This window comes from Pituophis catenifer, unplaced genomic scaffold (genome assembly GCF_029215685.1).
Source record: "Pituophis catenifer annectens isolate HBS135680 unplaced genomic scaffold, rPitCat1.0.hap2 SCAF_2, whole genome shotgun sequence".
Lineage (NCBI taxonomy): Eukaryota > Metazoa > Chordata > Lepidosauria > Squamata > Colubridae > Pituophis > Pituophis catenifer.
In genome coordinates, this window is record NW_027256882.1 from 18,448,803 (window position 1) to 18,592,981 (window position 144,179).

Sequence of the window (144,179 nt, forward strand, 5' to 3'; positions counted from 1 at the left end):
CGGATCAGGCGAACCTGATAAAAGGCATCCCTGGCCACAGCCATCAAATGATCTTCTAAAGATAGCCGTGAATCCAGGAGGACACCCAAGTTGCGGGCCCTCTCTGTGGGGAGCAAGATCTCATCCCCTATTGTCAGTGATGGTACCAGCTGACTATACCGGGATGCCGGAAGCCACAGCCACTCGGTCTTGGAGGGGTTGAGTCTGAGCTTGTTTCTCCCCATCCAGATCCGCACGGCCTCCAGGCAATGGGACATCACAGCAAGGGCATCATTGGGGTGGTCTGGGGTGGAGATGTATAGCTGTGTGTCATCAGCATACTGATGACTCACCCCGAAACCACGGATGATCTCGCCTAGTGGTTTTACATAAATGTTGAACAGAAGGGGTGAGAGGACTGACCCTTGCGGCACTCCACAAATAAGGTGCCTCGAGGTCGACTTCTGCCCCCCTGCCAACACAAACTGCGAACAGTCAGAGAGGAAGGAGGAGAACCACCGAAGCACGGTGCCCCCTATTCCTAACCCCTCCAGCCGTTGCAGTAAGATACCATGGTCGATGGTATCAAAAGCCGCTGTGAGATCTAATAGGACCAGGATAGAGGAGCAACCTCTGTCCCTAGCCCTCCAGAGATCATCCACCAACGCGACCAATGCCGTTTCCGTGCTGTATCGTGACCTGAAGCCCGACTGGAACGGATCCAGATAGACAACTTCATCCAGGAATCAGGGTAGTTGTTGCGCCACCACACTCTCAACAACCTTCGCAACAAAGCGAAGATTGGAGACTGGACGATAATTTGATAATATAGCCAGGTCCAGGGAAGGCTTCTTGAGGAGGGGCTTCACAACTGCCTCTTTCAAGGCAGCGGGAAAGACACCCTCACTCAGAGAAGCATTTATAATCCCCTGGAGCCAGCCTCGTGTAACCTCCCAGGAGGCCAGTACCAACCAGGAGAGACACGGGTCCAATAAACATGTGGCAGCATTAAGTTTGCCCAGAATCCTGTCCATGTCCTCAGGAGTCACAGAGTCAAACTCTTCCCAGATAACGCTCTCAAGACCTGTCCCTGTCTCCTCTCCTGGATCTACCCAATCGGAGTCCAGGCCTTCCCGAATCTGAGCGACTTTATCATGCAGGAATTGTACAAAATCCTCAGCTCGACCCTTTAAGGGATCTTCCCGTACCCCCACCTGAAGTAGGGAGCGGGTCACCCTAAACAGCGCAGCTGGGCAGTTCTCTGCAGATGCAATAAGAGCGGAGAAGTAGCTAGACTTCGCCGCTCTTATCGCCACTAGGTAGGTCTTAATATAAGATCTCACCTGTGTTCGGTCAGATTCAAATCGGCTTGTCCTCCAATCGCTCTCCAGGCATCTTTTCCGATGCTTCATCTCTCTCAGCTCCTTGGAAAACCAAGGAGCTAGACGAGATCGGCATTGGGTCAGAGGCCGCAAAGGCACAACGCAATCCAAGGCCGCAGTAGCCACCCTGTCCCAGGCGACCACCAGGTCCTCAGTCGAGTCGTGAGCCAGAGTCTCAGGAAATGGCCCAAGCTTCATCAGGAACCTTTCAGGGTCCATCAGGCACCTGGGACGGAACCATTTGGTTGGTTCCGTCTCCCTGCGGTGGGTGGAAGTGACTTGAAAGTCCATGTGAAGGAGAGAATGATCAGACCATGACAAGGGCTTGATGTCTATATTCCCTATTCTTAGATCATTCAGCCACTGATCAGAGACAAAAATCAAGTCCAGAGTGTGATTCCCAAGTGGGTGGGGCCTTGAACTACCTGGGTCAGGTCCATGGCCGTCATGGAAGCCATGAACTCCCGAGCCGTCTCCGACATCTCACCAGCGGATGGCAGGTTAAAATCCCCCATAACAATAAGTCTGGGGGTTTCCACCGCCACTCTGGCTATAATGTTGAGCAGCTCAGGCAGGACCGCTGTTACGTGGCAGGGAGCAAGGTACGCAATCAGTAGGCCCATCTGATTGTCTGCGGGAGCGGGTTGCTAGTTTAGGACTGATTGTACTTTGGCTGGGTCCATTTCTATCCCCTCGTTTGACACTCGGTAGCTTAAGTAGTCTAGCCGTGACTGGTGGAACTCACATTTTGATAGCTTGACATATAGGTTCGCCCCCAGCAGTTTTTCCAGCACTTGGTGGAAGAGGGGTATGTGTTTGTCTATGGTTTCTGTGTAAATGAGGATATCATCTAGGTAGACGAGGACCCCCTTATAGAGGTGCTCATGTAGAACCTCATTTATCAATTGCATAAACACCGCCGGGGCTCCCTGCATCACCTTAAATTGGAAACTCCCTAGGGGGCAGTTGAATGCTGTTTTCCACTCATCTCCTTCCCTGATGCATATCCGGTAGTAGGCTTCGCAGAGGTCTAGTTTGGTGAAAACTTTCCCTTCGGCCAGGTGGGCTAGCGTGTCTTTCATGAGGGGAAGGGGATATAAGTTGTGTATGCAGACAGTGTTGATATTTCTAAAATCAACCACCAGGTGCATACAGCCATCTTTCTTCTCTTTGAAGAGGACCGGTGCCGCGACCCATGGTTTGGCTGGCTCAATGAAACCCCTTTGCAGGTTCTTGTCTATGTAGTTCCGCATTTCTTGCATTTTGTGGGGCGTCATGGCATACAATTTAGGTTTAGGTAGTTTCACCCCAGGGATGATCTTGATGGCACAATCAGCCTTGCGGTGAGGGGGCAGAACATCACACTCAGCCTCGCTAAACACCTCTGCAAGGTCTTGGTAGTCCTCTGGGATTTGTTCTGTCTCATGGGATCTGTTGGATGCGGCCGCCAGTTGCTCTGGTGTACCCTTAGGGAGGGACTCTTGTGTCGGTGGCATCTTCCCTTGCTGTGGCAGGAGGGATTGGGTCCCCTACGTGGGGGGCATCTCACCTGGTTGGAGTGGCAGGAGTTGGGGGCCCTTTGCTATCCTCAGCCTGGGGTTCCCTCTTGCCATCAGATGATGGGGCCCCATTTGTCTAGCCAAGAGAGTCCCAGTATGACTGGATCTGTCATTTTAGGAGCTATTATGAACCGAATCATTTCCCAGTGATCTGCTAGCTCCAGCTTCACTGGTTCGGTCAGGTGTGTGGCGTAAATTCCCCCCACTAGGGATCCATCAACTTGTTCAAATCAGATTGGGTGGTTGAGCTTTTTGATTCAGATCCCCAATTTTAGGACTGTGGGTAGGTTAATCAGGCACCTCGTGCAGCCAGAATCTATTAGGGCTTGGAAAGTCCCTTGGGTCCCTGTTTTTGGGGCCGTTAGGCGTATAGGGAAGAGAAAAGGGTGGATGGGTCCACTCACCATTGGGTCATCTTCACCCTCGTCCTTGCTGTCATTCAATTCGGGGGATTGATTTCCATCATCTGGGATCCCCCTTGTTTTGGTTAGGTGGGCGAAGACCTCTGGACCCTGGGGGATTTTCCATTGCGTGTTGGTGGCATGCTTGGGCCCTCGTTCCGGTTGTGCCTTGGGCGGTGGGTCTGACCTCGGCCTCGGCGTTCCACACGCTGCTGCCAGGTGACCTATCCCCCCACACCTGTAGCACCTCAGCAGGCTCCGTGGGACGACTGGCCTCTGGGTAGGGTGTGGAGCTGTGGTTTCTCGTCTACTGGGTGATCCCTGATCCGGTTGGCCTCTCTGCTTTCCATCTGGTTGCTTTGACATGTCGTTGGCCTGCAACCCTCTGTCGACTTTTATCGCTACTCGGAACCATTTGGAGAGTCGGTTTGGAATGTCCCGATAAGTGGCCACTTGGGCGATTCACTTGTCTAGGCTTGTTCTAAAGAAATACACCAGTAGTCGCTCAGGTAAGGGAGGTAAGGTCCCAATGACTCTCCTGAATTTACGGATATGCTCTCTGATGGGCCTCCCCTTCTGCATTAGATTCCTGAGCTTGTCCTTCACATAGGGGTCCTCCTCTGCCTCCTCGAACTGGGCTTGTAGTAGTTGAAAGAACCCATCTGCGTCTTGCATTTGGGAGGCCCTGTTCTTGTAGAGGGCTGCTGACTACCTCCTTGCTTCTCCGTCCAGCCCTTCTGAAATGGCACTCACTAGGGCTCTGGGAAATGGGTAGAGGTGTCCATAGCACTCGATGTAGATCTCAGCTGTGTCGAGGAATTGCGCTAGCTGGTCTGGATTGCCATCAAACTTCCCTCTGAAATGGGGTGGGTCCTCCCTCGCTGCCCTCTCCTCCCACTGCGGGACTCTGTAAGCCTGCCCTCAGTGCCGCTGGTCCTCTTCCTCATCTCTCCTTCTAGGGTAAAGAGGTGATGTCCTATCTAGGCTGCTCTGCTTGCTGTGTAAGGGGGGAGCCCATGGATGCATCTTTGGGCTTCCTCTCCTTCTGCTATGGGAGGGGGGAGGGCTGTGCTTCAGTCTACAGCCTCTCGGTTCAGTAGACCAAACTGGTTCCCTCTTCTCCTTTGGCCTGCACGATGGCCCTTCCTCCCAAATAATGGCATGGTCAAATTTCTCCTTCAATTCGTCTATGGGGCTCTTGAGTGGCTTCCCTGAAGCTTTTAGCCAGTCTGCCCTCCCCAATTCACTCAGGGGTTTCCCCTTCCCCTGAACGCTCGGGAAGGGAAACTCAGCCTCTGAGGATTTTGGCAAAGACCACAGATACTCATCTTTTCTCTTCTTGGTTTGTGGCACGATCGTCTGACTTTGGCTGTCTTGCAGCTTCGCTGGAGGAGGGAGGGGTTGAGGCTCTGTAACATCCAAACTGGCTGGGATCAAGACTGGCTCTTTTCCAGTTGCCTGAATTAAACTCTCTTTGGACAGTTTGCTTTCCGCCATGACATCTGGACTGCTTCTCCATTCACTCCATACATCTGGAAGGGAGCTGGAGGTTTGGAGGTCAGCCAGCTTGGCTTGGAAAGGAGTGTTGGCTGTCTGTCAGGTTTCAAGGTCATCTCAAATAAATTGCATTTCAAACAAAGTCTTTGAAGAAAAACTCCCAACATTCTAACTCTGACTCCATCGCAGCCAACACTGACTTCCAGACCCAAAACCTTCCCTTTCCATTCCCCACTTCTCTGCACTCATTGGCCATCTTCCAAGTCACTCTACCCCTAATCTATTGCTCCAGCTCAAAGGAATTTCCCCACTCCCATCCCATCTCCTAGGGGATATTATCTCCAGGGAAAATAAGTAGGTGAAAAGTCAAACGTCCCTTTCCAGATGCCTCCGCTTCTCCATCTTATGTCAGCACTAGAGTAAATGCAGCTTGAAGTGCTGACATAAGTTACATTTGGTTTGCAATCTACTATTTTGAGATCATCTTCACAAAAGTTCTCATCAAGTGTAGTTTCCATCATCCTTTTTCCAGTGCATCATTAATGACATTATCATCCAACTGCACACATTTATTATCCAATCATTAACACAATACTACTAACTTATTTTAATCAGTGACCAGTATGCACAAACACACAAACACACAGAGAGAGAAAAAAAATGAAATCTTAATGAAATACCTATGTTAAAGCCACCATCCATTTTCTCTTATATGTCATACTTCATTAAAGTCCTAGTTGCTACAAATCAGATATTTTTCTACTGGCTTTCATCTGGAACGTGCTCCCCCCAGAGATACGGAGGATCCCGGACCTGCGCACATTTCGTCGTGCTCTCAAAATTTTTTTATTTCAGCAGGCTGGCCTGGCCTAACTCTCCTCTTTTAAATTTTTAATTCGTGATTTTATAAATTGGGTGTTTTAATCTGTGTTTCGGCCAAAATATTTAATAATTTTAAGGGATTTTTAATATTTGTATTATCTGTATTTTATCTTGGCTGTTCACCACCCTGAGTCCTTCGGGAGTAGGGCGGTATAGAAATTTGATTAATAAACAAATAAACAATAAATAAATTTATGCATTTATCTATATCAGGAAATCATACATATTTTTCTTGAAGTTTGGCATTTTTAAATAAATTCAACATAGTTTTGTCTATGAATTGATATAAATATTTTATCCAAAAATCATGAGTTGTCAACTCTACTTTTCTGTATTACAGAAAATATAGAATAGATGACCAAGGACCAATTGCTATTTATAACTAGAGAGTTTTATAAACAATGTTTAAAATTATTGAGTGCAATAGTACAACAATTTTTATCCACATCATCCAGCCGTCACTTAACTAGATTCCTAATCACATCAAAAAAAATGTTTTACTGAAATCAAACTATATCACCAGCATTTCCATAATCTATTTAGGAAATATAATGATATGTGAGAATGATGTTTGGGACAGGTAGAAGAAATGCTGCCTATGGAAGGATCTGATAAGAGGATGGGAATATGCAGGTTCATAATGGGTAGAGAAAGAAAATCAGAAATGATTCTCTCTATTTTTCAGACTGTAAAAAGAGTTGGTATGAGAATTGGACTTTCAGACTTGCAAATTTCTGTTAATGGAGCCTTAGAGTACAGTGGAATTAGCTGATGTAGTTGTGTTTTATGTCTGCTCTACCTGGTAGAACATTAGCTTGGTAACTTTCTTCTTGACAAATCTGTGCTTTCTGGTAATCACCCTGTTGTTTTCAAGGGCCCACAGCTGTATAATATGACAGAAAGAAAGTGAGAAAGGATTCTCCTAAATTTTCAGGCTGAAAAAAAGTTGATAGGAGAATAGAACAGAACAGAACAGAACAGAACAGAACAGAACAGAACAGAACAGAACAGAACAGAACAGAACAGAACAGAATAGAATAGAAAATAACAGAGTTGGAAGGGACCTTGGAGGTCTTCTACTCTAACCCCCTGCTTAGGCAGGAAACTCTATACTATTTCAGACAAATGGTTGTCCAATCTTTTTGTCAAAATTTTAAGTGTTGGAGCATTCACAAGTTCTGGAGGCAAGTTGTTTCATTGATTAATTGATCTCACTGTCAGGAAATTTCTCCCTAGTTCTAGATTGCTTCTCTCCTTGGTTAGTTTCCATCCATTGATTCTTGTCCTGCCCTCAGGTGCGTTGGAGAAAAGCTTGACCCCCTCTTCTTTGTGGCAACCCCTGAAATATCAGAACACTTTGTACTTTCAGAATTGCAAAATTCTGTTACGGTAGCATTACAATAAAGTAGAATTAGCTCATCTGGCCATATTTCGTTTCTAGACGACCTGGGACAACATTAGCCTCACAACTTTCTTCTGACAAATCCATGCTTTCTGGTAATTACCCTGTTGTTTTCAAGGGCTTTATGAATAATCTCTGAATTTGTTTGGTTGTTCAATTTATTTGTGACCCTTCTGATACTTTATCAATTTTATCAATTATTTATTTTATCAATATATTGTTTGTCAATATATCATTGACAAAATTTGCTAAGCCTTTCTTTTTCTCTTTTGTGGACAGTGATAACATTTGTTCTCTGAACTCAGGATATTTGCAAGTTACACAGCTTCAGTAGAAAGATTCAGTTGTGAAAAGAACATGTGGAATAAGAAACCAAAGTTTCTCCTTTTAAGATTCTTGGATGTTTCATTACAGCTTCATCCCTTTCTAAAGAAGAATGAATTTTGCAATCTTTCCCTGCATAAACTGTACTTGGACCAAAATGGTGATATAACAGCAGATCTGAACATCATAAGCATGTTAGTTCTTTCTGGGGAAGATCCCATCAGTAAACAACTAGGCAGTTTTGAAAGACAAAGAACTATTATCAATCCAGATGCTCTTTTACAGCTAAAGTTGCTCAACAAGGTGGGTGAAATATTGGTATCATTTCTCTGTTTTCCAAAGCCTTGAGACACATTTCAAGTGGCTAAGCCTATTCACCAAATACAATGACCTTCAGTGAGAATTGAATGTGGGGAGTAGAACCCTTATAGTTTTCTTAAATGGCTTGGGAGGCTTCAGTGCAATTGGTAAGGTGTCCTTCAGATTAGTGGTGGAATTCAATTTTTTTTTACTACCGATGGGCATGACAGGGGAAGGATACTGAAAAATCTACATTCCCACCCCACTCCAGGGGAAGGATATTGCAAAATCTCTATTCCCACCCCACTCTGGGGCCAGCCATAGGTGGTACTTGCAGGTTCTCTGAACTACTCAAAATTTCTGCTACCAGTTCTCAAGAATCTGACAGAACCTGCTGCATTGCACCCCTGCTTCAGATGATGTATAATAAGTCTAATCAAGACTGGACATACTTCTCTTTTTTTTATTATTAAAGAGTTTTACAAAAAGAAATTTTTTTTACAAATATTTCCCCATGCCCCCCTCCCTTCCTTACCCCCCCTCCCAACTTCCCAGAACAAAATACAGGGTATAACAGTTAAGAATCATATGCTAAACTAAGCTAATTAACTAAGGATTCCTATCCCCCCTTCACACTTTAAGTCCCCTTTTACTTAACTAAATATAAATATTCTTAATTTTTCTATTCATTCATAAGCTATTCGACAGACTGGACATAATTCTTCTGGACACCATTGGGAACTTTTATTTGAATTCAGGTTTACCTTGCAATGATTGGGCAGGTTTATAGTCTGTGACATTCTTAAATAGAACATACATAGTCAGAGTTGTCCATAATTGTCTGTCATGCCAAGTGGATAGAAGAATAGGTCTTCTGCTCCTGGGGAGAAAGTCCAAGGCTTTCCATTCATCTAAAATGATAATGACTGTTCTGATGTGCCCTGAGTGAGAAAACTAAAGCAATGAAACAAGGTTTGATGCAAAGAAAAGAAAAGCCCTTCTTCATATTGGAAGAAATGAGGGACAATTTTTTTAAAAAATGGTTTTTAGCTTATCACTTCATATAGAACATCCTTGAAAGCAATTGTTTATTTTCAATGTTAGACACTTTAAATCTCTCTGGAAAAAAAGAAGGATACAAATTTAATCAATAATAAATGTAGCTCTGTCTTTTCATGCCAATTGGTGTCACCTAATTGTAGTTTTTCAACAGAAAAGACCTTTTTTTGGATTGACTTTAGAAACATCTCTCTCTGTCATAGGGCTCATATTCACGTCCCATGTGATACAGCAAAAAATGCCTGACTTACCATTTTAGAGGAACGTATTCTGAGGACTCACCTCCATCTCATCTCATTCCAGTTCTGGAAACTAGGCAGTCAGTTTTAGTCTTAGTTCACCAGCATGGTGACCATATAAAATTATCAAATAAGCATATCAATAAACAAAGAACAGATGCATTAAGGTTGACAGCCCTAATCTGTAATGAAGTTTTCCTTTATATCTTAATTGGGAGGTTTTCCTTTATACCTTAACTTTCAAATTGGGCTGGCTTTGCAATGATACATGTAGTCCAGAAGAAACCTTTCCAGATCCATCTGGTTAGAAGTTTCTTTCTTCATCACAGTTTTATTCTATTTTGATAAATTTAATAAAATAAAAATTTCAGAAACTTTTCAAAATAAATTTCATTCTAAACGTTCATATGACTAGAGCATCTTAATTTAAATTCATGGGTACATGAAGAGAGGAGGAATGTATGCTAATATAACCATGTGGAGGAACCACTAGTTATTAATCCTTAAATCTTTCCTCCATTGCTTCTCTCCAGAATTTATTAAGTAGAAATGCCCTTTCTTGCAATGTGATAGAACAAAAGCAAAAGGGAGGAACTAAATGAAGAATCTGCAATAATAGTATCTCTTGCAACATTGGGAGATTTCTAAAGATTTCTTATTTACCTAAGTGAAGTCCAGCAACTACTTGACTAAGGATCATGTTTACCTCCATTTTTAATTGATGGTTAATTCTAACATACTTCATTTGTCGTTCCTTGTTTTTCTTCTTAGTCTCTGCCTCAGTCCAAATGTGTGGAAAATTGCCGGCCTGGATTTTTCAAGAGGGCTCGGAAAGGAGAGCCAGTTTGCTGCTATGACTGTGTTCCTTGTCCAGAAGGGACCATCTCCACTCAGGAAGGTGGGTGACACCACAAAAAAGGGTACTGGATTAAGCCAAATCATTTAGATCAATATGTGTGTGTGTGTGTGTGTGTATATATATATATATATATATATATATATATATATATATATATATATATATATATATATATATATATATATATATATAATAAAAGTGTAAACATAATTATAAATACATGAAAAGGATATGAATAAAAGAAAACATTAGGACAGGGAAGGTAGACACACTGGTGCGCTTATGCATGCCCCTTACAGACCTCTTAGGAATGGGGTGAAGTCTACAGTAGACAATCTAAGGTTAAAGTTTTGGGGATTTGGGGAAGAAACCACAGAGTCAGGTAGTGCATTCCAGGCGTTGATAACTCTGTTAATGAAGTCGTATTTTTTGCAGTCTAGTTTGGATCAGTTTACCATGAGTTTGTATCTATTGTGTGCTCTTGTATTGTTTTGGTTGAAGCTGAAGTATTCATTGGCTGGTAGGACATTGTAGCAGATGGTTTTATGTGCTATGCTTAGGTCAGGCCGAAGATGGTGAAGTTCTAAGTGGTTCTTCATTTTCAAGGTGCCCAATTTCCTCCATTATAGGAGGAATAAGAAAAAGATCTTGAAGGATGAGGTAGGAAGGGATAGAAGAACATGGTGGATTATGCATGGTTACTTGTGCCAGAGGAAATCTCTCTTTTCTTGCCAGTTTGGAGCTGTCCTCCCATTTTTACTTTTCTTAGGAACATCTGAATCCTTTGAAATTGAGGAATGCATTCAGGTCAATGGCTTTTGCTCACCCAACCCAGTTTATATTACAGCCCAAAATATATTGTACATAAATCAATCAATTAATTAATCAATCAATCTTTATGTGGATCTTGGAACCACATAAGCAAAAAGATGTAATTCAGGGGACCATGAAGGGAGAAGGTTTGGGTTCAAGGGACAAGAGAAATACACACAAAAGACTCACCATAAAAGACATGGAGCAGTTTTGTGTGAAAGAAGGAATGTAAATTAAATTTATTGTTATTAGGGGTAAAGTTTGCTTTTTTTATATTTAGTGCTTTAATTTTCCATATTATGGATTAAGTGGTAAAACACAAATATTGTTTATAGCCCATTTCAACATTCCCAGATTCAGCATTGCCACTATCACGGTTTCCTTGGTTGGATTGTGACTGACTCTTCCCTCTTCTTCTTATCTTTCCAATTTTGGATATTAAATAATGAAATACAAACAGTTATAACAGTTGCAAAAAGGAATACAGTTGTGGTTCTAAAAGAAAAAAAAAATACTTCCATTATTGGAATTAAAAGGAACCAGATCTAATAGAAAGTAGGAAGAAAAGAGAACTAATTAATTAATCAGTCTACCTAATATCTATTCATACAAATGTGGAACTCATTCAGTCTTTAAAATTATTACTAAATTTAGAAATTATGGTAATAGACTATTGCTTCTGATTTTTAGGCATTAAAATCATTGCAAAGATAGATAACAGATTTTTTCTTTTCTTGGATTACTTCAGCAATTAATTTTCTCTAAGATCTCTGTTTACAATTTTATTTATTTCTGAAATTTATTGGCCACCAATCTTACCACAGGATACCAAATTTATATTGCTGGCATCCTACACAAAGGGTCTCTGGGTGTCATCCAATTAAAACAACAATTAAACTGGATGACACATTAAATACCATGATTCCAAGAGGGAAATACATCAAGATTTTACACAGGACACAACCAACGCACAGGGCTCTGGTACCACACCATGCCCAGGCCTATTGAAAGCATACAATTGAAAGGAATTTGAGGAATGCTTTTTTTCCCAAGGAATCGGTGGTCCCACCATTTGCTTTGAAGGATGCGATTATGCACCTCATTCTAAAGAGGCTCTCCACGGACTCAACCATCTTAGACAAGTTTTGTCCTGAGTACAATATTTGTTGAGAGTTTGTTGAGAGCATGATTGTCATTCAGGTACAGTACTGGTGGCTGAGGTACAGTTCCAAGATGGCATTGGTTGCTTTCACAGATGATCTCTGATAAGAGTCCTGCAAACATTCTGACCCTTCTGGATTTCTCAGTAGCTTTTGATAATATAAATCATTATATCCTTCTGAACTGGTTTCAGGGTTTGAGAGTGGAGGCGGGGTTTTCCAAAGGTTTTCCTTTATTCATGGTTGCTTTCAGTTGATGGGTTCTTAGGGAATAGAGGAGAAAACCTAGGCCCTGCAATGGGGCATCTCTCAGGACTGGAGTCTCTCTCCTTTCTTCTTTATCTTTTACGTGAAATTGCTAGGTGAGGTCATTTGCTGCCATGGGCTTGGTATCAAAGTACACCACCCATGGCTTGTTAGATGGTAGTATTGTGATGCTGAATATGACATCCATAGAAGATCTTCCTTGAAAGGTGAAAAGAGATATAAAAGAACTTTCTGTTTTCTCAGATACTGAAAAATGCACCAAGTGCCCAGATGATCAATATTCAACCGGGAGCAGAGTCCAATGTATCCCAAAAAGAATAACCTTCCTCTCCTATGAAGAACATCTGGGCATTATCCTGGTGTCCATTGCCCTACTCTTGTTCCTATCCACAGGATTCATTTTAATCATATTCATTAAATACCTTGAAACTCCCATTGTCAAAGCCAACAACCGGGACCTCTCTTACATCCTCCTGGTCTCCCTCTTGCTTTGCTTCTTGTCCTCCTTTTTCTTCATTGGACGACCAAGGAAAGCCACATGCCTTCTCCGACAAACTGTGTTCAGTATTGTCTTCTCAATAGCTGTGTCATCTGTGTTGGCCAAAACTATCACAGTGGTGCTGGCATTCTTAGCCTCAAAACCAGGGAACAAAATGAGAAGATGGTTGGGGAAGAGCTTGGCCAACTCTATCATCCTTTCTGGTTCTGCTGGACAAATTTTCATCTGTGCCTCATGGCTTGGAATTTCTCCCCCATTTCCTGACTCTGACCTGCACTCCCAGCCTGGAGAAATCATCCTTCAATGCAATGAAGGCTCTGCCACCATGTTTTATGTTGTCCTTGGCTATATGTGTTTCCTAGCTGCCATTTGCTTCACTGTAGCTTTCCTGGCCAGGAATCTGCCTGGGGCCTTCAATGAAGCCAAGCTGATCACCTTCAGCATGCTGGTCTTCTGCAGTGTCTGGGTCTCCTTTCTGCCCACTTACCTGAGCACCAAAGGAAAATCCATGGCGATTGTTCAGGTCTTCTCCATCTTGGCCTCCAGTGCTGGACTGTTGGGTTGCATCTTTTTCCCCAAATGCTACATTATAATCCAGAGGCCAGATCTAAACACTAAGGAACATCTCATGATAAAAGTAGGGAAATGACTGTGATATTGTTACTTAGGCTCATAGCATTTAATTTTTTCATTGCAATTGTTGGGCTTTTGTATTCTTCCTTTGCATCCATGTGACAATTAAGGTTATTTAAAACAGAAGGAAATAAACATATAAAGAATGTAAGTCTAATGAAATTAAATTCCACATTATCATCAAACAGTAAAATAAATAATTAATAATTAAAATTGTCATGCAGCCAGAGATGAACAAGCTAAGAAATAATAGTTATATTAAGTAAAAACAGCTGAATAGAAGAGAGAAGTCTTCCCAAAGAGAGAGGGAAGGAGTCTTTTGCCTGAGGTGAATATGAAACTCTAAATCTGTGTGAACATGGACACTTTCTCTCTACTGTATGTGACTTTCTCTTGAAAGTAGATGTGAGCAGTGGAAACTGGGTATCAAGATCATGCAGATGACTCCTCATCCAACACTCTGGTTGCCTACATCAGTTATTTCTGGAGGTGTTAGGTGAATTACAGATCTTATGGGACCTCAGAATTCCATGACTCTCTGTGGAGTCACAATTATCCTAATGTTCTGTCCCCCGTCCTTACACAGACAAATGCAATATCAAACACGCCTGCCAATAATTTATTGTATAAACAGACCAGAATTCCTGGCAGATGAGGGTTCTGGCAGCTAACTGTAAAATGCCTGCCCAGTCCAATTAGTACTCCCAAAAAGCCGGAGAGGCCTTATCTGCAGTCCGTTTCCAGAGCGACACATTATCCACAAGACTTTAGTCCGAAATATATCTGAGCCGAAGTGCAGGATTCACGATGTGACTCTTTAGAGTTTAAACTTTTGTCCGTCACAAAGCCTGCCGAGCAATCATGCCCCCTTTTATCCCTTGTGGGGTGTGGCTCAGTGACTCAGCTCAATCCCTGGCCCTCCCCGTTGCTGCGCTTGCTTCTCCCTCCGACGCTGGCTGGGATCACGCCAGGATTCATCATTATCACTCTCTATCAATGGGTGCTCCGAAATGCCTTCCTCCTGGCCCATCCCAGGCTGTTCCTCCTGGCCTTCGGATGGAACCTGAAGCATTGCCAGAGAGGAGGGTCCTGGAGAGGGAGGCCTTGTCAGTTCCTCCCCCTCACCTTCTGAGTCCTCTTCCTCCACGAGGACAGGCTCGGGAGTTGGAGTCACAACATCTAACATCCTTTCTGGACATGTCCAAAAGGCAGTGCCCCTGCTTCAAAACAGCACCTGGAAAGATCCAGAGAAGGAAATGGGAAACAGCTATGAATCCAATTGGTCTCTTATCCAATAAGGCATAGAATCCTCTTGTCCCCAAATCAGAAGCTTTCAGCATTCTGCTATGTGAATGGGAAAATAATCCCATTTTCTATAGATAGAAAATGGCAGGAGGGCATTTTCCCTGAGACTTCAATGTCTAGAAGAACTAGGGACCTTCAGGAAGAGTCCACCTTCTCTGGAAGCTACCCAGAGACCAACTGTGTTTACCACACCCAATCCTAGGAAATTTTAAAAAATGCAGATTTCAGGCATATGGGAGGCTATGTGGCTAGATGATAGATAGATAAATAGACAGACAGACAGATGATAGATAGATAGATAGATAGATAGATAGATAGATAGATAGATAGATAGATAGAGCGGTGAAATCCTCCCGGTTCCATCCGGCTCACCGAACTGGTAGTGCAGGCAGCGGGAAGGTTCTGTGCATGCACAGAAGAGGGGCGCATATGTGTAGCATGTGCACTCCCGCATGCTCACGTTCCTGAACTGGTAGCGAAGATAAGTGGATTTCATCGCTGGATAGGTAGGTAGGTAGATAGATAAATATATAGATAGATATTCTTTTTTTTTTGAACCACTGATAAGTAGATGTTACAGACTCAATACTTCAAAAGGATTGGAAACTTGAACAGGTGATTTGGGTTTTCTGTCTACAGTGGTTGAAGAGAGATTTTCCTTTCACAAAAGGAAAGCTTACACATTTTTTCAAAAAAGGAATTATAAATTATAAATGCTTTCAACTAATACCAAAATTAATCTTAATACTAAAACTGTTTTCTATTCCAGCTCCCTATTTTCTATAAGATCTTCATCCAGACTACAGTCCTGTGAAAAAGAAAGTGCACCGTCTTTTGAGTTCTCTTCACACCTGGCTTCTCCATGTTGGCTTTCTTTTTGTAAAATGAATGATGGCATGGTGTAATACGTCATGTATATGCCTTGAAAGAGGCGGTGGTGAGGCCCCTCCTCAAGAAGCCTTCCCTGGACCGGCTGAATTAACTACTGTCCGGTCTCCAACCTTTGTTTTGTGGTGAAGGTTGTTAAGAGTGTGGTGGCACGACAGCTTCCCCAGCACCTGGGTGAAGCTATCTATCTGGACCCGTACCAGTCGGGCTTCAGGCAGGGGTACAGCACAGAAACGGCATTGGTCGCGTTGGCGGATGATCTCTGGAGGGCTTGGGACAGGGGTTGCTCCTCTGTCCTGGTCCAATTAGATCTCTTAGCGGCTTTTGATACCATCGACCATGGTATCATTTTGCAGCGGTTGAGGGGGTTAGGAATAGGGGGCACCGTATTACAGTGGTTCTCCTCCTTCCTCTCTGACCGCTCACAGATTGTGTTGGCAGGGAGGCAGAGGTCGACCTCGAGGCACTTCACCTGGGGGCCTCTCTTACCATTTTCATGCAGCTTCCCCATTTCAGCACTAAGTCATGGCACATGGGTTTATCCTAATTGAAATAGGTTGGAATCAGTGGTGAAATCCATTTTTTTACTACCGGTTCTGTGGGCGTGGCTTGGTGGGCATGGCAGGGGAAGGATACTGCAAAATCTCCATTCCCACCCCACTCCAGGGGAAGGATACTGCAAAATCCCCATTCCCTCCCCACTCCTGGGGGAAGGATACTGCAAAATATCCATTCCCAGACCACTCTGGGGCAAGCCAGAGATTGTATTTGCTGGTTCTCCAAACTAGTCAAAAATTCCGCTACTGGTTCTCCAGAACCTGTCAGAGCCTGCTGAATAGCACCCCTGCTTTTACTTACTTAATACTTCTTCTTTCTCCTATTTTCCCTAAAACAACAATTCTTTGAGGTGGATTGGGCTGAGAGAGTGTAAAAGGGTCAGCTGGTTTTTCATGCCTAAGGCAGGACTAGAACTCACAGTCTCCTGGTTCCTAGGCCAGCGCCTCCAGCACTAGCCTAAACTAGCTCTCTGTGAGATTTTAACCTCCAATTAATTACTTGAGGTGCTTATGACAACCAAAAGATGTACATACTGTATTTCTAAATGGAAAATGGTTGAATGAATGGAATTCTTATACCTCCTTTCCATTTCATCTAATAATAATAATAAAAAAAAATGTTAAAGAGAATTCCATCAAAATAATTCAATCCAAGAGGCACTGCATGCCTGCAGGGAGATGTGATTCCACTGAACTGAAAGGAGCCCCAAAACAATCTGTCCATTGCAACAAACTGATATTCATATCCTGCCATACCTTATCACATTTCAACCACCCCGAAACAAAAAAGAGATCTGGGGGCAGCCTCCTAAGTGCATGTAACAGTCAGTCCTCCTGTTTCCTCCCAGGATACAGATACAGATTAACAGAGTTGGGAGGGACCTTATAGGTCAGTGATGGCTAACCTTTTTGCCACTGCGTGCCAAAAGTGGGGGGAGTGCGGGAGTGGGTGGGTGTTGCTCGCGCACATGCCCACACCCATAATTCTATGTGCCCCACCCCCTGTGCATGTGTGTGCAACCACCACGCCTGCTCTCCCCCCACTTTTGACATGTGATGGCAAGGTAGGCCTGTTTTTCATTCTCCCCAGGCTCCAGAGCCTTTCTAGGAGGCTGGAGAGGGCAAAAATGGCCTTCCCCACTCCCCCAGAGGCCCTCCGGAGGCTGGAAACAGTCTTTATCCTGATTTCCAGTGGGCCCAAAAGGCCCGAAAATCAGTTGGCTGGCATACGTATGCATGCCGGAGCTGAGCTCGCGTGCCCAGTGATATGGCTCTGCATACCACCTGTGGCACGTATGCCATAGGTTCGCCATCACGGTTATAGGTCATCTAGACCAACCCCCTGCTCAAGCAGGAAATCCTACACCATTTCTGACAAATGGCATTCCAATTTTTTCTTCAATGTCTCAAGTAATGAAGCTCCCACAAATTCCAAAGGCAACTTCTGTTCCATTGGTTGATTGTTCTCACTGTCAGAAAGTTCCTCCTCATTTCCAGGTTGAATCTCTCCTTGGTCCGTTTCCATCCATTATTCCTTGTCTGGCCTTCGGGTGCTTTGGAAAACAGCTTGACCTCCTCCTCTCTGTGGCAGCCCCTCAAATATTGAAAGACTGCTATCATGTCTCCCCTTGTCCTTCTCTTCACTAGACTAGCCATGCCCAATTCATGTAACTGTTCTTCATATGTTTTAGTCTCCAGTCCCCTAATCATCCTGGTTGCTCTTCTCGGCACTTTTTCTAGAATCTCAACATCTTTTTTATAGTGTGGTGACCAAAACTGGATGCAGTATTCTAGGTGTGGTCTTACTAGGGCTTTATAGAGTGGTACCTCACTTGATCTTGATTGAATCCCTCTGTTAATGCAATTTAGGATTGCATTGGCTTTTTTATCTGCCACTGCACACTGCTAGCTCATATTTAGCTGGTTGCCCACTAAGACTCCAAGATCCCTCTCCCAGTCACTGCAATTAAGGGAACTCTTATGGGGCAAAACTACAAGCCAGGTTGGCATATTTTCAATCAAGAAGAGGTTTGCTCTTCTCTGGGCACAAGCAGGCTTCCCTGAGACATGGCAGAAAATATCATGGATGAGCTTGGCCTTGTTATGCATCTTCCTGGCATTGAAAAGCAACAGCCAGAATTCAGAGCCACAAAAGCTCTTGCAGTCAGGTACTGAGAGTAGAAACAGAGCTCCATAAAATAGGAATAGATTTAAAAGCTTCCATCATCATCGGGGTGATCCTGCTATCCCCTCTAACTCAACCCCCCAGTTCTCCCTTTCATGCTAAGGTATAGCATAGCAGTGTTCCAATATTCGAGGGGTGCCAGAAAGAAAATGGTGTTAACCTATTTTCCAAAGCACCAGAAGGCAAGATGAGAAGCAATGGATGGAAAGTAATCAAGGAGAGAAGCAACCTAGAAATAAGGAGAAATTTCCTGACAGTGAGAACAATCAATTGGTGGAACAATTTGCCTTCAGAAGCTGTAGGTGCTCCATCACCTGATTGGACAGCCCTTTGTCCAGAATGATATGGGGTCTCCTGCTTGAGCAGAGGTTGAATTAAAAGACCTACAAGGTCTCTTTGAACTCTGTTATACTTTTATTCCTTTATTCTGTTTGCATATTAAAGTACCTTCTCTCCAAACAAGAAACATATTCTTTCTGACAACTACCCAAATACATCGGGAACACAGTGATACCCAACCACCTCTTTCAAGATCTTGGCAGTCTTGGGAAGTGAATCGCACACAATGTCAGAGATGTGAAGGCCAAAGAGCCCCACAACCATGGAGGGCATCCACACAACCAGAAGAAGGGAAACCATGTCCCCTCAAACTAGTTTTTTGGTTGGGTTTGTCAAGGAATTGGTGTCAAAGAAAAAAATCTATTGGCCCTATATCTTTTCCATATTTATGCAATGATACAACCCAAAAACATTCAGTGTCCTCAGTCTAGAGGGGCACCAAACTCCTTAACTCTGGGTGATTTTACTCAGCAGTCTCTGGAGAAAAGATACCATGTTGAAGGACAGCAGAAGTCAACAACAATACTGTGTCTTCCTCCAGCATCATTTTCTGGACATGTCCTTACAGGAAAGATCATAATCACTGCAAAACACTGCCCTCGAGGGTGTATCTGTAAAGTTTCATTAACATGCTGTACTCCAGCTTCCTTTCTGCAAATGGAGCCAAGGAAGAAGTTCAGGATCCCCAGAGGAAAAGCTGCTTCTCACTGTAATTATCACCATCCTACTCTTTGACATGTATTTACCCTGCCTTTGATGTAAAAAAATCAGGCTGAAGCATCAGAAAAGGATAAATGTTTCAGGTCACTCTCTGTGATGTATGAATTTTAGGACAGGCAGGGGCTGTCCTGTTAAGTGTACCCTTCTTTCCTTCCCAGGTGAAGCTTGGTTGGTCTCTGTTTCAACCAGGAAAAGCACTGGCTCTTGTGAGAAGGCTTTTAATTCTTCAACTCTTGTTTTGAAACAGGAAGAGAATTGATTCAGTCCCATGAATTATGAACCTCCTGCTTCTGTTTCTGATGTTGTTCCAGCCAACCTCTGGGAAGTTTAGAGTGAAATGTCCACTGACTCTGGAACACCAGGATGGAAAAAAACCATGGAGCTATTACAGACCAGGAGACCATCTCATTAGTATAGTCATCACTGCAACAAAAATATCTCCTATAATGTTCCCTTTCAATGCAGCTCCTTCCAGTCAGTCTCACTCGTAAGTCATTCAGGATAATGGAGTTGCATTCCCTCCATTTATATTTCCTCCGTTTTGTTCTCCTTATTAAACTTGCTCTTTATACTGCAACACATGGTCTGTCTAATTTCTTGATTCATTTTTGATTTCCATGCTTTGTCTTATTTAGGGGAAGAGATTCAAATCCAAAGATGGGACAGAAATAAAATCTGAAAGAAGTCCACATTATTTTCCTTTCCCTGATCAATTTTGAATTCATGACTTGAATACTGACTTTTGCTTAAATTAGTTATTATTATAGATTTCCTCTGCCCAGTTCATTTCAAATGTAACTATTTTTTGACATTTACTTCTGATCCTTATAGAAATACAGGATGATTTATTTTTAGAATTGGCTTCTGAGTCACTTTTGAAACATCCTCTTCCTTTTATGGTGGTTCTACTTTAACTATTCAATTATTTCAAAATCTGGTTACTGGACAGGAGTTTATCTATTGTACGTTCAAAAGTGCTGTGCTTTATTTCCATTTGTCAAGAAAAATGATAAAAAAAATATAAAATATATTTTGCTATTGATAAGGATGGTGATGATAAAATGAACATTTTTTTACAGTAAAGTATCTTCTGATCAGTCTAAACTCCTACGCTTGATTTTCGCTATTCAAGTGGTCAATAAGAATTCCCAGCTCCTGCGCAATCTCACACTTGGCTACAACATCCATGACAACTATCTGAACACACTTGGGACTTCAGATGCCTTGCTGGACATGCTGTCTACTGGAGAAGCCAATGTTCCCAACTACAGCTGTGGAAGGAAGGATAATCCTTTGGCTTTTTATGATGGAGCTGACAGGGACATCTCCATCCAGATGTCAAGATTAGCAAGCCCCTACAAAGTCCCACAGGTCTGTATGTGTGCCTCTCTATCTAGGGAAGTGAGTGGATTGGTAGGACATATAAGCGATAAATCCAACCATATCTATTCTATGGAGTTCAAGAGGTGCTTTTCTCCATGATCACTCTAGTTATGTTGTTTATTAATGGGGTTGACATTGGGGAAGGGGAACACCTAAAAGCAGTCACATCATCTCATGACACCATCCCCATTGCTTTGGGGGCTTCTGCTGCACACTTGTGAAGGTAAGGAGAGGCTCTGTGTCCAATCAAAGGGTCTTCTTTACGAAAGAATCACTGATGGAAAGCTCTTGTTTTGTACATCATCTTAGCCAAACTAATGATATTTTCAATGATATACAAATAACAGATTCATGAAAAGAATCCCAATGCCTTATCTTAGTTTGTGAGACATATAAAACATATAAGACAAACTTTGCCTAAAATCTGGAGTTTGATCCTGACAGGACTCAAGGTTGATTCAACCTTCCATCCTTTCAAGGTTGGTGAAATGAGGGCACAGATTTTTTTTTTTTGGGGGGGCAATAGGTTGACCGTGTAAACCATCCAGAGATCCTGCAAAGCATTACGAGGTGGTGCAGGTGGAACAATCTGGAGCTGAACACATTTAAAACTGTAGAGATGAAAGTGTATTTTAGGAGGATCCCTCTATTCTACCACCTCTTACAATATTAGCCAACACAATATCAACATTAGATATCTTCTAGTGTCGGGGTTCTATAATCTTCATCAACTCAGAAAGTTCAGACTGTTTTTTTAAAGAGTTTTTTATTTTTTAAACAAACAAACATTTAATACATAAGTCATTCCTTCCGTGTGACATCTCGGTGTTATCGCCAATCATTCTTTTTTTTCTTTGTTTGTTATTTCATCTGTCTTCGTTCTCATCAAATCAATTACAACAATTCATCACTAACAAAATATTCTGATTATGGCATTTTTATACATAACTATTAATTTACTTATTTGTATCTCTTTTCTAACCAATAGTAGAATTGATTCCATATCTTAAAGTATTCTGAATCTTCTCTTTCTTTAATCATCAAAGTCAATCTATTCATTTCTGCACAATCTATTTTTTTTAATTACTTCTCCTTCCAAAGGTATTTTCTCTGCTTTCCAGTGTTGTGCATAAACAATCCTTGCAGCTGTTATTACACGTATAATCAAATAAATATTTTCTTTGCTATTTTTTTCTAGCAGGATACCCAATAGGAATAATTCTGGTTTTAAATCAATACGTTGTTGTATCATTTCTTCCAGCCGTATCTTAATTGTATTCCAATAATTTTTTGCTTCTGGAGATGTCCACCACATATGGTAATAAGAACCTGGTAACTGGTGATATTTCCAACATTTAGCTGATTTATCTTTAAACATTTTTGCCAGTTTCTCAGGGAGGGCATATGCCATCTATAAAACATTTTATATTGATTTTCCTTATATGCAGTGGATATTGTTAATTTATAATTCCTTTCCCATAACTGTTGCCATTTATCTAGGTCTATTGAATATCCAAAATTCTTTGCCCAGGCTATCATTGTTTCCTTTACTTGCTCCTCCTCCAGTTCAATGCCAAGTAAAAAATATAGTTTTTTTAATTAATTTATCCACTGTTCCTGTGAGTATCCCATCCAACTCTGTTTTTTCTAAGTGAAAACCATGTAATTAAGCATCTTTTTCATATCTTGTTTGTATCTGTATGTACGTATACCAATCCATCTCAATCCCCTGTTCTTCCAACTCTCGTTTCCCTTTCAAATTCCCCTTATCTGTAAGTAAGTCCTTATACCTAACAATATTTCCAACATTAAAAACATTTGGGTGTATCAAAGCTTCCATTGTTGATAACCATATTGGTATTTTCAGATAATATTTATCTCTGACCTTCTCCCATACAATCAAAACATAAGGAATATATAAAAACATATGAAATCTGTAAAGAAAAACAAGAACTAGACAAAATTATATTAGACTCTGAAGAGAAATTAATTAGTAAAATTTACAAATTTCTGCTGAGATATAAGATGGAGGAGGAAATAGTTAAAAACACGATGATTAAATGGATGCAGAATTTTAAATACTCAATAGAATTGGAGAGATGGGAAGAATTCTGGCAATTGAATACAAAAACAACATTGGTGGTGGCATACAAGGAGAACCAGCTAAAGATGTTTTAAAGATAGCACATGTCACCTACAAGATTGGCCAAAATAAACCCGAAAAACAGTTCAGTGTTTTGGAAATGTAAAAACCCACAAGGCACCTTTTATCATTTATGGTGGACATGCCCAGCAGCAAAGAAATTTTGGTCCAATATTAAGAAATGGTTAGAACAAATCACCAAACTACAAATAGACAAGAGACCCAAAACTTTTTTGTTAGGAATTTTCACAAAAACTTATCCCAAAGAAATAAAATACTTGTTAATACATATTTTAATGGCAGTGAGGATAATATATGCTAAAAATTGTATACTGGAAAAAACCCCAATGGAAGAAGAAATAATGGATAAAATTACACAGTGTGCTGAAATGGACAGGCTGACAAAAGAACTAAAGGAAAAAGAAAGAGTTTGGAATAAATGGTACCAATGGCATAAGGCTACTACTGAAGAAACATAACTAGAAGTCAGATAGAATAGAAATACAAATGTGTACACAAATATTTTCTTATGGGCAGACAAACCTACAGAGAGAAACTCAGAAAGCAAAGGTATAATCCAAATATATAATATACAGATTAATGAAGCAGAAGTCTTAGAGTAGAGAAGAGAGGAGAGGGAGAAAAGGTAAACAGAAACTACTAAGTTAAGATTTAGGGGAATAAGTATAACTGTATTACCCGAAAGACCATTACGAAACAATCGCTTCAAATGATTGACTATCTACAATTGTTTATTGTATAATGTATTTATATGTTGTTATGTGTGTTATATGTGTTTTATACGTGTTTTAATAAAGTTTATAAAAAAATTTTTAAAAAAGAAAACCATACAATTTAGCATCTTTTTCGTATCTTGTTTGTATCTGCATGTACATATACCAATCCATCTCAATCCCCTGTTCTTCCAACTCTTGTTTCCCTTTCAGATCCCCCTTATCTGTTAGTAAGTCCTTATATCTGACAAAATTTCCAACATTAAAAACATTTGGGTGTATCAAAGCTTCCATTGTTGATAACCATATTGGTATTTTCAGATAATATTTATCTCTGACCTTCTCCCATACCAATAATAATGCATTCCTTATATAATGTCTATGAAAGTGCGTTTATATCTTATTTCTACCATACGATAAGAATCCATACCATCCCAATTGTAAATCATGACCTTCCAGTATTAATAGTCTTGTATTAATTCAACCCATTCCTTCATTCAAGTCAATGAGGTTGCCTGGTAATACAATTCCCAATTCGGTAACCCAAATCCTCCACATAATCTCGTGTCCTGAAGCATTTTTATGCTTATTCTTGCCTTTTTCCCTTGCCATATAAATTTCCTTATTATCTTATTAAGCTGTTGAAAATAAGTCTTTTCAAGTTTTATCGGTACTGTCTGAAATATGAATAATAATCTTGGTAATATATTCATCTTTATTATTGCAATCCTTCCCATTAGTGACAATTGAAGGTTCTTCCATTTCTCCAAGTCTTTCTCAATTTGTTGTTTTAATCTATAACAATTATCCTCTTTTATCTTTACACATCTTGAAGTTAGATAGACTCCTAAGGATTTAACTTTTTTCACCACTTGTATATCTAAATTTTCTTCTATCTCTCTTTTGTGTTTTTCTGTAATATTTTTCACCAGAATTTTTATTTTATCTTTATTTATTTTTAGACCAGACACCTTTCCATAATTCTCTATTTGTTCTAGTAATTTGGGACCTGTTGTTTGTGGTTTCTCTAAGATGAATACTAAATCGTCCGCAAAAGCTTGCAGTTTATAGTCTTCTTTTTTGATTTTCATCCCTTTTATCTCTTCATTTCACCTCATATTTCTATTTTCTGTCATTTGTCTATTCATTCATTTCATTTCATTTCATTTCATTTTATTAGATTTCTATACCGCCCTACTCCCGAAGGACTCAGGGCGGTGCACAGCCAAACAATAAAAACACATACAATACAAAATTTAAAAAATAGAATAAAATCAAATTAAATAATTTTGGCCCCGACAAATTTAAAACCCCAAACTTTTAAAACCAATTTAAAATTGAATATATAAATACTAAAAGATATTTAAAATTTTAAAAATCTTTTATAAAAGAGGGGGAAAATTAGGCCAGGCCAGCCTGGTGAAATAGTAAGGTCTTTAAGGCGCGGCGGAAGGTGCGCAGATCCGGGATCCTCCGTATCTCTGGGGGGAGCTCGTTCCAGATAGTAGGTGCCCCCACAGAGAAGGCTCTCCCCCTGGGGGCCGCCAGTTGGCATTGTTTGGCTGATGGCACCCGGAGGAGCCCCTCTCTATGGGAGCGTACCGGCCGGTGGGAGGCTATTGGTTGTAGTAGGCGGTCCCGCAAGTACCTGGGTCCTAAGCCATGGAGCGCTTTAAAGGTGGTAACCAGAACCTTGAAGCGCACCCGGAAGACCACCGGGAGCCAGTGCAGCTCGCGCAGGAGGGGTGATACATAGGAACGCCATGTCGCTCCCATTACCACCCGCGCGGCCGCACTTTGTGCCAGTTGGAGTCTCCGGGTGCTCCTCAAGGGGAGCCCCATGTAGAGAGTGTTGCAATAGTCCAGGCGGGAGGTGACAAGGGCAAATTCATCATTATCTTAGCAGATTGTCTGTCATAAATCGTTTTTATAGTGTTTATAAATCTATCCCCAAAGTCCATTCTCTGCAGTTTTTCTATTATAAATTGCCAGTTCACATTGTCAAAAGATTTTTGGGCATCTAGAAACATCATCACCATTTGTTTTTCTGAATGCGTCTCATAATATCCCAAAACATTCAAAATTATCCTCGTACTGTCTCTGATTTGCCTTTTAGGTAAAAATCCATTTTATCTATCTATCTATCTATCTATCTATCTATCTATCTATCTATCTATCTATCTATCTATCTATTTAGACTTATATGCCGCCCTTTCTCTGAGAGGACTCAGAGGGGCTCACAACAATAAAATGGAAAAATAAAACAAAAAGTCTGTGTTAAAAGTTACACATAAAATCCCTAAAATCAATTAAAATCCATTTTAAAACCCCTATCAGTCCAGGCCGGCCAGGCGAAATAGCCACGCTTTTAGTTCGCGGCGGAAAGAGCAAAGGTCGGGGGCCATCCGGAGCTCCAGGGGGCTCCATGAATAAATGAATATATTCATTTAACAGGTTTTTTTAAAAAATCTATTTGCCATTATTGAGGCAAAAATCTTGTAATCCACATTCAGCAATGAAATCAGTCTATAGTTTTTTATCAATTGTAGATCTGTATCCTCTTTAGGTATAAGTGTTACATCAGCCTCCCTCCATGAGTCTGGCATTCTTGCCCTCATTACTAATTCATTAAATAGTTCCAACATTACATTACTCATCCCTTCTTGTAGTATTTTATATAGTTCAGCTGGTAACCCATCCGGTCCTGGTGCTTTCCCATTTTTTTCTCCTTTTATCACTTCTGTTAATTCCATCATTGTTATTCTGTCTTCTAACATTCCTTTATAATGTTCTAGTATTTTAGGTAAATCTGATCTAATGCTATCAAGAGTATTTGTTTAAAGTTCATATTTATTTCCACCATCAGAATCTGCCTTCTTCATCCTCAAAAAGTAATTTAGGTTCTAATTTTTCTTTGATATACAACACCACTCCTCTTTTGTTTTGTTATATCAATGATGTAAATAGAACTCCTAACTTTGGATATTATAATAATTTTAAATGTTGTTTTCTAATATGTACTTCTTGTAGGCATATAATGTCCATCTTCAAGCTATTTAATTTAGATAAAGATCTGTTTCTTTTTTTTTGCCACATTCAGTCCATTTACATTTAAAGATATTGCTTTAATTTCTTCTTCCATGTTTTACTTGTTACAAGTTTTTGACTTCATCACCCTTGTCTTTCTTTGTTCCATTGGATCTTTAGATCTCGCTCCTTCTCTTAGGGCTTTTTCTTCCTTTGCTTTTTCATCTTTGTCTTTCTCTTCATCTTTTTGCTCTGTCTCTCCTATTGCTCCCGAATCTTCTAGAGGTCCACAAAATTGTTGATAAAATAGTTTTGTTTTTTCAATGGAGTCAAGTCTATGTCTTTGTTCTTGCCAGGTCACCAAAATTCCTTCCAGTAGTAACCACTAAAATTCACTCCTTTGAGTATTAGGAACTTCTTTAGAAATTGATATTCTCTCCTCAATTCTCTAACTCTAGGTAACTTCTAGGTATTTGTCTTAATACCACAATTTCTTTATCTTTGTGTTTCAGTGCTGTATTTCTTGCTGCTTGTAATATCTCTGTTTTCACTGCTTTCTGGGTAAATCTTACATGTACTTCTCTCGGTAGTTTGTTCCTCATTGCTTATCTTGTGTATACTCTGAACGCCTCATCAATCTCATTTTAAATCTTTTCCTTGGATTGTTCCAAAACTTCTGATAATATCTCAACAACCAACTCAGGTAAATTTTCTCCTTTTTCTTCCTCTATATTTTGAAATATTAAGTAAAACTCAGAACTCTCCATCTCCAACAGAACAGTTGACTTTTCAGTTGGCGCCAATTTTTCTTCTAATTTCTCAACATTCTTTTCTGTCATTTCCACTTTTTCTGGATTCTCTCTTCATTTTTCCTAATCATGGCTTCCATTTTTTTTATTTCCTGTTTTAAGTCATCATGAAGCGATTGTATAAAATTTCTTAATTCCATCATCTCTGAAGTTTTCTGTGTTTCTGTCAATGAGGGACTTGCTGTTGAATGTAGATGTGATGTAAATTTCTTCATATTTATAATTCAAATGCCTAATCCTTCCCAATGGTTGGAATAGCACACACACACATACAAAGAGAATAATAAAAATGAAAATGAAAAATAAAATACAAAAATTAAAAAACAAAAATTCCAATCAACCACCTTCCTCAAAAATCAAATTTCCAATACCCCATCAGAGAGAGAGAGAAAAAGAAAAAAATCAACTGCCAAAACTAAAAGATAAAAATACAAATCCAAACAACCCAAAAGGAAAAATTTTCTTCGGACTCTTCCAGTCTTAATCCAATTTCTTGTCAATCTAGTTCTTTTTTAAAAATATTGGAACCCCGTAGTTCCAATATTCCCAATTGGAAGCCTGTTTTAGGCACTATTGACCATGGAGAGGTCAATAGACAAAAGAGGAAATCTTGAGGACCTCAGAGAGACAGCAATCACCCTGAAGATTCAGAGTAATCCTCCTAAATCCATCCGGGAAAAACCCAGCCATCTTGGCGGGCCTGAGCATTGACAACTGATTGGTGTGGAAGTGAAGATCAAATAAAGAAGACATCGGTAAGAATTAAAATAAATAACAAGAATAAGAAAGGTATAATTACAAAGAAACGAAAAGAAGCAGGTGATAGTGAGACTCCAAACACCAGCAGTTCTACTGCCAGATAAGCGGTGAGGGAAAAGAGACTGGAGTGGAAACTTAAAGATGACAGTGACAGAGCAAATTTGACAGGCAGCGGAGGCGAGTGAAAGTGAAGAAATATTGCGAAAAGGTGGTGGATTACAAAATTAGAAAAATAAATTGGCTTTGAAGAGGAAAGTGTGTACAATTAGAATCGTGATAGTGCTGAGAGACAACGGGGAAAGCGAGACTCAGGAAAAAACTGCGGACTGAGAGATAAGTGCACAGTGGAAACCCTAATGAATGGCGGATAAAGGACTTGAAGAAGAGAAACTTTCTCCTTACAATTAGAGACAGTGGTGAGGCGAACCACAGACACAAGACATTGTAACTAGATACCAGAAGGATACATTGAATTTCTCTGAAAAAGGATACAAATGAGAGACTTTTTGCTACTGAAGAATCAGAAGATATTGACTTATTTAAAATAAGTTTCTTTAAAAAAAAACAAACAAACTGGAGTGATAGAAGATGGACTGAAGAAGGAAGATCACGGATGTAAAATCCAAGTGTTTAAACTTGATATAGTGGATAAACTTAACCTATTATATATTCAATAATATATGTAATTAGTTATTTTCCTTTACTCTATATATTTAAATTTAGATTTTACTCAACTTTGATTAAGTAGTTAACATAAAGAATCAAGAATTACTATATATTATATATTATATATATATATTCATAAGCAATCTTAGATATTGAACGATTGATACAATATTGGTAATAAGTGCCATATCTTTTTAGACAGTTAATTATAGACTTTAGGTATTGATATTGTCTAAAAATTAGAACTATTATATTGCATATTAATTATATTGATTATTATTATCTTTTCCTGCTTTTCCCCCTTTTCTGTGAGTAACTAGATAGACTTCTGTAGAGATATATTGATTAATTGAAACTGTTTTGATTATAACTATATACATTTATTATATAGACATTGCCTAGATATAGTAATCTTAAAATAAGCTGGTTGACGACCTTAGGCTGTACACAAAAACTACTGATAATTGATTATTTAGAACAAAAAGTGTGATTTATTAATCTTACTACTTGATATATAAATATTATAGTAAATAGAAATAAGAATAGAGTAATGAATTGCTGAACTATTGTACTTTCTCCCTGCTCCTCAACTTACTTACCTAACCCTTATATAATGATATTTTAAAGTGAAATTATTAGAAATACTCAAACTAGTGACTATACAATAGAAAAGTAAGAAAATAGATATTTCACATACTGATTCTTTTCCTCAATTATACCTATAGAACAAATCTAATATTAATATTAATACAGAAATAAAAATACATAGACTCTATAAGAAAAACAGTGTATGAGAATCTCGGAAATCGTAAAACAAAAAATAAAGATGACCACAACAGGATCATCAATAACAACCAAGACAGGTAAAAAATTAATATCAAACCAGACAGCTACAATATCCTCATCAGCACGACAAAAAAACAATCAATGCAATGCTATTCACAGACAAAGAAAAAGCCTCCACTACATTTAATATGCAAAATATCCAATCGGTCTTAGCCATGATCCAAGAGGGGATGAATAAGATGCAAGAATCGATAGCGAACAATCACGAGGAAACGAGAAGGAACCATGAAGAATTGTTTGTTTGTTTGTTTTATTTGTTTTATTTGATTTGTATACCGCCCTACTCCCGAAGGACTCAGGGCGGTGAACAGCCAAGCAATAAGATACATAAATACAAAAATTTAAAAAACCAGATAAAATCGAATTAAATCATTTTTTGGCCCAGACAAATTAAAACACCCCAATAATTTAAGAACAGATTTAAAATTTATGTATTAAAAGAGGGAGGAGATTAGGCCAAGCCTGCTTGATGGAAATTGAAATTAGATGTAGGAGAAATAAATGACAACATTAAAAAAATGGATGATAAGATTGAGAAAATACAACAAAATATTGTAAAAAAAAAACAACGGATTCAAAATATGGAAGTAAAAATGGACCAAGCAGAGAAAAAAATTGACAATATGGAACAAAACCAAACAGCACTAAATAAAGAATTGGAAGACTATTACCTATTTAGAAATGGAGAAAGCATCCTTTTACTTATGGTTTCAAAATATTGTGGAAAATAGAGAAGAAGATCTAAGAGATTTGATGACGGGAATATTAGCTGAAGCCACCCAGAAGGAGAAAGAAGAAATCCATAGGGAAATAGATGAAATTTACAGAGTCCATACGAACTACTCCTCTTTGGGAATAAATTACCCAAAGAGATCCAAATTAGATTTGTGCGCAAAACAGTGAAGGAAGAGATTTATAAATTAATGAAAGAAGAAACAATTAGTTATAAGGGGAAGGAAATAATAACCTTAAAACAGATTCTGAGACAAATAAGAGAGCAAAGGAGGAATTATAGCTTTCTAACAACACAATTGAATAAACATAAAATAATGTTTTGCTGGTTGGTGCCAGAAGGAATTCTGGTATCCTGGGAAGATAAGAAACATAAAATTGACACATCAGAGAAAGCACACAAATTTTTTGATCACCATTTCATATTTGAAGAAGAGCAGGAAACCAGATAGGAATCAGAAAACAAAAACCAAGAACACTCTATAGAGGAAATGGAAAGAGAACAAGAAGAAAAAAGACGAACTGAAAGGGAGAAGATGGAATGATAAGGAGCAAAGGAGAAAACACAAATGATAACAAGGAACACAAGAAGACTTAGAATAGGAGCCCTGGTAGTGCAGCAGACTAAAGCACTGTTATTAACATCAACTGCCTCCAATTACTGCAAGTTCAAATCTCACTAGGCTCAAGGTTGACTCAGCCTTCCATCATTTCTAAAGTAGGTAAAATGAGGACCCAGATTGTGGGAGCAATAAGCTGACTTTGTATAAATATACAAAAGTATGAAGGCTATTGCTTAACGCATTGTAAGCCACCCTGAGTCTTCGGAGAAGGGCAGCATATAAATCAAATAAATAATAATAATAATAATAATAATAATAATAATAATAATAATAATAATAATAACAACAACAACAACAAACAGATAAGTAGGAAGAATGGGACAAGAAATAAGGTTAATCTCAATCAACATAAACGGATTAAATTTACCAACTAAAAGATCATATACATTTAAAAAATTACAAAAATTAAACATGGACATCATAAATCTATAAGAAGTTCATATCAAAAGGCAACACCAAAAGTTATCAGAAAATAGAAGATTAGGAACACTATTCACTTCATTAACAGAACAAAAAAAAAAGAGGAATTGCAGTATACATCAAAAATCATATACAAGCAAAACAAATTTATACAGATGGAGAAGGCAGGATCCTGATGATTGATATTAAGATGGAAACCAAAAATATATTACTAATATCAATTTACGCACCGAACGGAAATCAAAAAGAATATTTTTAAAAAATAAACAACATAATTAAAGATTTAGATTATGAACATATATGTATTATAGGGGACTACAATGCGATTGTAGATATAGAAAACGATTACCAAAATAGTAAAAAGAATAAATTTAGGAAAAAGACACTTCCAGATACCTTCAAAGATATGGTCCAAGAACTATAACTACAGGACACATGGAGAGAACTGAACAAAACCAAGAAACAATACACATTTTATTCGAATCCATATCAATCATGGTCCAGGATAGATATGGCCTGGATGACCACAGAGCTAAGGAAGGACATAAAAGAAATTGAAATTGCACCAAATATATGGGCGGACCATAACCCAATAATAGTAATTTGGAAAGGCCAACAAAAACAAAAAAGATGGATGATGGACAAAGAGATTATAAATGATAAAGAATACATAGAAATGATCAAGAAAGAAATGAACATATTTTTCCAAATAAATACGAGAGAACAAACATCACTGCAAAATTTATGGGATACCACTAAAGCATATACAGGTGAAATTCGAAAAATTAGAATATTTTGCAAAAGTTCATTTATTTCAGTAATGCAACTTAAAAGGTTAAACTAATAAATGAGATAGACTCATTACATGCAAAGCGAGATAATTCAAGCCTTGATTTGTCATAATTTTGATGATTATGGTTTACAGCTCATGAAAACCCCAAATTCACAATCTCAGAAAATTAGAATATTATATGAAATCAATAAAACAAGGATTGTACATAGAACAATATCGGACCTCTGAAAAGTATAAACATGCATATGTACTCAGTATTTGGTTTGGACCCCTTTTGCATCAATTACTGCCTCAATGCGGCGTGGCATGGTTGCTATCAGCCTGTGGCACTGCTGAGGTGTTATGGAAGACCAGGATGCTTCAATACCGGCCTTCAGCTCTTCTGCATTGTTTGGTCTCATGTCTCTCATCTTTCTCTTGGCAATGCCCCATAGATTCTCTATGGGGTTCAGGTCAGGCAAGTTTGCTGGCCAATCAAGCACAGTAATCCCATGGTCATTGAACCATGTTTTGGTACTTTTGGCAGTGTGGGAAGGTGCCAAGTCCTGCTGGAAAATGAAGTCAGGATCCCCATAAAGCTTGTCTGCGGAAGGAAGCATGAAGTGCTCCAAAATCTTCTGGTAGACAGTTGCATTGACCCTGGACTTAATGAAGCACAGTGGACCAACACCAGCAGATGACATGGCTCCCCAAATCAACACAGACTGTGGAAACTTCACACTGGACTTCAAGCATCTTGTAGTGTGGCCTCTCCATTCTTCCTCCAGACTCTGGGTCCTTGGTTTCCAAATGAGATGCAAAAGTTGCTCTCATCAGAAAAGAGGACTTTGGACCACTGAGCAACAGACCAGTTCTTTTTTTCTTTAGCCCAGGTAAGACGCTTCTGATGTTGTTTGTTGTTCAGGAGCGGCTTGACGAAGAATACGACATTTGAAGCCCATGTCCAGGATCCGTCTGTGTGTGGTGGCTCTTGATGCACTGACTCCACCCTCTGTCTACTCCTTGTGAAAGTCCCCAACACTTTTGAATGGCCTTTTCCTGACAATCCTCTCCAGGCTGCGGTCATCCCTGCTGCTTGTGCACCTTTTTCTTCCACACTTTTCCCTTCCACATAACTTTCTATTAATGTGCTTTGATACAGCACTTTGGGAACAGCCAACTTCTTTTGCAATTACCTTTCCCTCCTTATGGATGGTGTCAGTGATGGTTTTCTGCACAACTGTCAGGTCAGCAGTCTTTCCCTTGATTGTGATTCCTACTGAACCAGACTGAGAGACCATTTAAAAGCTCAGGAACCCTTTGCAGGTGTTATGGCTTAATTAGCTGATTAGAGTGGGACGCTTTGAGCCTAGAATATGGAACTTTTTCACAATATTCTAATTTTCTGAGATTGTGAATTTGGGGTTTTCATGAGCTGTAAGCCATAATCATCAAGAGTATGACAAATCAAGGCTTTAACTATCTCACTTTGCATGTAATGAGTCTATCTCATATATTAGTTTCACCTTTTAAGTTGCATTACTGAAATAAATGAATTTTTGCACGATATTCTAATTTTTCGAGTTTCACCTGTATAAGAGGTTTAACAATTTCCTATAAAGCAAAGAAAAATAGAGACAAACAGCAAAGGAAAGATAATTTACTGACAGAACTTGGAAAATACGAAGCAGAACTACAGAAAGAACCACACAGTAAAACAATTAAAGAAAAAATAAATCTTACCAAACAGAAAATAAATCTAGCCACAACAACAGAAATAGCGAGGAAAATTAAAATGGCAAAACAAAACCAATTTGAATATGCAAATAAAACAGGACATTGGCTGGCCTACAAATTAAAAAAAGAAAAGGAAAAAAGAACAATATATCAACTAGAGGATGAACAAAGACAAATGTATCACAGGAATGAGGATGAAAAAAGAGAATTGCAAACAACTTCTTTCAGAACTTATACACACAAGAAGAAATTCGAGAAGAAGATGTTAAAGATTACTTAAGTAAAATCAATATTCAAGAAATAAACGAAATCCAAAGAGAATTATTGAATAGACCAATTTCAATGTGTGAATAATGGAGACAAGAAAAAAACAGAAAAACAATAAAACCCCAGGCCCCGATGGCATACCATCGGAATTCTATAAAATTGGCCAACAGTTAATAGATAATACTTTATTACAGGTCTTTAATGAAGCACTTTCAGAAGTGCCAAAATTCCTCAATCACGGACAGAGACAACTATTACACTTATACCAAAAGAAGATTCGGACCTTATTCAAATTAAAAACTATAGACCTATATCACTCCTGAACGTGGACTACAAATTATTTACTTTAATTATTTCGCAGAGACTGAAAAATATTATCACTGATTACATTCATCCAGATCAAAATGGATTCATTCCAAAAAGACAAATTAAAAACAACACAAGAATGATAATTAACATTCTCGAATATTATAAACAAAAACCGAACGAACAAATGGTATTAATCTTTTTAGATGCACAAAAGGCATTTGATAATCTCAATTGGACATTTTTAATATCACAACTGGAAAAAATGAGAGTAGGTGATAAATTCCTAAACATGATTAAGAGGATATACTCCAACCAAACGGCGAGAATATGGATAAATGGAGAGACAATGGACCAATTTGAAATAACTAAAGGGGTGAGACAGGGTTGTCTCTTATCCCCCCTACTATTCATACTAACATTAGAGATACTATTGAATGAAATTAGGAAAGACAAAGAAATAAAAGGATTAAAAATAAAGAATCAGGAATATAAATTACAAGCATTTGCCGACAACGTGGTATTTATCTGAGAACGACCAAACAATCGGGAATGAAATTATTAGAGAAAATAGAACAATACGGAAAAGTATCAGGATTGAAAATTAATAAACAAAAAACAAAACTATTAACAAAAAAATTGACGAAAACACAGAAGAAAGAATTGGAAGACATATTAGAAATACAGACAACAACAAAAATAAAATATTTAGGAATTTGGCTCACCAACAAAGTATCAACACTCAAACAAGACAACTATAATAAATTGGCCAAACAAATACAAAAAGACCTAGATATATGGAGTAAACTACGATTATCACTTTTAGGTAAAATCGCCTCCATTAAAATGAATATCTTGCCAAAAATATTGTATCTATTTCAAGTAATACCAATAAACTCAGGAAGAACCTACTTCAAAGATCTCAACAAAATGATATCAAAATACATCTGGCAAGGAAAAAGGGCAAGAATCAAATTGAAACATCTTCAAGACACTAGAGAGAGGGGTGGCCAAACACATGTTGACACTAGAGGGATTCGATCTGCTGAAAGGATGGCATGCATTTTTATGGGAGGAGAAATTCTGACAACACGAACATTTTAGAAGACATTTCATTAGAGAGGCACTTGCAAAGACTTGGACAGAAATTAGGAAAAATCACTATGACAAAATTCATGGTGGCTCTCAACCATGGAGGCCCAAATATATCCAAATGCAGTAGACATAGATAGGATGAGAACATACAATGAACTGCTGAACAGTGAAGGAGAAGTGAAGACAAGAGAAGAACTGAAAGAACAGGGTACAGACATTGATTGGTGGCCGTATTTACAAATAAAATCAAAACATAAGATGGACATGAAAAAATTTGGAATCCAAAAAGAACAGAATGATTTGGACAAAATTCTATTGGGATCAGATGATAAATTAATAACTAAAATTTATAACTATCTACTAAAATACAAATTGGAAGAAGAAGTGGTGAAAGAGAATATGATAGCATGGGCAAAAAATTTTGGATATAATATTGAACTCGATAAATGGGAAAAAATATGTAAAGTAAATACCAAACTGACAATGTATGTACCCTATAAGGAAAATATTTATAAAATGTTCAACAGGTGGCATCTCCCTCCCGCACATTTGGCAAAGATGTTCCCTAACACTACATAGGATTGTTGGAAATGCAGAATGCATAAAGGAACATACTACCACATGTGGTGGTCATGCCAAAAGGCAAAAAATTTTTGGAAAAAGATCCAAAAACAATTAGAAGAAATTATTACCCAGAGAGTGCCATTGAACCCAGAAACATACCTATTAGGAATATTAACAAATCACTATGAAAAAGAAATACAATATTTGATAATCCATCTCTTGATAGCAGCAAGAATCACATTCACGCAAATGTGGAAATTAGAAGATATGCCATCGGAGGATAAAATAATACAAAAAGTAATGGAATGTGCAGAGATGGACAGACCTATGAAAGAAATACAAGAAAAGGAAAACACAGAATACTACCTAGTTTGGCAACGATGGTATGACTGGTTAGAGAAAAGGAAAACGAAATAAAAAATAATTAGTAAGATAGAAAGGGAATACCAACTAAGGAAACAAAAATCAAGAAATAAACCTAATATATTGTTATATAATGAAAGATGTAGATATAGACATAGAGAAATATAGAATACCGAAGTAACCTTCTTTTTTCTTAAGGCAGAACTTTTCTTAAGTTGCAAGGCTTGATTTAAATGTATAGTTATGTTGTGTATTGTATGTATGTTTTTGTTAGTCTATTTTTAATTATTATTTTTTTTAAAAAAATATCTCTTGGATGTTGTGATTTACAGATTATATTAAGAGATGCGATCTTTCTCTTACTCTTGTAAAACTGGAATACAAGTTAAAAATATTTTTGCAAAAGAATCTGGGACATCAAAGCAGAGAAAGATAAAGCCATTCTCAATAAATCTGACACATTGAAGCAGATAAGTGTCTAGTCATACCCCTTTGAAATTTTATTTTTTATTTATTTATTTCGTCAAGCATGTATTTTATGAGAGATACAAGTGTAAACATAATTATAAATACATGAGATGGATACGAATAAAAGGGAACATTAGAACAGGGATGGTAGGCACGCTGGTGCACTTATGCACGCCCCTTACAGACCTCTTAAGAATGGGGTGAGGTTGACAGTAGACAGTCTAAGGTTAAAGTTTTGGGGGTTTGGGGAAGAAACCACAGAGTCAGGTAGTGCATTCCAGGCATTGACAACTCTGTTACTGAAGTTGTATTTTCTGCAGTCTAAAGTAGTTTGGATCAGTTTACCATGAGTTTGCATCTATGGTGTGCTCTTGTATTGTTTTGGTTGAAGCTGGAGTATTCATTGGCTGGTAGGACATTGTAGCAGATGATTTTATGTACTATGCTTAGGTCGTTCTAAGTTGTCTAAGCCCAAAATTTCAAGTCTGGTGGCATAGCGTATTTTGTTGCGAGCAGAGAAGTGGAGGACTCTTCTTCTGAAATATCTCTGGACTTCTATTCTATTCTATTCTATTCTATTCTATTCTATTCTATTCTATTCTATTCTATTCTATTCTATTCTATTCTATTCTATTCTATTCTAATAATGTCCGATATGCAGTGCAGGTTCCAGACAAATGAGCTGTATTCAAGGATTGGTCTGGCAAAAGTTTTGTATGCCCTAGTTTGCAGTTCAATATTACCAGAGAATAAATTACGCAAGATTAGGTTAACAACTCTTAATGCTTTTTTAGCAATGCTGTTACAGTATTGTGAAGTTTTTAAACACGGAAATGGATGCGCATCTTAGGCTGATATTTACACAATCAAGATTTGAGAAGCCTGACACAATGGTTAAATATGTACAATTAACTAAGTATATTGAACAGACCTGTATTAGCGTCAGAGATAAAATGAAAGAGAGAGATCAGTATCTTGGAATGCACATTAAATGAAAGACTTATTGCAATCCTTATATTAAGACAACAACATATTTCCTCTGTGGACAGAATTTAAAACTTGCATATAATGCAACTCTTTACTTGAACAAAACAGTTCAGCTGAAATCTGTAAATATGGGTCTATTTGCCGAAAAATGTAGAGGTTATACAGAAATATGATTTGCATTCTTTACTCTGGTTCTTATTTAATTTGTTTCTTTTATTGTATTTTTCCTGGTCTTGCTAATGTTCTGTGTTTAATATTCTGTATCTTGATATGGTCTACCAGGTAATCAACAATGCAATATTTTAATATGTTCATGACAAAACAAGTTAGATGTATTGAAATCTAATAACTGATCCTAAATACAGCATTCTTCACTGCTTTTTCAGATCCGTTTGACTGCTTCAGAAGTTCTGAGTGATAAAAGTCAATTCCCTTTTTTCTATCACATGCTCCCCAAATTAGGGATTCTCTACCCAGGAATTGTCCAACTGCTCCTCCATTTCAGATGGACCTTGATTGGTCTCTTTGCTTCAAACACAGAGCATGGAGAGAATTTCATGAGAACCTTGACTCCTACACTTGTCAAGAATGGAATTTGTATTCTTATATCACAACAATTGTCAACCACTACACCTACAGCAATGTTTAGGGATGCTATCTCTAAGTGGAGGCAAGTCAATGTCTTTGTTCACTTCATAGAATATTATTTCCTTTGGGACAGAATTCATCTATTCCATTCAACACTTAACAGTTTGCCAGAACCCATTGAAGGGAAAGTCTGGATAAATGCAGGCTTTGGGGAATTGCAAATAAGAAGACACCCATTTCTCAAATATGTCCATAGTGTTTGGACCTATAACTTTCAATGGAGAAAAAGGCCAAATGATGATTACTTTGATCAAGATCTTCTTGTGCAACCACAGTTTGGAGATCAATCACTTCACTGTTCTTTTTCAAAAGACATCATTTCGGTCAAATGCCGGAGAAGATGCATTCAGAAATCACCACTGAAGACCGATGTGGAAAGAAACAAGTTGTGGAAGCTATATTACCACCATGTTTACACTTTGATTAATATTCTGGCCCATGCCTTGAATGCTGCATATTCCTCCATATCCAGGAGGAGAAGGAAGGAGGGAGAAGAGAGGCTGGAGACTCAACGCCTGCAACCATGGCAGGTATGGGGTCCTGACAATGATCCACCAAAGTTACTTTCTCTGGAGAAGGAATACAATGGAGAAAGGAAACCATATCAAAAGTGATGGGTTACCCCTGGTTTGCACTGGTTCTATCGAACCGGCAGTAAATCTGGCGGGAGGCCCCGCCCACCAACCACAATGTCATCAGAATGCTTATGCACATGTGCAAAAGAGTGTGCACACGCGTGAGTGAAGGAAGCCCCGGTGCGATCCGATAGTAAAGGTAAGTAGAACCCACTCCTGCATCTCAAACTTTTTGTGCTTCAAAGGACCAACAAGTTTGACCAATCCAATCACCTGTGGATAATTTTCCAAAGTGCAGGTACCAGGACATATATATTTTGATATTAAACAGTATTCATTTTATAATACATGCATTTTTAATTAAATTCCTATCTTTATTTAATTTGTGATTAGCATTTTAGAATTTTATGCTCATAAATTTGAAGGAGACCCTGAGACCATGTAGCACCACACCTCTTCTTTACAAAAATCCCAGTTAAAGCTTCTTTAAGTAATGGCTGCTGGGTCTTTGCATTAGAACAACCAGTGAAGGGGAGATTAAATTTATCTGGTTCACTGGATAAGCTCTAAAACTGCTCCTCTTTTTAGGATGTTTTTCATCTCCTTCAGGCAGCATCTCCTCTCTTGTGACAGACCTCAGTTTCTCATTTTTCCATGTCCAACACTCTGGAATAACAGGAAGCTTCCATGTAATATCTTTCAGTTATTGGAAGAGTGCTTTCTCCTCCCTTTTCCACTCAAGAGATTCTTTCAGTTGGAAAATCTAGATCCGTTCCAGTCGGGTTTCAGGCCTGGGTACAGCACGGAAACGGCATTGGTCGCGTTGGTTGATGATCTCTGGAGGGCTCGGGACAGGGGTTGCTCCTCTGTCCTTGTCCTGTTAGATCTCTCAGCGGCTTTTGATACCATCGACCATGGTATCATGCTGCACCGGTTGGAAGAGTTGGGGGTGGGAGGCACCGTATTACGGTGGTTCTCCTCCTTTCTCTCCGACCGGTCGCAGTCTGTGTTGACAGGGGGGCAGAGGTCGACCCCGAGGCCCCTCATATGTGGGGTGCTGCAGGGATCGGTCCTCTCGCCCCTTTTGTTCAACATTTATGTAAAGCCACTGGGCGAGATCATCCGTGGTTTTGGGGTGAAGTACCATCAGTATGCTGACGACACCCAGCTGTACATCTCCACCCCGGACCACCCCAACGATACCCTTGAAGTGATATCCCGGTGCCTGGAGGCCGTACGGATCTGGATGGGGAGGAACAGGCTCAGGCTCAACCCATCCAAGACTGAGTGGCTGTGGTTTCCGACCTCCCGATATATAAATATTTTATCCAAAAATCATGATTTGTCAACTATACTTTTCTGTATTACAGAAAATATAAAATAGATGACCAAAGACTAATTGCTATTTATAACTAGAGAGTTTTATAAGGAATATTGAAAATTATTGAGTGCAATAGTACAACAATTTTTATCCACATCATCCAGCCGTCACTTAACTAGATTCCTAATCACATCAAAAAAAATGTTTATTGAAATAAAATTATATCACCAGCATTTCCATAATCTATTTAGGAAATATAATGATATGTGAGAATGATTTTTGGGACAGGTAGAAGAAATGCTGCCAATGGAAGGATCTGATAAGAGGATCGGAATATGTAGGTTCATAGTGGGTAGAGAAAGAAAATTAGAAATAATCCTCTCTATTTTTCAGGCTGTAAAAAGAGTTGGTGTGAGAATTGGACTTTCAGACTTTCAAATTTCTGTTAATGGAGCCTTACAGTACAGTGGAATTAGCTGATGTGGTGGTGTTTTATGTCTGCTCTACCTGGTAGATCATTAGCTTGGTAACTTTCTTCTTGATAAATCTGTGCTTTCTGGTAATCACCCTGTTGTTTTCAAGGGCCCACAGCTGTATAATATGAGAGAAAGAAAGTGAGAAAGGATTCTCCTAATTTTCAGGTTGAAAAAAAGTTGATAGGAGAATAGAATAGAATAGAATAGAATAGAATAGAATAGAATAGAATAGAATAGAATAGAATAGAATAGAATAGAATAGAGTTGGAAGGAACCTTGGAGGTCTTCTACTCCAACCCCTGCTTAGGCAGGAAACCCTATACCATTTTCAGATAAATGGTTGTCCAATTTGTTCGTCAAAATTTTAAGTGTTGGAGCATTCACAAGTTCTGGAGGCAAGTTGTTCCATTAATTAATTGATCTCACTGTCAGGAAATTTCTCTTTAGTTCTAGATTGCTTCTCTCCTTGGTTAGTTTCCATCCATTGCTTCTTGTCCTGCCCTCAGGTGCTTTGGTGAAAATCTTAACTCCCTCCTCTTTGTGGCAATCCCTGAAATATCAGAACACTTTGTACTTTCAGAATTGCAAAATTCTGTTATGATAGCATTACAAAAAAGTAGAATTAGCTCATCTGGCCAAATTTCGTTTCTAGACTACCTGGGACAACATTAGCCTCACAACTTTCTTCCTGACAAATTCATGCTTTCCGGTAATTACCCTATTGTTTTCAAGGGCTTTATGAATAATCTCTGCATTTGTTTGTTTGTTCAATTTATTTGTAAACCTTCTGATATTTTATCAATTTTATCAATTATTTATTTTATCAATATATTGTTTGTCAATATATCATTGACAAAATTTGCTAAGCCTTTCTTTTTCTCTTTTGAGGACAGTGATAGCACTTGTTCTCTGAATTCAGGATATTAGCAAGTTACACAGCTTCAGTAGAAAGATTCAGTTGTGAAAAGAATATGTGGAATAATGTTCCAAAGTTTCTCCTTTTAAGATTCTTGGATGTTTCATTCTAGCTTCATCCCTTTCTGAAGAAGAATGAATTTTGCAATCTTTCCCTGTTTCAACTGTACTTGGACCAAAATGGTGATATAGCAGCAGATCTGAACATTAGAAGCATGTTAGTTTTTTCCGGGGAAGATCCCATCAGTAAACAACTAGGCAGTTTTGAAAGACAAAGAACTATTATCAATCCAGATGCTCTTTCACAGCTAAAGTTGCTCAACAAGGTGGGTGAAAATATCGATGTCATTTCTCTGTTTTCCAAAGCCTTGAGACACATTTCAAGTGGCTAAGACTATTCACCAAATACAATGACCTTCAGTGAGAATTGAATGTGGGGAGAAGAACCCTTATAGTTTTTTTAAGTGGCTTGGGAGGCTTCAGTGCAATTGGTAAGGTATCCTTCAGATTAGTGGTGGAATTCATTTTTTTTTACTACCGGTGGGTGTGGCAGGGGAAGGATACTGCAAAATCTCCATTCCAACCCCACTCCAGGGGAAAGATATTGCAAAATCCCCATTCCCACCCCACTCCAGGGGAAAGATATTGCAAAATCCCCATTCCCACCCCACTCCTGGGGGATGGATATTGGAAAATCTCCATTCCCACCCCTCTCTGGGGCCAGCCAGAAGTGGTATTTGTAGGTTCTCCGAACTACTCTGGTACCGGTTCTCCAGAACCTGTCAGAACCTACTGAATTGCACCCCTGCTTCAGAAGCTGTAATATGGAACACTGTTTTAAATTGACTCAGTTGTGTCCAACATGGATGATGATTCTCTAGCACACAAATCATGGCTATTTTGTGTCCCCTGTGCAATCTGGTATCAAAACTGGTGAAAGGGGACATCAGGTGTTGTGGGTTTTAGTGCTGATAGCATCGACTTGTCTTTTTTCCTTGCCTAAGATAAGCAAAATACAATAAAAGCCTTTTGTCCAATGCCAAAGTTCCCAGGCAGTCAATTTTAGTCTTAGTTCACCAGCATGGTGACCATATAAAATTATCAAGTAAGCATAGTTTCTTTCTTCATCATAGTTTTATTCTATTATGATAAATTTAATAAAATAAAAATTTCATACACTTTTCACAATAAATTTCATTCTAAACTAAAGTATCTTAATTTAAATTCATGGGTACATGAAGAGAGGAGGAATGTATGCTAATATAACCATGTGGAGGAACCACTAGTTATTAATGCTTAAATCTTTTCTCCATTGATTCTCTATAGAATTTCTTAAATAGAAATGTCCTTTCTTGCAATGTGATAGAACAAAAGCAAAAGGGAGGAACTAAATGAAGAATCTGCTGATAGTTGTATCTCTTGCAACATTGGGAGCTAAAGATTTCTTATTTACCTAAGTGAAGCCCAGCAACTACTTGACTAATGATCATGTTACCTACATTTCTAATTGATGGTTAGTTCTAACATACATTATTTGTCATTCTTTGTTTTTCTTCTTAGTCTCTGCCTCAGTCCAAATGTGTGGAAAATTGCCGGCCTGGATTTTTCAAGAGGGCTCGGAAAGGAGAGCCAGTTTGCTGCTATGACTGTGTTCCTTGTCCGGAAGGGACCATCTCCACTCAGGAAGGTGGGTGACACCACAAAAAAGGGTACTGGATTAAGCCAAAGCATTTTGAAGATGCGAGTTCCAAGTATACTTATAGAAGAGGCGATAGACATCACGATCTCCGGAACATTTAAAAGTTTAATTTTTTTTAATTTTAAAACTTGTGCTAAGCTTTCGTCGGCCCCTACCGACTTCGTCAGAGTATAAAATCCCCATTGAAGAGCTCCTTGCTTTTATGTAATGCTGATCAATTTGGTCATTGCGCGTGTAACAGGCCCACACCCTTGCCTTCCCCCTGTAATTATCTTTTTTTCTGCCTTAGTCATGCTGACGGATGACGATGCACTTTCCCCTGCCTCCTTCCCCATTGTGTGTTGCCTCTTTCTCTCCCTGGGGGGTAACGCAGGGTTATCAGGCATTGCTTTGAAGGTATTTCTCCGGACTCCCTCTCCCTCATTGTTATGCCTTTCCCTTTTAGGCACACACATTGCCTCCTCTAAACCCATTTGTTTTACCCATGATCTTGTGATGGGTCTGCGTTGTTCTTCCTTGCCCCCCCCATCTTCCTCATTCTGCTGTTTCTCTAACCTACTCTCTTGCCCTCTACCAGGGTTTATCACACCTTCATTGGGCCACTCTCCATGCCTAAAGGAGGAGATTTGTCCCCAATCTCCATTCAGTCTTAGTGTTCGGTCCTCCTTAAGTCTCACCTGGTTCCGTAAAGCCTGGTATGCCGGTGGTATGTCAATATGTCTATTGAGGGAGTTGTTGTTAGAGAACCAGGCTTCTTTCAAGAGGTGCCCTCCTTTTGTTTTGTCGTGGGCAACAACTTCGGTCTCTTGGAAGTTGAACTCGTGACCATGCTCCTCCATATGCATCCAAATCTGGGAGCGCTGTTCCTTACATCTGACCACTAATTTGTGCTCATGCACCCTCGTTTTCAGTCGTTTGGATCTCCTCCTTTAGGCATGGAGAGTGGCCCAAAACAACAATTAAACTGGATGACACATTAAATACCATGATTACAAGAGGGAAATGCATCAAGATTTTACACAGGACACAACCAGCGCACAGGGTTCTGGTACCACACAATGCCCAGGCCTGTTGAAAGAATATAATTGAAAGGAATTTGAGGAGGCCTCAAGGATAGTGGCAATCTGACCTTGGGGGTAGTTAATGCTGTTTTTCCCAAGGAATCGGTGGTCCCACCATTTGCTTTGAAGGATGCGATTATGCACCTCATTCTAAAGAGGCTCTCCATGTACCTAACCATCTTAGATAAGTTTTGTCCTGCATACAATATTTGTTGAGAGCATGATTGTCATTCAGGTACAGTACTGGTGGCTGAGGTACAGTTCCAAGATGGCATTGGTTGCTTTCACAGATGATCTCTGATAGGAGTCCTGCAAAGATTCTGACCCTTCTGGATTTCTCAGTGGCTTTTGATAATATAAATAATTATATCCTTCTGAACTGGCTTCAGGGTTTGGGAGTGGAGGCGGGGTTTTCCAAAGGTTTTCCTTTATTCATGGTTGCTTTCAGTTGATGGGTTCTTAGGGAATAGAGGAGAAAACCTAGGCCCTGCAATGGGGCATCTCTCAGGACTGGAGTCTCTCTCCTTTCTTCTTTATCTTTTACGTGAAATTGATAGGTGAGGTCATTTGCTGCCACGGGCTTGGTATCAAAGTACACCACCCATGGCTTGTTAGATGGTAGTATTGTGATGCTGAATATGACATCCATAGAAGATCTACCTTGAAAGGTGAAAAGAGATATAAAAGAACTTTCTGTTTTCTCAGATACTGAAAAATGCACCAAGTGCCCAGATGATCAATATTCAACTGAGAGCAGAGTCCAATGTATCCCAAAAAGAATAACCTTCCTCTCCTATGAAGAACATCTGGGCATTATCCTGGTGTCCATTGCCCTACTCTTGTTCCTATTCACAGGATTCATTTTAATCATATTCATTAAATACCTTGAAACTCCCATTGTCAAAGCCAACAACCGGGACCTCTCTTATATCCTCCTGGTCTCCCTCTTGCTTTGCTTCTTGTCCTCCTTTTTCTTCATTGGACGACCAAGGAAAGCCACCTGCCTTCTCCGACAAACTGTGTTCAGTATTGTCTTCTCAATAGCTGTGTCATCTGTGTTGGCCAAAACTATCACAGTGGTGCTGGCATTCTTAGCCTCAAAACCAGGGAACAAAGTGAGAAGATGGTTGGGGAAGACCTTGGCCAACTCTATCATCCTTTCTGGTTCTGCTGGACAAATTTTCATCTGTGCCTCATGGCTTGGAATTTCTCCCCCATTTCCTGACTCTGACCTCCACTCCCAGCCTGGAGAGATCATCCTTCAATGCAATGAAGGCTCTGTCACCATGTTTTATGTTGTCCTTGGCTATATGTGTTTCCTAGCTGCCATTTGCTTCACTGTAGCTTTCCTGGCCAGGAATCTCCCTGGGGCCTTCAATGAAGCCAAGCTGATCACCTTCAGCATGCTGGTCTTCTGTAGTGTTTGGATCTCCTTCCTGCCCACCTATCTGAGCACCAAAGGAAAGTCCATGGTGATTGTTCAGGTCTTCTCCATCTTGGCCTCCAGTGCTGGACTGCTGGGCTTCATCTTCTTCCCCAAATGCTACATTATAATCCTGAGGCCAGATCTAAACACTAAGGAACGTCTAATGATAAAAGTAGGGGAATGACTGTGATATTGTTTCTTAGGCATGTAACATTTAATTTTTTCATTGCAATTGTTGGGCTTTTGTATTCTTCCTTTGCATTTGTGTGACAATTAAGATTATTTAAAACTGAAGGAAATAAACATATAAAGACTGTAAGACTAATGAAATTAAATTCCAACATAATCATCAAACAATAAAATAAACAATTAATAATTAAAATTGTCATGCAGCCAGAGATGAACAAGCTAAGAAATAATAGTTATATTAAGTAAAAACAGCTGAATAGAAGAGAGAAGTCTCCCCAAAGAGAGAGGGAAGGAGTCTTTTGCCTGAGGTGTCTTGAATATGAAACTCTAAATCTGTGTGAACGTGGACACTTTCTCTCTACTGTATGTGATTTTCTCTTGAAAGTAGATGTGAGCAGTGGAAAATGGGTATCAAGATCATGCAGATGACTCCTCATCCAACACTCTGGTTGTTTACATCAGTTATTTCTGGAGGTGTTAGGTGAATTACAGATCTTATGGTACCACAGAATTCCATGACTCTCTGTGGAGTCACAACTATCCTAGCATCCTTTCTGGACATGTCCAAAAAGCAGTGACCTTGCTTCAAAACAGCACCTGGAAAGACCCAGAGAAGGAAATGAAAACAGCTATGAATCCAACTGATCTCTTATCCAAATAAGGCATAGAATCCTCTTGTCCCCAAATCAGAAGCTTTCAGCATTCTGCTATGTGAATGGGAAAATAATCCCATTTTCTATAGATAGAAAATGGCAGGAGGGCATTTTCCCTGAGACATCAATGCCTAGACTTAACTAGGGAGCTTCAGGAAGAGTCCACCTTCTCTGGAAGCTATCCAGAGACCAACTGTGTTTGCCACACCCAATCCTAGGGAATTTTTAGAAATGCAGATTTCAGGCATATGGGAGGCTAAGAACGATAGATGATAGATAGATAGATAGATAGATAGATAGATAGATAGATAGATAGATAGATGATGGATGGATAGATAGATAGATAGATAGATAGATAGATAGATAGATAGAGCGGTGAAATCCTCCCAGTTCTATATGGCTCGCCAAACTGGTAGTATAGGCAACGGGAGGCTCCGCCCACCCACCAGGACATCATTACATCCCTTTTTTTAACCATCTGGTGCATGCCCAGAAGAGGAGCACATGTGCATAGTGCGTGTGTGCTCCCATAAGCTCCCATTCCTGAACTGGTAGTGAAGATAAGTGGATTTCACCTCTGGGTAGGTAGGTAGGTAGGTAGGTAGGTAGGTAGGTAGGTAGATAGATAGATAGATAGATAGATAGATAGATAGATAGATAGTATTAAATTAGCGAGGGTGGTAATTACTGAGGCAACATGGGCGGCAGAGAACATCATTTATTGAGTAACGAACATAACCTAGTAACAACAACAACAGAAGAAAATGCCTGACAGCTCTTATATAGCTGCTGTCAGAATCACTCTAACCAATCAGGAACTGCAGAAACTCCCTCTTAAACAAAAGGAATAATGTGACCAATTAGGACGAGGTGGCTCCATTGTCTGGGCAACGTGCCGATGCAACACCCCTTCCCCCCTGGATGGCACATGGGCAATCCTGCAAGTAAGCAGGGCGCCTGCACACTCGCTCAGATTGCCGTGGTGCAGGAACCACTTGAAGCACAGATTCCTGATCCGTAGGCGGGTCGGGTGAGGTTTCCACTGGGGATTCAGCAGGAGTAACTTCTCCAGGTAAGTCCAATGGCCGGTTGTTTGTTATGGTGGGTGGAGGATCGGGAACAGACCCCAGAAATGGTGGGGATCTCTCCGGGGGCAGGTGTGGTATGTCTCTCGCAATCGGCTGCAGACTAGTTGTAGCTCACTCTCTTAATTGGTCCACATGGTGCCACCAGTTTCTTCCATCATCGAGTTGAACCCTGTAAGAGCAGGGACCCGTTACTTCGGTCACTCATCCCGGCAACCAACGTGGATCCCCCTGTAGTTCCGAGCGAAAACCAGATCTCCCTCATTGAATGTCCTGGAAACCCCACCGGTATGTCTTGGGCCCTTGAGCACGTATGAAGGGTGCAGCCAGTCTAGCCTAGTCTGTAGATGACAGCCCATCAGCAGTTCCACAGGGCTAAGGTTAGTGGATGGCCAAGGGGTTGTATGTTGTGTGAGTAGATAGGTGGACATCTGCTCCTGCCACCTAGGAATAGTGGCTAGGAATAACTGGAACGTAGCGGATGTAAGCTGCGGTCCAATATCCGACACTAGGATGTCAGGAAGGCTGTGTGTGGAGAACAACCTGTGCAATACCCTGATATTGGCCTCCGATATGGTGAAAAGCATTCTTTCCAGTTCCACCCACCTAGAGTAGGCATCCACTACTATAAGGAAAGTGTGGCCCAAATAAGGGCCCGCAAAACCTATATGAATCCTTCACCACCCAAAAACCCTAAACCACCCAAACATCCACACAACAGACCAAGTAATGCTGTCCAACAGCTCACTGATGGTGGGCCTTTAGTTCATTGTTGAGTGCAATTATAGCTCTGGGATAAAAACTAGATAGATTAGATATGCTTGGCTTTAAAAAAAAAATCTTTTTGCACCAAAGTTGCCACCTGAGAAGGATGAGCTCTCTTCCAATGCTTTATAGACATAGAGTGATTCATCTCAGGGGGGAAAACATTTAATCTAGGTAATCAGCTGTGTTCCATTCTGGGCTGATTATTATTATCTCATTCTACTCAGAATCAGAACTGTACTCAATGTACAATAACAATAATCTAATAAAAATAATAGTGTGATGTGTTAAATGTTGGAGTAGGGTTAGGCAACTACAGATTACGGGGCACTTTCAGGTTTCCATCAGTGACTTTGGTTCAATCACTCTCTTCGTTCAATTTTGTATGGCAAAATTATAAGAAGATTGCTTTACTTCATGGTGGGCAGGTGCAATAGAAGTTTAGTATTTCCTTGTAAATCAAGTAACAATAAAAGCATTGGATTTGGGCAATGAGGCCTAAGGATTAAGGTATTAAAAAGTGGCAAGGCAACTGAATAAAGTCACTTAGAAGAGCAGCCAGGACCAGAAGAGCTGAAGAGCAACAAATGCATAGAATAGGATAGAATAGAATAGAATAGAATAGAATAGAATAGAATAGAATAGAATGGAATGGAATGGAATGGAATGGAATGGAATGGAATGGAATGGAATGGAGTGGAGTGGAGTGGAGTGGAGTGGAGTGGAGTGGAGTGGAGTGGAGTGGAGTGGAGTGGAACGGAACGGAACGGAACGGAACAGAACAGAATAGAATTCTTTATTGGCCAAGTTTGATTGGACAAACAAGGAATTAGTCTTGGTGCATACGTTCTCAGTGTACATAAAAGAAAAGATACATTCGTCAAGAATCATAAGATACAACACTTAATGATAGTCATAGGGAACAAATAAGCAATCAAATCATATTAGGAAATAGTCAATATAAATCGTATGGATACCAGCAACAAGGTTACAGTCATACAGTCATAAATGGGGGGAGATGGGTGATAGGAGCATTGAGAAGATTAATAGTAATGCAGATTTAGTAAATATTTTGACAGTGTTGAGGGAATTATTTGTTTAGCAGAGTGATGGCGAAGAACAGCTTGGACAATTTTCTAGGACTGGCCTGTTAGAAACTCCCCAGCTCACATTTCTACATTTGTTTTAGTTGTAAGCTGCTCCTTTGTATTCAGGCCTGGCCTCAGTATGATAATGTAGCATTTGGGGAGGAAGATGCAGACCAGCATTGGAGAAGAAGATGGAGAAGACCTGAACAGCCACCATGTATTTCCCTTTGGTGCTCAGATAGGAGGGCAGAAAACTCACCCAGATACTGCAGAAGACCAGCATGCTGAAGGTGATCAGCTTGGCTTCGTTAAAGGCCCCAGGGAGATTCCTGGCCAGGAACGCCACTGTGAAGCAGATGGCAGCCAGGAAGCCCATATAGCTAAGGGAGAGTAGAACATGACAGAAGATCCTTCGTTACATTGCAGGATGATCTCTCCAGGCTGGGAGTGGAAGCCAGTGTCAGGGAATGGTGGAGAAACTCCAAGATGGAGCAGATGATAATTTGGACAGCAGAAGAAGAAAGGATGATGGAGTTGGCCAAGCTCTTCCCCAACAATCTTTTCATTCGGTTTCCTGGCTTTGTGGCCAGGAAAGCTAGCACAACTGTGATTGTTTTGGCTAAGAGAGAAGAAATGGCAACTGAGAATGTGATGCTGAAAACTGTTTGTCGGAGAAGGCAAGTGGCTTTCATTGGTTGACCAATGAGGAGAAAAGGAAACAAGAAGCAAAGCAGGAGGGAGACCAGGAGGATGTAAGACAGATCTCGGTTGTTGGCCTTGACAATGGGGGTTTCTCTGTATTTAGTGAATATGATTAAAATAAGGTTTGTCATTGGGAAGAAGAGTAACAACAAAGAGACCAGGATGATGCCCAGATGTTCTTCATAAGACAGGAAAGTCAGAATTTTGGGGATACATTTGACTCGATCTTCATTTGGATATTGATCATCTAGATACTTGGTACATTTTCCTGTATCTGAGAAAACCAAAAAACAATATCTCTTTAACATTCTGTCTTTTCACATTTCAAGAAATACCTCTTTGGGACAACAGCTGACATCATGGGTATTTTCAAAGAAGCATTTGTTAACAACTGAACCAAAATAAACTAAGAAGAATATAATGTATCTCTCTTTATCTCTAGCTCTATTGCTAAGGTCTATCAAATTGGGGAAAGTCCTAGGACATAAATGATTTCTTCTGTAACGTGTTGAACCTTCCTAGGAAGCTACATTATTAGATTAAAAATTGAATCATTTAATCATTCTAAGCAAACATCTTGAATCATGTCAGGTGGCACTTATTAATACACTGGATCCAGAGAATATTTTTCTTGTAAAATGTTTCTGGCAGAGAAAGCTAGTCCTGAAAATTATCTGGAATAGCTACTAGCAGCAGTGGTAATTGGTGTGCAATGGCTTGCACCCATAACTGTGCACGCCACCTCATTGTGGACTTGTAACACCTTCTCAGTGATCCTCAAGGGGAGGCCCATGTAGACACTTCCTAATAATCCTTCCGGTGGGACCTAAGATGATTCCTCAAGTTTCAAAGAACGCAGGTGTTCCCAGAAAAGTAAATAGCAAAGATCACATTCAAACTAACAAAATAGAAGAAATATTTTCTCTGACAGTAGTAAAGCTTAGCTAATCTTCCATACCTTCTCATTTCTAGCCAGCGCCTAATTCAAGGCCATTTGGGTATTACTCCCTTTAACTAAGAAATTGTGCACTTTGAAAATAATAGCTGAGCTTCAAGCTTTAAACTGTCTTTAAACTTGCAGTTTCGTGAAAATGCTCTGGATGAATCCACTTCCACTTCCTTCCTGCCCCTTTCTTTGGTGTCACCCACCTTCCTGAGTGGAGATAGTCCCATCTGGACAAGGAACACAGTCATAGCAGCAAACTGGCTCTCCTTCTCGCTTCCGCTTGACAAATCCAGGATGACATTTTCCCCCACATTTGGACTGAGGAAGAGACTAAGGAGAAAGCAAAGAATGCCAAAGAAAATATGTTTGTACAGCCATCCTGGCATGTATGCTTATTTCATGCTCTTGAAATAAGGCTAAAAGTGACTGCTCAGTTTCTCAGAACTGTAGTGATATGAGACAGGGGTCATGAAAATACAGTATATCCCTCAAAAAGGGTAATTAAGGCATTTTTTTCCCTGCAGCACTTAGGATGTGGGTATGAGTCCTGTGTCAGAAAGGGATATTTTTAAGACTCACCTCGGTATCCAAGAAAAGATCCTTTCTGTTCAAGATCTATATTAATTGTATCCATATTAATATCTATATTAATTATATCCTCTCCTCTACTCGCAACAGAATACTTTATGCCACCAGACGTGAAATTTTGGGCTTAGACAACTTAGAACTTTGCCGTCTTTGGTCCGACCTAAGCGTAGGACATACTGACTCTGTGGTTTCTTCCCCAAACCCCAAAACCTTTAACCTTAGACTGTCTACTGTTGACCTCACCCCATTCCTAAGAGGTCTGTAAGGGACCTGCATAAGAGCACCAGCGTGCCCACCATCCCTGTCCTAATGTTTCCTCTCTCTATATATATATCTATTTTATGTATTTAATTCATGCTTATACTTATATATATTACATAATATGTTCTTGAGAAATAAATAAAAAATAAAATAAAATAATGTGAATCCTAATTCCAGAGGTAATTTGGGCAGCAGGAGCTCCATCCAGTGCTGATTCAATTTCATCAATTTTAGTCCAAACCTGAACTCAGGCACTGGTCAACAAAATTGCCTTTTTCTTTGAAATTTGTGAACAAGGAACAGATGAACCTGAGGCTATCGGCACTAGCACCTGAGGGCCTCTCTTACCATTTTCATGCAGCTTCCCCATTTCAGCACTAAGCCATGGAACATGGGTTTATCCTAATTGAAATAGGTTGGAACCAGTGGTGAAATCCTTTTTTTTTTACTACCGGTTCTGTGGGCGTGGCTTGGTGGGCATGGCAGGAAAGGATACTGCAAAATCTCCATTCCCTCCCCACTCCTGGGGGAAGGATACTGCAAAATCTCCATTCCCACTCTGGAGCAAGCCAGAGATTGTATTTGCTGGTTCTCCAAACTAGTCAAAAATTCCGCTACTGGTTCTCCAGAACCTGTCAGAGCCTGCTGAATAGCACCCCTGCTTTTACTTACTTAATACTTCTTCTTTCTCCTATTTTCCCTAAAACAACAATTCTGTGAGGTAGATTGGGCTGAGAGAGTGTGACTGGCTCAGCTGGTTTTTCATGCCTAAGGCAGGACTAGAACTCACAGTCTCCTGGTTCCTAGGCCAGCGCCTCCAGCACTAGCCTAAACTAGCTCTCTGTGAGATTTTAACCTCCAATTAATTACTTGAGGTGCTTATGACAACCAAAAGATGTACATATTTCTAAATGGAAAATGGTTGAATGAATGGAATTCTTATACCTCCTTTCCATTTCATCTAATAATAATAATAAAAAAAAATTGTTAAAGAGAATTCCATCAAAATAATTCAATCCAAGAGGCACTGCATGCCTGCAGGGAGATGTGATTCCACTGAACTGAAAGGAGCCCCAAAACAATCTATCCATTGCAACAAACTGATATTCATATCCTGCCATACCTTATCACATTTCAACCACCCTGAAACAAAAAAGAGATCTGGGGGCAGCCTCCTAAGTGCATGAAACAGTCAGTTTCCCCCCAGGATACAGATACAGATTAAGAGAGTTGGGAGGGACCTTATAGGTCAGTGATGGCTAACCTTTTTGCCACTGTGTGCCAAAAGTGGAGGGAGGGTGTCACTCACGCGCATGCCCACACCCATAATTCTATGCACCCCACCCCCCGTGCATGTGTGTGCAACCACCACCCCTGTGCTCCCCCCACTTTTGGCATTCAATGGTAAGGGAGGCCTGTTTTTCGCTCTCCCCCAGGCTCCAGAGCCGTTCTGGGAGGCTGGGGAGGGAAAAAATGGCCTTCCCCACTCCCCCAGAAGCCCTCCGGAGGCTGGAAACAGCCTTTTTCCTGATTTCCAGTGGGCCCAAAAGGCCCAAAAATCAGTTGGCTGGCACACGTATGCACGCTGGAGCTGAGCTCACGTGCCCACTGATATGGCTCTGCATGCCACCTGTGGCACGCGTGCCATAGGTTCGCCATCACGATTATAGGTCATCTAGTCCAACCCTCTGTTCAAGCAGGAAATCCTACACCATTTCTGACAAATGGCATTCCATTTTTTTTTCAATGTCTCAAGTGATGAAGCTCCCACAACTTCCAAAGGCAACTTCTGTTCCATTGGTTGATTGTTCTCACTGTCAGAAAGTTCCTCCTCATTTCCAGGTTGAATCTCTCCTTGGCAAGTTTCCATCCATTATTCCTTGGCTGGCCTTCAGGTGGTTTGGAAAACAGATAGACCCCCTCCTCTCTGTGGCAGCCCCTCAAATATTGGAAGACTGCTATCCCCTGGTCCTTTTCTTCACTAGACTAGCCATGTCCAGTTCATGTAACTGTTCTTCATATGTTTTAGTCTCCAGTCCCCTAATCATCCTGGTTGCTCTTTTTTTTATTGATAAATATATTATATTCATCTTGAGCTATAAGGCAAGAGAGCTATGCTGGGGCATGCAGAAGATCTGGTTGTTACCCAATATGATGATGGGAATTAATAATCCTGATGAAGGCCACAATTACAACTATATGGAATATAATTATAATGTCACTCGGGTGGTTGTTTTGTTTTTTTTTTTTTATACATATGAGGATATTCATTACTGATGGGGGCAGATGATGACGGTGGATTTTGAACAAACTGTTGCACCAGGATGCTATGTTACCCTAATATGGATGATGGACTCAACAATCCAGTGGAAAGATATCAAAGAAGATATTATATGGATTATAAATTTAAAGTCATTGATTTTTTCTATATAACGGAATATATATATTTTTTTAGCAGGGCGGGCAGTGGTTTAAAGATATTAAGAATTGTTGTGCATGGCAATTTTGTAGGAAAGTGGGTGGAAATAGGTTAGTTTACTGATTGTTTACTTTAAGAGAAGGGATGTTTAAGTGATATATTTAGGGGAGTGGAGAAAATGGATAGAGTTGAATAAATGTTAAATTAGGATTTATGGGGAAGGCTGCTTTGAAATGTTATATTAATATATATAAAAGATTAAATGTTAAAGTAGGATTTATTATATAGTTTTAAAGTGGAAGGTTGTTTTGAAATGTTGTAATAATATACAGATAAAAGCATGGGGGAGGAGAAAAAGGGCAGATTATTGCTAAATTGGGAGTTATAATAATATTATGTTAAATTAGAAGTTTTCATGCAATGTTATAGTTGAATGTTTTTTTGAAATGTATGGTAAAAGGGGGAAGTAATAATATTAATAATATTATTAGTAAGTAAGGGTCAGTATTTAGAGGAGGAAGTAAGGGGATGGTAAAATATTATATAATCTGTTATGAATTAGGTTTTTGCTGTGAAGAAGTCTCGGGGGGGGGGATGGGTGGTGAGGGCGGGGTTAGGGAGGAGGGGGGAGAAAAATTTGTATTTGAAAACTTTTTCAATAAAAACAAAAGAAAGTAACCAAGGAGAGAAGTAACCTAGAAATAAGGAGAAATTTCCTGATGGTGAGAATAATCAATTGGTGGAACAACTTGCTTTCATAAGCTGTAGGTGTCCATCACCTGATTGGACAGCCCTTTGTCCAGGAAGATATGGGGTCTCCTGCTTGAGCAGAGGTTGAACTAAAAGACCTACAAGGTCTCTTTGAACTTTGTTATACTTTTATTCCTTTATTTTGTATGCATATTAATGTACCTTCTCTCCAAACAAGAAACATACTCTTTCTGACAACTACCCAAATATACTGGGAACACAGCGATACCCAAACATCTCTTTCAAGATCTTGGCAGTCTTGGGAAGGGAATCGCACACAACCTCAGAGATGTGAAGGCCAAAGAGCCCCACAACCATGGAGGGCATCCACACAACCAGAAGAAGGGAAACCATGTCCCTTCAAACTAGTTTTTTTTATTGGGTTTGTCAAGGAATTGGTGTCAAGGAAAAAAATCTATTGGCCCTATATCTTTTTCCATATTTCTGCAATGATATAACCCAAAAACATTCAGTGTCCTCAGTCTAGAGTGGCACCAAACTCCATAACTCTGGGTGATCTTACTCAGCAGTCTCTGGAGAAAAGATACCATGTTGAAGGACAGCAGAAGTCAACAATAATACACAATACACAATAATGTGTCTTCCTCCAGAATAATTTTCTGGATATGTCCTAACAGGACAGATCATAATCACTACAGAACACTGCCCTCGAGGGTGTATCTGTAAAATTTCACTAACATGCTGTACTCCAGCTTCCTTTCTGCAAATGGAGTCAAATGGAAGAAGTTCAGGATCCCCAGAGGAAAAGCAGCTTCTCACTGTAATTATCACCATCCTGCTCTTTGACATGTATTTATCCTGCTTTTGATGTAAAAAAAATCAGGCTGAAGCATCAGAAAAGGATAAATGTTTCAGGTCACTCTCTGTGATGTATGAATTTTAGGACAGGCAGGGGCTGTGCTGTGAAATGTACCCTTCTTTCCTTCCCAGGTGAAGCTTGGTTGGTCTCTGTTTCAACCAGGAAAAGCACTGGCTCTTGTGAGAAGGCTTTTAATTCTTCAACTCTTGTTTTGAAACAGGAAGGGAATTGATTCGGTCCCATGAATTATGAACCTCCTGCTTCTGTTTCTGATGCTACTGTTGTTCCAGCCAACCTCTGGGAAGCTTAGAATGAAATGTCCACTGACTCTGGAACACCAGGATGGAAAAAGACCATGGAGCTATTACAGACCAGGAGACCATCTCATTAGTATAGTCATCACTGCAACAAAAATATCTCCTATAATGTTCCCTTTCAATGCAGCTCCTTCCAGTCAGTCTCACTTGTAAGTCATTCAGGATAATGGAGTTGCATTCCCTCCATTTATAATTCCTTCATTTTGTTCTCCTTATTAAACTTGCTCTTTATACTGCAACACATGTTCTGTCTATTTTCTTGATTCATTTTTGATTCCCATGCTTTCTTTGTCTTATTTTGGGGAAGAGATTCAAATCCAAAGATGGTACAGAAAAAAAAATCTGAAAGAAGTCCACATTATTTTCCTTTCCCTGATCAATTCTGAATTCTTGACTTGAATACTGACTTTTGCTTAAATTAGTTATTATTATAGATTTCCTCTGCTCAGTTCATTTCAAATGTAACTATTTTTTGACATTTACTTCTGATCCTTATAGAAATACAGGAGAACTTATTTTTAGAATTGGCTTCTGAGTCACTTTTGAAACATCCTCTTCCTTTTATGGTGTTTCTACTTTAACTATTCAATTATTTCAAAATCTGGTTACTGGACAGGAGTTTATCTATTGTACATTCAAAAGTGCTGTGCTTTATTTCCATTAGTCAAGAAAAATGATAAAAAAATATAAAATATATTTTGCTATTGATAAGGATAGTGATGATAAAATGAACATTTTTTTACAGTAAAGTATCTTCTGATCAGTCTAAACTCCTACGCTTGATCTTCGCTATTCAATTGGTCAATAAGAATTCCCAGCTCCTGAGCAATCTCACACTTGGCTACAACATCCATGACAACTATTTGAACTCCATTGGCACTTCAGATGCCTTGATGGACATGCTCTCTACTGGAGAAGCCAATGTTCCCAACTACAGCTGTGGAAGGAAGGATAATCCTTTGGCTTTTTATGATGGAGCTGACAGGGACATCTCCATCCAGATGTCAACATTAGCAGACACCTACAAAGTCCCACAGGTCTGTATATGTGCCTCTCTATCTAGGGAAGTGAGTGGATTGGTAGGACATATAAGCGATAAATCCAACCATAGCTATTCCATGGAGTTCAAGAGGTGCTTTTTTCCAAGATCACTCTAGTTATGTTGTCTATTGATGAGGTAGACATTGGGGAAGGGGAACACGCAAAAGCAGTCACATCATCTCATGACACCATCCCCATTGCTTTGGGGGCTTCTGCTGCACACTTGTGAAGGTAAGGAGAGGCTCTGTGTCCAATCAAAGGGTCTTCTGTACAAAAGAATCATTGATGGAAAGCTCTTGTTTTGTACATCATCTTAGCCGAACTAATGATATTTTCAATGATATACAAATACCAGATTCATGAAAAGAATCCCAATGCCTTATCTTAGTTTGTGAGACATATAATACATATAAGACAAACTCTGCGTAAAATCTGGAGTTTGATCCTGACAGGACTCAGGGTTGATTCAACCTTCCATCCTTTCAAGGTTGGTGAAATGAGGGCACAGATTTTGGGGGGGCAATAGGTTGACCGTGTAAACCATCCAGACAGTCCTGCAAAGCATTACTAGGTGATATATACTTTGTGGTGCAGGTGAAAGAATCTGGAGCTGAACACACTTAAAACAGTAGAGATGAAAGTGTATTTTAGGAGGATCCCTCCTATTCTACCACCTCTTACAATATTAGCCAACACAATATCAACATTAGATATCTTCCAGTGTCGGGGTTCTATAATCTTCATCAACTCAGAAAGTTCAGACTGTTTTTTTAAAGAGTTTTTTATTTTTTAAACAAACAAACATTTAATATATAAGTCATTCCTTCCGTGTGACATCTCGGTGTTATCTCCAATCATTCTTTTTTGTTTGTTTGTTTGTTTGTTTATTAGTTCTTCTGTCTTCATTCCCATCAAATCAATTACAATAATTCATCACTAACAAAATATTCTGATTATGGCATTTTTATACATAACTATTAATTTACTTATTTGCAATTCTTTTCTAACCAATAGTAGAATTGATTCCATATCTTAAAGTATTCTGAATCTTCTCTTTCTTTAATAATCAAATTCAATCTATTCATTTCTGCACAATCTAATTTTTTTTTTAATTACTTCTCCTTCCAAAGGTATTTTCTCTGCTTTCCAGTGTTGTGCATAAAGAATCCTTGCAGCTGTTATTACATGTATAATCAAATAAATATTTTCTTTGCTAATTTTTTCTGGCAGGATATGCAATAGGAATAATTCTGGTTTTAAATCAATACATTATTGTATCATTTCTTCCAGCCATATCTTAATTGTATTCCAATAATTTTTTGCTTCTGGACATGTCCACCACATATGGTAATAAGAACCTGGTAACTGGTGACATTTCCAACATTTAGCTGATTTATCTTTAAACATTTTTGCCAGTATCTCGGGGGCAGGGGGGAGGGCATATGCCATCTATAAAACATTTTACATTGATTTTCCTTATATGCAGTGGACATTGTTAATTTATAATTCCTTTCCCATAACTGTTGCCATTTATCTAGGTCTATTGAATATCCAAAATTCTTTGCCCAGGCTATCATTGTTTCCTTTACTTGCTCCTCCTCCAGTTCAATGCCAAGTAAAAAATATAGATTTTTTAATTAATTTATCCACTGTTCCTGTGAGTATCCTATCCAACTCTGTTTTTTCTAAATGAAAACCATATAATTTAGCATCTTTTTCATATCTTGTTTGGATCTGCATGTACGTATACCAATCCATCTCAATCCCCTGTTCTTCCAACTCTCATTTCCCTTTCAAATCCCCCTTATCTATTAGTAAGTCCTTATATCTAACAATATTTCCAACTTTAAAAACATTTGGGTGTATCAAAGTTTCCATTCCTGATAACCATATTGGTATTTTCAGATAATATTTATCTCTGACCTTCTTCCATACCAATAACAATGCATTCCTTATATAATGTCTATGAAAGTGCGTATGTATCTTATTTCTACCATACGATAAGAATGCATGCCATCCCAATTGTAAATCATGACCTTCCAGTGTTAATAGTCTTGTATTTCTTAATTCAACCCATTCCTTCATCCAAGTCAATGCTGCTGCCTCGTAATACAATTCCCAATTCGGTAACCAAAATCCTCCACGTATTCTCATGTACTGAAGCATTTTTATACTTATTCTTGCTTTTTTTCCCTTGCCATATAAATTTCCTTATTATCTTATTAAGCTGTTGAAAATAAGTCTTTTCAATTTTTTCGGTACTGTCTGAAATATGAATAATAATCTTGGTAATATATTCATCTTTATTATTGCAATCCTTCCCATTAGTGACAATTGAAGGTTCTTCCACTTCTCCAAGTCTTTCCCAATTTGTTGATTTAATCCATAACAATTATCCTCTTTTATTGTTACACATCTTGAAGTTAGATAGACTCCTAAGTATTTAACCTTTTTCACCACTTGTATACCTAAATTTTCTTCTATCTCTCTTTTGTGTTTTTCTGTAATATTTTTCACCAGAATTTTCATTTTATCTTTATTTATTTTTAGATCAGACACCTTTCCATAATTCTCTATTTGTTCTTGTAATTTGGGACCTGTTGTTTTTGGTTCCTCTAAGATGAATACTAAGTCATCCGCAAAAGCTTGCAGTTTATACTCTTCTTTTTTTGATTTTCATCCCTTTTATCCCTTCATTTCATCTCATATTTCTATTTAAAACTTCTAAGACCATAATAAACAGCAATAGTGATAGAGGACATCCTTGTCTAGTCCCCTTCATAATACTAATATTTTCTGTCATTTGTCCATTCATCATTATTTTAGCAGATTGTCTGTTATAAATCGTTTTTATAGTGTTTATAAATCTATCCCCAAAGTCCATTCTCTGCAGTTGTTCTGTCATGAATTGCCAGTTCACATTGTCAAAAGCTTTTTGGGCATCTAAAAACATCATCACCATTTGTTTTTCCCAAAGTATTCAAAATTATCCTCATATTTTCTCTGATTTGCCTTTTAGGTAAAAATACATTTTGGTCCATGAATAAATGAATAAATTCATTTAACAGTTTTTTTTAATCTATTTGCCATTATTGAGGCAAAAATCTTATAATCCACATTTAGCAATTAAATCGGTCTTTAGATTTTTATCAATTGTAGGTCTGCATCCTCTTTAGGTATAAGTGTTACATAAGCCTCCCTACATGAGTCTGGCATTCTTGCCTTCATTGTTAATTCATTAAATAGTTCCAACATTACATTAGTTATCTCTTCTTGTAGTGTTTTATATAGTTTTATATAGTTCAGCTGGTAACCCATCCGGTCCTGATGCTTTCCCAATTTTTTGTCCTTCTGTTAATTCCATCATTGTTATTCTGTCTTCTAACATTCCCTTATATTGTTCTGGTATTTTAGGTACATCTGATTTTTCCAAATATTTTATTATCTCTTTCTCTGAGATCTTTTCTTGGGAATAGAGCTTTGCATAATATTTTTGAATTACTATCTTCTTTTCTTCATTTCTATAGTGTAATTTCCCCTCTTCATCTTGTAAGTATTTTATTATTTTCTTCTCCTTCTCTCTTTTTTTAATTTATATGCTAACCACCTTCCCGGTTTGTTTGCATTTTCAAAAAAAAATCTGTTTAGATGCTCTTAATTTATTTGCTAATGATTCCTGTTCATTTAAATTTATTTCATGTTTCTTTCAGTTCCATCAGCTTCTTAATTTTTTTTTATTTTGGATATCTTTTTGTAATTCTTTCTCTAGGTTCTTATACTCCACTTCCAATCTTATCTGTTTTTGCCTTTTCTTTTTATTCGTTCTCCCCAAATACTTTATTGCCAAACCTCTAATATAATGCTTTCATCATATCCCATATGTTCTGAAGTGATGTATCTTCTTTCTTATTTATTTTAAAGAAAAATTCTAATTCTTTTTCCATAAACTGCTGAAAGTCCTTTTCATTTAATATTGTGGCATTCAAAATCCATTTTGTCTTTTTCTTCTTTCCTTTCCATATTATTGTCATTGGGCTATGGTCTGCCCAAATATTTGAATCAATATTTACTTCTTGTATATTATCTATAAGTTCTGTTGACATCCATATCATGTCTATCCTTGACCACAATAAATGTCTATTTGAATAAAAAGTATATTGGTTTTCTTTCAAGTGTTTTTTTCTTCAAATATCTTAAATACTCAACTCTTCTATCATTGTAAAAAAAAGATTTTGACAATATTCTTCTGGAATTTTTATTTGTCTTCATTGTTTTATAGTCCAGATCCACATTTGTTACAGCATTAAAATCTCCCATCATACATACATATTCATAGTCCAATTTTAACATTTTTCTGTGTAATCTCCTATAAAATTCTTCCTAAATTAGGAGTTCTAAAATAGAACTCCTAACTTTGGAAATTATAATAATTTTAAATGTTGTTTTCTAATATGTACTTCTTGTAGGCATATAATGTCCATCTTCAAGTTACTTAATTTAGATAAAGTTCTGTTTCATTTTATTGCCACATTCAGTTCATTTACATTTAAAGTTATTGCTTTAATTTCTTCTTTCATGTTTAACTTGTTACTAGTTTTTGACTTCATTGCCCTTGTCTCTCTTTGTTCCATTGGATCTTTAGATCTTGCTCCTTCTCTAAGGGTTCTTTCTTCCTTTGCTTTTTCATCTTTGTCTTTCTCTGCATCATTTTGCTTTGTCTCTCCTATAGCTCCCAAGTCTTCTTCTAGTGGTCCACAAAATTGTTGATAAAATAGTTTTGCTTTTTCAATAGACTCAAGTCTATGTCTTTGTTCTTGCCATTTCACCAAAATTCCTTCCGATATTAAGCATCTAAAATTCACTCCTTTTAGTATTAGGAACTTCGTTAGAAACTGATATTCTCTCCTCACTTCTCTAACTCTTCTACGTATTTGTCTTAATACCACAATTTCTTTATCTTTGTGTTTCAGTGCTGTATTTCTTGCTGCTTGTAATATCTCTGTTTTCACTGCCTTTTTGGTAAATCTTACATGTACTTCTCTTGGTAGTTTGTTCCTCATAGCATATCTTGTGTATACTCTGAAGGTCTCATCAATCTCATTTAAGATCTTTTCCTTGGATTGTTCCAAAACTTCTGATAATATCTCAGCAATCATCTCAGGTAAATTTTCTCTTTTTTCTTCCCCTATATTTTGAAATCTTAAGTAAAACTCAGAATGCTCCATCTCCAACAGAATAATTGACTTTTCAGTTGGTGCCAATTTTTCTTCTAATTTCTCAACCTTCTTTTCTGTCATTTCCGCTTTTTCTTCAACTTTCTGGATTCTCTCTTCATTTTTCCTAATCATGGCTTCCATTTCTTTTATTTCCTATTTTCAGTCATCATGAAGCGATTGTATAAAATTTCTTAATTCCATCATCTCTGAAGTTTTCTGTGTTTCTGTTGATGAGGGACTTGCTGTTGGGTGTAGATGTGATGTAAATTTCTTCATATTTATAATCCAAGTGCCTAATCCTCCCCAATGATTGGATTAGCAAAAAAAAAAAAAAAAGAATAATAAAAACAAAAATGAAAAATTAAATGCAAAAATTAAAAAACAAAAATTCCAATCAACCCCCTCCCTCAAAAATCAAATTTCCAAATACCCCAGCAGACAGGGAAAAAAAGAGAAAAAATTCAACTGCCAAAAGTGAAAGATAGAAATACAAATCCAAATAACCAAAAAGGAAAAAAAAATGTCTTCTGACTCTTCCAGTCTTAATCTGATTTCTTGTCAAGCTAGTTCTTTCTTTTTTTTAAAGGCATAGAAAAAAAGCCCCTTAAAAAGATAAATAAAAGACACAAACACAAAATCGAGTGCCTTTCATCCACCAGCAAAGATCAAAATAATAATGAAAAATTAAAAGCCAAAAGGAAAGTCCAAAATCCAATCTTCTCTCTTGCACATCTGTTTTCTTTATCAGTCTACTGAAATGTCAAGGACAATTATAGTTAAAGTTTCTTCCAAGTCAAAATCTTTTTCCCTTCTGCCACTAGATGGCACTGCAGACCAGCTTTCAATAGAACACAGTACCTTTCAATCTTTTAAACTTTTTAAGAACAATCTTCAAAATTTTGTTTTCTCAATTACTACCATTCCAACATTTCAATATATGGGATTCAATCATTCATTCATTTAGTGCCAATTTCTTATTTTTAAGGGATTTCTTTTCTTTTCTCAATCACAAAGAAAAAATATAAGAAAAAAGAAAAAGGCTTTTACTTCTCTTTTCCGTCGCCCGATTGCCGGATGTGAGAGTGAACACACACCTGCTCTCACTCCTCACTCTCAGCCAATCTATTCTTATTTAATTTTCAGTTGGGTTCAAAAGGAAAAGTCTTTTGTAAAAATCAGAGTCTCTCTCTCCTTGATGTCTCACAAGATGTCTTCCTGTCTTCCTCTTTCATTGCACCCACCCCAGCTTCCTAGTGACTTCTAAGGTTGCTTTCAAAGCAGTCCGGTTTGAGGAGCTTCTTCTGGTTCAGCCAAGGAATTTACAATCCCCCTATGCTGACCTGTCTGTGCTTCTCTTGTTTGTCGTCCCTTCAGGATGACTTAGGTCACTTAGACCCCTGGACTGCAGAGATATGGATGGGTCTTCAAGAGATCTTAAAGAACCCGACTTGCCACTGTGACATTAGCCACACCCCTCCCAGAAAGTTCAGACTGTTTAAGGAGCTGCTGATACAACTCTACAGAGGAATTATTGAATCTGTCATTTGTATTTCTATAACTGGTTTGGTACAGTAACTAAACAGGACAGGACAGATTCCGATGGATAGTTAGAAAAAACAGTTGCAACCAGCCTGCCTTTATTGAGGATCTGCATGATGCATGAGCCAGAAAGAGGACTGAGAAAATATCTATAGACCCCTCACATCCTGGACATAACCTGTTTCAACTCCTCCCCTCAGGATGCTGCTATAGAGCATTGAATGCCAAAAGAACTAGACATAAGGACAGTTTTTTTCCCCTCATGCCATCACTCTGCTTGAATATCTAATTAACACAGCACTGTCTTATGTCTAAGAATATTTATTCATGTAGTATGGTTGTATCATCATCATCATCATCATCATCATCATCATCATCATCATCATCATCTTTCCTACTACCTTTTTCTTCTGGTATCTTATGATTATATTACATTGTTGTTTGTAGGTACAATTGTTGTTTGTATGTATATGTTGTTTGTATGTACACTGATTATGTTATCTTTTTTGTATATACACTGAGAGCTTATGCACCAGAGACAAATTCCTTGTATGTCCACTCACACTTTGCCAATAAACTATTCTATTCTATTCTATTCTATTCTATTCTATTCTATTCTATTCTATTCTATTCTATTCTATTCTATTCTATTCTATTCTATTCTATTCTATTCTATTCTTCCCCTGGGAATCCGTCCGGTCCCGGTGATTTGTTTTTTTTTCAATTTAGATATCGCAGTCTTCAACTCTGTCATTGTGATTTCTTTATTTAACATCTCTTTTTCTTCCTCCCCAATCAATGGGAGTTCTTTTTCCAATAAGTATTGTTCTACTTTTCCTTTGGGGATGTCTTCTTCCTTATACAGGGTAGAATAATATTCACGAATGATCTCTAATTTCTCTTCTTCCTTATTTGTAATATCGCCCTCTTGGTCTTCTAATTGGTAAATAATCCCTTTCTCTTTTTCTTTTTTAATTCTATAGGACAGCCATCTGCCCGGCTTATTGGCATTTTCAAAGTGGTATTGTTTAGTTCGTTTAATTTCATACACCAATTTTTCCTGATCGATTATGTTTATTCTGTGCCGTATAGTCATCCAATTTTCTTTCGCTGTCTCATTGTCCGGTTTCAGCTGTACTTTCTTCTCTGCTTTCTCCAATTCTTCCAACAATTTCCTCTGGGTCTCCCTTTTTTCTTTATTTTTATGTGCTCCATATGCTATTGCCAGTCCTCTTAGGAATGCCTTCATTGTATCCCAAATTATTCCTCGATCGGTTGGTTCCTTTTCATTTTCTTCGAAGAAAGCTTTTAGTTCTCCCTTTATTTTCTCAATATTTTGTTTATCCCATAGAAATTGTGTGTTTAATCTCCATTTTACATTCCTCCTTTTATATCTGCTCCTCCATTTGATCTCCAATGGGTTGTGGTCTGCCCATATATTGGGTGCAATCTCAGCTGACATGATATCCATTCCTATATTTCTACTTGCCCACATCATATCAATTCTGGACCAAGATTTTTTGGGGTTTGAGTAAAAAGTATATTGTCTTTTATGTGGATGTAAGGTTCACCAGATGTCTACCAGGTTCAATTCATCTACAAGATCAAAAAAAGATTTTGGTAAGTTTTTCCTTTTTTTCTTTTGGCCTTTAGGTCTTTTGTGGTCTTTATTCGGGTCTACCACTCCAATTAAAATCTCCAATTAAGCATATGTTGTTATTATCCATTTTGCTTAATATTTCTCGTACTTTGTGGTAAAATTCTCTCAGATTTTTATTCGGAGCATAGATAACTGTTATTAATATTGAGGAATTACCTCTCTTAATTTCCACCACTAGAATCCTACCCTTTGAGTCTGCGTATTTCAGTTCTGTTTTTATTTCTTTCTTAATATACAGAGCCACCCCTCTCTTTTTTTTTCTGCTAATGAGGTATAGAGATTTCCAAGTTTTTTGAATTCCAAATATTTTCCGTTTTCTTTTTTTATATGAACCTCTTGGAGACATACTATATCCGCATTTTGCTTAACTAATTTGTTGAAGAATATTTTTCTCTTTTTATAGTCATTCAAGCCATTTACATTGATCGATAAGAGTTTCCAGTCATCCATTCTTATAGCCTGTGTTGTTTTAGTTCCTGTTCGAGTGTGTAACTCTCTGTGGTCTTTGTTTCTTCCTTACTTCCTTGCTTTCCTTCTCTTCTGTCTCTTTCTCTTCCGGGGTCCCTTCTTTGGGTCTTCTTTGCTGGGTGAGTTCCTCTTCTGTGTTGGTCGCTTCCAATTCCTCTTTACTGCTTTGATCTTCCTCTGACCCTCTCAGTTGATCTAAAAAGTCCTGGGCCTCTACCAAACTTCCTATTTTAATTTTCTTCTCTTGCCAGGTTATCCACATACCCTCCGGCAGAATCCACCTAAAGAGTATGTTCCTCTTGTTCAGTTGAATAGCTAGGAATCTGTAATCCCTTCTTAATTCTCTCACCCTCCTCGGGACTTGCTTCAGCATAATCACCTCCTTTCCTTTATAATTGACTGGTTCTTCCCTCACCATATTGTAGAAAATGTCCTTGACTTTTTTCCATGTGAACCTTATATGGACTTCCCTAGACAACTTATTTTGTCTGGCATAATTGGTTTGCACCCTATACATCTTGTCCAGTTCTTTTATTATCTCATCTGTGTCTTGTTGTAGAACCTCGGCTATTAATTCTGCCATAACCTACCCAAGTTTTCATCCTTATCTTCGGAGATGTTTTGAAAGCGCAGATAGAAGGAGGCTCTGTCCATCTCTAACTGCGTGATCGAGTCCTCCAGTTCCCTGTTTTGCGTCATTAACTTTTGGTCTACTGCGTCCAGGTTCTTTTCTTGTTGCTCAATTTTGGACTCCATCTTATTTATTTTCTGTTCATTCATTTGTATTGTCTGCTGTATATCATTCATTTTTTGATCAATAACTTTAATGTCCTTTTCAGTTCTAAATGATTACTAGCCATCTTTTCCTGCATCATGAGCATTGTCTCTTGTGTCACTGTTAGTGTCGACTGCATTGCTTGCATGGTGGGGATCATGGCTGATTTTTCAGTCTTGGATAGTCCTTCTGTTGACTTTTGCATTGCTGGTGATGACATCGTGATCGTGGGATTAGGTAGGTTTTGAGTTGTTTTTTTCCCGGTTTTGGTCACTGTAGATGAAAGGCTTGTCATCTCCTTCAACACTCTTGCCTGGTCTCTAACTATCTTTTCTATGTTTCTCCAGATGGTCATCCACTAGTTGTTATTTATTTATTTTTCCTTTTTGCTTGATCTGCCTTCTTTTAATCTGCTGGAACCACTATGTGCCTTTGATTATTTCTTACCTATTGCAACTCCCTACTCTATCTATCCCTTAATTCAATCCCCCAATAGTTCAATCAAATCTATTAGTCTCTTCTATCTGAATCCAGTTATATCTATTCAGATGCTAATCTCTTTCCAATAATCAAATTGATATATATTGTTCACATTCACTCTTCAATCAATTGCAATTCTACTAATAACTAATCATATATCATATATCAATCAATCACTTAATTCAATTATAGTTCTACTAGTAGTTAATCAGATATAACAGGCAGTGACATTTAGTTTAACTAATCTCAAATGACAATTAGATATGTTCTTATTTATATTAATTATCTATATATAAGTAGTTATATACACAATCAGTTAATTAATATATATAGGTAATTAAATAAGCAATCAGTTAGTTAATCAATCAATTAATAAGTCTCTGAATCAAATATTTATCAATAGTTATACTAAATAATGTAATTAATTTGTGAAGAGGAATATGCCTTAAATATAAATAGTTACAATAAATTAGGTATTTAATATAATCAAGCTTATACACAGCTATATAAATAGATTCTTCTAATACTCTAAATGTAAGCAGGTAAAAAGACTAGTAGAAAATAATACAAATATTAATACACTAATGTACTGGAATTAGTAAAAACTTATATCAGTATGATTAATTACTTGGTTGTTCTTAATCCCTTCAGTATCTTCACTTATAAAAGCCAAGGTGGGGAAACATAATAATCAAATATCACCAGTTTTCACTTCTCCCGTCTCTTAGTGTCTTAAGCTATCAAAGTATTTTAGCTCAATTGTTCTACTTGTCTTCTCCCGGTAGTCCTTGTAGTCGCTCTAGCCACTTGTTGTTCTTTTCGTTGATTTTCAATATGGTTACACTTCCGGTTCTAATCTCCAACCGCTCTTCTCTCTCGGTCAACAAATCCACATTCGGGATCCTCAAAATTCTCTCGTTCCACCCAATCGGCAAGTTACATCCACTTTCTTGTAGCGCTGCTACTCCACTTCGCAAATCTCTCCTTTCTGCTCTCTCGCCGGCTTGTCTGCGATCCCTCTCGAATGTTGTCTTCTCCTTCTCTTGCAGTCGCCACTCGTTCCTTTGTAGATCCTTTCGATCCGATCCAGCCGGCACAATTAAGACAGAATTCAAGCGTGTTCAGGGGAGAGTGGATATGAGTGATCTCCAACATCCCTTTCACCAGAATTTCTTGCTTCCCGTCTCATTGATTATCGCAGCTTCGGGTCCACCATTAGAAGGCAGATGCGCCGCGTTGGTTCGACAGTGAATATCGGTCCGACTGGGTGGGTTTGCAACTCACCACTCAGCCTGTTGATGCCTCACTTTTGTCCGCGAAGCCCTCCGAGCTTCCACGCCTCAAAGGGTCCCCAAAACTCGGCGATAAGTGGCAGTGGAAAGGAGCGATCGCTCTTACCATGCCATGTCCCACGAATCATCAACTGGAAGTCTTCAGGCATGCTGGTGCACTTATGCATGCCCCTTACAGACCTCTTAGGAATGGAGTGAGGTCTACAGTAGACAGTCTAAGGTTAAAGTTTTGGGGGTTTGTGGAAGAAACCACAGAGTCAGGTACTGCATTCCAGGCGTTGACAACTCTGTTACTGAAGTCGTATTTTCTGCAGTCTAGTTTGGATCGGTTTACCATGAGTTTGTATCTATTGTGTGCTCTTGTATTGTTTTGGTTGAAGCTGGAGTATTCGTTGGCTGGTAGGACATTGTAGCAGATGATTTTATGTACTATGCTTAGGTCAGACTGAAGACAGTGAAGTTCTAAATTGTCTAAGACTTATGCCACCAGACATTTCAAGTCTGGTGGCATAAGGTATTTTTTTGCGAGCGGAGAAGTGGAGGGCTCTTCTTGTGAAATATCTCTGGACTCGTTCTATTGTATTAATGTCCGATATCCAGTGCGGGTTTCAGACAGATTAGCTGTATTGAAGGATTGGTCTGGCAAAAGTTTTGTATGCCCTAGTTTGCAGTTCAATATTACCGGAGAATAAACTATGCAAGATTCGGTTAACAACTCTTAATGCTTTTTTAGCAATGCTGTTACAGTATTGTGAAATTTTTAAACACAGAAATGGATGCACATCTTAGGCTGATATTTACATAAGCAAGATTTGAGTAGCCAGACACAATGGTTAAATATGTACAATTAACTAAGTATATCGACCAGACCTGTATTAGCATCAGAGATAAAATGAAAGAGAGAGATCAGTATCTTGGAATGCACATTAAATGAAAGACCTATTGTAATCCTTATATTAAGACAACAACATGTTTCCTCTGTGGACAGAATTTAAAACTTGCATATAATACAACTCTTTACTGAACAAAACGGTTCAGCTGAAATCTGTAAATTTGGGTCTGATTGCTGAAAAATGTAGAAGTGCTAAAGAAATATGATTTGCATTTTTTATTTTGGTTCTTTAATTTGTCTCTTTTATTGTATTTTTCCTGGTCTTACTAATGTTCTGTGTTTAATATTCTGTATCTTGATATGGTCTATCAGGTAATCAACAATGCAATATTTTAATATGTTCATGACAAAACAAGTTGGATGTATTGAAATCTAATAACTGATCCTAAATACAGCATTATTCATTGCTTTTTCAGATCCGTTTGACTGCTTCAGAAGTTCTGAGTGATAAAAGTCAATTCCCTTTTTTCTACCACATGCTCCCCAAATTAGGGATTCTCTACTCAGGAATTATCCAACTGCTCCTCCATTTCAGATGGACCTTGATTGGTCTCTTTGCTTCAAACACAGAGCATGGAGAGAATTTCATGAGGACCTTGACTCCTACACTTGTCAGGAATGGAATTTGTATTCTTATATCACAACAATTGTCAACCACTACACCTACAGCAATGCTTAGGGATGCTGTCTCTAAGTGGAGGCAAGTCAATGTCTTTGTTCACTTCGTAGAATATTATTTCCTTTGGGACAGAATTCATTTTTTCCATTCAATACTTAACAGTTTGCCAGAACCCATTGAAGGGAAAGTCTGGATAAATGCAGGCTTTGGGGATTTGCAAATAAGAAGACACCCATTTCTCAAATATGTCCATAGTGTTTGGACCTATAACTTTCAATGGAGAAAAGGGCCAAATGATATTTCCTTTGATCAAGATCTCCTTATGCAACCACAGTTTGGAGATCAATCACTTCACTGTTCTTTTTCAAAAGACATCATTTCTGTCAAAGGCCGAAGAAGATGCATTCAGAAATCACCACTGAAGACCAACGTGGAAAGAAACAAGATGTGGAACATATATAACCGCCTTGTTTACACTTTGATTAATATTCTGGCCCATGCCTTGAATGCTGCATATTCCTCCATATCTAGGAGGAGAAGAAAAGAGGGAGAAGAGAGGCTGGGGACTCAAAGGCTGCAGTCATGGCAGGTATGGGGTCCTGACAATGATCCATCAAAGTTACTTTCTCTGGAGAAGGAATACAAGGGAGAAAGGAAACTATCTCAACTTTTTGTGCTTCAAAAGGCCAACAAGTTTGGCCCATATAACCACTTGTGGATAATTTTCCAAAGAACGGGTACCATGACGTATACATTTTGATATTAAACAGTATTCATTTTATAATCCATGCATTTTTAGATGAATTCCTATCTTTGTTTAATTTCTGATTAGCATTTTAGAATTTTATGCTCATAAATTTGAAGGAGACCCTAAGACCATGTAGCACCACACCTCTTCTTTACAAAAATCCAAGTTAAAGCTTCTTTAAGTGATGGTTGCTAGGTCTTTGCATTAAAACAACCAGTGAAGGGGAGACTAAACTTCTCTGCTTCACTGGATAAGCTCTAAAACTGCTCCTCTTTTTAGGATGTTTTTCATCTCCTTCAGCCAGAATCTCCTCTCTTGTGACAGAGCTCAGTTTCTCATTTTTCCATGTCCAACACTCTGGAGTAACAGGAAGCTTCCATCTTTCAGTTAGTGAAAGAGTACTGTATCCTCCCTTTTCCAATCAAGAGGTTCTTTCAGTTGGAAAAGGTGCTTCCAGACTCCTCCTGATTTTCAGCCTTCAAAGAGCAATTTGATTGTTCTCCTCCTTGTCTTCCCTTAAGGCTAAGATCAACTCCTTTGATCTCTTCTTTGATTTCATTGCCTTTCCTTAAAGCTGATCCAGTATTTGTGCAATGACTTCTCAAGAATGTGGTCCCTGTAAGGTGTTTTTTTACTTGATTTATTTATTTATTTATTTATTAATTTAATTTGTATACCGCCCTTCTCCCAGAAGGGACTCAGGGCGGTGAACAGCCAAAATTAAAAAACATACAAATGCAAAAGTTAAGATAATTAAAAGAATTAAATCATTGGCTACCCAGATTTAAAACCCCAGATTTAGTTTTTCTCCAAACCAGGACCTTCACTCCTGAGACTTTTATGGATACATTTGCCTTCTTTCCATGAGCATCACGCAGCGAAGTCACATTTGGTTTGCAACCTACTATTTTGAGATCATCTTCACAAATGTTCTTATCAAGTGTAGCTTCCATCATCCTTTCTCCAGTGCGTCATTAACGACATTATCATCCAACTGCACACAATTATTATCCAATCATTAATACAGTACTACTAATTTATTTTAATCAATGACCAGTATGAACACACACACACCACACACACACGAAAGCATACAAATGTTAAAGCCACCATCCATTTTCTCTTATATGTCATACTTCATTAAAGTCCTAGTTGCTACAAATCAATTATTTTTCTAATGGCTTTCATTGATGCATTTATCTATATCAGGAAATCATAAATATTTTTCTTGAAGTTTGGCATTTTTAAATAAATTCAAAATACCTTTATGTATGACTTGGTATAAATGTTTTATCCAAAAATCATGATTTGTCAACTCTACTTTTCTGTATTACAAAAAATATAGAATAGATGACCAAGGACTAAATGCTATTTATAATTAGAGAATTTTATAAAGACATTGAAATTTATTGAGTGCAATAGTACAACAATTTTTATCCACATCATCCAGCTGTCATTTATTAGATTCCTAATCGCATCAAAAAATGTTTTACTGAAATCAAATTATATCCCCAGCATTTCCATAATCTATTTAGGAAATATAATGATATGTGAGAATGATGTTTGGGACAGGTAGAAGAAATGCTGCCTATGGAAGGATATGATAAGAGGATGGGAATATGCAGGTTCATAATGGGTAGAGAAAGAAAATTAGAAATAATCCTCTCTATTTTTCAGGCTGTAAAAAGAGTTGGTGTGAGAATTGGACTTTAAGACTTGCAAGTTTCTGTTAATGGAGCCTTAGAGTACAGTGGAATTAGCTGATGTGGTTGTGTTTTATGTCTGCTCTACCTGGTAGAACATTAGCTTGGTAACTTTCTTCTTGACAAATCTGTGCTTTCTGGTAATCACCCTGTTGTTTTCAAGGGTCCACAGCTGTATAATATGACAGAAAGAAAGTGAGAAAGGATTCTCCTAAATTTTCAGGCTGAAAACAAGTTGATAGGAGAATAGAATAGAGTAGAGTAGAGTAGAGTAGAGTAGAGTAGAGTAGAGTAGAGTAGAATAGAATAGAATAGAATAGAATAGAATAGAATAGAATAGAATAGAATAGAATAGAATAGAATAGAAAATAACAGAGTTGGAAGGGACCTTAGAGGTCTTCTACTCCAACTCCCTGCTTAGGCAGCAAACCCTATACCATTTCAGACAAATGGTTGTCCAATCTCTTCATCAAAATTTTAAGTGTTGGAGCATTCACAAGTTCTGGAGGCAAGTTGTTCCATTGATTAATTGATCTCACTGTCAGGGAATTTCTCCTTAGTTCTAGGTTGTTTCTCTCCTTGGTTAGTTTCCATCCATTGATTCTTGTCCTGCCCTCAGGTGCTTTGGAGAAAAGCTTGACTCCCTCCTCTTTGTGGCAACCCCTGAAATATAAAAAAACACTTTGTACTTTCAGAATTGCAAAATTCTGTTACGGTAGCATTACAATAAAGTAGAATTAGCTCATCTGGCCATATTTCGTTTCTAGGTGACCTGGGACAAGATCAGCCTCACAACTTTCTTCCTGACAAATCCATGCTTTCCGGTAATTACCCTGTTGTTTTCAAGGGCTTTATGAATAATCTCTTCATTTGTTTGTTTGTTCAATTTATTTGTGACCTTTCTGATACTTTATGAATTTTATCAATTATTTATTTTATCAATACATTGTTTGTCAATATATCATTGACAAAATTTGCTAAGCCTTTCTTTTTCTCTTTTGAGGACAGTGATAGCACTTGTTCTCTCAACTCAGGATATTTGCAAGTGACACAACTTTAGTAGAAAGATTCAGTTGTGAAAAGAACATGTGGAATAAGAAACCAAAGTTTCTCCTTTTAAGATTCTTGGATGTTTCATTCCAGCTTCATCCCTTTTTAAAGAAGAATGAATTTTGCAATCTTTCCCTTTTTAAACTGTACTTGGACCAAAATGGTGATATAGCAGCAGATCTGAACATCATAAGCACATTAGTTCTTTCTGGGGAAGATTCCATCAGTAAACAACTAGGCAGTTTTGAAAGACAAAGAACTATTATCAGTCCAGATGCTCTTTCACAGCTAAAGTTGCTCAACAAGGTGGGTGAAATATTGGTGTCATTTCTCTGTTTTCCAAAGCCTTGAGACACATTTCAAGTGGCTAAGCCTATTCACCAAATACAATGAGCTTCAGTGAGAATTGAATGTGGGGAGAAGAACCCTTATAGTTTTCTTGAATGGCTTGTGAGGCTTCAGTGCAGTTGGTAAGGTGTCCTTCAGATTAGTGGTGGAATTCAATTTTTTTTACTACCGGTGGGCGTGGCAGGGGAAGGATAGGGAGCGTGATTTGCGGGGGCGGGGACCAGGCCCGGCACAGGGTCGCGTTAGGGGAGGTGCGGAGCGGGGATCGGAGGGGGTTGGTGTTGGTAGGGAAGAGGGCGATGTCATCAGGACCGTGGGTGGGAGGGGCAGGTATGGTGGGAGCAGGGGGCCATATCATGTTGTGGGGGCACGCATCCGCTGTCTCCAAGCAGTGATGTGCTCCGGCTCCCAATGCTCTTCTCGTTCCCTGGGTTGTCCGGAGTCTCAGAGAATGGGTCTTAGGCTGATGTTGTGCAACGCCAGGTCCATGGTTAATAAAGCCCCCCTCATTTGTGAGCTGATTCAGGAGGAGGGATTACAGAGACCTGGTTGGGCCTGGAGGGGGGGGTCCCCCTCGTAGAAATGTGCTCACTGTGTTTCCATGCATTTCATCAGCCGAGGGCCCAGGGTAGGGGTTGAGGGGGTGGCGGTTATTGTAAATGAAGGTCTTGATCCTAGGGAGGCCACTGTACCTCAGATAGCCGGTTGTGAGTCTCTCTTTGTGAAGTGGGGCCATGGGAGGCAGATGGGCCTGCTGGTTGTGTACCTAGCTCCTTGCTTCGTGGCAGCGACCCTGCCCGAGCTCCTCAATGTTATAGCCGGGGTGGCGGTTGATACCCCCAAGCTTTTAGTCATGGGGGATTTCAACCTGCCGTCCATTGGTGAAGCATCTGAGGTGGCTCGGGAGTTCATGGCTTCCATGACGGCCATGGACCTGACCCAGTTAATTCAGGGCCCCACTCACACAGGAGGAAACACGCTGGACTTGGTTTTCGTCTCTGGTCAGTGGTTGATACAGGGGATATAGTTATTGAACCCTTGTCATGGTCATGGTCAGACCATTCTCTCCTCAGACTTGACTTCCTGACCGCTACGCCCCACCGCAGGGAGGCGGAACCGATCAGGTGGTTCCACCCCAGGAGCCTGATGGATCCTGATAGGTTCCGAATGGAGCTTGGGCCATTTCCTGAGACTCTGGCGCGCGACTCGACGGAAGACCTGGTGGCCGCCTGGGATAGGGCGGCCGCTGGTGCTTTAGATCAGGTCGTGCCTTTGCGGCCTCTGACCCGGCGCTGAATCTGCCCAGCTCCTTGGTTCTCCGAGGAGCTGAGGGGGATGAAATGCCGGAAAAGATGCCTAGAGAGTAGTTGGAGGGCCAGTCGCTCCGAATCTGACCGTACACTAGTGAGGTCTTATATCAAGACCTACTTAGTGGCGATAAAGGCGGCGAAGTGTAATTACTTTTCCGCTCTTATCACGTCGGCAGAAAATCGCCCAGATGCCTTGTTTAGGGTGATCTGCTCCCTTCTCCATCTGGGAGTGCGGGAAGACCCCTTGCAAGGTCGTGCTGAGGATTTTACATATTATCTGCACGATAAAGTCGCTCAAATTCGGGAAGGCTTGGACTCTGACTGGGTAGGTACAGGCGGGTTGTCCGAGGTGTGTCTTGAGATGGTTATCTGGGATGAGTTTGACCCTGTGACTCCCGAGGATGTGGATAGGATGCTGGGGAGGTTGAATGCAACCACATGTTTATTGGACCCGTGGCCCTCCTGGTTGGTGCTGGCTACCCGGGAGGTTACACGAGGCTGGCTCCAGAGGATTATAAATGCTTCCTTGAGTGAGGGGTTCTTGCCTCCCACCTTGAAAGAGGTGGTGGTGAGGCCCCTCCTCAAGAAGCCCTCTCTGGACCCAGCTGTTTTAGCAAACTATCGTCCAGTTTCCAACCTTTGCTTCTTGGCGAAGGTTGTTGAGAGTGTGGTTGCGCGACAGCTCCTGCAGTACCTGGATGAAACCGTCTATCTAGATCTGTTCCAGTCCGGCTTCAGGCCCAGGTACAGCACGGAAACGGCATTGGTCGCATTGGTTGATGATCTCTGGAGGGCTCGGGACAGAGGTTGCTCCTCTGTTCTGGTCCTATTAGATCTCTCAGCGGCTTTTGATACCATCGACCATGGTATCATGCTGCACCGGTTGGAAGGGTTGGGAGTGGGAGGCACTGTCTTATGGTGGTTCTCCTCCTATCTCTCCGACCGGTCGCAGTCTGTGTTGGCTGGAGGGCAGAGGTCGACCTCAAAGCACTTGGTTTGTGGGGTGCCACAAGGGTCAGTCCTCTCACCTCTCCTGTTCAACATTTATGTGAAGCCGCTGGGCGAGATCATCCATGGTTTTAGGGTGTAGTGCCATCTGTACACTGATGACACTCAGCTGTACATCTCCACCCCAGACCACCCCAACGATGCCCTTGAAGTGATGTCCCGGTGCCTGGATGCCGTGCGGGTCTGGATGGGGAGGAACAGGCTCCGACTTAATCCCGCCAAGACTGAGTGGCTGTGGCTGCCAGCATCCCAATATAGTCAGCTGGTGCCATCGCTGACTATTGGGGATGAGACATTGGCCCCCATGGAGAGGGCGCATAACTTGGGTGTCCTCCTGGATGCACGGCTGTCTTTAGAAGAGCATATAACGGCTGTGGCCAGGGGGGCTTTCTATCAGGTTCGTTTGATACACCAGTTGCGCCCCTTTCTGGATCAGGACTCCCTATGCACGGTCACTCATGCCCTTGTCACTTCCCGCCTCGACTACTGCAACACTGTCTACATGGGGCTCCCCTTGAGGAGCACTCGGAGGCTCCAACTGGTGCAGAATGCAGTCGCGCGGGTATTTATGGGGGCGACATGGCGCTCCCACGTGACACCTCTCCTGCGCGAGCTGCATTGGCTTCCGGTGGTCTTCCGAGTGCGCTTCAAGGTGTTGGTTCACATCTTCAAAGCGCTCCATGGCTTAGGACCCGGTTACATACGAGACCAACTTCTGCCTCCGATAACCTCCCACCGGCCAACACGCTCCCACAGAGAGGGCCTCCTCAGGGTGCCATCTGTCAGGCAATGTCGGCTGGCGACCCCCCGGGGAAGAGCCTTCTCTGTGGGGGCACCCGCCCTCTGGAATGAGCTACCCCCAGGGATACGACTAATCCCGGACCTCCGGACCTTCCGCCGGGCCCTGAAGACTTTTTTATTTCAGCAAGCCGGGCTGGGTTAAAAAAATTTTAATTGGGGAATTTTATGGGGAAGGGGTTTTAAATTGGAGAAGCCAAAGATAATTTAATTTCGTTTTAATGTATTTTAATATTTGTATTGTGTGTTTTTAATTCTGGCTGTTCACTGCCCCGAGTCCTTCGGGAGAGGGGGCGGTATAAAAAATAAATAAATAAATAAATAAATAAAAAATAAATAAATAAATAAATAAATAAATAAATACTGCAAAATCTCCATTCCAACCCCACTCCAGGGGAAAGATATTGCAAAATCCCCATTCCCTCCCTACTCCTGGGGGAAAGAAATTGCAAAATCTCCATTCCCACCCCACTCTGGGGCCAGCCAGAGGTGGTATTTGCAGGTTCTCTGAACTACTCAAAATTTCTGCTACCAGTTCTCCAGAACCTGTCAGAACCTGCTGAATTGCACCCCTGCTTCAGATGCTGTAATATGGAACACTGTTTTAAATTGACTCAGTTATGTGCAACATGGGTGATGTTTCTCTAGGACACAAATCGTGGCTATTTTATGTCCCCTGTGCAATCTGGTATCAAAACTGGTGAAAGGGGACATCAGGTATTGTGGGTTTTAGTGCTGATAGCATCAACTTGTCTTGTTTCCTTGCCTAAGATAAGCAAAATACAATGAAAGTGTTTTGTCCAATGCCCAAGTTCCCAATTCAGTGAAATAGGTAAGAATAAGTCTAATCAAGAGTGGACATACTTCTTCTTTCTTTCTTTCTTTCTTTTTTTTTATTAAAGAGTTTGACAAAAAAAAAATACAAATATTTCCCTATGCCCCCCCTCCCTTCCTTACCCACTCACCCCCCGAATTTCTCAGAACAAAATACAGGGTATAACAGTTAACAATCATATGCTAAACTAAGCTAATTAACTAAGGATTCCTATCCCCCCCTTCACACTTTAACTCCCCTTTTACTTAACTAAATATAAACACTCTTAATTTTTCTATTCATTCATAAGCTATTTGACAGACTGGATATACTTTTTTTTTTTAATTTGATTTATATGCCGCCCTTCTCCGGAGACTCAGGGCGGCTTACAATGCGCTAAGCAATAGCCTTCATTCTTTTGTATATTTATTGTCAGCTTATTGCCCCCACAACTGGGTCCTCAATTTACCTACTTTAGAAAGGATGGAAGGCTGAGTCAACCTTAAACCTTGAGGTTTATCTTGCAATGGTTGGGCAGGTTTATAGTCTGTGATGTTCTTAAATAGAACATACATAGTCAGAGTTGGCTATAGTTGTCTGTCATGCCAAGTGGATAGAAGAATTTTGTTTTTTAATTTGATTTATATGCCGCCCTTCTCCGGAGACTCAGGGCGGCTTACAATGCGTTAAGCAATAGCCTTCATATTTTTGTATATTTATACAAAACTGTACTATCAAGGCTCTTGAATAGGTCTTCTGCTCCTGGGGAGAAAGTCCAAGGCTTTCCATTCATCTAAAATGATAATGACTGTTCTGATGTGCCCTGAGTGAGAAAACTAAAGCTCTGAAACAAGGTTTGATGCAAAGAAAAGAAAAGCCCTTCTTCATATTGGAAGAAATGAGGGACAATTTTTTTTAAAAAAATGGTTTTTAGCTTATATGGAACATCCTTGAATGCAATTGTTTATTTTCATTGTTAGACACCTTAAATCTCTCTGGAAAAAGGGAGACTCCAATTTAACCAATAATAAATGTAGCTCTCAATTAGTGTCACCTAATTGTAGTTTTTCAACAGAAAAGCCCTTTTTTTGGATTGACTTTAGAAACATCTCTCTCTATCATAGGGCTCATATTCACATCCCATGTGATACAGCAAAAAATGCCTGACTTATCATTTTATAGGAACACATTCTGACGACTCACCTCCATCTCATCTCATTTCAGTTCTGGGAAACTAGGCAGTCAGTTTTAGTTTTAGTTCACCAGCATGGTGACCATATAAAATTATCAAGTAAGCATATCAATAATCAAAGAACAGATGCATTAAGCCCTAATCTGTAATGAAGTTTTCCTTTATACTTTAACTTTCAAATAGGGCTGGCTTTGCAATCATACATGTAGTCCAGAAGAAACCTTTTCAGATCCATCTGGTCAGAAGTTTCTTTCTTCATCACAGTTTTATTCTATTTTGATAAATTTAATAAAATAAAAAATTCATAAACTTTTCACAATAAATTTCATTCTAAACCTTCATATGACTAAAGCATCTTAATTTAAATTCATGGGTACATGAAGAGAGGAGGAATGTATGCTAATATAACAATGTGGAAGAACCATTAGTTATTAATGCTTAAATCTTTCCTCCACTGCTTCTCTCCAGAATTTATTAAGTAGAAATGCCCTTTCTTGCAATGTGATAGAACAAAAGCAAAAGGGAGGAACTTAATGGAATATGCAATAGTTGTATCTCTTGCAACATTGGGAGATTTCTAAAGATTTCTTATTTACCTAAGTGAAGTCCAGCAACTACTTGACTAATGATCATGTTTACCTCCATTTTTAATTGATGGTTAGTTCTAACATACTTCATTTGTCATTCCTTGTTTTTTCTGCTTAGTCTCTGCCTCAGTCCAAATGTGTGGAAAATTGCCGGCCTGGATTTTTCAAGAGGGCTCGGAAAGGAGAGCCAGTTTGCTGCTATGACTGTGTTCCTTGTCCGGAAGGGACAATCTCCACTCAGGAAGGTGGGTGACACCACAAAAAAAGGTACTGGATTAAGCCAAAGCATTTTGATCAATGTGTGAGTGTGTATATAAATATATATAATAAACGTGTAAACATAATTATAAATACATGAAAAGAATACGAATAAAAGAAAACATTAGGACAGGGAAGGTAGGCACGCTGGTGCGCTTATGCATGCCCCTTACAGACCTCTTAGGAATGGGGTGAGGTCTACAGAGGCAGTCTAAGGTTAAAGTTTTGGGGAGTTGGGGAAGAAATCACAGAATCAGGTTGTGCATTCCAGGCATTGACAACTCTGTTACTGAAGTTGTATTTTCTGTAGTCTAGTTTGGATCGAGTTTGAATCTATTGTGTGCTCTTGTATTGTTTTGGTTGAAGCTGAAGTATTCATTGGCTGGTAGGACATTGTAACAGATAATTTTATGTACTATGCTTAGGTCAGACCGAAGATGGCGAAGTTCTAAATGGTTCTTCATTTTCAAGGTGCCCAATTTTCTCCATTATAGGAGGAATAAGAAAAAGATCTTGAAGGATGAGGTAGGAAGAGATAGAAGGACATGATGGATTATGCATGGTTACTTGTGCCAGAGGAAATCTCTCTTTTCTTGCCAGTTTGGAGTTGTCCTCCCATTTTTACTTTTCTTAGGAACATCTGAATCCTTTGAAATTGAGGAATGCATTCAGGTCAATGGCTTTTGCTCACCCAACCCAGTTTATATTACAGCCCAAAATATATTGTACATAAATCAATCAATTAATTAATCAATAAATCTTTATGTGGATCATGGAACCACATAAGCAAAAAGATGTAATTCAGGGGACCATGAAGGGAGAAGATTTGGGTTCAAGGGACAAAAGAAATACACACAAAAGACTCACCGTAAAAGACATGGAGCAGTTTTGTGTGAAAGAAGGAATGTAAATTAAATTTATTGTTATTAGGGGTAAAGTTTGCCTTTTTTATTTTTAGTGCTTTAATTTTCCATATTATGGATTAAGTGGTAAAACACAAATATTGTTTATAGCCCATTTCAACATTCCCAGATTCAGCATTGCCACCATGATGGCTTCCTTGGTTGGATTGTGACTGAATCTTCCCTCTTCTTCTTATCTTTCCAATTTTCTTGGATATTAAATAATGAAATACAAACAGTTATAACAGTTGCAAGAAGGAATACAGTTGTGGTTCTAAAAGAAAGAAAAATACTAACTTCCATTATTGGAATTAAAAGGAACCAGATCTAATAGAAAGTAGGAAGAAAAGAGAACTAATTAATTAATCAGTCTACCTAATATCTATTCATACGAATGTGGAACTCATTCAGTCTTTAAAATTATTACTAAATTTAGAAAGTATGGTAATAGACTACTGCTTCTGATTTTAGGCACTAAAATCATTGCAAAGAAAGATAACAGATTTTTTTCTTTTCTTGAATTACTTCAGCAATTAACTTTCTCTAAGATCTCTGTTTACAATTTTATTTATTTGTGAAATTTATTGGCCACCAATCTTACCACAGGGTACCAAATTTATATTGCTGGCATCCCACACAAATGGTCTTTGGGTGTCATCCAATTAAAACAACAATTAAACTGGATGACACATTAAATACCATGATTACAAGAGGGAAATGCATCAAGATTTTACACAGGACACAACCAGTGCACAGGGCTCTGGTACCACACAATGCCCAGGCCTGTTGAAAGAATACAATTGAAAGGAATTTGAGGAAACCTCAAGGATAGTGGCAATCTGACCTTGGGGGTAGTTAATGCTTTTTTTCCCAAGGAATCGGTGGTCCCACCATTTGCTTTGAAGGATGCGATTATGCACCTCATTCAAAAGAGGCTCTCCAGGGACTCAACCATCTTAGACAAGTTTTGTCCTGAGTACAATATTTGTTGAGAGTTTGTTGAGAGCATGATTGTCATTCAGGTACAGTACTGGTGGCTGAGGTACAGTTCCAAGATGGCATTGGTTGCTTTCACAGATGATCTCTGATAAGAGTCCTGCAAACATTCTGACCCTTCTGGATTTCTCAGTGGCTTTTGATAATATAAATAATTATATCCTTCTGAACAGGCGTCAGGGTTTGGGAGTGGAGGCGGGGTTTTCCAAAGGTTTTCCTTTATTGATGGTTGATTTCAGTGGATGGGTTCTTAGGGAATAGAGGAGAAAACCTAGGCCCTGCAATGGGGCATCTCTCAGGACTGGAGTCTCTCCTTTCTTCTTTATCTTTTAGATGAAATTGCTAGGTGAGGTCATTTGCTGCCATGGGCTTGGTATCAAAGTACACCACCCATGGCTTGTTAGATGGTAGTATTGTGATGCTGAATATGACATCCATAGAAGATCTTCCTTGAAAGGTGAAAAGAGATATAAAAGAACTTTCTGTTTTCTCAGATACTGAAAAATGCACCAAGTGCCCAGATGATCAATATTCAACCGGGAGCAGAGTCCAATGTATCCCAAAAAGAATAACCTTCCTCTCCTATGAAGAACATCTGGGCATTATCCTGGTGTCCATTGCCCTACTCTTGTTCCTATCCACAGGATTCATTTTAATCATATTCATTAAATACCTTGAAACTCCCATTGTCAAAGCCAACAACCGGGACCTCTCTTACATCCTCCTGGTCTCCCTCTTGCTTTGCTTCTTGTCCTCCTTTTTCTTCATTGGACGACCAAGGAAGGCCACCTGCCTTCTCCGACAAACTGTGTTCAGTATTGTCTTCTCAATAGCTGTGTCATCTGTGTTGGCCAAAACTATCACAGTGGTGCTGGCATTCTTAGCCTCAAAACCAGGGAACAAAGTGAGAAGATGGTTGGGGAAGAGCTTGGCCAACTCTATCATCCTTTCTGGTTCTGCTGGACAAATTTTCATCTGTGCCTCATGGCTTGGAATTTTTCCCCCATTTCCTGACTCTGACCTGCACTCCCAGCCTGGAGAGATCATCCTTCAATGCAATGAAGGCTCTGTCACCATGTTTTATATTGTCCTTGGCTATATGTGTTTCCTAGCTGCCATTTGCTTCACTGTAGCTTTCCTGGCCAGGAATCTCCCTGGGGCCTTCAATGAAGCCAAGCTGATCACCTTCAGCATGCTGGTCTTCTGTAGTGTTTGGATCTCCTTCCTGCCAACCTATCTGAGCACCAAAGGAAAGTCCATGGTGATTGTTCAGGTCTTCTCCATCTTGGCCTCCAGTGCTGGACTGCTGGGCTTCATCTTCTTCCCCAAATGCTACATTATAATCCTGAGGCCAGATCTAAACACTAAGGAACGTCTAATGATAAAAGTAGGGACATGACTGTGATATTGTTTCTTAGGCATGTAACATTTAATTTTTTCATTGCAATTGTTGGGCTTTTGTATTCTTCCTTTGCATTAATGTGACAATTAATGTTATTTAAAACGGAAGGAAATAAACATATAAAGACTGTAAGACTAATGAAATTAAATTCCAACATAATCATCAAACAATAAAATAAACAATTAATAATTAAAGTTGTCATGCAGCCAGAGATGAACAAGCTAAGAAATAATAGTTATATTAAGTAAAAACAGCTGAATAGAAGAGAGAAGTCTTCCCAAAGAGAGAGGGAAGGAGTCTTTTGCCTGAGGTGAATATGAAACTCTAAATCTGTGTGAACATGGACACTTTCTCTCTACTGTATGTGACTTTTTCTTGAAAGTAGATGTGAGCAGTGGAAACTGGGTATCAAGATCATGCAGATGACTCCTCATCCAACACTCTGGTCGCCTACATCAGTTATTTCTGGAGGTGTTAGGTGAATTACAGATCTTATGGGACCTCAGAATTCCATGACTCTCTGTGGAGTCACAATTATCCTAATGTTCTGTCCCCCGTCCTCACACAGACAAATGCAATATCAAACACACCTGCCAATAATTTATTGTATAAACAGACCAGAATTCCTGCCAGGGTTCTGGCAGCTAACTGTAAAATGCCTGCCCAGTCCAATTAGTACTCCCAAAAAGCAGGAGAGGCCTTATCTGCAGTCCGTTTCCAGAGCGACACATTATCCACAAGACTTTAGTCCAAAATATATCTGAGCCGAAGTGCAGGATTCACGATGTGAGATCCAGAGAAGGAAATGGGAAACAGCTATGAATCCAATTGGTCTCTTATCCAATAAGGCATAGAATCCTCTTTGTTGCGTGATTTTTAGGATCAGACTCAATAAATGATTCAAGAATGAAGTATTCAAACATTAACACTATTTATTTACAGTAGGCATTCTATATTCTCTGAGTGATAGTAGATAGAAGCAAGGAGGAGGTGCATACAACTCCTTTTATATTAACAAGGCGGAGTAAAGGATGGGAGTGGTTACATATGAATAAATTAGGAGAGGAAGAATAAATTAACCCCTAATACCCCGTGTATATACAATTCCCCTATTAGAGAATAAGGCATTTACTTGTGACAAATCCCCCTCTAAATGCCGATTCGATATACAACAATAATTACATTCAGATTCAGAAGAATACAGAACTTGCAATTTAGAAGTTAAATATTTGTGTTGCTTAGATGGTAAAGGATTAGTTAAAATGTCAGCTATTTGTTCTGATGTTTCGCAGTGAACTGCTTTAATAAATCCATCTTGAGATAATTGTCTCACATGCTTGAATTTTATATCTATATGTCTGGATCTTTGTCCAATAGCATCAGATCTAGATATCTCAATAGCAGCTTTATTATCTTCATGTATGACAAATGGTAATGAAGGATTTTTCCAAATATTTGATAACAAATCATTAAACCATACAAGATTTTTGGAGGCTTTAGATAAACAAACATATTCTGCCTCGGTTGTTGATGTAGCTACTAAATCCTGTTTTCCAGTATACCAGTAAACTGGACAGTCGTTAAGAAAAAATATATAACCTGATGTGCTTTTTCTACATATGGTATCACCTGCCCAATCCGCATCAGCGTAACAAGTGAGGACGGGCTCTTTAATATTATTAGGTTCCAGTAGTAAACAGAAGTCTAAGCTGTGCTTTAAGTATCTTAATATTCTTTTAACAGCTTCCCAATGATACATCAAGGGTTTGCTAACGTACCTAGATAATAGATTAAGGGGCAAAGCAATAACAGGTCTGGTCCAATTAGAAATATACAAAAGAGAACCAATAACTGATCTGTAAAGTGTATTATCCTTAAATTCAGGGATGACTCATCTATGTTCCTTAAGAAATCTGTTTGCATAGGGGTGTCACAAGACTTAGCATCATGCAAATTACACTTTTTTAGGAGTTCTATAATTTTGTCTTTCTGAGAAAGTTTGAATCCTTTTTTAGTTTTACTGATTTGAACTCCAAGATATTTATTTACCTTCCCCAATGATTTTAAAGAAAAATGTTCATTTAGTTTTGTTACAAATGTATCTCTTTTTTCTTTATGTTTACCGATATACAAAATATCATCCACATAAATTAACACAAATTCTAAGGAATCACCCTCCTTTTTGACAAAGAAACAGTTGTCTGCAGTGGTGGCATCGAAATTCATAGTTTTGAGTACTTTGACTAAACATTCAGACCAACGTTTGCCAGATTGTTTCAATCCGTACAAACTTTTATTCAATAACCAAGTTTCATTTTTGTTTGTGTATTGACTATGAGGTGCCCTTACATATATCTCTTTACCAAGTTTTGCGTGTAGATACGCAGTCTGTATGTCATATTGAAATACATCAAGGTTAAGTGCAGATGCTATAACTAAAGCTGTCTTGACACTCTCAGTTCTCACTGTGGGAGAATACGTGTCTGGGTAATCCTCAGGATATTTTTGAGCATAACCTTGTGCAACTAATCTAGCTTTGTACAATGTGTTGCCTTCTTCTAGGTTTTTAATTTTGTATATCGACCTGGTGCCTATAATAGTTTTATCCTTAGGTGCAGGAGTAGGTGTGAATACATTTAATTCTCATAGACTGTCCATCTCCTTAGCCATGGCTGATTCCCACCTTTTTCTTTCTTCAGTGGGGAGCTTTAACACTTCCTCGTATGTATTTGGTGTTGATGTTTCACTATCCATGTACATTACGTAATCTTTGTATTTGCTTGGCACCTGATTTCTGTTACATCTGATTGTTTTTTCTAGTTTGCTATCATTATCGTGTAGGTATCTTGCCTCTTTTTTTGTTAATGAATCTGTCTTTATTCTGTGTTGACTATTTGTCCATGTTTTATTTTTGTTTCTATGTGTGTTGTGATTGCGTTCTTCTCTATTTATTTTATCTTTATGCTCAGTGTCTAAATTTGTGGTTGGGAATATTTCATTAAGATGTATTTTAGACCAATTGGCCTGTTCATGAAATACAGCCATTCTAGAAATTATAAATTTGTTGTTACTATCAATAAATCTGTACCCTTTTGTGCCTGTTTTGTATCCCATGAATCTAAGTCTTCTGGATACGTTCTCTCCTTTACGCCTCAATTGTTTTGGTATGTGTACATCCGCTGTGACCCCAAATATGTGCATGTGTGTTATTTTGGGTTTTCTATTGTACATTAATTCGTATGGTGTCTTGTTTATAATACTTGACCAAGTCCTATTTTGTGTATAATTGGAGTATTGTAATGCTTCTGACCAGAATTGTTTTCCTAAGCCAGCATCTTCTAATGTGCATCTAATCATGGTTTGTAGAGTTGAATTCTTTCTCTCTGCTACTCCATTTTGAAATGCAGAGAAAGGGCTAGACGTGAAATGTAGCATCCCTTTGTCTTTTAACCATTGGGAGAATTCTTTTGACATGAATTCAGATCCCCTATCTGTCATGATTTGTTTTATTTTGATGTTATGTTGTGTTTCTACATGTTTGTAAAACTCTTTAATTTTTTGAAATGTTTCATCTTTTTGTTTTAAAGTGTAGACAAATCCATAACGACTATAGTCATCTACAATAGTCAGAAAGTATCTTTTTCTATATGTGATTGATGGTGTTAATGGACCAACCAGATCCTCTACCAATAACTTGAACCTTTTCTTGATTGGCTACTTTAATTACAAACTTATCTTCTACAAATGAAGATAATATGTTTTTGTTATGTGTTGTGTGATTAGTTGCCCCAGAATCAATGAGCCAATCATTATCCTCTGAATGTTGTATGTTAGTTATATTATGTTTGTTTAATCCATTTAGTGATCCAGATTTTTTATCTCTCGAATTATCTCTGCCCCCTCTATGTTCTCTATAATTAGGTGAGCTTCTATATCTAAGTCTATCAATGGATGATTGTCTGTTATGGTATCTACTTCTATAGTCATGTTTTTGTCTTTCTCTAAGAGATTTAGTACAATCTCTTCTACAATGTTCTTTGGATCCACAATTGTGACATTCAATTGGTTCTCGATATTTCTCTTGAAATACTACTCTCTTACTTTGTCTATGTTCTATATGATTATTATAGCGACTCCTTCTTGAATTATCTTCAGCTATTAGCTTATTTGATAAATTCTCTATGGATAAATATCCTAAATTAATTGTGTCTAAATGTGATATATAGTTATCCCACGATGGGTCTAAAGAATTAATGATAACACTTTTCATTGTTTGATCTGAAATTATCTCTCCCCTTAAATGCAGCTCTGCTCTGATTTTGTTTAGGGATATCAAATGTTCACTTATAGTAACCCCAGGTTTTATCCTAGCTGAGAAGAAATCTTTAGACATTCTTGTAGTAGTTGCTACACTTTCACTATGAAACAATTTAAACATGCATTGAATAATTTCTGAGACAGTCAAATTATGCTTAATACTATGGTACATAGCAGGAGATATACTAGATATTAATAAGTAGAATGCTCTGTGGTGCAGGCAGTCCAATTTTAGAGTCCAAGGTCTTTTGGGGGGGTTAGTTATAAAGAATAATAAGTTCTCTTTTAGAAAAACAACCTGAAGTTGTTGACACCATTCCTGCAAATTAATACCATCTATTCTCAGTTTTGGGAAATCATTGGGCAAGTTCCCAATATTATTTGTTCCATTACTTACAACTGGAGGTAGTCCGTGATCTTGCAAGTGTTGATAGTTGCAGAATGGTGTGGGTATGCTTGCAATGAGTCTGAATGGCTCTCGCTGCTCTTCATGTCTTCCGTAGTTGTCTGCGTGTGTTTGCGCATGCGCGTTGCTCATTTCGCTTCTGAAGCTGTCGGAAGAGGTTCTCGCTGCTGCAGCTCCCTCGTAGTGTTCCTCCTCTGATGATTCAGTCTCTGGTTCGATCTTGGGTGTCCAGGTGACGGCAGGCGCTTGTTTCTTTTCGCTGAAGTAGTTCTTGTTGAGATCTCTGGTTCCTGGAGTCGTCTGTGGCGTGGGGGAGTATTTGCAGGGTTCTCTGGGTTCAGGCGTAGGTGTTCTCGTCGTCTGGATAGAAGCGGGTAGATTCTGAGATGTTTGCTTGCTTGCTTGTCTTTTCTTTATTTCTCGATTGCTAGCTTTTGTTGATTCTTTTGTAATTCTTAATTTTGGACCAAATGTTGCAAAAAGAATTTTCATTGCTGATTCTATTTGCGTTTCGATTGAAGTTTCTTCGATGTCTGTGTCAGATTCTTCTGAAGAGTACATTTTTTCTTTTTTGCCTTTTGCATTATGTAGGGCTTTTCGCGCCAGACATTTTGAATTCTGTTTTCTGATTGGCTCTGCTTCGCTCATCTTAGTGGTCTGTTGAAACCAAGATGGCTGCCATTCAAAATTTTGTGTGGGACCGTTAGTCTTCTTTTTCGTTATATTCTTATCTACGGGTAATTCGCTCATCATTTTTGATTCTTTAGATTCATCTGTTACGATGTGTTTTTCTCTCGCTGCTCCGCTGTTTTTTATGATGTCTTGGAGGTTCGCGATGAGATTTTCGTCATCCTTTTGGTTTTTCAAAAGTCTCAGTATCTCTGACCTGAATTCATTGTTTTCTTGCTTGTGGAGTTTTCTCTCTTAGGCATATTTGATTTTTATTGAGTCAATTCAACCATCCTCTGCTACCAGATTGTTGCGTGATTTTAAGGATCAGACTCAATAAATGATTCAAGAATGAAATATTCAAACATTAACACTATTTATTTACAGTAGGCATTCTATATTCTCTGAGTGATAGTAGATAGAAGCAAGGAGGAGGTGCATACAACTCCTTTTATATTAACAAGGCGGAGTAAAGGATGGGAGTGGTTACATATGAATAAATTAGGAGAGGAAGAATAAATTAACCCCTAATACCCCGTGTATATACAATTCCCCTATTAGAGAATAAGGCATTTACTTGTGACACTTTTGTCCCCAAATCAGAAGCTTTCAGCATTCTGCTAGGTGAATGGGAAAATAATCCCATTTTCTATAGATAGAAAATGGCAGGAGGGCATTTTCCCTGAGACTTCAATGTCTAGACTTAACTAGGGAGCTTCAGGAAGAATCCACCTTCTCTGGAAGCTACCCAGAGACCAACTGTGTTTACCACACCCAATTCTAGGAAATTTTTAGAAATGCAGATTTCAGGCATTTGGGAGGCTATGTGCGATAGATGATAGATAGATAAGTAGATAGACAGACAGACAGATGATCGATAGATAGATAGATAGATAGATAGATAGATAGATAGATAGAGCGGTGAAATCCTCCCGGTTCTATCCGGCTCACCGAACTGGTAGTGCAGGCAGCAGGAAGGTTCTGTGCATGCACAGAAGAGGGGTGCATATGTGTAGTGCATGTGCACTCCCGCATGCTCACGTTCCTGAACTGGTAGCGAAGATAAGTGGATTTCATCGCTGGATAGGTAGGTAGGTAGATAGATAAATAGATAGATAGATATTCTTTTTTTTTTGAACCACTGATAAGTAGATGTTACAGACTCAATACTTCAAAAGGATTGGAAACTTGAACAGGTGATTTGGTTTTTCTGTCTACAGTGGTTGAAGAGAGATTTTCATTTCACAAAAGGAAAGCTTACACATTTTTTCAAAAAAGGAATTATAAATTATAAATGCTTTCAACTAATACCAAAATTAATCTTAATACTAAAACTGTTTTCTATTCCAGCTCCCTATTTTCTATAAGCTCTTCATCCAGACTACAGTCCTGTGAAAAAGAAAGTGCACCGTCTTTTGAGTTCTCTTCACACCTGGATTCTCCATGTTGCCTTTCTTTTTGTAAAATGAATGATGGCATGGTGTAATACATCATGTATATGCCTTGAAAGAGGTGGTGGTGAGGCCCCTCCTCAAGAAGCCTTCCCTGGACTGGCTGGATTAGCTAACTACCATCTGGTCTCCAACCTTCGTTTTGTGGTGAAGGTTGTTGAGAGTCTGGTGGCACGACAGCTTCCCCAGCACCAGGATGAAGCTATCTATCTGGACCCGTAGCAGTCGGGCTTCAGGCAGGGGTACAGCACAGAAACGGCATTGGTCGTGTTGGCGGATGATCTCTGGAGGGCTTGAGACAGGGGTTGCTCCTCTGTCCTGGTCCTATTAGATCTCTCAGCGGCTTTTGATACCATCGACCATGGTATCATGTTGCAGCGGTTGAGGGGGTTAGGAATAGGGGCACCGTATTACGGTGATTCTCCTCCTTCCTCTCTGACCGCTCACAGTTTGTGTTGGCAGGGAGGCAGAGGTCGACCTCGAGGCACTTCACCTGGGGGCCTCTCTTACCATTTTCATGCAGCTTCCCCATTTCAGCACTAAGCCATGGCACATGCATTTATCCTAATTGAAATAGGTTGGAACCAGTGGTGAAATCCATTTTTTTTACTACCGGTTCTGTGGGCGTGGCTTGGTGGGCATGGCAGGGGAAGGATACTGCAAAATCTCCATTCCCACCCCACTCCTGGGGGAAGGATACTGCAAAATCTCCATTCACACTCTGGAGCAAGCCAGAGATTGTATTTGCTGGTTCTCCAAACTAGTCAAAAATTCTGCTACTGGTTCTCCAGAACCTGTCAGAGCCTGCTGAATAGCACCCCTGCTTTTACTTACTTAATACTTCTTCTTTCTCCTATTTTCCCTACAACAACAATTCTGTGAAGTGGATTGGGCTGAGAGAGTGTGACTGGCTCAGCTAGTTTTTCACGCCTAAGGCAGGACTAGAACTCACAGTCTCCTGGTTCCTAGGCCACCGTCTCCAGAACTAGCCCAAACTACTAGCTCTCTTTGAGATTTTAACCTCCAATTAATTACTTGAGGTGCTTATGACAACCAAAAGATGTACATATTTCTAAATGGAAAATGGTTGAATGAATTGAATTCTTATACCTCCTTTCCATTTCATCTAATAATAATAATAAAAAAAATTGTTAAAGAGAATTCCACCAAAATAATTCAATCCAAGAGGCACTGCATGCCTGCAGGGAGATGTGATTCCACTGAACTGAAAGGAGCCCCAAAACAATCTGTCCATTGCAACAAACTGATATTCATATCCTGCCATACCTTATCACATTTCAACCACCCTGAAACAAAAAAGAGATCTGGGGGCGGCCTCCTAAGTGCATGTAACAGTCAGTCCTCCTGTTTCCCCCCAGGATACAGATACAGATTAAAAGTGTTGGGAGAGACCTTATAGGTCAGTGATGGCTAACCTTTTTGCCACTGCATGCCAAAAGTGGGGGGAGGGTGTCATTCACGTGCATGCCCACACCCATAATTCTATGCGCCCCACCCCCCGTGCATGTGTGTGCAACCATCATCCCTGCGGTCCCCCCACTTGTGGCATGCAATGGTAAGGTAGGCCTGTTTTTCGCTCTCCCCCAGGCTCCAGAGCCTTTCTAGGAGGCTGGGGAGAGCAAAAATGGCCTTCCCCACTCCACCAGAGGCCCTCCGGAGGCTGGAAACAGCCTTTTTCCTGATTTCCAGTGGGTCCAAAAGGCCCGAAAATCAGTTGGCTGGCATACGTATGCATGCCGGAGCTGAGCTCTCGTGCCCACTGATATGGCTCTTCATGCCACCTGTGGCACATGTGCCATAGATTCGGCATCACGGTTATAGGTCATCTAGACCAACCCCCTGCTCAAGCAGGAAATCCTACACCATTTCTGACAAATGGCATTCCATTTTTTTTTCAATGTCTCATGTGATGAAGCTCCCATAACTTCCAAAGGCAACTTCTGTTCCATTGGTTGATTGTTCTCACTGTCAGAATGTTCCTCCTCATTTCCAGGTTGAATCTCTCCTTCGTCAGTTTCCATCCATTATTCCTTGGCTGGCCTTCAGGTGGTCTGGAAAACAGCTTGACCCCCTCCTCTCTGTGGTAGCCCCTCAAATATTGGAACACTGCTATCATGTCTCCCCTGGTCCTTTTCTTCACTAGTCCTTTTCTTCACTAGACTAGCCATGCCCAGTTCATGTAACCGTTCTTCATATGTTTTAGTCTCCAGTCCCCTAATCATCCTGGTTGCTCTTCTCTGCACTTTTTCTAGAATCTCAACATCTTTTTTATAGTGTGGTGAACAAAACTGGATGCGGTATTCTAGGTGTGGTCTTATTAGGGCTTTAGAGAGTGGTACCTCACTTGATCTTGATTGTATCCCTCTGTTAATGCAATTTAGGATTGCATTGGCTTTTTTGGCTGCCGCTCCACACTGCTGGCTCATAATTAGCTGGTTGTCCATTAAGACTCCAAGATCCCTTTCCCAGTCACTGCTATTAAGGGAACTCTTATGGGGCAAAACCACAAGCCAGGTTGGCATATTTTCAATCAAGAAGAGGTTTGCTCTTCTCTGGGCACAAGCAGGCTTCCCTGAGACAGGGCAGAAAATATCATGGATGAGCTTGGCCTTGTTATGCATCATCCTGGCATTCAAAAGCAACAGCCAGAATTCAGAGCCACAAAAGATCTTGCAGTCAGGTACTGAGAGTAGAAACCGAGCTCCATAAAATAGGAATAGATTCAAAAGCTTTCAAAAGAATGGCTCATCCTCTGCATATCATTATCGGGGTGATCCTGCTATCCCCTCTAACTCAACTCCCAGGTCTCCCTTTCATGCTAAGGTATAGCATAGCAGTGTTCCAATATTCGAGGGGTGCCACAAAGAAAAGGGGGTTAACCTATTTTCCAAAGCACAAGAAGGCAAGATGAGAAGCAATGGATGGAAAGTAATCAAGGAGAGAAGCAACATAGAAATAAGGAGAAATTTCCTGATGGTGAGAACAATCAATTTGTGGAACAAATTGCCTTCAGAAGCTGTAGGTGCTCCATCATCTGATTGGACAGCCCTTTGTCCAGAATGATATAGGGTCTCCTGCTTGAGCAGAGGTTGAAATAAAAGACCTTCAAGGTCTCTTTGAACTCTGTTATACTTTGATTCCTTTATTCTGTATGCATATTAAAGTACCTTCTCTCCAAACAAGAAACATACTCTTTCTGACAACTACCCAAATACACCAGGAACACAGCGATACCCAACCACCTCTTTCAAGATCTTGGCAGTCTCGAGAAGAGAATCGCACACAACCTCAGAGATGTGATGGACAAACAGCCCCACAACCATGGAGGGCATCCACAGAAGAAGGGAAACCATGTCCCTTCAAATCAGTTTTTTGGGTGGGTTTGTCAAGGAATTGGTGTCACAGAAAAAAATTTATTGGCCCTATTTCCATATTTATGCAATGATACAACCCAAAAACATTCAGTGTCCTCAGTCTAAAGTGCCACCAAACTCCATAACTTTGGGTGATCTTACTCAGCAGTCTCTGGAGAAAAGATACCATGTTGAAGGACAGCAGAAGTCAACAATAATACACAATACACAATAATGTGTCTTCCTCCAGCATCATTTTCTGGACATGTCCTGACAGAACAGATCATAATCACTACAGAACACTGCCCTCGGGGGTGTATCTGTAAAGTTTCACTAGCATGCTGTACTCCAGCTTCCTTTCTGCAAATGGAGCCAAGGAAGAAGTTCAGGATCCCCAGAGGAAAAGCTGCTTCTCACTGTAATTATCACCATCCTACTCTTTGACATGTATTTATCCTGCTATTCATGTAAAAAAATCAGACTGAAGCATCAGAAAAGGATAAATGTTTCAGGTCACTCTCTATGATGTATGAATTTTAGGACAGGCAGGGGCTGTGCTGTGAAATGTACCCTTCTTTCCTTCCCAGGTGAAGCTTGGTCGGTCTCTGTTTCAACCAGGAAAAGCACTGGCTCTTGTGAGAAGGCTTTTAATTCTTCAACTCTTGTTTTCAAACAGGAAGGGAATTGATTCAGTTCCATGAATTATGAACCTCCTGCTTCTGTTTCTGATGCTACTGTTGTTCCAGCCAACCTCTGGGAAGCTTAGAGTGAAATGTCCACTGACTCTGGAACACCAGGATGGAAAAAGACCATGGAGCTATTACAGACCAGGAGACCATCTCATTAGTATAGTCATCACTGCAACAAAAATACCTCCTATAATGTTCCCTTTCAATGCAGCTCCTTCCAGTCAGTCTCACTCGTAAGTCATTCAGGATAATGGAGTTGCATTCCCTCCATTTATAATTCCTTCGTTTTGTTCTCCTTATTAAACTTGCTCTTTATACTGCAACACATGGTCTGTCTAATTTCGTCATTCATTTTTGATTTCTATGCTTTGTCTTATTTTGGGGAAGAGATTCAAATCCAAAGATGGGACAGAAAAAAAATCTGAAAGAAGTCCACAATATTTTCCTTTCCCTGATCAATTCTGAATTCATGACTTGAATACTGACTTTTGCTTAAATTAGTTATTATTATAGATTTCCTCTGCCCAGTTCATTTCAAACGTAACTATTTTTTGACATTTACTTCTGATCCTTATAGAAATACAGGATGACTTATTTTTAGAATTGGCTTCTGAGTCACTTTTGAAACATCCTCTTCCTTTTATGGTGGTTCTACTTTAACTATTCAATTATTTCAAAATCTGGTTACTGGACAGGAGTTTATCTATTGTACGTTCAAAAGTGCTGTGCTTTATTTCCATTAGTCAAGAAAAATGATAAAAAAGATATAAAATATATTTTGCTATTGATAAGGATGGTGATGATAAAATGAACATTTTTTTACAGTAAAGTATCTTCTGATCAGTCTAAACTCCTACGCTTGATTTTCGCTATTCAAGTGGTCAATAAGAATTCCCAGCTCCTGCGCAATCTCACACTTGGCTACAACATCCATGACAACTATCTGAACACACTTGGGACTTCAGATGCCTTGCTGGACATGCTGTCTACTGGAGAAGCCAATGTTCCCAACTACAGCTGTGGAAGGAAGGATAATCCTTTGGCTTTTTATGATGGAGCTGACAGGGACATCTCCATCCAGATGTCAAGATTAGCAAGCCCCTACAAAGTCCCACAGGTCTGTATGTGTGCCTCTCTATCTAGGGAAGTGAGTGGATTGGTAGGACATATAAGCGATAAATCCAACCATATCTATTCTATGGAGTTCAAGAGGTGCTTTTCTCCATGATCACTCTAGTTATGTTGTTTATTAATGGGGTTGACATTGGGGAAGGGGAACACGTAAAAGCAGTCACATCATCTCATGACACCATCCCCATTGCTTTGGGGGCTTCTGCTGCACACTTGTGAAGGTAAGGAGAGGCTCTGTGTCCAATCAAAAGGTCTTCTTTACAAAAGAATCACTGATGGAAAGCTCTTGTTTTGTACATCATCTTAGCCAAACTAATGATATTTTCAATGATATACAAATACCAGATTCATGAAAAGAATCCCAATGCCTTATCTTAGTTTGTGAGACATATAATACATATAAGACAAACTATGCCTAAAATCTGGAGTTTGATCCTGACAGGACTCAAGGTTGATTCAACCTTCCATCCTTTCAAGGTTGGTGAAATGTGGATACATATTGGGGGGGGGGCAATAGGTTGACCGTGTAAACCATCCAGAGAGTCCTGCAAAGCATTACAAGGTGGTGCAGGTGGAACAACCTGGAGCTGAACACACTTAAAACTGTAGAGATGAAAGTGTATTTTAGGAGGATCCCTCCTATTCTACCACCTCTTACAATATTAGCCAACACAATATCAACATTAGATATCTTCTAGTGTCGGGGTTCTATAATCTTCATCAACTCAGAAAGTTCAGACTGTTTTTTTAAAGAGTTTTTTATTTTTTAAACAAACAAACATTTAATACATAAGTCATTCCTTCCGGGTGACATCTCGGTGTTATCTCCAATCGTTCTTTTTGTTTGTTTGTTTGTTTGTTATTTCTTCTGTCTTCATTCTCCTCAAATCAATTACAACAATTCATCACTAACAAAATATTCTGATTATGGCATTTTTATACATAACTATTAATTTACTTATTTGTATCTCTTTTCTAACCAATAGTAGAATTGATTCCATATCTTAAAGTATTCTGAATCTTCTCTTTCTTTAATCATCAAAGTCAATCTATTCATTTCTGCACAATCTAATTTTTTTTTAATTACTTCTCCTTCCAAAGCTATTTTCTCTGCTTTCCAGTGTTGTGCATAAACAATCCTTGCAGCTGTTATTACATGTATAATCAAATAAATATTTTCTTTGCTAATTTTTTCTGGCAGGATATCCAATAGGAATAATTCTGGTTTTAAATCAATTAGTTGTTGTATCATTTGTTCCAGCCATATCTTAATTGTATTCCAATATTTTTTTTGCTTCTGGACATGTCCACCACATATGGTAATAAGAACCTGGTAACTGGTGACATTTCCAACATTTAGCTGATTTATCTTTAAACATTTTTGCCAGTTTCTCAGGGAGGGCATATGCCATCTATGAAACATTTTATATTGATTTTCCTTATATGCAGTGGATATTGTTAATTTATAATTCCTTTCCCATAACTGTTGCCATTTATCTAGGTCTATTGAATATCCAAAATTCTTTGCCCAGGCTATCATTGTTTCCTTTACTTGCTCCTCCTCCAGTTCAATGCCAAGTAAAAAATATAGTTTTTTTTAATTAATTTATCCACTGTTCCTGTGAGTATCCCATCCAACTCTGTTTTTTCTAAGTGAAAACCATATAATTAAGCATCTAAGTGAAAACCATATAATTAAGCATCTTTTTCATATCTCGTTTGTATCCATCTCAATCCCCTGTTCTTCCAACTCTCATTTCCCAATCATCAAAGTCAATCTATTCATTTCTGCACAATCTAATTTTTTTTTAATTACTTCTCCTTCCAAAGCTATTTTCTCTGCTTTCCAGTGTTGTGCATAAAGAATCCTTGCAGCTGTTATTACATGTATAATCAAATAAATATTTTCTTTGCTATTTTTTTCTGGCAGGATACCCAATAGGAACAATTCTGGTTTTAAATCAATATGTTGTTGTATCATTTCTTCCAGCCATATCTTAATTGTATTCCAATAATTCTTGCTTTTTTCCCTTGCCATATAAATTTCCTTATTATCTTATTAAGCTGTTGAAAATAAGTCTTTTCAATTTTTATCGGTACTGTCTGAAATATGAATAATAATATTGGTAATATATTCGTCTTTATTATTGCAATCCTTCCCATTAGTGACAATTGAAGGTTCTTCCACTTCTCCAAGTCTTTCTCAATTTGTTGTTTTAATCTATAACTATTATCCTCTTTTATCGTTACACATCTTGAAGTTAGATAGACTCCTAAGGATTTAACTTTTTTCACCACTTGTATATCTAAATTTTCTTCTATCTCTCTTTTGTGTTTTTCTGTAATATTTTTCACCAGGATTTTTATTTTATCTTTATTTATTTTTAGACCGGACACCTTTACATAATTCTCTATTTGTTCTAGTAATTTGGGACCTGTTGTTTGTGGTTCCTCTAAGATGAATACTAAATCATCTGCAAAAGCTTGCAGTTTATAGTCTTCTTTTTTTATTTTCATCCCTTTTATCTCTTCATTTCACCTCATATTTCTATTTTCTGTCATTTGTCTATTCATCATTATCTTAGCAGATTGTCTGTCATAAATCGTTTTTATAGTGTTTATAAATCTATCCCCAAAGTCCATTATCTGCAGTTTTTCTATCATAAATTGCCAGTTCACATTGTCAAAAGATTTTTGGGCATCTAGAAACATCATCACCATTTGTTTTTCTGAATGTGTCTCATAATATCCCAAAATATTCAAAATTATCCTCGTACTGTCTCTGATTTTCCTTTTAGGTAAAAATCCATTTTATTTATTTATTTATTTATTTATTTATTTATTTATTTATTTATTTATTTATTTATTTATTTATTTATTTATTTATTTATTTAGACTTATATGCCGCCCTTTCTCCAAGAGGACTCAGAGTGCTCACAACAATAAAACAGAAAAATAAAACAAAAACTCCGGGTTAAAAGTTATACATAAAATCCCTAAAATCAATTAAAATCCATTTTAAACCCCCTATAAGTCCAGGCCGGCCAGGCAAAATAGCCACATTTTTAGTTCACGGCGGAAAGAGTGAAGGTCGGGGGCCATCTGGAGCTCCAGGGGGCTCACTCATTTAACAGTTTTTTTTTAATCTATTTGCCATTATTGAGGCAAAAATCTTGTAATCCACATTTAGCAATGAAATCGGTCTATAGTTTTTTATCAGTTGTAGGTCTTATCCTCTTTAGGTATAAGTGTTACATAAGCCTCCCTCCATGAGTCTGGCATTCTTGCCTTCATTACTAATTCATTAAATAGTTCCAACATTACATTACTCATCCCTTCTTGTAGTATTTTACATAGTTCAGCTGGTACCCCATCCGGTCCTGGTGCTTTCCCATTTTTTTCTCCTTTTATCACTTCTGTTAATTCCATCATTGTTATTCTGTCTTCTAACATTCCCTTATATTGCTCTGGCATTTTAGGTAAATCTGATTTTTCCAAATATTTTATTATCTCTTCCTCTGAGATCTTTTCTTGGGAATAGAGCTTTCCATAATATTTTTGAATTACTATCTTCTTTTCTTCATTTCTATAGTGTAATTTCCCCTCTTCATCTTGTAAGTATTTTCTTTTTATTCTTTCTTCCCAAATATATTATTGCCAAACCTCTAATATAGACTTTCATCATATCCCATACACTCTGAAGTGATTTATCTTCTTTCTTATTTATTTTAAAGAAAAATTCTAATTCTTTTTCCATAAACTGCTGAAAGTCCTTTTCATTTAATATTGTTGCATTCAAAGTCCATTTTGTCTTTTTCTTCTTTCCTTTCCATATTATTGTCATTGGGTTATGGTCTGCCCAAATATTTGAACCAATATTTACTTCTTGTATATTATCTATAAGTTCTGTTGACATCCATATCATGTCTATCCTTGACCACGATAAACGTTTATTTGAATAAAAAGTATATTGGTTTTCTTTCAAGTGTTTTTGTCTCCATATATCTTGGCAATATTCTTCTGGAATTTTTATTTGTCTTCATTGTTTTATAGTCCAGATCCACATTTGTTACAGCATTAATATCTCCCATTATACATACATATTCATAGTCCAATTCTAAAATTTTTCTGTAATCTCCTATAAAATTTTTCCCGTTTTTCATTTGGTGCATATAATGCTATCAAGAGTATTTGTTTAAAGTTCATATTTATTTCCACCATCAGAATCCTGCCTTCTTCATCCTCAAAAAGTAATTTAGGTTCTAATTTTTCTTTGATATACAACACCACTCCTCTTTTGTTTTGTTACATCAATGATGTAAATAGAACTCCTAACTTTGGATATTATAATAATTTTAAATGTTGTTTTCGAATATGTACTTCTTGTAGGCATATAATGTCCATCTTCAAGCTATTTAATTTAGATAAAGTTCTGTTTCTTTTTTTCGCCACATTCAGTCCATTTACATTTAAAGATATTGCTTTAATTTCTTCTTCCATGTTTTACTTGTTACAAGTTTTTGACTTCATCGCCCTTGTCTCTCTTTGTTCCATTGGATCTTTAGATCTCGCTCCTTCTCTTAGGGCTTTTTCTTCCTTTGCTTTTTCATCTTTGTCTTTAACTTCATCTTTTTGCTCTGTCTCTCCTGTTGCTCCCGAATCTTCTAGTGGTCCACAAAATTGTTGATAAAATAGTTTTGTTTTTTCAATGGAGTCAAGTCTATGTCTTTGTTCTTGCCAGGTCACCAAAATTCCTTCCGGTAGTAACCATCTAAAATTCACTCCTTTGAGTATTAGGAACTTCTTTAGAAACTGATATTCTCTCCTCAATTCTCTAACTCTAGGTAACTTCTAGGTATTTGTCTTAATACCACAATTTCTTTATCTTTGTGTTTCAGTGCTGTATTTCTTGCTGCTTGTAATATCTCTGTTTTCACTGCCTTCTGGGTAAATCTTACATGTACTTCTCTCTGTAGTTTGTTCCTCATTGCATATCTTGTGTATACTCTGAAGGCCTCATCAATCTCATTTTAAATCTTTTCCTTGGATTGTTCCAAAACTTCTGATAATATCTCAACAACCATCTCAGGTAAATTTTCTCCTTTTTCTTCCTCTATATTTTGAAATATTAAGTAAAACTCAGAACTCTCCACCTCCAACAGAATAATTGACTTTTCAGTTGGCGCCAATTTTTCTTCTAATTTCTCAACATTCTTTTCTGTCATTTCCACTTTTTCTTCAACTTTCTGGATTCTCTCTTCATTTTTCCTAATCATGGCTTCCATTTCTTTTATTTCCTGTTTTAAGTCATCATGAAGTGATTGTATAAAATTTCTTAATTCCATCATCTCCGAAGTTTTCTGTGTTTCTGTCAATGAGGGACTTGCTGTTGGATGTAGATGTGATGTAAATTTCTTCATATTTATAATCCAAATGCCTAATCCTCCCCAATGGTTGGATTAGCACATACACACATACAAACAGAATAATAAAAATGAAAATGAAAAATTAAATACAAAAATTAAAAAACAAAAATTCCAATCAACCACCTCCCTCAAAAATCAAATTTCCAATACCCCATCAGAGAGAGAGAGAGACAAAGAAAAAAAATCAACTGCCAAAAGTAAAAGATAAAAATACAAATCCAAACAACCAAAAAGGAAAATTTTTCTTCTGACTCTTCCAGTCTTAATCCAATTTCTTGTCAATCTAGTTCTTTTTAAAAAAATATTGGAACCCCCGTAGTTCCAATATTCCCGATTGGAAGCCTTTTTTTAGGCACTATTGACCACAGAGAAGTCAATAGACAAAAGAGGAAATCTCGAGGCCCTCGGAGGGACAGCAATCACGCTGAAGATTCAGAGTAATCCTCCTAAATCCAAGCGGGAAAAAACCAGCCATCTTGGCTGGCCTGAGCATTGACAACTGATTAGTGGTGAAGCAAAGATCAAATAAAGAAGACATCAGTAAGAATTAAAATAAATAACAAGAATAAGAAAGGTATAATTACAAAGAAATGAAAAGAAGCAGGTGATAGTGAGACTCCAAACACCAGCGGTTTTACTGCCAGACAAGCGGTGAGGGAAAAGAGACTGGAGTGGAAACTTAAAGGTGACGGTGACAGCGCAAATTTGACAGGCATCGGAGGTGAGTGAAAGTGAAGAAATATTGCGAAAAGGTGGTGGATTACAAAATTAGAAAAATAAATTGGCTTCGAAAAGGAAAGTGTGTACAATTAGAATTGTGATCGTGCTGAGAGATAACGGGGAAAGCGAGACTCAGGAAAAAAATGCGGACTGAGAGATAAGCGCACAGTGGAAACCCTAATGAATGGCAGATAAAGGACTTGAAGAAGAGAAACTTTCTCCTTACAATTAGAGACGGTGGTGAGGCGAACCACAGACACAAGACATTGTAACTAGATACCAGAAGGATACAATGAATCCCTCCGAAAAAGGATACAAATGAGACTTTTTGCTACTGAAGAATCAGAAGATATTGATTTATTTAAAACAAGTTTCTTTAAAAAAACAAAAAACAAACTGGAGTGATAGAAGACGGACTGAAGAAGGAAGATCACAGAAGTAAAATCCAACTGTTTAAACTTGATATAGTGGATAAACTTAACCTATTATATATTCAATAATATATGTAATTAGTTATTTTCCTTTACTCTATATATTTAAATTTAAATTTTACTCAACTTTGATTAAGTAGTTAATATAAAGAATCAAGAATTACTAAGACCGAGTGTCTGTGGTTTCCGACATCCTGATATAGTCAGTTGGTGCCATCACTGACTATTGGGGGCGAGTCATTGGCCCCCACAGAGAGGGTTCACAACTTGGGTGTCCTCCTGGACTCACGGCTGTCTTTAGAAGAGCACATGATGGCCGTGGCCAGGGGGACTTTTTATCAGGCCCGCCTGATTCGCTAGTTGTGCACCTTTCTGGATCGGGACTCGTTAAACACGGTCACTCATGCCCTCGTTACTTCCCGCTTGGACTATTGCAATGCTCTGTACATGGGGCTCCCCTTGAGGAGCACCCGGAGGCTCCAGCTGGTCCAGAATGCAGCCACGCGGGTGGTTATGGGAGCGACGTGGCGCTCTCATGTGACCCCCCTCCTGTGCGAGCTGCACTGGCTCCCGGTGGTCTTCCGGGTGCACTTCAAGGTTTTGGTTACCACCTTTAGAGCGCTCCATGGCATCGGACCGGGGTATTTACGAGACCGCCTTCTGCTACCAACAGCCTCTCACCGACCAGTACGCTCCCATAGAGAGGGGCTCCTCAGGGTGCCGTCGGCCAAACAGTGTCGACTGGCAGCCCCCAGGGGGAGAGCCTTCTCTGTGGGGGCACCTACCATCTGGAACGAGCTCCCCCCAGAGATACAGAAGATCCCGGAGCTGCACACGTTTTGCCGTACTCTCAAAACTTTTCTATTTCAGCAAGCTGGCCTGGCCTAACTCCCCTCTTTTAAATTTTTTAAATTTTTTAATTCGTGCCTTTATAAATTGGGTGTTTTAATCTGTGTTTCGGCCAAAATATTTAATAATTTTAAGGGATTTTTAATATTTGTATTATCTGTATTTTATCTTGGCTGTTCACCACCCTGAGTCCTTCGGGAGTAGGGCGGTATAGAAATTTGATTAAAATAAAATAAAATAAAATAAAATAAAAACTATATATTATATATATATATTCATAAGCAATCTTAGATATTGAACAATTGATACAATATTGGTAATAAGTGCCATATCTTTTTAGACAGTTAATTATAGACTTTAGGTATTGATATTGTCTAACAACTAGAACTATTATATTGCATATTAATTGTATTGATTATTATTATCTTTTCCTGCTTTTTCCCCTTTTCTGTGAGTAACTAGATAGACTTTATAGAGATATATTGATTAATTGAAACTGTTTTGATTATAACCATATACATTTATTATATAGATATTGCCTAGATATAGTAATCTTAAAATAAGCTGATTGATGACCTTAGGCTGTACACAAAAACTACTGATAATTGATTATTTAGAACAAAAAGTGTGATTTATTAATCTTACTACTTGATAAATAAATAATATAATAAATAGAAATAAGAATTGAGTAATGAATTGCTGAACTATTGTACTTTCTCCCTGCTCCTCAACTGACTTACCTAACCCTTATATAATAATATTTTAAAGTGAAATTATTAGAAATACTCAAACTAGTGACTATACAATAGAAAAGTAAGAAAATAGATAAGATATTTCACATACTGATTCTTTTCCTCAATTATACAAATTGAACAAATCTAATATTAATATTAATACAGAAATAAAAATACATAGACTCTATAAGAAAAACAGTGTATGAGAATCTGGGAAATTGTAAAACAAAAAATAAAGATGACCCCAACAGGCTCATCAATAACAACCAAGACAGGTAAAAAATTAATATCAAACCAGACAGCTACAATATCCTCACCAGCACAGCAAAAAACAATTGATGCAATGCTATTCTCAGACAAAGAAAAAGCCTCCACTATATTTAATATACAAAATATCCAATCGATCTTAGCCATGATCCAAGAGCGGATGAATATGACACAAAAATCGATAGCGAACAATCATGAGGAAACGAGAACGAACCTTGAAGAATTGAAATTAGATGTAGGAGAAATAAATGACAACATTAAAAAAATGGATGATAAGATTGAGAAAATACAACAAAATATTGTAAAAAATGAACAACGGATTCAAAATATGGAAGTAAAAATGGACCAAGCAGAGAAAAAAATTGACAATATGGAACAAAACCAAACAGCACTAAATAAAGAATTGGAAGACTATTACCTATTTAGAAATGGAGAAAGCATCCTTTTACTTATGGTTTCAAAATATTGTGGAAAATAGAGAAGAATATCTAAGAGGTTTGATGACGGGAATATTAGCGGAAGCCACCCAGAAGGAGAAAGAAGAAATCCATAGGGAAATAGATGAAATTTACAGAGTCCATACGAACTACTCCTCTTTGGGAATAAATTACCCAAAGAGATCCAAATTAGATTTGTGCGCAAAACAGTGAAGGAAGAGATTTATAAATTAATAAAAGAAAAAACAATTAGTTATAAGGGGAAGGAAATAATAACCTTAAAACAGATTCTGAGACAAATAAGAGAGCAAAGGAGGAATTATAGCTTTCTAACAATACAATTGAATAAACATAAAATAATGTTTTGCTGGTTGGTGCCAGAAGGAATTCTGGTATCCTGGGAAGATAAGAAACATAAAATTGACACATCAGAGAAAGCACACAAATTTTTTGATCACCATTTCATATTTGAAGAAAAGCAGGAAACCAGACAGGAATCAGAAAACAAAAACCAAGAACACTCTATAGAGGAAATAGAAAGAGAACAAGAAGAAAAAAGACGAACTGAAAGGGAGAAGATGGAACGAGAAGGAGCAAGGGGGAAAACACAAATGATAACAAGGAACACAAGAAGACTTAGAATAGGAGCCCTAGTAGCGCAGCAGACTAAAGCACTGTTATTAACATCAGCTGCCTGCAATTACTGCAAGTTCAAATCTCACTAGGCTCAAGGTTGACTCAGCCTTCCATCCTTTCTAAGGTAGGTAAAATGAGGACCCAGATTGTGGGAGCAATAAGCTGACTTTGTAAAAATTTACAAAAGTATGAAGGCTATTGCTTAATGCATTGTAAGCCACCCTGAGTCTTCGGAGAAGGGCGGCATATAAATCAAATAAAAATAATAATAATAATAACAAACAGATAAGTAGGAAGAATGGGACAAGAAATAAGGTTAATCTCAATCAACATAAACGGATTAAATTTACCAACTAAAAGATCATATACATTTAAAAAATTACAAAAATTAAACATGGATATCATAAATCTACAAGAAGTTCATATCAAAAGGCAACACCAAAAGTTATTAGAAAATAGAAGATTAGGAACACTATTCATTTCATTAACAGAACAAAAAAAAGAGGAATTGCTGTATACATCAAAAATCATATACAAGCAAAACAAATTTATACAGATGGAGAAGGCAGGATCCTGATGACTGATATTAAGATGGAAACCAAAAATATATTACTAATATCAATTTACGCACCGCACGGAAATCAAAAAGAATATTTTTAAAAAATACACAACATAATTAAAGATTTAGATTATGAACATATATGTATTATAGGGGACTACAATGCAATTGTAGATATAGAAAACGATTACCAAAGTAGTAAAAAGAATAAATTTAGGAAAAAGACACTTCCAGATACCTTCAAAGATATGGCCCAAGAACTACAACTACAGGACACATGGAGAGAACTGAACAAAACCAAGAAAAAATACACATTTTATTCGAATCCGCATCAATCATGGTCCAGGATAGATATGGCCTGGATGACCACGGAGCTAAGGATGGACATAAAAGAAATTGAAATTGCACCAAATGTATGGGCGGACCATAACCCAATAATAGTAATTTGGAAAGGCCAACAAAAACAAAAAAGATGGATGATGGACAAAGGGATTATAAATAATAAAGAATACATAGAAATGATCAAGAAAGAAATGAACATATTTTTCCAAATAAATATGAGAGAACAAACATCACTGCAAAATTTATGGGATACCACTAAAGCATATATAAGAGGTTTAACAATTTCCTATAAAGCGAAGAAAAATAGGGACAAACAGCAAAGGAAAGATAATCTACTGACAGAATTTGGAAAATACGAAGCAGAACTACAGAAAGAACCACACAGAGTAGGTGATAAATTCCTAAACATGATTAAGAGGATATACTCCAACCAAACGGCGAGAATATGGATAAATGGAGAGACAACGGACCAATTTGAAATAACTAAAGGGGTGAGACAGGGTTGTCCCTTATCCCCCCTACTATTCATACTAACATTAGAGATACTATTGAATGAAATTAGGAAAGACAAAGAAATAAAAGGATTAAAAATAAAGAATCAGGAATATAAATTACAAGCATTCGCCAACGACATGGTATTTATCTTAGAATGACCAAAACAATCGGGAATGAAATTATTAGAGAAAATAGAACAATACGGAAAAGTAGCAGGATTGAAAATTAATAAACAAAAAACAAAACTATTAACAAAAAATTTGACGAAAACACAGGAGAAAGAATTGGAAGACATATTAGAAATACAGACAACAACAAAAATAAAATATTTAGGAATTTGGTTCACCAACAAAGTATCAACACTCAAAGAAGACAACTATAATAAATTGGCCAAACAAATACAAAAAGACCTAGATATATGGAATAAACTACGATTATCACTTTTAGGTAAAATCGCCTCCATTAAAATGAATATCTTGCCAAAAATATTGTATCTATTTCAAGTAATACCCAGGAAGAACCTACTTCAAAGATCTCAACAAAATGATATCAAAATACATCTGGCAAGGAAAAAGGGCAAGAATCAAACTGAAACATCTTCAAGACACTAGAGAGAGGGGTGGCCTAGGATTACCGGACTGGCAAATTTATTATAAAGCAGCATCACTTACATGGATAAAAGATTGGATAACACTAAAAAACAAACACATGTTGACACTAGAAGGATTCGATCTGCTGAAAGGATGGCATGCATTTTTATGAGAGGAGAAATTCAGACAACATGAACATTTTAGAAGACATTTCATTAGAGAGGCACTTGCAAAGACTTGGACAGAAATTAGGAAAAATCACTATGACAAAATTCCGAGGTGGCTCTCAACTATGGAGGCCCAAATATATCCAAATGCAATGGACATAGATAAGATGAGAACATACAATGAACTGCTGAACAGTGAAGGAGAAGTGAAGACAAGAGAAGAACTGAAAGAACAGGGTACAGACATTGATTGGTGGCCGTATTTACAAATAAAATCAAGACATAAAATGGACATGAAAAAATTTGGAATCCAAAAAGAACAGAACGATTTGGACAAAATTCTATTGGGATCAGATGATAAATTAATAACTAAAATTTATAACTATCTACTAAAATACAAATTGGAAGAAGAAGTGGTTGAAAGAGAATATGATTACATGGGCGAAAAATTTTAGATATAATATTGAATTCGATAAATGGGAAAAAATATGGAAAGTAAATACCAAAATGACAAGGTCTGTACCCTATAAGGAAAACATTTATAAAATGTTCAACAGGTGGCATCTCCCTCCCGCACATTTGGCAAAGATGTTCCCTATCACTACACAGGATTGTTGGAAATGCAGAGCACATAAAGGGACATACTACCACATGTGGTGGTCATGCCAAAAGGCAAAAAAAGTTTTGGAAAAAGATCCAAAAACAATTATAAGAAATTATTACCCAGAGAGTGCCATTGAAACCAGAAACATACCTATTAGGAATATTAACAAATCACTATGAAAAAGAAATACAATATTTGATAATCCATATCTTGACAGCAGCAAGAATCACATTCCCGCAAATGTGGAAATTAGAAGATACGCCATCGGAGGATAAAATAATACAAAAAGTAATGGAATGTGCAGAGATGGACAGACTTACCAAAGAAATACAAGAAAAGGAAGACACAGAGTACTACCTAGTTTGGCAACGATGGTACGACTGGTTAGAGAAAAGGAAAACAAAATAAAAAATAATTAGTAAGTTAGAAAGGGCATACAAACTAAGGAAACAAAAATCAAGAAATAAACCTAAAATATTGTTATATAATGAAAGATGTAGATATATACATAGAGAAATATAGAATACCGAAGTAACCTTCTTTTTTCTTAGGGCTCAAGTTGCAAGACTTGATTTAAATGTATAATTTGTTTATGTAGTGCATTGTATGTATGTTTTTGTTAGTCTATTTTTAATGAAATAATTTTTTTAAAAAAAAATCTCTTGGATGTTGTGATTTACAGATTATATTAAGAGATGTGATCTTTCTCTTCCTCTTGTACAACTGGAATACAAGTTAAAAAATTTTTTGCAGAAAGAATCTGGGACATCAAAGCAGAGAAAGATTAAGCCATTCTCAATAAATCTGACACATCGAAGCAGATAAGCATCTAGTCATACCCCTTTGAAATTTTATTTTTTATTTATTTATTTCGTCAAGCATGTATTTTATGACAGATACAAGTGTAAACATAATTATAAATACATGAGATGGATACTAATAAAAGGGAACATTAGGACAGGGAAGATAGGCACGCTGGTGCACTTATGCACGCCCCTTACAGACTTCTTAGGAATGGAGTGAGGTCTACAGTAGACAGTCGAAGGTTAAAGTTTTGGGGATTTGTGGAAGAAACCACAGAATCAGGTAGTGCATTCCAGGGATTGACAACTCTGCTATTGAAGTCGTATTTTCTGCAGTCTAGTTTGGATCGGTTTACCATGAGTTTGCATCTATGGTGTGCTCTTGTATTGTTTTGGTTGAAGCTGGAGTATTCATTGGCTGGTAGGACATTGTAGCAGATGATTTTATGTACTATGCTTAGGTCAGACTGAAGACGGTGAAGTTCTAAGAGTTCTAAGTTGTGTAAGCCCAAAATTTAAAGTCTGGTGACATAAGATATTTTGTTGCGAGCAGAGAAGTGGAGGACTCTTCTTGTGAAATATCTCTGGACTTCTATTCTATTCTATTCTATTCTATTCTATTCTATTCTATTCTATTCTATTCTATTCTATTCTATTCTATTCTATTCTATTCTATTCTATTCTAATAATGTCCGATATGCAGTGCGGGTTCCAGACAAATGAGCTGTATTCAAGAATTGGTCTGGCAAAAGTTTTTTTTTTTTTATTTTTTATTGAAAAAGTTTTTCAAATACAAGTTTTTCCCCCTTTTCCTCCCTTCTTCCCCAACCCCCCCTCACCACCCATCCCCCCCTGTGACTTCTTCTTCACAACAATAAGCTAATTCATAATTAATTACATAATATTTTACCATGCCCTTACTCACTCCTCAAAGTACTGACCCTTAGCATAGTATTCTTATAACTCCGCTTTTCTCCGCTTTTCACAATCTACCCTTTTTCTCCTCCCCCAAACTTATAAAATATTATTATTATTACAACAACATAACCTTTACTTTTATATATATTAATTTAACATTTCAAAGCAGCCTTCTCCAAATTTAACATTTATTCAGTTCTATCCAATTCTTTCACTCCCCAAAATATATGACTTAAAAATCCTTTTTCTTAAACTAATCAATCACTAAACTAGCCTATTTCAACCCAGTTTCCTGCAAGATTACCATGCACTACAATTCTAAATATAATCCACTGCCCACTCTGCTAAAATATACATATGTCTATATATACATTCCATTTTATAAAAAGAGAAAAGACAATAACTTTAAATTTATAATTCATTTAGTATCTTCTTTGATGTCTTTCCACTAGATTGTTAAATCCGTCATCCATAATAGGGTAACATAGCATCCTGGTGCAACAGTTTATTCAAAATCTTCAGTCATCTTCTACCCCCATCAATAATGAATATCCTCATGTATATATAAAAGTAAAAACAACCACCCGAGTGACATTATAATTATATTCCATATAGTTGTAATTGTGGTTTTCATCAGGATTATAAATCCCCATCATCTTAGTGGGTAACAGCCAGATCTTCTGCATGCCCCAGCATGACTCTCTTGCCTTGTAACTCAAAATAGATATAATATATTTATCGGTAAAAGAAATCCAAAATAGATAGTTCAAATCCAACAATGTAAGGCTCTTTCCACATCCCAAAATCACGGCATTGCAGAGATCTGCCACTTTCCTCAAGATAGTATTAAACGATAATTCGCCTCCAATATCTTTTCACATATTCATTTATTTTTTTAAAATCCCTGGCTTCACTGTTGCTTGGTTTAGAAACTACTATTTCTACGAGATCTGTTTCTTTTCTTTTTCTTTTGCGGGTTGCATTTCCATCCAGATTTCCTTCCTACAAGTTGTGTATCAGCTGATCGGTTGTCATTCTGCTTTGTAAATTGATCTTGTTGGTTTTGTTTTATTATCTCATATGTCTTTTCCATCACTTGTATATCAACTGGTTGATTTACGCACTTGTCTGTAAGTTGATAGTTCATCACATTAGAATCAGATGACACTGCTCTCAAATTTATAGACAGTCCAGCTGGGGTATCCAAGGAGTCCAAAGACAGTTTATCTACCACAGCCTCTGTAATTTGATGTTTTCCCTTTATTTCCAACTCCTTTTGCTTGTCCTGTGTTATGCCTAAAGATGTTAGATTTATTTTTAAATTTTTTTGATAAAATTCTTCCGCTTTTTCGACAGTATTCAGTTGGTATCTTACTCCTTGGTGTCTCAATATTAAACCAACTGGGACGTCCCACCTAAATAAAATATTCCTTTTTTTTAACCCATTCACTAGAAAACCAAATTTCTTCCTCTCCATTAACATCTTGGGCGGGAGTTCCTTAAAAATCCAAATCTTTCTTCCACAAAATTGCAAAGCAGAATCATAAGAATTCTGGACAATATTATTTCTAATTTCTTTGTCTGTAAAATAAATCACCACATCTCTAGGCAATTGCCTTTGTTTTGCCAACCAGGAGTTTATTCTATAAATTCTGTCAATCCTGCAAAACACTTCATCAGGTTGAACCTTTAAAATCCCAGCCAGAATTTCAGAAGATATCTTCCTTAAATCTCTGTCATCTTCCTGCAAACCTCTCAGTCTAATTGCATATTCTGTAAAATTGTATTGGATCATTAAAACTTCTCTTTCAATCCTCTGTTGTACATTTTCTTCATTAACAGTCTTTTGATCAGCCTCCATTTTAAGTTTGTCTTCTGAACTATTATCCTGAATGTTTGCCAAATCCTTTTTAATTTTTTGGATCTTGTCATCCAAATTCTCCTCAGTTTCTTTCATTTTAGAGTTAGTATTTGCTTCCAACTGAGTCATAAAGTCTGCTAAGCCATTAGCTACTTTTAAAATCTTTCGATCCAAAAAGCCAAACTTAGATTTCACCAATTCACCAATTTCTTTGATTTCCAACTTAAATTTTTCAAGTTGCTGATTCACAATCTCATCCCTTCTTACAATCTCCTCAAGAAGAAATTCTATTATATTAAAGTCAGGTTTCTGAGACTGGAGAGTTAAAACTTGTTGATGTAATTTATTAATGGGGGAATCCCCCCCCACTGCCTGTTTGTCTAGTTTTATAAGTCTCAGTGCCATTTTTCCACGCAGACAAAATTTACTGGAAAAGAGAGAAAAAAAAAACTTTTTTCCAACCAAGATCAATATCAGATCCTCAAAGAGAAAAAAAAAAAGAAAAAAAAAACAGAAGTGAGAGTGAGATTTTGCCTTCAGTTACAGCCAAAAGTATTCATTCCGCTACTTTGTAATTGAAAACGGAAGGAGTTTCCCTTTCAGCCTCTCTTCAAGCCGCAGCAGCAATCGCCATTTTAAAAAAAAACTTTTTTCCCTTCACTTCACTTCTTAGGCAAAATAGAATAAAAAGAATACTTGCGCTTCAGGATCAGAGGTCCAGCTCATATCTTCTTTAATTAATTTATTTGACAGATTTACAGGCTTGCTTTTGCCCCCTAGCTCTGCGTGTAGCAGAGATTTCCCAGAGCCCGGAGCATCGGCTGGGGATACGGGGAGTCTCTTCCGCTCCCTCCCAAAAGTAAATAAAAAACTTTTGGGATTAGGCAGAGGACTCTACCCACCCCAGCCGGCTCTATCTCCGTTTCCTAATGGAAATGGAGTTTTTTCGAGCCGCCATTCCGCTGAAAAAGGCGGCTCTTACAGGCAGTGGGTTCGACGATCCCGGAGGAGCGTCCAGCGGGGACAAGCAGCAAACCGGAAGTCAGTCTGGCAAAAGTTTTTTATGTCCTAGTTTGCAGTTCAATATTATCGGAGAATAAATTACGCAAGATTAGGTTAACAACTCTTAATGCTTTTTTAGCAATGCTATTACAGTATTGTGAAGTTTTTAAAACACGGAAATGGATGTACATCTTAGGCTGATATTTACACAAGCAAGTTTTGATAAGCCTGACACAATGGTTAAATATGTACAATTAACTAAGTATATCGAAAAGACCTGTATTAACGCCACAGATAAAATGAAAGAGAGAGATCAGTATCTTGGAATGCACATTAAATGAAAGACTTATTGCAATCCTTATATTAAGACAACAACATATTTCCTCTGTGGGCAGAATTTAAAACTTGCATATAATACAACTCTTTACTTGAACAAATCAGATTTCAGCTGAAATCTGTAAATATGGGTCTGATTGCCAAAAAATGTAGAGGTTATACAGAAATATGATTTGCATTCTTTACTCTGGTTCTTTAATTTGTCTCTTTTATTGTATTTTTCCTGGTCTTACTAATGTTCTGTGTTTAATATTCTGTACCTTGATATGGTCTACCAGGTAATCAACAATGCAATATTCTAATATGTTCATGACAAAACAAGTTGGATGTACTGAAATCTAATAACTGATGTTAAATACAGCATTCTTCACTGCTTTTTCAGATCCGTTTGACTGCTTCAGAAGTTCTGAGTGATAAAAGTCAATTCCCTTTTTTCTACAACATGCTCCCCAAATTTGGGATTCTCTACCCAGGAATTGTCCAACTGCTCCTCCATTTCAGATGGACCTTGATTGGTCTCTTTGCTTCAAACACAGAGCAGGGAGAGAATTTCATGAGGACGTTGACTCCTACACTTGTCAGGAATGGAATTTGTATTCTTATATCACAACAATTGTCAACCACTACACCTACAGCAATGCTTAGGGATGCTATCTCTAAGTGGAGGCAAGTCAATGTCTTTGTTCACTTCATAGAATATTTTTCTGCTTGGGACAGAATTCATCTTTTCCATTCAACACTTAACAGTTTGCCAGAACCCATTGAAGGGAAAGTCTGGATAAATGCACACATTGGGGAATTGCAAATAAGAAGACACCCATTTCTCAAATATGTCCATAGTGTTTGGACCTATAACTTTCAATGGAGAAAAAGGCCAAATGATAGTTCCTTTGATCAAGATCTCCTTGTGCAACCACAGTTTGGAGATCAATCACTTCACTGTTCTTTTTCAAAAGACATCATTTCGGTCAAAGGCCGGAGAAGATGCATTCAGAAATCACCACTGAAGACCAATGTGGAAAGAAACAAGATGTGGAACCAATATAACCGCCTTGTTTACACTTTGATTAATATTCTGGCCCATGCCTTGAATGCTGCGTATTCCTCCATATCTAGGAGGAGAAGAAAAGAAGGAGAAGAGAGGCTGGGGACTCAAAGCCTGCAGCCATGGCAGGTATGTGGTCCTGAAAATGATCCATCAAAGTTACTTTCTCTGGAGAAGGAATACAAGAGAGAAAGGAAACTATCTCAACTTTTTGTGCTTCAAAAGGCCAACAAGTTTGACCCATCTAATCACTTGTGGATAATTTTCCAAAGAGCGGGTACCATGACCTATACATTTTGATATTAAACAGTATTCATTTTATAATCCATGCATTTTTAGATGAATTCCTATCTTTGTTTAATTTGTGATTAGCATTTTAGAATTTTATGCTCATAAATTTGAGGAGACCCTGAGACCATGTAACACCACACCTCTTCTTTACAAAAATCCCAGTTAAAGCTTCTTTAAGTGATGGCTGCTGGGTCTTTGCATTAAAACAACCAGTGAAGGGGAGACTAAACTTCTCTGCTTCACTGGATAAGCTCTAAAACTGCTCCTCTTTTTAGGATGTTTTTCATCTCCTTCAGCCAGCATCTCCTCTCTTGTGACAGAGCTCAGTTTCTCATTTTTCCATGTCCAACACTCTGGAATAACAGGAAGCTTCCATCTTTCAGTTAGTGGAAGAGTATTGTATCTTCCCTTTTCCAATCAAGAGGTTCTTTCAGTTGGAAAAGGTACTTCCAGACTCCTTCTTATTTTCAGCCTTCAAAGAGCAATTTGGTTGTTCTCCTCCTTGTCTTCCCTTAAGGCTAAGATCAACTCCTTTGATCTCTTCCTTGATTTCATTGCCTTTCCTTAAAGCTGATCCAGTATTTGTGCAATGGCTTCTCAAAAGCCTGGTGCCTGTAAGATGTTTTTCTACTTGACTTAGTGTCTCTCCAAACCAGGACCTTCACTCCTGAGACTTTTATGGATACATTTGCCTTCTTTCCATGAGCATCACACTGCCAAGTCACATTTGGTTTGCCACCTACTATTTTGAGATCATCTTCACAAATATTCTTCTCAAGTGCAGCTTCCATCGTCATTAATGACATTTTTATCCAACTGCACACAATTATTATCCAATCATTAATACAGTACTACTAATTTATTATAATCAGTGACCAGTATGAACACAAACACACAGACACACACACACACACACACACACACACACACACACACACGAAAGCATACAAATGAAATCTTAATGAAAGATTACGTTAAAGCCAATATCCCTTTTCTCTTATGTCATACTTCATCAAAGTCCTAGTTGCTACAGATATTTTTCTAATGGCTTTCATTTATGCATTTATCTATATCAGGAAATCATAAATATTTTTCTTGAAGTTTGGCATTTTTAAATAAATTCAAAATACCTTTATATATGACTTGGTATAAATGTTTTATCCAAAAATCATGATTTGTCAACTCTACTTTTCTGTATTACAAAAAATGTAGAATAGATGACCAAGGACTAATTGCTATTTATAATTAGAGAGTTTTATAAGGAACATTGAAAATTATTGAGTGCAATAGTACAACAATTTTTATCCACATCATCCAGCCGTCACTTACTAGATTCCTAATCGCATAAAAAAAATGTTTTACTGAAATCAAATTATATCACCAGCATTTCCATAATCTATTTAGGAAGTATAATGATATGTGAGAATGATGTTTGGGACAGGTAGAAGAAATGCTGCCTATGGAAGGATCTGATAAGAAGATGGGAATATGCAGGTTCATAATGGGTAGAGAAAGAAAATTAGAAATAATCCTCTCTATTTTTCAGGCTGTAAAAAGAGTTGGTGTGAGAATTGGACTTTAAGACTTGCAAGTTTCTGTTAATGGAGCCTTACAGTACAGTGGAATTAGCTGATGTGGTTGTGTTTTATGTCTGCTCTACCTGGTAGATCATTAGCTTGGTAACTTTCTTCTTGACAAATCTGTGCTTTCTGGTAACTACCCTGTTGTTTTCAAGGGCCTACAGCTGTATAATATGACAGAAAGAAAATGAGAAAGGATTCTCCTAAATTTTCAGGGTGAAAACAAGTTGATAGGAGAATAGAATAGAATAGAATAGAATAGAATAGAATAGAATAGAATAGAATAGAATAGAATAGAATAGAATAGAATAGAAAATAACAGAGTTGGAAGGGACCTTGGAGGTCTTCTACTCCATCCCCCTGCTTAGGCAAGAAACCCTATACCATTTCAGACAAATGGTTGTCCAATCTCTTCATCAAAATTTTAAGTGTTGGAGCATTCACAAGTTCTGGAGGCAAGTTGTTCCATTGTTTAATTGATCTCACTGTCAGGAAATTTCTCCTTAGTTCTAGATTGCTTCTCTCCTTGGTTAGTTTCCATCCATTGCTTCTTGTCCTGCCCTCAGGTGCTTTGGAGAAAATCTTAACTCTCTCCTCTTTGTGGCAACCCCTGAAATATCAGAACACTTTGTACTTTCAGAATTGCAAAATTCTTTTAGAGTAGCATTACAATAAAGTAGAATTAGCTCATCTGGCCATATTTCGTTTCTAGACTACCTGGGACAACATTAGCCTCACAACTTTCTTCCTGACAAATCCATGCTTTCCGGTATTTATTTATTTATTTATTTATTTATTTATTTATTTATTTATTTATTTATTTATTTATTTATTTATTTGTTTGTTTGTTTGTTTGTTTGTTTTTTGTTTGTTTGTTCAACCTGTATGCCACCTCTCTCCAAAGACTCAAGGCGGCTTACAATGCATTTAAAAACCATATATAAAAACATTAAAAATTAAAACATTAAAAACAATTAAAACCCATTCACACCATTCATGGCCGGATCTCACCAGATCGCATCAGCGAGATCAACGGCCCCAGGCCTGCCGGAAAAGCCAGGTCTTCACTGCTTTTTGGAAGGCCAATACGGTGGGGATGGTCCGGATCTCAGGAGGTAACTGGTTCCAGAGATCTGGGGCAGCCACAGAGATTACCTTGTTGTGTTCAAGGGCTTTATGAATAATCTCTGCATTTGTTTGTTTGTTCAATTTATTTGTGACCCTTCTGATATTTTATCAGTTTTATCAATTATTTATTTTATCAATATATTGTTTGTCAATATATCATTGACAAAATTTGCTAAGCCTCTCTTTTTCTCTTTTGAGGACAGTGATAGCACATGTTCTCTGAACTCAGGATATTTGCAAGTTACACAAGTTTAGTAGAAAGATTCAGTTGTGAAAAGAACATGTGGAATAAGAAACCAAAGTTTCTCCTTTTAAGATTCTTGGATGTTTCATTCCAGCTTCATCCGTTTCTGAAGAAGAATGAATTTTGCAATCTTTCCCTGTTTAAACTGTACTTGGACGAAAATGGTAATATAGCAGCAGATCTGCACATTAAAAGCATGTTAGTTTTTTCCCGGGAAGATCCCATCAGTAAACAACTAGGCAGTTTTGAAAGACAAAGAACTATTATCAATCCAGATGCTCTTTCACAGCTAAAGTTGCTCAACAAGGTGGGTGAAATATTGATGTCATTTCTCTGTTTTCCAAAGCCTTGAGACACAGTTCAAGTGGCTAAGCCTATTCACCAAATACAATGACCTTCAGTGAGAATTGAATGTGGGGAGTAGAACCCTTATAGGTTTCTTAAATGGCTTGTGAGGCTTCAGTGCAATTGGTAAGGTGTCCTTCAAATTAGTGGTGGAATTCAATTTTTTTTACTACTGGTGGGCATAGCAGGGGAAGAATACTGCAAAATCTCCATTCCGACCCCACTCCTGGGGGAAAGATATTGCAAAATCTCCATTCCCACCCCTCTCTGGGGACAGCCAGAGGTGGTATTTGCAGGTTCTCCGAACTACTCAAAATTTCTGCTACTGGTTCTCCAGAACCTGTCAGAACCTGCTGAATTGCACCCCTGCTTCAGATGCTGTAATATGGAACACTGTTTTAAATTGACTCAGTTGTGTGCAACATGGGTGATGATTCTCTAGGACACAAATTGTGGCTATTTTGTGTCCCCTGTGCAATCTGGTATCAATACTGGTGAAAGGGGACATCAGGTGTTGTGGGTTTTGGTGCTGATAGCATCAACTTGTCTTGTTTCCTTGCCTAAGATAAGCAAAATACAATGAAAGTCTTTTGTCCAATGCCCAAGTTCCCAATGCGGTGAAAGATGCAAGAATAAGTCTAATCAAGACTGGACGTACTTCTTGTTGATACCATTGGGAAATTTGCTTTGAATTCAGGTTTATCTTGCCATGGTTGGGCAGGTTTATAGTCTGTGATGTTCTTAAATAGAACATACATAGTCAGGGTTGTCCATAGTTGTCTGTCATGCCAAGGGGATAGAAGAATAGGTCTTCTGCTCCTGGGAAGAAAGTCCAAGGCTTTCCATTCATCTAAAATGATAATGACTCTTCTGATGTGCCCTGAGTGAGAAAACTAAAGCACTGAAACAAGGTTTGATTCAAAGAAAAGAAAAGCCCTTCTTCATATTGGAAGAAATGAGGGACAATTTGGGAAAAAACATTGGTTTTTAGCTTATTACTTCATATGGAACATCCTTGAATGCAATTGTTTATTTTCATTGTTAGTTACCTTAAATCTCTCTGGGAAAAAGGAGGCTCCAAATTTAACCAATAATAAATTTAGCTCTATCTTTTCATGCCAATTGGTGTCACCTAATTGTAGTTTTTCAACAGAAAAGACCTTTTTTTTGGATTGACTTCAGAAACATCTCTTTCTGTCACATATTCATATCACGTCCCATGTGCTCATATTCACGTCCCATGTGGTACAGCAAAAAATGTCTGACTTACCATTTTACAGGAACACATTCTGACAACTCATCTCCACCTCATCTCATTCCAGTTCTGGGAACTAGGCAGTCAGTTTTAGTTTTAGTTCACCAGCATGGTGACCATATGAAATTATCAAATAAGCATATCAATAAACAAAGAACAGATGCATTAAGCCCTAATCTGTAATGAACTTTTCCTTTATACCTTAACTTTCAAATAGGGCTGGCTTTGCAATGATACATGTAGTCCAGAAGAAACCTTTCCAGATCCATCTGGTCAGAAGTTTCTTTCTTCATCACAGTTTTATTCTATTTTGATAAATTTAATAAAATAAAAATTTCATAAATTTTTCACAATAAATTTCATTCTAAACGTTCTTATGACTAAAGCATCTTAATTTAAATTCATGGGTACATGAAGAGAGGAGGAATGTATGCTAATATAACCATGTGGAGGAATCACTAGTTACTCCTCCATTGCTTCTCTCCAGAATTTGTTAAGTAGAAATGCCCTTTCTTGCAATGTGATAGAACAAAAGCAAAAGGGAGGAACTAAATGGAATATGCAATAGTTGTATCTCTTGCAACATTGGGAGCTAAAGATTTCTTATTTACCTAAGTGAAGTCCAGCAACTACTTGACTAATGATCATGTTTACCTCCATTTTTAATTGATGGTTAGTTCTAACATACTTCATTTGTCATTCCTTGTTTTTCTTCTTAGTCTCTGCCTCAGTCCAAATGTGTGGAAAATTGCCGGCCTGGATTTTTCAAGAGGGCTCGGAAAGGAGAGCCAGTTTGCTGCTATGACTGTGTTCCTTGTCCGGAAGGGACCATCTCCACTCAGGAAGGTGGGTGACACCACACACACACACAAAAAGGTACTAGATTAAGCCAAAGCATTTTGATCAATGTGTGTGGATGTATATATATAAATATATATAATACAAGTGTAAACATAATTATAAATACATGAAAGGGATACAAATAAAAGAAAACATTAGGAAAGGGATGGTAGGCACGCTGGTGCGCTTCTGCACGCCCCTTACAGGTCTTTTGGGAATGGGGTGAGGTCTACAGTAGACAGTCTAAGGTTAAAGTTTTGGGGATTTGGGGAAGGAACTACAGAGTCAGGTAGTGCATTCCAGGCATTGACAACTCTGTTACTGAAGTCGTATTTTCTGCAGTCTAGTTTGGATCAGTTTACCACGAGTTTGTATCTATTGTGTGCTCTTGTATTGTTTTGAAGCTGATATTCATTGGCTGATAGGACATTGTAGTAGATGATTTTATGTACTATGCTTAGGTCAGACCGAAGACGGAGAAGTTCTAAGTGGTTCTTCATTTTCAAGGTGCCCAATTGGAATAAGAAAAAGATCTTGAAGGATGAGGTAGGAAGAGATAGAAGAACATGGTGGATTATGCATGGTTACTTGTGCCAGAGGAAATCTCTCTTTTCTTGCCAGTTTGGAGCTGTCCTCCCATTTTTACTTTTCTTAGGAACATCTGGATTCTTTGAAATTGAAGAATGCGTTATATTGAAGCCCAAAATATATTGTACATAAATCAATCAATTAATTAATCAATTAATCTTTATGTAGATCATGGAACTACATAAGTAAAAAGATGTAATTCAGAGAAATACACACAAAAGAATCACCATAAAAGACATGGAGCAATTTTGTGTGAAAGAAGGAATGTAAATTAAATTTATTATTATTAGGGGTAAAGTTTGCCTTTTTTATTTTTAGTGCTTTAATTTTCTGTATTATGGATTAAGAGGTAAAACACAAATATTGTTTATAGCCCATTTCAGCATTCCCAGATTCAGCATTGCCACCATCATGGTTTCCTTGGTTGGATTGTTACTGAATCTTCCCTCTTCTTCTTATCTTTCCAATTTTCTTGGCTATTAAATAATGAAATACAAACAGTTATAACAGTTGCAAAAAGGAATACAGTTGTGGTTCTAAAAGAAAAAAAAAACTTACTTCCATTATTGGAATTAAAAGGAACCAGATCTAATAGAAAGTAGGAAGAAAAGAGAATTAATTAATTAATCAGTCTACCTAATATCTATTCATACAAATGTGGAACTCATTCAGTCTTTAAAATTATTACTAAATTTAGAAATCATTGCAAAGATAGATTTGCAAACAGATTTTTTCTTTTCTTGGATTACTTTAGCAATTAATTTTCTCTAAGATCTCTGTTTACAACTTTATTTATTTGTGAAATTTATTGGCCACCAATCTTACCACAGGGTACCAAATTTATATTGCTGGCATCCTACACAAAGGGTCTCTGGGTGTCATCCAATTAAAACAACAATTAAACTGGATGACACATTAAATACCATGATTACAAGAGGGAAATACATCAAGATTTTACACAGGACACAACCAACGCACAGGGCTCTGGTACCACACAATGCCCAGGCCTGTTGAAAGAATACAATTGAAAGGAATTTGAGGAAGCCTCAAGGATAGTGGCAATCTGACCTTGGGGGTAGTTAATGCCTTTTTCCCCCAGGAACGGTGGTCCCACCATTTGCTTTGAAGGATGCGATTATGCACCTCATTTTAAAGAGGCTCTCCACGGACTCAACCATCTTAGACAAGTTTTGTCCTGAGTACAATATTTGTTGAGAGTTTGTTGAGAGCATGATTGTCATTCAGGTACAGTACTGGTGGCTGAGGTACAGTTCCAAGATGGCATTGGTTGCTTTCACAGATGACCTCTGATAAGAGTCCTGCAAACATTCTGACCCTTCTGGATTTCTCAGTAGCTTTTGATAATATAAATCATTATATCCTTCTGAACTGGTTTCAGGGTTTGAGAGTGGAGGCGGGGTTTTCCAAAGGTTTTCCTTTATTCATGGTTGCTTTCAGTTGATGGGTTCTTAGGGAATAGAGGAGAAAACCTAGGCCCTGCAATGGGGCATCTCTCAGGACTGGAGTCTCTCTCCTTTCTTCTTTATCTTTTACGTGAAATTGCTAGGTGAGGTCATTTGCTGCCATGGGCTTGGTATCAAAGTACACCACCCATGGCTTGTTAGATGGTAGTATTGTGATGCTGAATATGACATCCATAGAAGATCTTCCTTGAAAGGTGAAAAGAGATATAAAAGAACTTTCTGTTTTCTCAGATACTGAAAAATGCACCAAGTGCCCAGATGATCAATATTCAACCGAGAGCAGAGTCCAATGTATCCCAAAAAGAATAACCTTCCTCTCCTATGAAGAACATCTGGGCATTATCCTGGTGTCCATTGCCCTACTCTTGTTCCTATCCACAGGATTCATTTTAATCATATTCATTAAATACCTTGAAACTCCCATTGTCAAAGCCAACAACCGGGACCTCTCTTACATCCTCCTGGTCTCCCTCTTGCTTTGCTTCTTGTCCTCCTTTTTCTTCATTGGACGACCAAGGAAGGCCACCTGCCTTCTCCGACAAACTGTGTTCAGTATTGTCTTCTCAATAGCTGTGTCATCTGTGTTGGCCAAAACTATCACAGTGGTGCTGGCATTCTTAGCCTCAAAACCAGGGAACAAAGTGAGAAGATGGTTGGGGAAGAGCTTGGCCAACTCTATCATCCTTTCTGGTTCTGCTGGACAAATTTTCATCTGTGCCTCATGGCTTGGAATTTCTCCCCCATTTCCTGACTCTGACCTGCACTCCCAGCCTGGAGAGATCATCCTTCAATGCAACGAAGGCTCTGTCACCATGTTTTATGTTGTCCTTGGCTATATGTGTTTCCTAGCTGCCATTTGCTTCACTGTAGCTTTCCTGGCCAGGAATCTCCCTGGGGCCTTCAATGAAGCCAAGCTGATCACCTTCAGCATGCTGGTCTTCTGTAGTGTTTGGATCTCCTTCCTGCCCACCTATCTGAGCACCAAAGGAAAGTCCATGGTGATTGTTCAGGTCTTCTCCATCTTGGCCTCCAGTGCTGGACTGCTGGGCTTCATCTTCTTCCCCAAATGCTACATTATAATCCTGAGGCCAGATCTAAACACTAAGGAACGTCTAATGATAAAAGTAGGGACGTGACTGTGATATTGTTTCTTAGGCATGTAACATTTAATTTTTTCATTGCAATTGTTGGGCTTTTGTATTCTTCCTTTGCATTAATGTGACAATTAAGGTTATTTAAAATGGAAGGAAATAAACATATAAAACTGTAAGACTAATGAAATTAAATTCCAACATAATCATCAAACAATAAAATAAACAATTAATAATTAAAGTTGTCATGCAGCCAGAGATGAACAAGCTAAGAAATCATAGTTATATTAAGTAAAAACAGCTGAATAGAAGAGAGAAGTCTTCCCAAAGAGAGAGGGAAGGAGTCTTTTGCCTGAGGTGAATATGAAACTCTAAATCTGTGTGAACATGGACTCTTTCTCTCTACTGTATGTGACTTTTTCTTGAAAGTAGATGTGAGCAGTGGAAACTGGTATCAAGATCATGCAGATGACTCCTCATCCAACACTCTGGTTGCCTACATCAGTTATTTCTGGAGGTGTTAGGTGAATTACAGATCTTATGGGACCTCAGAATTCCATGACTCTCTGTGGAGTCACAATTATCCTAATGTTCTGTCCCCCGTCCTTACACAGACAAATGCAATATCAAACACGCCTGCCAATAATTTATTGTATAAACAGACCAGAATTCCTGGCAGATGAGGGTTCTGGCAGCTAACTGTAAAATGCCTGCCAGTCCAATTAGTACTCCCAAAAAGCCGGAGAGGCCTTATCTGCAGTCCGTTTCCAGAGCGACACATTATCCACAAGACTTTAGTCCGAAATATATCTGAGCCGAAGTGCAGGATTCACGATGTGACCCTTTAGAGTTTAAACTTTTGTCCGTCACAAAGCCTGCCGAGCAATCATGCCCCCTTTTATCCCTTGTGGGGTGTGGCTCAGTGACTCAGCTCAATCCCTGGCCCTCCCCGTTGCTGCACTTGCTTCTCCCTCCGACGCTGGCTGGGATCACGCCAGGATTCATCATTATCACTCTCTATCAATGGGTGCTCTGAAATGCCTTCCTCCTGGCCCATCCCAGGCTGTTCCTCCTGGCCTTCGGATGGAACCTGAAGCATTGCCAGAGAGGAGGGTCCTGGAGAGGGAGGCCTTGTCAGTTCCTCCCCCTCACCTTCTGAGTCCTCTTCCTCCACAAGGACAGGCTCGGGAGTTGGAGTCACAACACCTAACATCCTTTCTGGACATGTCCAAAAGGCAGTGCCCCTGCTTCAAAACAGCACCTGGAAAGATCCAGAGAAGGAAATGGGAAACAGCTATGAATCCAATTGGTCTCTTATCCAATAAGGCATAGAATCCTCTTGTCCCCAAATCAGAAGCTTTCAGCATTCTGCTATGTGAATGGGAAAATAATCCCATTTTCTATAGATAGAAAATGGCAGGAGGGCATTTTCCCGCTTCAGGAAGAGTCCACCTTCTCTGGAAGCTACCCAGAGACCAACTATGTTTACCACACCCAATCCTAGGAAATTTTAAAAAATGCAGATTTCAGGCATATGGGAGGCTATGTGGCTAGATGATAGATAGATAAATAGACAGACAGACAGACAAATGATAGATAGATAGATAGATAGATAGATAGATAGATAGATAGATAGATAGATAGAGCGGTGAAATCCTCCCGGTTCTATCCGGCTCACCGAACTGGTAGTGCAGGCAGCAGGAAGGTTCTGTGCATGCACAGAAGAGGGGTGCATATGTGTAGTGCATGTGCACTCCCGCATGCTCACGTTCCTGAACTGGTAGCGAAGATAAGTGGATTTCATCGCTGGATAGGTAGGTAGGTAGATAGATAAATAGATAGATAGATATTCTTTTTTTTTTTGAACCACTGATAAGTAGATGTTACAGACTCAATACTTCAAAAGGATTGGAAACTTGAACAGGTGATTTGGGTTTTCTGTCTACAGTGGTTGAAGAGAGATTTTCATTTCACAAAAGGAAAGCTTACACATTTTTTCAAAAAAGGAATTATAAATTATAAATGCTTTCAACTAATACCAAAATTAATCTTAATACTAAAACTGTTTTGATTCCAGCTCCCTATTTTCTATAAGCTATTCATCCAGACTACAGTCCTGTGAAAAAGAAAGTGCACCGTCTTTTGAGTTCTCTTCACACCTGGCTTCTCCATGTTGGCTTTCTTTTTGTAAAATGAATGATGGCATTTTGTAATACGTCATGTATATGCCTTGAAAAAGGCGGTGGTGAGGCCCCTCCTCAAGAAGCCTTCCCTGGACCGGCTGAATTAACTACCGTCCGGTCTCCAACCTTTGTTTTGTGGTGAAGGTTGTTAAGAGTGTGGTGGCACGACAGCTTCCCCAGCACCTGGGTGAAGCTATCTATCTGGACCCGTACCAGTCGGGCTTCAGGCAGGGGTACAGCACAGAAATGGCATTGGTCGCGTTGGCGGATGATCTCTGGAGGGCTTGGGACAGGGGTTGCTCCTCTGTCCTGGTCCAATTAGATCTCTTAGCGGCTTTTGATACCATCGACCATGGTATCATTTTGCAGCGGTTGAGGGGGTTAGGAATAGGGGGCACCGTATTACAGTGGTTCTCCTCCTTCCTCTCTGACCGCTCACAGTTTGTGTTGGCAGGGGGGCAGAGGTCGACCTCGAGGCACTTCACCTGGGGGCCTCTCTTACCATTTTCATGCAGCTTCCCCATTTCAGCACTAAGCTATCGCACATGGGTTTATCCTAATTGAAATAGGTTGGAATCAGTGGTGAAATCCATTTTTTTTTACTACCGGTTCTGTGGGCGTGGCTTGGTGGGCATGGCAGGGGAAGGATACTGCAAAATCCCCATTCCCTCCCCACTCCTGGGGGAAGGATACTGCAAAATATCCATTCCCAGACCACTCTGGGGCAAGCCAGAGATTGTATTTGCTGGTTCTCCAAACTAGTCAAAAATTCTGCTACTGGTTCTCCAGAACCTGTCAGAGCCTGCTGAATAGCACCCCTGCTTTTACTTACTTAATACTTCTTCTTTCTCCTATTTTCCCTAAAACAACAATTCTTTGAGGTGGATTGGGCTGAGAGAGTGTAAAAGGGTCAGCTGGTTTTTCATGCCTAAGGCAGGACTAGAACTCACAGTCTCCTGGTTCCTAGGCCAGCGCCTCCAGCACTAGCCTAAACTAGCTCTCTGTGAGATTTTAACCTCCAATTAATTATTTGAGGTGCTTATGACAACCAAAAGATGTACATACTGTATTTCTAAATGAAAAATGGTTGAATGAATGGAATTCTTATACCTCCTTTCCATTTCATCTAATAATAATAATAATAAAAAATTGTTAAAGAGAATTCCATCAAAATAATTCAATCCAAGAGGCACTGCATGCCTGCAGGGAGATGTGATTCCACTGAACTGAAAGGAGCCCCAAAACAATCTGTCCATTGCAACAAACTGATATTCATATCCTGCCATACCTTATCACATTTCAACCACCCCGAAACAAAAAAGAGATCTGGGGGCAGCCTCCTAAGTGCATGTAACAGTCACTCCTCCTGTTTCCTCCCAGGATACAGATACAGATTAACAGAGTTGGGAGGGACCTTATAGGTCAGTGATGGCTAACCTTTTTGCCACTGCATGCCAAAAGTGGGGGGAGTGCGGGGGTGGGTGGGTGTTGCTCGCGCACATGCCCACACCCATAATTCTATGTGCCCCACCCCCTGTGCATGTGTGTGCAACCACCACGCCTGCTCTCCCCCCACTTTTGACATGTGATGGCAAGGTAGGCCTGTTTTTCATTCTCCCCCAGGCTCCAGAGCCTTTCTAGGAGGCTGGGGAGGGCAAAAATGGCCTTCCCCACTCCCCCAGAGGCCCTCCGGAGGCTGGAAACAGTCTTTATCCTGATTTCCAGTGGGCCCAAAAGGCCCGAAAATCAGTTGGCTGGCATACGTATGCATGCCGGAGCTGAGCTCGCGTGCCCACTGATATGGCTCTGCATACCACCTGTGGCACGTATGCCATAGGTTCGCCATCACGGTTATAGGTCATCTAGACCAACCCCCTGCTCAAGCAGGAAATCCTACACCATTTCTGACAAATGGCATTCCAATTTTTTCTTCAATGTCTCAAGTGATGAAGCTCCCACAAATTCCAAAGGCAACTTCTGTTCCATTGGTTGATTGTTCTCACTGTCAGAAAGTTCCTCCTCATTTCCAGGTTGAATCTCTCCTTGGTCCGTTTCCATCCATTATTCCTTGTCTGGCCTTCGGGTGCTTTGGAAAACAGCTTGACCTCCTCCTCTCTGTGGCAGCCCCTCAAATATTGAAAGACTGCTATCATGTCTCCCCTTGTCCTTCTCTTCACTAGACTAGCCATGCCCAGTTCATGTAACTGTTCTTCATATGTTTTAGTCTCCAGTCCCCTAATCATCCTGGTTGCTCTTCTCTGCACTTTTTCTAGAATCTCAACATCTTTTTTATAGTGTGATGACCAAAACTGGATGCAGTATTCTAGGTGTGGTCTTACTAGGGCTTTATAGAGTGGTACCTCACTTGATCTTGATTGAATCCCTCTGTTAATGCAATTTAGGATTGCATTGGCTTTTTTATCTGCCACTGCACACTGCTAGCTCATATTTAGCTGGTTGCCCACTAAGACTCCAAGATCCCTCTCCCAGTCACTGCAATTAAGGGAACGCTTATGGGGCAAAACCACAAGCCAGGTTGGCATATTTTCAATCAAGAAGAGGTTTGCTCTTCTCTGGGCACAAGCAGGCTTCCCTGAGACATGGCAGAAAATATCATGGATGAGCTTGGCCTTGTTATGCATCTTCCTGGCATTGAAAAGCAACAGCCAGAATTCAGAGCCACAAAAGCTCTTGCAGTCAGGTACTGAGAGTAGAAACAGAGCTCCATAAAATAGGAATAGATTTAAAAGCTTCCATCATCATCGGGGTGATCCTGCTATCCCCTCTAACTCAACCCCCCAGTTCTCCCTTTCATGCTAAGGTATAGCATAGCAGTGTTCCAATATTCAAGGGGTGCCAGAAAGAAAATGGTGTTAACCTATTTTCCAAAGCACCACAAGGCAAGATGAGAAGCAATGAATGGAAAGTAATCAAGGAGAGAAGCAACCTAGAAATAAGGAGAAATTTCCTGACAGTGAGAACAATCAATTGGTGGAACAATTTGCCTTCAGAAGCTGTAGGTGCTCCATCACCTGATTGGACATCCCTTTGTCCAGAATGATATGGGGTCTCCTGCTTGAGCAGAGGTTGAATTAAAAGACCTACAAGGTCTCTTTGAACTCTGTTATACTTTGATTCCTTTATTCTGTTTGCATATTAAAGTACCTTCTCTCCAAACAAGAAACATATTCTTTCTGACAACTACCCAAATACATCGGGAACACAGTGATACCCAACCACCTCTTTCAAGATCTTGGCAGTCTTGGGAAGGGAATCGCACACAACCTCAGAGATGTGAAGGCCAAAGAACCCCACAACCATGGAGGGCATCCACACAACCAGAAGAAGGGAAACCATGTCCCCTCAAACTAGTTTTTTGGTTGGGTTTGTCAAGGAATTGGTGTCAAAGAAAAAAATCTATTGGCCCTATATCTTTTCCATATTTATGCAATGATACAACCCAAAAACATTCAGTGTCCTCAGTCTAGAGGGGCACCAAACTCCTTAACTCTGGGTGATTTTACTCAGCAGTCTCTGGAGAAAAGATACCATGTTGAAGGACAGCTGAAGTCAACAACAATACTGTGTCTTCCTCCAGCATCATTTTCTGGACATGTCCTGACAGGACAGATCATAATCACTGCAAAACACTGCCCTCGAGGGTGTATCTGTAAAGTTTCATTAACATGCTGTACTCCAGCTTCCTTTCTGCAAATGGAGCCAAGGAAGAAGTTCAGGATCCCCAGAGGAAAAGCTGCTTCTCACTGTAATTATCACCATCCTACTCTTTGACATGTATTTATCCTGCCTTTGATGTAAAAAAAATCAGGCTGAAGCATCAGAAAAGGATAAATGTTTCAGGTCACTCTCTGTGATGTATGAATTTTAGGACAGGCAGGGGCTGTGCTGTGAAGTGTACCCTTCTTTCCTTCCCAGGTGAAGCTTGGTTGGTCTCTGTTTCAACCAGGAAAAGAACTGGCTCTTGTGAGAAGGCTTTTAATTCTTCAACTCTTGTTTTGAAACAGGAAGGGAATTGATTCAGTCCCATGAATTATGAACCTCCTGCTTCTGTTTCTGATGTTGTTCCAGCCAACCTCTGGGAAGGTTAGAGTGAAATGTGCACTGACTCTGGAACACCAGGATGGAAAAAAACCATGGAGCTATTACAGACCAGGAGACCATCTCATTAGTATAGTCATCACTGCAACAAAAATATCTCCTATAATGTTCCCTTTCAATGCAGCTCCTTCCAGTCAGTCTCACTCGTAAGTCATTCAGGATAATGGAGTTGCATTCCCTCCATTTATAATTCCTTCGTTTTGTTCTCCTTATTAAACTTGCTCTTTATACTGCAACACATGGTCTGTCTAATTTCTTCATTCATTTTTGATTTCTATGCTTTGTCTTATTTTGGGGAAGAGATTCAAATCCAAAGATGGGACAGAAAAAAAATCTGAAAGAAGTCCACATTATTTTCCTTTCCCTGATCAATTTTGAATTCATGACTTGAATACTGACTTTTGCTTAAATTAGTGATTATTATAGTTTTCCTCTGACCAGTTCATTTCAAATGTAACTATTTTTTGACATTTACTTCTGATCCTTATAGAAATACAGGATGATTTATTTTTAGAATTGGCTTCTGAGTCACTTTTGAAACATCCTCTTCCTTTTATGGTGGTTCTACTTTAACTATTCAATTATTTCAAAATCTGGTTACTGGACAGGAGTTTATCTATTGTACGTTCAAAAGTGCTGTGCTTTATTTCCATTTGTCAAGAAAAATGATAAAAAAAATATAAAATATATTTTGCTATTGATAAGGATGGTGATGATAAAATGAACATTTTTTTACAGTAAAGTATCTTCTGATCAGTCTAAACTCCTACGCTTGATTTTCGCTATTCAAGTGGTCAATAAGAATTCCCAGCTCCTGCGCAATCTCACACTTGGCTACAACGTCCATGACAACTATTTGAACACACTTGGGACTTCAGATGCCTTGCTGGACATGCTGTCTACTGGAGAAGCCAATGTTCCCAACTACAGCTGTGGAAGGAAGGATAATCCTTTGGCTTTTTATGATGGAGCTGACAGGGACATCTCCATCCAGATGACAAGATTAGCAAGCCCCTACAAAGTCCCACAGGTCTGTATGTGCGCCTCTCTATCTAGGGAAGTGAGTGGATTGGTAGGACATATAAGCGATAAATCCAACCATATCTATTCTATGGAGTTCAAGAGGTGCTTTTCTCCATGATCACTCTAGTTATGTTGTTTATTAATGGGGTTGACATTAAGGGAAGGGGAACACATAAAAGCAATCACATCATCTCATGACACCATCTCCATTGCTATGGGGGCTTCTGCTGCACACTTGTGAAGGTAAGGAGATGCTCTGTGTCCAATCAAAGGATCTTCTGTACAAAAGAATCACTGATGGAAACCTCTTGTTTTGTACATCATCTTAGCCAAACTAATGTTATTTTCAATGATATACAAATACCAGATTAATGAAAAGGATCCCAATGCCTTATCTTAGTTTGTGAGACATATAATACATATAAGACAAACTCTGCCCACAATCTGGAGTTTGATCCTGACAGGATTCAAGGTTGATTCAACCTTCCATCTTTTCAAGGTTGGTGAAATGAGGGCACAGATTTTGGGGGGGGCAATAGGTTGACTGTGTAAACCATCCAGAAGTGTTGCAAAGCATTATTAGGTGATATATACTTTGTGGTGCAGGTGAAACAGTCTGGAGCTGAACACACTTAAAACTGTAGAGATGAAAGTGTATTTTAGGAGGATTCCTCCTATTCTACCACCTCTTACAATATTAGCCAACACAGTATCAACATTAGATATCTTCTAGTTTCCGGGTTCTATAATCTTCATCAACTCAGAAAGTTCAGATTGTTTTTTTAAAGAGTTTTTTATTTTTTAAATAAACAAAACATTTAATACATAAGTCATTTCTTCCGTGTGACATCTCAGTGTTATCTCCAATGGTTCTTTTTGTTGTTGTTGTTATTTTTTCTGTCTTCGTTCTCATTGAATCAATTACAACAATTCACCACTAACAAAATATTCTGATTATGGTATTTTTATACATTTATTTATTTTATTTTTTATTTATTTTATTAAACTTCTATACCGCCCTTCTCCCGAAGGACTCAGGGCAGTGTACAGCCAGAAATAAAACCATGACAATAGAAAAATTAAAAACAAGTTAAAACAATTAAATCAATTGGCTGAAAATTGTAATAAAACAACCCATTAAAATAGTAAAAATATTATTATTATTTAGGCCAGCCCTGCTTGTTGGAATAGTAATGTTTTTAGGGCACGGCGAAAGGTACGCAGGTCGGTAATCCTACAAATCTCCGGGGCAGCTCATTCCAGACGGTAGGGGCCCCCACAGAGAATGGTCTCCCCCTGGGGGTCGTCAACCGGCATTGTCTAGATGATGGCACCTGGAAGAATCCCTCTCTGTGGGAGCGTACCAGTGGATGGGAGGCTATCGGTGGCAGAAGGCGGTCTTGTAGATACCCAGGGCCCATGCCATGGAGCGCTTTAAAGGTGGCAACCAACACATTGAATCGTACCCGGAAGACCACTGGGAGCCAGTGCAGCTCGCGCAGGAGCAGTGTTACATGGGAGCGTTGGGTCGCTCCCATAATTACCCTCGCGGCCGTATTCTGGACCAGTTGGAGCCTCCGGGTGCTCTTTACGGGGAGCCCCATGTAGAAAGTGTTACAATAGTCCAGACGGGAAGTGACGAGGGCATGAGTGACTGTCTGTAAGGAGTCCCTATCCAGAAAGGGACGCAACTGGTAAATCAGGCGAACCTGATAAAAAGCCCCCCTAGCCACAGCCGTCAGATGGTCTTCTAAGGACAGCTGCGAGTCCAGGAGGACACCCAAGTTGCAAGCCCTCTCTGAGGGGGTCAAGATCTCACCCCCAATAGACAGTGATGGAGTCAATTGACTATGACAGGACGCCGGAAACCACAGCCACTCGGTCTTGGAAGGGTTAAGTCTGAGCTTAACTATTAATTTACTTATTTGTATCTCTTTTCTAACCAATAGTAGAATTTATTCCATATCTTAAAATATTCTGAATCTTCTCTTTCTTTAATCCTCAATCTATTCATTTCTGCACAATCTATTTTTTTTAATTACTTCTCTTCCAAAAGTATTTTCTCTGCTTTCCAGTGTTTATTTATTTATTTGTTCAACTTGTATGCTGCCTTTCTCCGAAGACTCAAGGAGGTTGTATTGTGCATAAACAATCCCTGCAGCTGTTATTACATGTATTATCAAATAAATATTTTCTTTGCTAATTTTTTCTGGCAGGATACCCAATAGGAACAATTCTGGTTTTAAATCAATATGTTCTTGTATCATTTCTTCCAGCCATATCTTAATTGTATTCCAATAATTGTTTGCTTCTGGACATGTCCACCACATATGGTAATAAGAACCTGGTAACTGGTGACATTTCCAACATTTAGCTGATTTATCTTTAAACGTTTTTGCCAGTTTCTCAGGGCATATGCCATCTATAAAACATTTTATATTGATGTTCCTTATATGCAGTGGACATTGTTAATTTATAATTCGTTTCCCATAACTGTTGCCATTTACCTAGGTCTATTGAATATCCAAAATTCTTTGCCCAGGCTATCATTGTTTCCTTTACTTTCTCCTCCTCCAGTTCAATGCCTAGTAAAAAAATTATAGATTTTTTATTAATTTATCCACTGTTCCTGTGAGTATCCCATCCAACTCTGTTTTTTCTAAGTGAAAACCATATAATTTAGCATCTTTTTCATATCTTGTTTGTAACTGCATGTACATATACCAATCCATCTCAATCCCCTGTTCTTCCAACTTTCGTTTCCCTTTAAAATCCCCCTTATCTGTGAGAAAGTCCTGATATCTAACAATATTTCCAACTTTAAAAACATTTGCGTGTATCAAAGTTTCCATTGTTGATAACCATATTGGTATTTTTAGATAATATTTATCTCTGACCTTCTCCCATACCAATAACAATGCATTCCTTATATAATGTCTATGAAAGTACGTATGTATCTTATTTCTACCATACAATAAAAATGCATGCCATCCCAATTGTAAATCATGACCTTCCAATGTTTATAGTCTTGTATTTCTTAATTCAACCCATTCCTTCATCCAAGTCAATGCTGCTGCCTGGTAATACAATTCCCAATTCGGTAACCCAAATCCTCCACATAATATCGTGTCCTGAAGCATTTTTATGTTTATTCTTGCTTTTTTCCCTTGCTATATAAATTTCCTTATTATTTTATTAAGCTGTTGAAAATAAGTCTTTTCAAGTTTTATCGGTACTGTCTGAAATGTGAATAATAATCTTGGTAATATATTCATCTTTATTATTGCAATCCTTCCCATTAGTGACAATTGAAGGTTCTTCCCCTTCTCCAAGTCTTTCTCATTTTGTTGTTTTAATCTATAATAATTATCCTCTTTTATCATTACACATCTTGAAGTTAGATAGACACCTAAGTATTTAACTTTTTTCACCACTTGTATATCTAAATTTTCTTCTATCTCTCTTTTGTGTTTTTCTGTAATATTTTTCACCAGAATTTTAGTTTTGTCTTTATTTAATTTTAGACCAGACACCTTTCTATAATTCTCTATTTGTTCTAGTAATTTGGGACCTGTTGTTTGTGGTTCCTCTAGGATGTTAGTTCCTCTAAGACTAAGTCATCTGCAAAAGCTTGCAGTTTATACTCTTCTTTTTTGATTTTCATCCCTTTTATCTCTTCATTTTGCCTAATATTTCTATTTAAAACTTCTAAGGTCAAAATAAACAGCAATGGTGATAGAGGACATCCTTGTCGAGTGCCCTTCATAATACTAATATTTTTTGTCATTTCTCCATTCATCATTATCTTAGCAGATTGTCTGTCATAAATAGTTTTTATTGTGTTTATAAATCTATCCCCATTATTGCCATTATTGAAATCGGTCTATAGTTTTTTATCAATTGTATGTCTCTTTAGGTATAAGTGTTACATAAGCCTCCCTCCATGAGTCTGGCATTCTTGCCTTCATTATTAATTCACTAAATAGTTCCAACATTACATTACTCATCTCTTCTTGTAGTGTTTTATATAGTTTTATATAGTTCAGCTGGTAACCCATCCGGTCCTGTTGATTTCCCAATTTTTTGTCCTTCTGTTAATTCCATCATTGTTATTCTGTCTTCTAACATTACCTTATATTGTTCTGGTATTTTAGGTACATCTGATTTTTCCAAATATTTTATTATCTCTTTCTCTGAGATCTTTTCTTGGGAATAGAGCTTTCCATAATATTTTTGAATTACTATCTTCTTTTCTTCATTTCTATAGTGTAATTTCCCCTCTTCATCTTGTACGTATTTTATTATTTTCTTCTCCTTCTCTTTTTTTTTTAATTTATACGCTAACCACCTTCCCGGTTTGTTTGCATTTTCAAAAAAAAATCTGTTTAGATGCTCTTAATTTATTTGCTAATGATTCCTGTTCATTTAAATTTATTTCATGTTTTTTCAGTTCCATCAGCTTCTTATTTTTTTTTATTTTGGATATCTTTTTGGAATTCTTTCTCTAGGTTCTTATACTCCACTTCCAATCTTATCTGTTTTTGCCTTTTCTTTTTATTCTTTCTTCCCAAATACTTTCTTGCCGAACCTCTAATATAATGCTTTCATCATATCCCATACATTCTGAAGTGATGTATCTTCTTTCTTATTTATTTTAAAGAAAAATTCTAATTCTTTTTCCATAAATTGCTGAAAGTCCTTTTCATTTAATATTGTTGCATTCAAAATCCATTTTGTCTTTTTCTTCTTTCCTTTCCATATTATTGTCATTGGGCTATGGTCTGCCCAAATATTTGAACCAATATTTACTTCTTGTATATTATCTATAAGTTCTGTTGACATCCATATCATGTCTATCCTTGACCACAATAAATATCTATTTGAATAAAAAGTATATTGGTTTTCTTTCAAGTGTTTTTTTCTTCAAATATCTTAAATACTCAACTCTTCTATCATTGTAAAAAAAGATTTTGACAATATTCTTCTGGAATTTTTATTGGTCTTCATTGTTTTATAGTCCAGATCCACATTTGTTACAGCATTAAAATCTCCCATTATACATACATATTCATAGTCCAATTTTAACATTTTTCTGTGTAATCTCCTATAAAATTCTTCCTAAATTAGGAGTTCTAAAATAGAACTCCTAACTTTGGATATTATAATAATTTTAAATGTTGTTTTCTAATATGTACTTCTTGTAGGCATATAATGTCCATCTTCAAGCTACTTAATTTATTTATTATTTATTTATTTATTTTTCATATTTGTATACCACCCTACTCCCGAAGGACTCAGGGCGGTGAACAGCCATAATAAATACAAATACCTATAGAAGTTAAAAACTATTAAGAAACAGATTAAGTAATTTAGGCTCAAAAATTAAAAACATCCAAATTTATCTAAAGAGGTTTAAAACCCAATTTAAAAGCCAGTTTAAAAGCCAATTAAAAAGGGAGAGTTAGGCCAGACCAGCTTGTTGGAGTAGAAATGTTTTCAGGGCACGGCGGAATATGCGTAAATCTTGGATGTTTCGTAACTCCGGGGTAAGCCCATTCCAGATGGTAGGTGCCCCCACAGAAAAGGCTCTCCCCCTGGGGGCCGTCAGTTGACATTGTTTGGCCGACGGCACCCTGAGGAGTCCCTCTCTATGGGAGCGAACTGGTCGGTGAGAGGCTATTGGTGGCAGGAGGCGGTCTCGTAAGTACCCTGGTCCTGAGCCATGGAGCGCTCTAAAGATAGTAACCAAAACCTTGAAGTGCACCGGGAAGACCACTGGGAGCCAGTGCAGCTCGCGCAGGAGGGGGGTTACATGAGAGCGCCACATTGCTCCCATTACCACCCGCGCGGTCGCATTCTGGACCAGTTGGAGACTTCGAATTTAGATAAAGTTCTGTTTCATTTTATTGCCACATTCAGTCCGTTTACATTTAAAGTTATTGCTTTAATTTCTTCTTTCATGTTTTACTTGTTACTAGTTTTTGACTTCATTGCCCTTGTCTCTCTTTGTTCCATTGGATCTTTAGATCTTGCTCCTTCTCTAAGGGCTCTTTCTTCCATTGCTTTTTCATCTTTGTCTTTCTCTTCATCATTTTGCTTTGTCTCTCCTATAGCTCCAAGTCTTCTTCTAGTGGTCCACAAAATTGTTGATAAAATAGTTTTGCTTTTTCAATGGAGTCAAGTCTATGTCTTTGTTCTTGCCATTTCACCAAAATTCCTTCCAGTATTAAGCATCTAAAATTCACTCCTTTTAGTATTAGGAACTTCGTTAGAAACTGATATTCTCTCCTCACTTCTCTAACTCTTCTAGTATTTGTCTTAATACCACAATTTCTTTATCTTTGTGTTTCAGTGCTGTCTTTCTTTCTGCTTGTAATATCTCTGTTTTCACTGCCTTTTTGGTAAATCTTACATGTACTTCTCTTGGTAGTTTGTTCCTCATTGCATATCTTGTGTATACTCTGAAGGCATCATCAATCTCATTTAAGATCTTTTCCTTGGATTGTTCCAAAACTTCTGATAATATCTCAGCAATCATCTCAGGTAAATTTTCTCTTTTTTCTTCCTCTATATTTTGAAATCTTAAGTAAAACTCAGAACGCTCCATCTCCAACAGAATAATTGACTTTTCATTTGGTGCCAATTTTTCTTCTAATTTCTCAACCTTCTTTTCTGTCATTTCCGCTTTTTCTTCAACTTTCTGGATTCTCTCTTCATTTTTCCTAATCATAGCTTTCATTTCTTTTATTTCCTATTTTCAGTCATCATGAAGCGATTGTATAAAATTTCTTAATTCCATCATCTCTGAAGTTTTCTGTGTTTCTGTTGATGATGGACTTGCTCTTGGGTATAGATGTGATGTAGATTTCTTCATATTTATAATCCAAGTGCCTAATCCTCCCCAATGATTAGATTAGCAAACAAACAAACAAACAAAAAAGAACAATAAAACCAAAAATGAAAAATTAAATGCAAAAATTAAAAAAAAAAATTCCAATCAACCCCCTCCCTCAAAAATCAAATTTCCAAATACCCCAGCAGACAGGGAAAAAAAGAGAGAGAAAATTCAATTGCCAAAAGTAAAAGATAAAAATACAAATCCAAACAACCAAAAAGGAAAAAAAAGTCTTCTGACTCTTCCAGTCTTAATCTGATTTCTTGTCAATCTAGTTCTTTAAAAAAAAAAAAAAAAGCCATAGGAATTTTTTTTTCATTTAAAAAAATAAATAAAAGACACAAAATACAAAATAGAGTGCCTTTCATCCACCAACAAAGATCAAAATAATAATGAAAGATTAAAAGCCAAAAGGAAAGTCCAAAATCCAATCTTCTCTCTTGCACATCTCTTTTCTTTATCAATCTACCGAAATGTCAAGGTCAATTATAGTTAAAGTTTCTTCCAAGTCAAAATCTTTTTCCCTTCTGCCACTAGATGGCACTGCAGACAAGCTTTCAATAGAACACAGTACCTTTCAATCTTTTAAACTTTTTAAGAACGATCTTCAAAGTTTCATTTGGTCAATTACCACCATTCCAACATTTCAATAGAATGGGATTCAATCATTCATTCATTCATTTAGTTCCAATTTCTTATTTTTAAGGGATTACTTTTCTTTTCTCAATCACAAAGAAAAAATATAAGAAAAAAGAAAAAGGCTTTTACTTCTCTTTTCCGTCGCCCGATTGCCGGATGTAAGAGTGAATACACACCCGCTCTCACTCCTCACTCTCAGCCAGTCTATTCTTATTTAATTTCCAGTTGGGTTCAAAAGGAAAAGTCTTTTGTAAAAATCAGAGTCTCTCTCTCCTTGATGTCTCACAAGATGTCTTCCTGTCTTCCTCTTTCATTGCACCCACCCCAGCTTCCTAGCGACTTCGAAGGTTGCTTTCAGAGCAGTCCGGTTTGAGGAGCTTCTTCTGGTTCAGCCAAGGAATTTGCAATCCCCCTATGCTGACCAGTCCATGCTCCTCTTGTTTGTTGTCCCTTTAGGATGACTTAGGTCACTTAGGACCCCCAGACTGCAGAGATATGGATGGGTCTTCAAGAGATCTTAAAGAACCCGATTTGCCACTGTGATATTAGCCACGCCCCTCCCAGAAAGTTCAGACTGTTTAAGGAGCTGCTGATACAACTCTACAGAGGAATTATTGAATCTGTCATTTGTATTTCTATAACTGGTTTGGTACAGTAACTAAACAGGACAGGACAGATTCTGATGGATAGTTAGAAAAAACAGTTGCAAGCAGTCTGCCTTCATTGAGGATCTGCATGATGCATGAGCCAGAAAGAGGACTGAGAAAATATCTACAGACCCCTCACATCCTGGACATAACCTGTTTCAACTCCTCCCCTCAGGATGTTGCTATAGGGCATTGAATGCCAAAAGAACTAGACACAAGGACAGTTTTTTTCCCCTCATGCCATCACTCTGCTTGAATACCTAATTAACACAGCACTGTCTTATGTCTAAGAATATTTACTCATGTAGTATGGTTGTATCATCATCATCGTCGTCGTCATCATCATCATCATCTTCATCATCTTTCCTACTACCTTTTTCTTCTGGTATCTTATGATTATATTACATTGTTGTTTGTAGGTACAATTGTTGTTTGCATATACATGTTGTTTGTATGTACACTGATTATGTTAACTTTTTTTGTATATACACTGAGAGCTTATGCACCAGAGACAAATTCCTTGTATGGCCACTCACACTTGGCTAATAAAGCTATTCTATTCTATTCTATTCTATTCTATTCTATTCTATTCTATTCTATTCTATTCTATTCTATTCTATTCTATTCTATTCTATTCTATTCTACATTCTATTCTACTCTACTCTACTCTACTCTACTCTACTCTACTCAAGTCAAAGTGCTATTAGTACTGCTAATCGATTCATGATCAACCTCATAATAAAAGACTTGAAGAGCAATAAGATTTTTTTTTTTTTTTACTGGCTGAACTATTCAAGAAATATCCCAATCTGCTTCCGGTTTGCTGTTCGTCGCTGCCAGACGTTCCTTTGGGATCATCAGCTTCCACTGCCTGTCAGAGCCGCCTTCACAACGGAATGGTGGCTCGAAAAAACTCCGTTTCCATGAGGAAACGGAGATAGAGCCGGCAGGGGTGGGTAGAACTCTCTGCGGAGTCCCAAAAGTTTTTCTTTTACTTTTGGGACGGAGCGGATGAGATGTCCCGTATCCCCAGCCGCTGCTCCGGGCTTTGGGAGACCTCTGCTAATGCAGAGCCAGGCGTCAAAAGCAAGCCTGCAAATTTAACAGATTACTCAAAGAAAATGTGAGCTGGACCTGTAATACTGAACCGCAAGTATTTTACTGATTTTTTAAAAATTACTTAAGAGAGAGGAGGAAAAGAAAGAGGAAAAAAAGCCTTTTAAAATGGCGTCGGCTGGATGAGAGGCTGAAAGAGAAAGTCCTTCCATTTTCTATTATTACAATGTAGCGGAATAAATACCACTGGCTACATTTGTAGACAAAACTTCGCTCCTGTGTCTTTTTCTCTCTTTTTCCCTTGGAGACTTGATATTGTTGTTGATTGGAAAGAAGTCTTTTTTTTTTCTTTTTTTTTTTTTAACAAAGCCTGCCTGGGCGGAAACATGGCACTGAGACTTACAAAGTCAGATAAACAAGTAGGGGGGGGGATTCCCCCACCAACAATTTAAAGGAACAAGTCTTAACTCTTCAGTCTCAGAAACCTGATTTTAATATAATAGAATTTTTCTTAGAGGAGATTGAAAGAAGGGAGGAGATTGTGAATCAGCAACTTGAAAAATTCAAGCAGGAAATTAAAGAATTGGTGAAATCTAAGTTTGATTTTTTGGAGAAAAAATTCTCAAAAGTGGCTAATGGTTTTTCAGAATTTATGATACAGTTGGACACAAATACTAATTTACTAGAGTCTAAAATGGAAGAAATTCAAGATAAATTGGACAATAGAACTCAAAAAATTGAAAATGATTTGACAAACACTCAGGATAATAGCTTAGAAGAAAAACCTAAAATGGATGCTGATCAAAAGTCTGATAATGTAGAAAATCTGCAACTGAAGATTGAAAAAGAGATTTTAATGGTACAATATAATTTCACAGAATATGCGATAAGATTAAGAGGTTTGCAGGAAAATAATAGAGATGATTTAAGGAAAATATCTTCTGAAATTCTAGCTGGGATTCTAAAGGTTCAACCTGAGGAAGTGTTTTGTAGGATTGACAGAGTTTATCGAATAAACTCCTGGATTGCCAAGCAAAGGCAATTGCCTAGAGATGTGGTGATTTATTTTACAGATAAAGAAATTAGGAATAATATTGTGCAAAATTCCTTCAATTCTAATTTGCAATTGTATGGAAGAAAGATTTGGATTTACAAGGAACTCCCACCTAAGATATTGATGGAAAGGAAGAAATTTGGTTTTCTGGTGAATGAGTTAAAAAAGAGAAATATCCCATTTAGGTGGGACGCCCCAGTTGGTATTATATTCAGATATCAAGGAGAAAGATATCAGCTAAATACTGTTGAAAGAGCGGAAGAATTTTATCAAAATAGGTTGAAAATGAACTTAACATCTTCAGGTATAATACAGGATAAGCAGAAGGAGCTGGAAATAAAGGTAAAATATCGAATTACAGAGACTGTACTAGATGAATTGCCTTTGGATTTATCGGACACCCCAGCTGGACTATCTACAAATTTGATAGAAGTGGCATCTAACCTTAATGTGATGACTTATCAAGGCAAGGATAAGCATGGAAACCAATTAGGGGATATACAAGGGATAAAAAAGAAACATGAGACACAAAAACAAAACCAACAAGACCAATCTACAAAGCAGAATGAAAACCGACCAGATGATATACAATTTGCAGAAAGGAAACCAGGATGGAAACCAAATCCACAAAAAGAAAAGAAAAAAAGAAAAAGGTTGCATAAAAATAGAAATTTCTAAATCAAGCAACAGTGAAGCCAGTGACTTTAAAATATGAATGATTATGTGTAAACATAGAAGAGGCGATGTATTGGTTAATATCATCCTGAGGATTGTGGCAGATCTCTGCATGGCCGTAATCTGGGGACGTGAAAAGAGCCTTAAACTGATGGAATCCACTTTGGAATTTCTTTTTGTGTTGATAAACATATTATAATTATTTTGAATCACAAGGCAGGGGGAGGGAGAGGGGGAAAAAAAAGGGGGAAAAATTTGTATTTGAAAACTTTTTCAATAAAAAAAAAAAAAGAAATATCCCAATCTGCAATAGTAGTTTATATACATAGAAATTAATGTGAAGGATGTTACAATTACAGCCTGATTAGTCTAATGGATATTATGGCTAAAACAATATCCTGTTCCTCTTGAGTAGAATTCAAAGTGGGAAGATAAAGAGTCTTTGGAAGAAGTACAAAGGATAAGAAGGCTTTTAGACACAGATAATCCTTTACTGACAATTGCTTTGTCAGGAACCATCTAATGAGACAATATATCAGTCAGGGGAAAACAAAGGTTTGCTCTCCTTATAAACCTTATTAATACTTATTAATAAATCAAACTCAAAAGTTATGGTCTTTGGAAAATGACATGAAAGCCAGGCTATTTGATGGTATAAGACAATAGTGGAAGTAACCCCATTCCTTACCTAGAGGTAGTTTTTCCTGAGACTGGAACTTGGCCGAATCCTCATCAAAGGAGCTCACTTAAGGCCAGGGCATAAGGCAATTAAAATTAAAAGATCTCTTGGATGTTGTGATTTACAGATTATATTAAGAGATGTGATCTTTCTCTTACTCTTGTATAACTGGAATACAAGTTAAAAATATTTTTGCAGAAAGAATCTGGGACATCAAAGCAGAGAAAGGTAAAGCCATTGTCAATAAGTCTGACACATATAAGCAGATAAGCGTCTAGTCACACCCCTTTGAAATTTTATTTTTTTATTTATTTCGTCAAGCATGTATTTTATGACAGATACAAGTGTAAACACAATTATAAATACATGAGATGGATACTAATAAAAGGGAACATTAGGACAGGGATGGTAGGCACGCAGGTGCACTTATGCACGCCCCTTACAGATCTCTTAGGAATGGAGTGAGGTCTACAGTAGAAAACAGGTTAAAGTTTTGGGGGTTTGGGGAAGAAACCACAAAGTCAGGTAGTGCATTCCAGGCATTGACAACTCTGTTACTGAAGTTGTATTTTCTGCATTCTACAGTAGTTTGGATCGGTTTACCATGAGTTTGCATCTATGGTGTGCTCTTGTATTGTTTTGGTTGAAGCTGGAGTATTCGTTGGCTCGTAGGACATTGTAGCAGATGATTTTATGTCTTATGCTTAGGTCAGACTGAAGACGGCGAAGTTCTAAGTTGTCTAAGCCCAAAGTTTCAAGTCTGGTGGCATAAGGTATTTTGTTGCGAGCAGAGAAGTGGAGGATTCTTCTTGTGAAATATCTCTGAACTCGTTCTATTGTATTAATGTCCGATATGCAGTGCGGGTTCCAGACAAATGAGCTGTATTCAAGGATTGGTCTGGCAAAAGTTTTGTATGCCCTAGTTTGCAGTTCAATATTACCGGAGAATAAATTACGCAAGATTAGGTTAACAACTCTTAATGCTTTTTTAGCAATGCTGTTACAGTATTGTGAAATTTTTAAACATGGAAATGGATGCACATCTTAGGCTGATATTTACACAAGCAAGATTTGAGAAGCCTGACACAATGGTTAAATATGTACAATTAACTAAGTATATTGAACAGACCTGTATTAGCGCCAGAGATAAAATGAAAGAGAGAGATCAGTATCTTGGAATGCACATTAAATGAAAGACTTATTGCAATCCTTATATTAAGACAATAACATGTTTCCTCTGTGGACAGAATTTAAACCTTGCATATAATACAACTCTTTACTTGAACAAAACGGTTCAGCTGAAATCTGTAAATATGGGTCTGATTGCCGAAAAATGTAGAGGTGATAAAGAAATATGATTTGCATTCTTTACTCTGGGTCTTTAATTTGTCTCTTTTATTGTATTTTTCCTGGTCTTGCTAATGTTCTGTGTTTAATATTCTGTACCTTGATATGGTCTACCAGGCAATCAACAATGCAATATTTTAATATGTTCATGACAAAAGAAGTTGGATGTATTGAAATCTAATAACTGATGTTAAATACAGCATTCTTCACTGCTTTTTCAGATCCGTTTGACTGCTTCAGAAGTTCTGAGTGATAAAAGTCAATTCCCTTTTTTCTACCACATGCTCCCCAAATTAGGGATTCTCTACCCAGGAATTGTCCAACTGCTCCTCCATTTCAGATGGACCTTGATTGGTCTCTTTGCTTCAAACACAGAGCATGGAGAGAATTTCATGAGGACCTTGATTCCTATACTTATCAGGAATGGAATTTGTATTCTTATATCACAACAATTGTCAACCACTACACCTACAGCAATGCTTAGGGATGCTATCTCTAAGTGGAGGCAAGTCAATGTCTTTGTTCACTTCATAGAATATTATTTCCTTTGGGACAGAATTCGTTTTTTCCATTCAACACTTAACAGTTTGCCAGAACCCATTGAAGGGAAAGTCTGGATAAATGCAATCTTTGGGGAATTGCAAATAAGAAGACACCCATTTCTTAAATATGTCCATAGTGTTTGGACCTATAACTTTCAATGGAGAAAAAGGCCAAATGATAGTTCTTTTGATCAAGATCTCCTTGTGCAACCACAGTTTGGAGATCAATCACTTCACTGTTTTTTTTCAAAAGACATCATTTCTGTAAAAGGCCGAAGAAGATGTATTCAGAAATCACCACTGAAGACCAATGTGGAAAGGAACAAGATATGGAACATATATAACCGCCTTGTTTACACTTTGATTAATATTCTGGCCCATGCCTTGAATGCTGCATATTCCTCCATATCCAGGAGGAGAAGGAAAGAGGGAGAAGAGAGGCTGGGGATTCAAAGGCTGCAGG